The 144,179-nt window shown below is 34.0% G+C and overlaps 6 protein-coding genes and 1 non-coding gene across 10 annotated transcripts; 2 read left to right on the top strand and 5 right to left on the bottom strand.

The window, feature by feature from the left end:
- Nucleotides 1-11,581: 11,581 nt before the first annotated feature.
- On the top strand, nt 11,582-11,654 carry TRNAK-UUU (transfer RNA lysine (anticodon UUU)). The gene has a single exon. It is a non-coding gene; the product is annotated as a tRNA-Lys (tRNA).
- A 31,723-nt stretch (nt 11,655-43,377) lies between these two features.
- On the top strand, nt 43,378-116,449 carry LOC139876501 (thylakoid membrane protein TERC, chloroplastic-like). 4 transcript variants are annotated; one of them, XR_011768139.1, is made up of 14 exons: nt 43,378-43,559; nt 43,683-43,769; nt 44,381-44,445; nt 44,536-44,612; nt 45,325-45,412; nt 45,534-45,614; nt 46,022-46,078; nt 46,245-46,329; nt 46,438-46,487; nt 47,133-47,189; nt 47,372-47,450; nt 47,556-47,639; nt 47,731-47,788; nt 48,399-48,430. XR_011768139.1 is itself a non-coding variant. In XM_071863826.1 (14 exons), exons 1-14 carry the CDS (start codon nt 43,424-43,426, stop codon nt 48,488-48,490), a joined length of 1,071 nt encoding a protein of 356 aa, XP_071719927.1. In that variant the 5' UTR covers nt 43,378-43,423; the 3' UTR covers nt 48,491-48,740. The 4 variants fall into 4 exon arrangements, 2 of the variants coding, with proteins under 2 accessions (XP_071719927.1, XP_071719928.1); XM_071863826.1 differs by having other exon boundaries at nt 47,581-47,639; nt 48,399-48,740; XR_011768140.1 differs by lacking the exons at nt 47,731-47,788; nt 48,399-48,430 and adding an exon at nt 116,426-116,449.
- On the bottom strand, nt 52,060-53,396 carry LOC139875953 (putative F-box/LRR-repeat protein 9). Its single transcript, XM_071863251.1, has 3 exons — nt 53,073-53,396; nt 52,373-52,936; nt 52,060-52,287 (listed from the first exon to the last, which is right to left on the bottom strand). Exons 1-2 carry the CDS (start codon nt 53,393-53,395, stop codon nt 52,396-52,398), a joined length of 864 nt encoding a protein of 287 aa, XP_071719352.1. The 5' UTR covers nt 53,396; the 3' UTR covers nt 52,060-52,287; nt 52,373-52,395.
- Nucleotides 89,589-91,927, bottom strand: LOC139875952 (putative F-box/LRR-repeat protein 9). Its single transcript, XM_071863249.1, has 3 exons — nt 91,768-91,927; nt 90,797-91,103; nt 89,589-90,057 (listed from the first exon to the last, which is right to left on the bottom strand). Exons 1-3 carry the CDS (start codon nt 91,925-91,927, stop codon nt 89,589-89,591), a joined length of 936 nt encoding a protein of 311 aa, XP_071719350.1.
- LOC139875951 (putative F-box/LRR-repeat protein 9) lies at nt 92,933-94,856 on the bottom strand. Its single transcript, XM_071863248.1, has 3 exons — nt 94,534-94,856; nt 93,495-93,710; nt 92,933-93,380 (listed from the first exon to the last, which is right to left on the bottom strand). Exons 1-3 carry the CDS (start codon nt 94,854-94,856, stop codon nt 92,933-92,935), a joined length of 987 nt encoding a protein of 328 aa, XP_071719349.1.
- A 13,834-nt stretch (nt 116,450-130,283) lies between the features above and the next one.
- Nucleotides 130,284-132,523, bottom strand: LOC139875950 (putative F-box/LRR-repeat protein 9). Its single transcript, XM_071863247.1, has 3 exons — nt 132,364-132,523; nt 131,401-131,707; nt 130,284-130,725 (listed from the first exon to the last, which is right to left on the bottom strand). Exons 1-3 carry the CDS (start codon nt 132,521-132,523, stop codon nt 130,284-130,286), a joined length of 909 nt encoding a protein of 302 aa, XP_071719348.1.
- Nucleotides 132,524-133,525: 1,002 nt separating this feature from the next.
- LOC139875948 (putative F-box/LRR-repeat protein 9) lies at nt 133,526-135,455 on the bottom strand. Its single transcript, XM_071863246.1, has 3 exons — nt 135,133-135,455; nt 134,092-134,307; nt 133,526-133,973 (listed from the first exon to the last, which is right to left on the bottom strand). The coding sequence occupies exons 1-3, from the start codon at nt 135,453-135,455 to the stop codon at nt 133,526-133,528; spliced, it is 987 nt and encodes a 328-aa protein (XP_071719347.1).
- Nucleotides 135,456-144,179: the final 8,724 nt, after the last annotated feature.

The raw sequence follows: 144,179 nt of genomic DNA, 5'->3' as shown, positions 1-144,179 counted from the left end.
AGATCTCTACATCTTTCAAAGCTATACTTTCACTTCAAAAATGTGAAAGATCCTTTAGCATTGTTATTACTGAAAATAACCTTGCAATTTCTTTTCAAAGTATCCAGTATTATCAACCGTTCAACCAGTCAACGATGACCTTTCAGACTTGTAACTTTGGCATATACGTTTTTGTTATCGGGGAATCTTTCATGTCTCACCACATTAGCAGTAAATTTACCAACAACTTCATTGATCCTTGACCTTCCGAAAAATCCTTATACTCATTGAAACCCTATCATGTACTCATCTACATCTTCTAACGATAATTGCCATACCAACTATCGGGAATTAGTAATCAATATTTTGAATCTCGCAGCATTTTCTACGACAATAGTTATATATAGATAACATCGATCTTCTAGACTTACAGATTTTGAATGTGAAGTTTCTGAAAAACACCTTAAACTACGAACTAGTTCTCGAAATCTTGAAAAATACTGATGAAGCAGCAAAAACTGTAAACGACCTTAACAGTAAAAAGTTTGATGATAAAAGATAGTGTGCTGGCAAAGCTCAGAAAAAAAAAAGAAAGTTTGGAACTGGAAAACGGATTGAGCAAAGTATGAAAGAGGCTGTGGATAAATCACAAGGACGAAATCTGCCTTCAAAGAATCCAAATGATTCAGTATCTGCTGAAGCCATTAACGAATACCTTGCTTCCGAATCTAAACCCTTGCGGAGAATATTCTTCATCATCCTCTGATATTAGAAATTCTAAGATATCATCGTATCTTTCATTATAAATATCCTCCATATTTCTAGAGATAATTCCATAATCATTCTTATCGGAAATCAATTTTCTCCTTACGATATCTGTGTTACACCATAAAAGAAACTATTTTAGTTTCTAAATTCTGAAACTTTCAAGTTTAAAATATAAATGTTTTGAAGTAATGTTAGGAATTGAAGCATAAGTTAGTATAATATAATGACACTTGATCAACGTGATTATATTACAGTAAGTCATGCTGAGTTTCTAATGGAACATGATAAAGGTTCACAGATCATACCCTCATCATGAACCATGTTACATAACTCTTTCATTCTATTTAACCTCTAAACATATCAAGAAAATATTTTTCTTGATGATTCGGTCTTTTCCAGATATTCTGGTAATTTGACAAATCAATATCGTGCCATTACAATTTCTTTCTTAGAACATTAACTACGTTCATTCCGAAATGAATAGCTACGAATTATGGACCATTATTCGCTTGACTTAAAGTCGGGAAGAGAAAATGAAAGCATGAAGCTCCAAAATATAATGGAAAATATGAAGCCCGAAAACAACCCCGAAATTACAAACCGTGTATATCAATGCGTATAGCAATATAAAGACACGGGAGAATGAAAAACACTATAACCCCAAGGTAATGGTAGAAGAAAGTAATTTCCTCTGGTGGTAGATGAAAAAGAAGAATGACAGATATGAAAGTTAGGAGTATATCAAGAATCAGAACTGGATTAAGCATTTTCACAATCTATTGGGATGTATGAAATAAGAAAGAAGATTATAGGAGTGTTGAAAATAAATGAAACGGAAGAGGTCAATTTATAGCGAAATATCAGACATAGCAATCGAGGCAGATATGCATTTAATCAAAGAAAATCCTAATTTCCGCAAATTCCGAAGAATCAAATCTTATTTAGATTATGAAGATTTTCTATTCCTTAAATTCCGGAAATCAATCGTAACTACGTCAAAAGTTAAGACGAATCTCTATTCTTTCATTTCACTCTATTACGATAACTTCTCTCATATGCTTCGAGTAATTGGATTGTTGTATCTATATTATTCAACCGTGATAAAACTCTAGTTATCGACTCATATTCGTCATGAAACTATTTTTATTGTTCGCCATGACGACCTCACTCAAATTTCGGGACGAAATTTCTTTAACGGGTAGGTACTGTGATGACCCGGAAATTTCTGACCAAATTTAAACTTAATCTTTGTATGATTAACATTTCCGACACGATAAGCAAAGTCTATGAAGTTGAATCTCAAAATTTTGAACTATTCAATTACCCTTCGATTGTTTTCAATGATTCGCAAACCATTATATGTAAATAGATACATATATATACTATAACTTGAAAAAGTAACAACATTTTAATTGTTTAATACCGTACATTAAACTTATTGGTTTAAATATTTATTTGAATACATATGATAAGTTGGAATATTAATTGAATGAATAAATTGCGACGTATATTTAAAACGTGTTTATGAATGTTGAAAATATATATTAACTTGGTCATAAAACGATTTGTTATTATATATCAACAAATAGCGAGACAATGATTTATAGAAGTAAATGACCAAAACACTCGAAAGTTTAAGATACACTTTAAATGATATAGTTTATTGATAATTTAAGACTATATTTTGACAAATGTACGAGTCACAAAATGTAAATTGCGAGTTTTCTAAGCGTACGAAAATGCGTTCGAGAAACCGGAATCGGGACATAAGTCGAGTGACAACGTACGAGTCATCGGAACGAAAATTTCAAGTCAACTATGCATGTGAATTTAATATAATATATAATTAATTATATAAATTAAATATATTATATATATTATATAAAATTATGTCGACAAACAAAAAGTTAAAAGTTTGTGAGCTGGATCAGAGGGCCATGCGATCGCATGGCCTTGAAGCACAAATCCCATGCTATCGCATGGGGTACTTTTTCAGAAAAGGTTCTATAAATTGCTCAGTTTTCACACTTCTTTCTCTAAATTATATATTACTCCGTATTTATTTTATTTATTATTATTATTATTATTATTATTATTATTATTATTATTATTATTATTATTATTATTATTATTATTATTAAGATTAATATTATTATTAATCTTATTATTATTAATATTATTAATTAGTATTATACATAAAATACTACGACGAGGTTATGAGTGTGTCACTTTCAAAAATGGGTTTTTGAGCGGGATAAAGTTAAGGAAATTATGGGTTATAGCTATGGAGATTATGGGTAATGTTAATGGGTATTATTTACAAGTCAAACCTACTGTTATCATCTATGTTGCGTCTACGTACTTTTCTGCAATATTGAATCACAATATTGATACGTAAGCATTTATATTTTATCTTTTATACATTAATTGTGTATCCATGTCTAGTGCTCGAGTATATATATTTATACATGTTTGTATGCTAAATTTCATCGTTAAACAGTTTATAATGAATCACGAATTAAATACATATATTACTGGTAAAAGGTATATGATATACATGTTTTCGGAAAGCTGGCGAAAAATCAATAACTTTTCATTTAGACACCGAATAGTTTCGATGAACGATTAAAAGATATGATCAACTGAATTATGATTGACGTTAATTGAAATTGCTTTTGAATCTGCAATTAAGATTTAAATAACTTGTTTACGAGATTGATAAAGTGAACTTTTAAATATTACCAACCGAGTAAATGACTCCTTATATAAGGTATGTCTCGTTTTGTTGAACTATTGTCAAAATTGACATTTTGAAACGACTTTGGATAACTTTTGTATGTCAATCTCGAGCATTAGGATTATGATACACTATGACCTGACCTAGCTTGATAGACATTTATTGACCAACATATGTTCTCTAGGTTGAGATCTACGGTTATTTGGTAATCCGAGTTTCAATCACATTTTGGTGAACGACTTTATATGCTGCTAAGGTGAGTTTTATTTGCTCCCTTTTTAATTGTTTTTGCAATATATATTTTTGGGCTGAGAATACATGCACTTTATTTTAAACACAATGGATACAAGTACATACTAAATTCTACACTGAGTTTGAACCGAAAATCCCTTAGCTTTGGTAACTAGTAACTGCCAGTTATAAGAACTGGTGGGCGCGAGTAGTAGTATATGGATCCATAGGGCTTGATATGCCCGTCCGAGCTAGAGCACTAGCTCTTTTAACGGACGTATGCTATTTGAGAAGCGTACACGTTGGTTTACGTGTATTATTAAGATGATTATACAAAGGGTACAAATTATATATACGTTAAGTTTAGTTACCAGGGTGCTCAATTTCGTAGAATATTTTGATAAACGTTTCTGGATGAAACAACTGAAATCTTGTGATCCACTTTTATATACAAATTATGCGAAACACTAAAACTATGAACTCACCAACCTTTGTGTTGACACTTGTTAGCATGTTTATTCTCAGGTTCCTAGAAGTCTTCCGCTGTTTGCTTATATGTTAGACAAGCTATGTGCCTGGAGTCTTACATGACATATTTTTCAAGGAAACGTTGTATTCACCAAATCATCACCAAGTATCTTATTTTGACTGCATTGTCAACGGAAGTATCATTGTAAACTATTATATTACGATGATTGTCTATATGTAGAAATCATCAGATGTCGAAAATCTTTGATTTAAATATTCATTTATGGTGTGCCTTTTCAAAAGAATGCAATGTTTACAAAATGTATCATATAGAGGTCAAATACCTCGCAATGAAATCGATGAATGACGTGTTTGTCCATATGGATTTGGAGCGATCGTCACAGCAGGCCATTTGGCAAGCCGTTTGGCCTGCTGATTCCCTGGATCGTAACTTGATTTCTTGTCTTTCACCGTTTTCGCTCTAGAATCTTATTTTTAGCTCCGATTCTCTTGATTCTTTTTGCATCGTCTTCGTAATTACTTGTTCTTCAATTCTAACCGACGAAGTGGGTATTTTTCCGATAAAGTTCTAATCTTTCTTGTTTTTGGGCCTTAATACCGGGGTAAAAATGTGACTTTTTAGCCGATATCAGATATCATGGATACTGAGGGAAAACCATTTCCCTATTCCGTTCTGTTGAATCATTTGTTTGATGAGCTAGATCTACTTGAGAACAAGAATTACAATATGAAGCCAGTCCCAGAGGATGTTATTGTGGGATAATTCTAATGTTTTTGATTCTGTGTGTGTATGCTTTGTCATGTTTAATGTGTAATTCGATAAGGCTAGTCTGTTAGCCTTGAAACTATGGTTTGTAATAAACGGTAACCTCTGAACGATGTAATTGTGTGCTTATTAGTTAATGTGCTTATCGTGTTTGTTTATCCACTGATTGATATAATTAACTTGATACCCCATGATTCATGGTGGTAAATGCTTAACAGTTGTGTTGTTTTGAGTTTCATACAGATTATACGAGATGTCTCAAGAACAACCACATACATCAGAGGAGACAGTACATGAAGAGAAACAGATCCCGTTATCTTCTGCTTTACCCGGTCTCATTGGACGTGAAGATACTAACGTGTTGGCTTGTGTTGATGATACTAGAACTGAAGCTCCAAGGGAAGGTTTTGGTCCTATTATTAAGTTTATGAAATGATCTAGAATATTCAAGGCGATTACTATTGAAGGCACACCGTATTATCCACATCAGCGAAAGTTCTGGGAGGTTGCTAGTGTTGTTATTGAGGATAACAAGAAAGTGATACTAAGTTCAGTCAACAACACTATTGTTAGAATCTTAGCTCAGACTATCAGGGAAGATATTGGTTTTCCAAATGATGATACAATGCCAACTTCTTTACCCGCTTTGAAAGTAAGAAGGTGTTTGAAGCATTGTGGGTATGCTGGTGACATTACTAAGGTTGTGAAGCGTACTAAGTTCAGTAGACAGTACAGATACTTCACGTACGTGCTTTTGAGATGTTTGAGCCCGATGCAGGGTGGTTCTGATGAAATCCCTAAGAAGAGATTGATTGGTCATCTGGCCAATGAAAAATACGTGTGTCCAGAGGGTCTGAGCTGTCGACATGAAAACAGCACTTCTGGTGATGAGACTGACATTTCTATTGTTGGAGAAGAAGAGGTGAATCAACCACCACCGAAGCAAACAGGTCCTCGGTTAGTTGATGAGGATGATGTGACTGCTCTTGAGGACAGTCAAGTTAATTTGGTAAAGAGAAAGTTAGCTGAAGCACCAAAGGTGTCTACTAAACAGCGACAGGAGCGTTTAAGGATTTTGGTCAAAGATGGAAGTTCGTCTTCAACTACCAAGTCTCAACCGAAGGTCACCCCAACTACTCAACCTACTGCTGATGTTGGTGGTTCTACTCAACTTCCACCCACTCAACAACACCAAACACCATCTACTCAACAAGTTCAATCTTCTCAGCGATCTGAGGGTGTTACTGGTGATTTGACTGGAATAGTTAATCGACGACTTATTCAGTTGACCTCGGATTTTGTAAAATTCTAAAAGGCTGCTGAGGAGGATAGGCAAAGAAGAGAAACAGAGATGTCTGCTATGAGAGAGTTAGATGAGAGACAGCAGACAAGAATAGATGAACTTGAGAAGAATGTAGGAAGTCAGGCTGGTGAGATCTTAGCTTTACAAAATCAGAATCATGATTTGACAGAGAGGTTAAATGAGTGGGAAAAGAAAATCATGATTGAAGAAGAGGAGGAAGGTCCAGATCCTTTTGGTACTCTAGATAATGAGGAGGACAGAGCACTTGATGTTGCTAAAGGTTACATGGAGGATAACCCACTGTACGTAACTCCACTTCAAGTTATAACTGTATCTGACTTTTTAGCTATGCAGGATGGACTTAATCACTCTACTGTTTACAATGATTTAGAAGAAGGGGAGATCCCTCCGGATCTAACCGAGATTGAACGGGAATTGATGGCGCGTCTAGAGCAAGAAGCTAAAGAATCTGCTGACGCGACATCAAAAGCCTCGACTTCAGGGGCTCATATGTTTGATGAGGATTTAAGTGATTCTGATACTATTGATGAGAGTGATAATAGTTTTGATGAGGTAATAATTGAGGATGAGCCGACAGAGCCATATCCACGTTATGAAGGTTTCGCTGATGATAATCTTCCAACTTTTGCTGATTATTTTAAAATGAATGACGAGCTTTTGAATAGAAAATGCAAGGAGAAGGAACAGAAAGAGCAAGAGAGTGTGTTGCCAGAAGGGTTTTTGCCAGTAAAGATTAATAAAGAAAAAGTAGAAGTTTTGGAAGAGGATTGGAAGATTTCAATGAGAATCCGTAAGTATGTGATGAAACCTGAGGTGGAGCCTCAATTTTTGAAGTTTATTGAGCACTGCCAGAGTTTGCGGGCTAAAGGGAAGATTATTGCTTGGGCCTACATCAAAGAATTTGATACTTACGCGATCAAGAAAGAATACGGAGTGGATTATATCAGATATGCACACGAGTTCACTTCGTTACCATATTTTGAATTTATGCAGATTGCAAGGCTCAAGATGTTATATCAGGATTATGTTGGTATTCCTGATCTTTTGGTTCGTAAGATAAGAGGATCATTTAAGTCACCTAATTTCATAGGTTTCCGACCTCAATTTCCAAAGATCTCTTACAGGACGAACAAGAAAACGGGCATCAGAAGGAAGATAGTTAAATATCAACCTGTGAAGTATATGCGAAAGGTTCCATTGAGGCAAATGCCACAGCACTTCAGCCCTCGTTTTCATTGGTGGTATTATGATGAACGCTCGGATGAAGCGGTTATTGTGTTAGATAAGGATGGAGGATATGTCAATGAGAGTATCAGGGTTCTCGATCCGATCTGGTTGAGAAATTGCTGTGAAGAGGATATGTTTACCCTATACTACAACAAGATGCTCTAGCGCCCAGAAAATCTTGTGCAGGCTGAACAGTATTGCAGGGTTGTGAAACTTTGTTACTTGAAGAACTGGGTGACTGATCCTTTTACTGATTAATAGTTGAATTTTTGTAATACGGCTAGGTCTTAGGGGGAGTTTGTTGGTGCATGAATCCCCAGCCGTGGTTTGCATTATCGGTTTAATACATTCAACTATGTAATGACATTATTGTATGACTATTGATTACATTCTTGTGTTTGTGTGTGCTTAATTAAATAATATTCAATATGTTAAACTGCATACACAGTCGACCGAGTGTGTTCTCACACTCGACCAACTGTGTGACTCAGTCGACCGACTGAGTGACTCAGTCGACCGACTGTGTCTGATATGCAGTATATATACGGGTTAAAGCCTTCTTTGTGAGGTTACTCATTCCATTAACCCTAATCGTCTAGTTTTCGTCTCCATTGATCCCTAACACCGATTACCACCGAAATTAATCGTTTAGGCTTCGTTCTAATCTAGATTCATTTCTAGGTTTGACCAATTCGAACCCAACACGATCCAAATCTCGGTTTAAGTTGTCTCTATAGTTTTCCGCCTCTAGATACGATCCAAGCGACCTAAGATCCGTCCAATATTCGTCTACACAATTGAAACGGGATTCAATGTGATGAAGACCTCTATCTATTCATACGTGCTTACTATAATTATGTTTGTTGTGTTGGTCGAATTTAATATATTTGAGTGGATAAACTTTTTTGTAATTTTTGTTATTTTGTGGGTACTTTTTAGTTTTTTTGTTGCAACTCATAAAACGACACCGTGGGTAGAATCTAATGGATCACGTAACACTTAATTAAGAAAACAATGGGCATTGTCTTGTTTAGATTAGACAATAATATAATAATAATAATAAGTAGGGCTTTTTGGGAGAAACACTGTCTACTCTACTTTTCAATTACATTGATACTTTCCACTTTTCGCAAACTTAACCCCTTAACTTTCATTAAAATATAAATCGAACCCCTCACTTTATACGTATATTAAGTGCAAATGAATAGTACTATTCGTTTTTCCCCTTTTCGCAAACTTAACCCCTTAACTTTCATTAAAATACAAATCGAACCCCCCACTTTATACGTATATTTTTTTCCAAATTTCACAAGCTTAACCCCCTAACTTTTATTAAAATACAAATCGAACCCCCACTTTACTAACTTTTTTTTTTGTACTAATATTCAATTTTTACAAACTTAACCCCCTAACTTTTATTAAAATACAAATCGAACCCTCACTTTATACGTAAAGTTTTTTCAAATTTCACAAACTTAACCCACTAACTTTTATTAAAATAAAAATCGAACCCCCACTTTACTAACTTTTTTTTTTAAATAAAACCCGAACGCTAAAAGAAGCAACTTTCACAAAAGGAACAACCCTTCAATGTTATGTCGGAAAAAATTATTTTTTACAAAATAGATCAAGATTTTTTTTTTTAACTCGCATTCAAAACGGAGCCCCCGGCACGAAGCGAGGGCTCCACAACTAGTATTATCTAAAAGACAAAACAGTATTTCACTATTCATCAATAGTAATAGGGGTATTTCCGTCATTTCACCCTTTTTTTTGTCTCCAACGATAAAAGAAGCAACTTTCGTAAAAGAATCAACCCTTCAATGTTACCAAAGGATGTCGAAAAAACTTCTTTTTTATAAAAAAATCAACTACCTTTTTTCATTCCCCTCAACGATAAAAGAGGCAACTTTCATAAAAGGAACAACCATTCAATACTACCAAAAGATGTCGAAAAATATTATTTTTTATAAAATAGATCAACTAACTTTAAAAAAAAAAACTAAAAGAAACAACTTTCGCAAAAGGAACAACCCTTCAATGTTAGATGTCGAAAAAAAATTCTTTTTCACAAAAAAGATCAAGACTTTTTTTTTTCTAACTCGCATTCAAGACGGAGCCTCCGGCGCGAAGCGAGGGCACCACAGCTAGTTATAATAATTATACAAAATAATCAAATAATTAAATAATTTATTATTCCGTATTAGTTATTGTCGCTGATATGGGTAGCACACTAGCCCCTTGTGACTTACAATTACTTGTCCATTCTTAAATTAAAACCCTTTTTTCTATTTTTTTTTTCCTTTCTAAATACAACAAATTTGGACACTCCGATAATTGTTGAAGTGTAAAGCGAGTTAAACAAGAAATTGAAAAACGAAAAAGCTGCAGAAGTGATTCTCGCGACCGCGAGAAATATTATTGCAACCGCGAGATTGAACAAATTCGATCAGATGCTGAGAAGAGCATTTCGCGACCGCGAGGTTCATGATCGCGATCGTGAGAGTGGGGCAGACGGGAGGAATTCAGAATCGTGTTTTCTTGTTGTTGATCTAATAATTGATATACTTAATCTACTAACAAACAATAACGGTGGTGTTTAAGTTGTTACGTTCGATCTTACTAAACGTAATTGTGGATGCACCACCGGCAGGAAATTTTAGCAGAGCTAGATTTGTTATGTGTTTTTAGATGGCTTAGGTGATATATAGGTCTAACGGCCTAAATGGGTCAGTTAAAAGATGTTAAAGCAAAATGAACCATATCAAATGGGTCTAATGGGCTGATACAACAACAACAACAATATTCAATACCACATGAGTGGTGTATGGGGGAGGTAATATGTAGACAATCCTTCCCCTATCCGAGAATAAAGATAAGTCATTTTTCTACCCAGAGTGAAACACTCTCAAGAGTAGAGAAACTCATTCCTCTCTTTATTCGACGGATAAAGAGATTGCTTCCGAGAGGACCTCCGGCCTTTAAGTAGGAAAAAGGTTTGTTTTAAAATAATAATAATAATAATAATAATAATAATAATAATAATAATAATAATAATAATAATAATAGACGCCATGGAAATGTTAGAATCAAATTTCCATGGGTTTTAAATCCTGCCTGGAATTTAATTTAGGCTCTAAGAGTAAGTCAAGTCGCCATCAAATCAACGATTGCAGTCGACTCAATAGAGCCATTCTAATGGGCTGATAGTCATCCACAATTCATTCAAACTTTCAAATCCATAAATAAAACCATATGAATTGTTGTGTAAAAAAAATTAGAATATAAACTTACTTATTATAGTTATGATCAATGATCATATATATCTTTGCAGATCTTATATAACATTTTAGTTTCTTATAAAATTAATTAACTCAGATTGGCCTAACCAAAAACATACGTATTTTGACCCCTTACCCAATTCGTCTGACCCATCACAGAAAATTCTTGCACTGATGTAAAAATGTCAATTATACAACAATTCAATACATAGTAAATTTGAGAAGCATAGCTTAACAATCAATGACTATTTTTTTTACTGATAAAAGGAAAGGAGAAAAGGCAATAGTCACCACGCTGGCGTTTTATCAGTTATCACTCTGTATATCAATCTGGTCTTCATTTAGAGGAAGATTAAAATCTTGATAGAACTTGCATTTAATAAAGGATGTAAATGTAATTTGTGCAGTAAAAACAACTGTTTATATAAATTAACAACACTAGATGACTAGATCTAAACTGCAGTAATGAGCTTCTCTTAATAAATTTATTAGCTGAAAGTATTTATTCTTACTATCTACTCAAACTAAAATATAAATATATTCCAACATAAAGAATTGACTCAAACTTTCCAATCATACGATAATAAGCATTTAATAAACGCTCTATATTTCTATTCGTGTATTCATGTTAATTACGGATAGTTTTAATCATGAAAGGTTTTGGTTCTTTAGTTGTTTCTTATCACGTGTGTAGGGCATAGGTTAGAAAATCTTAAACATAATTCAACAATTTAATGTAAGTAACCTTGATAATATGAAATGAAAAACATTCAATAAAAGCCATTCTAGCTCAGTTGGTAGAGCGCGTGGCTTTTAACCACGTTGTCGTGGGTTTGAGTCCCACGGATGGCGTTTTTTAAAAATATTTATTTATATTTGATAATAGTGTTTAAATGCTATTTGAACTTATTGTGCTTCTCTCGAATTCTTTTACATTTATTTTCTTATTATTATTTTATAACAAAATTCTAGTAATAAATACATTATTGTTATAATTCAGTAGGCTTATAACTACCTTTAGTGGTCTAGTTCTTGACTGTAGACTAATAAGTATATAGAGAGAATATGAGAGAATATATATTTTAGTGTGTCTTTTATAAACTCATAACACATAGATTTATACTCAAAAAATCTACTATACAATATCTATAACTATACAATATCTATAATAATAATAAAATTAACATCCAATTTAACTTTTATAACACTCCCCCTTGGATGACAATTTTATTAGAGAATAACTAGTACTGCCTCGTTAAAAACCTTGCTAAAGAAAACCCATTGGGATAAAACTTTAGCTAAGGGAAAAAGAGTGCAGCATAGAGTTGACTCCCCCTCAAGTAGGCAACGCCTGATTTGTTACATCTTCTGAACATGCCTCATGCCAATATTATGAATGTGTGTTCTGAAAATAGCAGTTGGAAGTGCTTTGGTGAAAAAGGTCAGCAGAGTTTTTGCTGGACTGAACATATCTCATTTCAATCTGGTTGTCCTTAATGAGATTTTGAGTGTATGAGAAGAATCTAGGAGGTATGTGTTTTGTTCGGTCACTTTTGATATACCCTTCTTTCATCTGTGTTATGCAAGCTACATTATCTTGATAGATAGTTGTTGGACTTTTATCGCGTTATAGTCCACAAGAATCAGTAATGAGTTGTGTCATTGATCTCAACCAAAAATATTCCCGAGTAGCTTCATGTAATGCAATCACTTCGGCATGATTTGATGATGTTGTAACAAGTGTTTGTTTTTGAGAACGCCATGATATTGCGGTACCTCCATTTAGGAATACATATTCATTTTGAAATTTAGCTTTATGTGGATCAGATAAATAACCTGCATCTGCATAACCAACCAAATCTTGTTTCGATTCGTTAGAATAAAATAATCCTAAATCAGTAGTTCCTCGAAGGTATCGAAATATGTGTTTGATCCCATTCCAGTGTCTTTTGGTAGGAGCTGAGCTGAACCTTGCCAACAAATTAACTGCAAAAGAAATGTCAGGTCTTGTACAATTTGTAAGATACATAAGAGCTCCAATTGCACTAAGATATGGTACTTCTGGTCCTAGGATATCTTCATGATCTTCACAGGGACGAAATGGATCAGTGTCAACATTAAGTGATCTAATAACCATAGGAGTACTTAATGGTTTTGCATTGTCCATATTAAAACGTTTTAAAATCTTTTCAGTATATGTTGTTTGATGTACAAGTAAACCATTAGGCATATGTTCAATTTGTAAACCAAGGCAATACTTGGTTTTTCCGAGATCTTTCATTTCAAATTCTTTCTTTAGAAATTGAATGGCTTCATGGATCTCTTTATTTGTACCTATGATATTAAGATCATCAACATAAACAGCTATGATCACATATCCGAATGTTGTTTTCTTAATGAAAACACATGGGTAAATAAGATTATTGGTATACCCTTTGCTTATCAAGTAATCACTTAATCGTTTATACCACATGCGACCCGATTGTTTCAACCCATATAAAGACCTTTGTAACTTGATTGAGTACATTTCTTTGGGTTTTGCATTGGTTGCTTCTGATACCTTAAATCCTTCAGGTATCTTCATATATATATATCACTATCAAGTGATCCATAAAGATAAGCAGTCACAACATCCATGAGATGCATTTCTAAATTTTTAGAAACTGCCAGGCTGATTAAGTATCTAAAAGTAATTGCATCCATAACAGGAGAATAAGTTTCCTCATAATCAATTCCTGGTCTTTGAGAAAAACCTTGAGCTACAAGTCTAGCTTTATACCTTGTAACTTCATTTTTCTCATTTCTTTTTCGCACAAAAACCCATCTATATCCCACAGGTTTCACATCTTTAGGTGTGAGAATGATAGATCCGAAAACTTTTCTTTTATTGAGCGATTCAAATTCAGCTCGTATTGCTCCTTTCCAATGATCCCAATCATGTCTATTTTGACATTCTATGACAGATTTTGGTTCTGGATCATCATCATCATCATTCATGATGTCATATGCAACATTATATGAAAATATCTCATCAAGATTTTTCATTTCATTTCGGTTCCATAATATTTTTGAATGTGCATAATTGGTTGAAAATTCCGTATTGACATCATCAATCTCCTCTGCAGAAGGAGTATTGATTTGTAGTTCTTCTTGAACACTTTCTTTTACCTCATTATCAGCTGGTTTTCTTTTTCGAGAATTTTTATCTTTTGAACTAATTGGTCTCCCACGTTTCTGGAGTGGCAAAGACTCAAGAATGACATTATTGCCAGTTTTTGGAATTTCAATTCGAGCTGGAGCATTTGCTGCTGGTATATATGATTTAGTCACTCTTTTTGTATCTGTAAATGCATCAGGCAATTTATTCGCAAGTTCTTGCATATGCATTATTTTTTGAACTTCGGTCTCGCATTCTTTTGTGCGAGGATCAAGATACATTAATTGAGGTTCACACCATGAAACATCATTTTCTTTATTTTTTATTTCTCCCCCTAATCTAGGGAATAATGTTTCATTAAAGTGACAATCAGCAAAACGTGCTGTAAAAACATCACCCGTCATGGGTTCAATATATCTTATTATTGAAGATGTTTCATATCCAACATATATTCCCATCCTTCTTTGAGGACCCATTTTAGTGCGTTGTGGTGGTGCGATAGGGACATAAACCGCACAACCAAATGTTCTAAGATAGAAAATATTTGGCTATCGACCAAAATTAAGTTGGTAATGGAGAATATTTATGACTTGCACTTGGTTTAATGCGAATTAATGTCGCATCATGTAAATTTACATGTCCCCATATAAATATTGAGAGTTTTGTACTCATTTCCAATTGTCTAGTTATTAGCTGCAAGCGTTTATCTATTGATTCAGCTAAACCAATTTTTGTATATGCACATGAGCAACTGGATGTTCAACAACAATTCCTGTAGACATATAATAATCATTAAATGCTTGAGATGTTAACTCACCAGCATTATAAAGTCTCATCCTTTTTAATGGTGTAATCAGAATAATGTGTTCTCAATTTAATAATTTGTGCAAGAAACTTTGCAAATGCCATATTACGGCTTGATAACACACAAACATGAGACCATGCGTTAGATGCGTCTATTAGAAAAATGGTCCACATGATGGATGAATTGGTCCATATATATCCCCTTGAATTCTTTCAAGAAACATTGGTGATTATTTCTCAATGTGCTTTTCATTAATCGCCATATGTGCTTTTCATTAATCACCATATGTGTTTTTCGTTAATCACTATATGTGCTTTTCATTAATCACTATATGTGCTTTTCATTAATCACCATATGTGATTTTCATTAATCACCATATGTGCTTTTCATCATATATCATTTTCACCATATGCGCTTTTAATCATATGTGATGCGCTTTTCGTCATATGCACTTTTCATTATATGCGCTTTTAATTATATGCGCTGTGCTTTTCATCATATGCGCTTTTTATCATATGCGCTTTTCGGTGCTACATAGATATTTCTCATTTTCGATTATCATTGACTGATAATCATATCCATTATGATATATATCAGAGAAACTTAACAAATTTCTCTTTGATTTGGGAGAAAACAAGACATTGTTTACCAAAAAATTCGTACCATTTGGTAATATGAAATTTTTCCTTTTTCATTCCTTATATCAAGTTTGCAAGAGCTGATATAGTATTTATAATTCCTTCATTTGATTTAAATCAATGAAATATTTCTTAGATTTGATCATAGTGTGTACGTTACTACTATCTGCAATACACAGGTCTTTACCATTTAATTGATGTTGTATTTCAGCAGGATTCATACTAAAACTTCAAATAAGATAAGCAAATAATGAGTTATATTTCAGCAAGATAATCAAATTATATTACCTGCAAACAAGTTATAATCTGAAGTACATAAAAGATAACACTTAATAAAACATATGCGTTATGGTCTAAAACCATTTATTTATGAGTGATACATAAAAAACTAGGCATCTTAGAAAATTCAAACCATTCAAGTCTCAAGGTAGCTCAGGATTAATTTAATCAAGATTTGTCAACAGATTCACTCTCGTTTCTTTTCTTTTGGGACTTATTTGTAGAGCTAAACAAGATGTTCATGTATTCAAGAAATACTAGACTGATGATCCACGTTACCAGATCATTAATAAGAATCTCCGGAATTCTTATAAGAGCGTCTACTAATATCTTTAATTTTATTCTTTCATGGATCACCGTTATTTTTTTTTTTTTGATAATTAATATCGTATCTATCTTTGAGTATTTTCCATAATACACTTGGATTTTCGATCATATAATATGTAGATTCTAAGGACTCGTCAATATGTTTACTAAGAAAAATACTTACTATTGCTTTCTCTTGTTCGGAATAATTGTTATTTTCATTCAGGGTTTCTAAAATACCGTTTGATTCGAGATGTTTTTCTACATTCATAACCCATGTTAAGTAGTTGTTCCCACTTGTTCTAAATGAGCAAATTTAAGCCTTTTCAAATTCGACATTTTCTATTATCAAAAAGATGAATAACATAAATCATAATCATAATCAACTTCTATTCATAGACAAATAATAAAATGAAATTAGAATCATTTTAAATTCATAAGTAGCAAACAACAGAATAATGGTATGATTTCAAATAATAAAACCACAAGGGCATGATAGAATATAGGTTCACCCGGTGGTATATTAGCAACAATGATGATAGTTAATATGACCAATACAATAGGAAAAATAATCCTTGTGTGAATCATTTTTACAAAAACTTTTTGAGAGTAGTAATCTGAAAAATGAAGATTGATTTGTGAAAATGTGAAACGAAGATGTTTATTTTATATTTGAAAAATATAGTTGTTGTAACGTCGTCAGTTGACGTTAACAACCGTTATGTATATATGACCATTGTAACGTCGTTAGTTGACGTTAACGAATAAAGTCACTATATCAAAACGCGTATGAGTAATATAAAGGACAAGATTTTTTTTTTCTTATTTTAACTTTTAAGATTTACTTTTAATAAAAATACAAACTACTTTTTCTTATTTTAACTTTTAAGATTTACTTTTAATAAAAATACAAACTACTTTTTCTTATTTTAACTTTTAAGATTTACTTTTAATAAAAATACAAACTACTTTTCTTATTTTAACTTTTAAAATTTACTTTTAATAAAAATACAACCTACTTTTCTTATTTTAACTTTTAAGATTTACTTTTAATAAAAATACAAACTACTTTTTCTTATTTTAACTTTTAAGATTATAAATTTAAGAATAAACATTAGTATGCATGAAATAAATAATGATTAATTGCATAAGTAATCATAAATGTTAGATAACATATAAAGACCCCATCGTATTCGTATTGATCGAAATTAATCTCGACTCATGGTACCATGTTGTCAAATGACGTGTTGCGTACATAAAGTACCATGTTGTCAAATGACGTGTTGCGTACAATCATGAGGTCTTATTAACATAAATATAAATGTTAGTGAAGTTAATAAGAGTTAGATTACAGAAAATATAATTCAGGCGGTATAACCGACCATATATAACTTAAATAACATAAATATAAATGTTAGTGAAGTTAATAAAAGTTAGATTACAGAAATATAATTCAGGCGGTATAACCGACCATATATAACTTAAATAACATAAATATAAATGTTAGTGAAGTTAATAAAAGTTAGATTACAGAAATATAATTCAGGCGGTATAACCGACCATATATAACATAAATATAAATGTTAGTGAAGTTAATAAAAGTTAGATAATTTCTTACCTTGATTAGTGACGTGTGCTTGCTTAGATAAACCTTGATTATACGGAGCACTTCGTGCTGATAACGTGTTATAATTCAGTAGGCTTATAACTACCTTTAGTGGCCTAGTTCTTGACTGTAGACTAATAAGTATATAAAGAGAATATGAGAGAATATATATTTTAGTGTGTCTTTTATAAACTCATAACACACATATTTATACTCAAAAAATCTACTATACAATATCTATAATAATAATAAAATTAACATCCAATTTAACTTTTATAACAATTATTTATAATATTGCTTTTTATTAGTAAGACATTAGAACAGGAACCAATAAAAGTTATACTAACCTTAATAAGTCAAGAATTCCACGATACAAATTTTCTACCTCTATGTTAATGGTGTGTTTGAGAGTTTGAGCTTACGATTTTAATAAGCTACAAGTCATAACCTTTGTTTGGTTGACATTAAAAGTTGAGCTTATTAATTTCATAAGTTCTTAAAAAATAAGCTACTTATAGTAGCTTATGAAAAAAAGTAGAGCTTGTGAACTGAAAAATAAGCTCCAGCTAATTTACCAAACACTTATAAAAAATAATAAGCTTTAGCTCTCAGCTTTAAAAATAAGGCCCAGCTCCAGCTCTATCACAAAAGCTCCAGCTCCAGCTCCAGCTAGTTTCATTCAAACACATCCTATCCAATCCAAAGATGTCTAATCCAATCTAAAGATATGAAAAAATTTACAAATAGAATCTGATAAATCATTTTTCTTCATCGGATTGCATAATCTCCATGTGAGCCACTGCACCTGCTACATTAGTAAACAATCTCTTCTTCATGTCATTTGTCTAATTACAACTCAAACCATGAGACCCATTCGGACCAAGATTGAAACAAAGTGAAATTAACATCCGTCCATACTCCATATGCTGATTCGGTTCCATAATTCCTTTGTGGCATTCTTCTAAAATTAATAATCCATGAATATGCCTACGTGGCATTCTTTAATGTTTTCCCCTTGTAATACTCTAAATATGTATAGTTTTTTTTATATTCTGACTACTCGTTAAAACAAAGATGAGTATTTTTTTTACTTAAATACACATGTTCTATTTTTCACTCATGTTGTTTCAAGAAAAAAGCGATTTTGGTCGTACGTATTTTAAGATTTTCGATTCGTGGTTTGCCCCGCCTGATTTTGATTCTACTGTTTCGAATGCGTGGGCCAATATTAGTGTTAATCAACATCTCGATATTGTTGCAAAATTCAGGCTTTTGAAAGGTTATTTAAAAAGCTGGATTCATTCGTCGAGGTCCGTTGAAGCTGATCGTCTTAATGATTTAACGTGTAAGATCAATGCTCTTGATACTGTTATTGACTCGGGAACAGGCGAACAGCCTCTTCCGATCAGATTGCTACGCGTAATACTTGGGCCGCTGAAAAAAACGAGTTGTCTAAATTGATTGATATCGATTATCGTCAAAAAGCGAATGTTAAATGGGATGTAAAACACCAAGTTTTTCCATTCCTCTCTTAAACGAAATCGCCAACAACAACATATTCAAGGTTTACTTATTGACGGGGTATGGCTTGATAATCCCAATGATATTAAACTTAAGTTTTTTGAACACTTCAAAACCAAGTTTGATAAGGTTGACAATGAGGCTGTTTTTGGTGACATACGGCCTTACTCACGTTTATCTGACATCAATACCCAGTTTCTAGAAGCGGATGTGAGTGATGCTGAAATTAAGAATGCGGTCTGGAGTTGTGGTAGTTCAAAAGCTCCGGGCCCTGACGGTATTTCATTTCGTTTTTTAAAACATTTTTGGGATTTATTTAAGTGTGATTTTTGCAGGGATATTAGAGAATTTTTCTCTACTTGCAATATGCCGAGAGGCGCTAATTTGGCGTTCTTTTCATTAATTCCAAAAGTAAATAACCCGGTTCTTATCAATGATTTCCGGCCCATTTCATTGGTTAGTTGTTTTTATAAAACAGTTACCAAAATTTTGACTAACTTATTACAAGGTGTTATTGATAAGATTATCAGCCCCGTTCAGTCAGCATTTATTGCAGGTCGTCAAATTTTGGATGGACCGCTTATGCTTAGCGATATAATTTCTTGGTATAAGTCCAAAAATAAAAAGATGCTTTTATTTAAGGTTGACTTCGAGAAAGCATATGATTCGGTCAACTGAGACTTTCTTTTATTTATGTTGTCGTCTTTGGGGTTTGGACAAAAGTGGTGTTCTTGGATCAAAGGTTGTTTATACTCCTCGAAAACTTCTGTTTTAGTTAATGGTAGCCCCACCAAAGAGTTTTGTTTGAATCGTGGTTTGAGACAAGGCGATCCCTTCAGTCCTTTTCTTTTTATCATCGTTATGGAAGGTCTTCATATTGCTTTCCGCCGCGCCATGGAATTAAATTTGATTCGGGGTATTATAGTTGGCTCAGACAATATTTATTTATTCCACTTTATTTATGCAGATGATGTGATTATTTTCTCGGACTGGAGCGTTCTCGAGATGAAGTGTATTGTGACCATTCTAGAGATTTTTTATCGTGTTTCCGGACTACGTCTTAACGTTAATAAGTCTCATGTTTTTGGTATAGGAGTCGACGATACTGAGATTGTTTTGATGGCTAATAGCGTGGGTGCCCGCGTTAGCTCATTTCCTACTACTTATTTGGGTATACCCATAGCTTCACGTATGAAGGCAATTGCTAGTTGGGACTCATTAGTAGAGAAATTTCAAGCTAAGCTTTCTTCATGGAAAGCTAGTCTCATTTTGGTTGGAGGAAGGCTCACCCTCGTGAAATCGGTCAGGGGAGTATTGGCATTTATCTCATGTCTTTGTTTAAATGCCCCGAGACAGTTCTTAAAAAATTAGAATCCATTCGAGCTAGATTTTTTTGGGGCGGTAACGATTCGGTAAAGAAAATGGCGTGGCAAAAATGGGACAAAGTCATAGCTCCTTTTAATAAAGGTGGTCTTAATGTTGGAAGTTTAAAAGCTTTCAACTTAGCGCTCATTTACAAATGGAGGTGGAGATATTTGACTAATCTGAATGATATGTGGGTGTCTATTGTTAAATCAATTCATGGCAACAGGTTCGAAATTATTTCATCGTCTACCTTTTTCAGTTGGTCGAACATTGTGCAGTCATGTTCCAAAACAAATTCAAAGGGTTTGCTGCCTTCTGACAACTTTCGCTTATCTATTGGAAATGGTCAGCTTATTCGCTTTTGGCTAGACTTGTGGACATGTAATGATATTCTTGCTAATCGTTATCACGGGTTGTTTCATTTGGACCGAAATCCACATAAGTGTATCGCTGATAAATTGATAGATGGCGCTTGGCATTTTACGTGGACTAGAGACAACTTGAGAGGTAAATGTGACGACCCGGAAATTTCCGACCAAATTTAAACTTAATCTTTATATGTTTTCGACAAGATAAGCAAAGTCTGTAATGTTAGGTCTCAAAATTTTTGAAAAGATGTTCATTTATTCAATTGACCTTCGACTGCTCTCGATGATTCACGAACAATCAATTGTAAATAGATATGTGTGTATGTATATATAAATAATAATTCAAAATAATATTTGAAGTATTATATATTGTTGTTATTAGAAATTAATAAAATAAAAATAGAATATTATAATAATTATTATTTAAAATATATTTCTATATATAAATAAAGTATATTAAAAATAAATATTAAATGATTGTAATACTCGGTTGATGTTCCGATTGATATTAAACAAGTTAAATTCAAACTTATGTAATTTTAAAATAAACGGTGATACGAGAATGAGTTCTATAAATTTTAGGTTTACTAAAAATGTATTTAGGATCCAGATATTAAATTTTAACACTTTTTATATTTTACCCAGAATTGAGAGGGACAGTTAATGTAATTTTTATTTAATAAATTAATGATCGAATTTTATACCATAATGACTGAAATAAATAAAGATAATTACTGTAAAAATTCGGGATTTTTCTGAATACTTTTATCTATCATTGATTAACAACGGAGTACGAATTAATATTCGTAAAGTTGGTTGTCGACTAGAAGATGACAAGATTCATGATGGCTATACTATGTGTGTAGTTTTAAACTCTAATTATTATAAGTGAATGTGAGTGGGTGTTCCTTTCAATCTCTATCTACATCACAATTATATAGGTGCATATGCAAATACGTTTAATTTACACACGAACACAAATCCCACGTTTTTCTTATATTAATTGTATTTAATTATTACTGGTTTCTTTTTCTTTAATAATACACCCACTTGTTTCAATCAATTGGTTCGTAAGTTGAATTAGTATTATGATAATAATGTTTTGATTATCAACATAACCCATCATCACCTTACTCTATAATATATATCACATACAAGTACATGCCATATATCTATATCTCTATTCTTGTGAAATCAACCAACACCACCCCACCTGCAGCCATCGTCATCCACGAAGCCACCCTAAACCACCAAAAGTCACCTCACCTCGCCGGTCACTCTAACGCCACTACCTATATACGCCACTAACAATCACCTCCATCACCCCTTACACCCACCTTGTCTCTTCGGTTACAAATCCAACACCACAAGAACCCATCGACACATACCCAAACACTGCTACAAATGTTTCGGTTTGCAACCAACGTTCAAGAATCACCATGTACAAACATGCCTTATGTTCAAGTGTAAGGGACTGCTACTACTCGCTAACTTTCAGTTTCATCACATAATCTATCACCATCATGAACCCAGATCGAACAAGACCCATCACCACACCTTCGGCTTTTGTGTTTTTGCAGCCACATCCACCCTTGGTTACCCCCTATTCATCACCATCCACCACCCATGAGACTACCATCCAAACCGCTGTCGAGTTGTCATCATCATCCACCATAACCCATCGCCAACAACACTAAGAACCACCTTATGTTTCGTTTATGATTATCCGGTCACCATCTCCACCTATACGTGAACAACCATCACCATTTAAACAACCACCTAGATAACTAATAAACAACTCAACTACTTGTTGGAACACCAAACCACATGCATCATCAGACCTCTCTCTATCTCTCTCTCTCACTGCACCCGTCGAATTACCACTTGCCTGTAGTGACCCGAACTTTTCCATGATTATATATTAAATAAAAACTATATTTGCATGATTAAATGTTTCCAACATGTTAAGCAATCAAACTTGTTAAGACTTGATTATTTGAAATGAGTTTCATGTCGACAATTGACCACCCAAGTTGACCGGCGATTCACGAACGTTAAAACTTGTAAAAATTATATGATGATATACATATATGTGGATATATATATAGTTAACATGATATTATGATAAGAAAGTATCTCACTAGGTATATTAACAATGAGTTATATACATAAAATGAGACTATTGAATTAAGAAAACTCGAAACGATATATATAACGATTATCGTTATAACAACGTCTTACTAAGTACATATGTATCATATTAATATATTGTTACACTATATTTAACATGATAAAATGATAATTATATATATCATTAAGTATGTTAACAATGAACTACATATGTAAAACAAGACTACTAACTTAAGAATTTCGAAACGAGACATATATGTTACGATTATCGTTGTAACGACATTTTAATGTATATATATCACATTAAGATATATTCATACATCATAATATCATGATAATGTAATAATTTAACATCTCATTAGATATAATAAACATTGGGTTAACAACATTAAATGAGATCGTTAACTTAAAGGTTTCAAAACAACACTTATATATAACGACTAACGATGACTTAACGACTCAGTTAAAAAGTATATACATGTAGTATATTAAGATGTATTAGTACACTTTTGAAAGACTTCATGAAACATACCAAAGTACTTCTACTTAACAAAAATGCTTTCAATTACATTCTCATTCATTTTCATCAACAATTCTATTCGTATGCAACCGTATTCGTACTCGTACAATATCCAGCTCCTAGATGTACACACTATTGGTATATACACATAAAAATCTGCTCCTTAGCATCCTTAAATGATTAAGGAACATGTGGAACCAACCATTTGTCAACTAGCATGAATTATTTAGCAAGAAAACAAACTTAAGAATCTTTTCTTTCTTTATAATGAGTAAAAACGTTTTTATGATTTCACCTCATTTTTTCATTCCATTTTCTCATACTTTGTAAAGACCCATCCAAATCCATCTGGACGAATACATTACATTTGGTTACATCGCGAGGTACTTGACCTCTATATGATACATTTTACAAACATTGCATTCGTTTTTAAAAGACAAACTTTCATTACATCGACAGTTGACGGCATGCATACCATTTCATAATATATCCAACTATAATTGACTTAGTAATAATCTTGATGAACTCGACGACTCGAATGCAATGTCTTTTGAAATATGTCATGAACGACTCCAAGTAATATCTCTAATATGAGCAAATTTACAGCGGAAGATTTCTTTAATACCTGAGAATAAACATGCTTTCAAGTGTCAACCAAAAGGTTGGTGAGTTCATTAGTTTATCGTAAACATTCATTTCCATCATTTTAATAGACCACAAGATTTTCATTTTCATTTCTCATAAATATACATCCCATACATAGAGACAAAAATCATTCATATGGATTGAACATCTGGTAATCGACATTCACAAGATGCATATAGAATATCCCCATCATTCTAGGACTCCCTTCGGACATGATAAATTTCGAAGTACTAAAGCATCCGGTACTTTGGATGGGGCTTGTTGGGCTCGATAGATCTATCTTTAGGATTCGCGTCAATTAGGGTGTATGTTCCCTAATTCTTAGATTACTAGACTAAAAAGGGGCATATTCGATTTCGATCATTCAACCATATAATGTAGTTTCAATTACTTGTGTCTATTTCGTAAAACAGTTATAAAAGCAGCGCATGTATTCTCAGTCCCAAAAATATATATTGCAAAAGCATTTAAAAAGGGAGCAAATGAAACTCACAGTACTGTATTTTGTAGTAAAAATACATATGACGACATTGAACAAGTGTATGGTTGGCCTCGGACTCGCAAACCTATATCATTTGGTTATTTATTAATACACATAATTGTAATTGATCAAAATTATATTGATATAACTTTATTAATTATGATTTTTATATTAATAATATATATGTTCTCATATATTCATTTTATATATTTTAAATACTTAGGAATATTAATTTTTGTTAGGTTATATGTATAAAATATATTGATATGTATATATATATATATATATATATATATATATATATATATATATATATATATATATATATATATATATATATATATCTTTTGTTTATCATGACAGTAGTTATAACAATACTAGTATAATTTTAGCAGAAGTAGTTATAATAGTGATAGTACTAATATTAATGATAGTAATATTAATAATTCTATTAATATAAATGATAGTTTTAATAATAAACAGTAGTTTTTAATAAAAATGATAAACTTAATAATAATTGTAATGAGAATAATAATTTTTGATGATAATACCTAATATTTAATATTAATAATAATTATAACAATTTTATTACAAATGATAATTTTAATAATACTTAAGTTAATAATAAATACTAATTCTAATAATATAAAATGATTCTAATACTAGTATTAATGAAATAACAATGAATTTTATTATGTTCTGAGTAATAATAATCATAATAATAATAATAATAATACAAATATTTATATTAACAATAATAATAATACTAATAATACTCATAATAATACTAATGATAATTATAATACTTTTAGATATAATAATAATGATTCTAATTATAACTTTGATGATAATAACAATAATAATAAATGATCATAAATTTGTATTAGTAATAATAACAATAGTAATAATTATATTATTAATCACAATAGCAATAATAATCATAATAATAATTAATAATAATAATAATAATAATAATAATAATAATAATAATAATAATAATAATAATAATAATAATAATAATAATAATAATAATAATAATAATAATATAAATTTTAAAAATAGCAACTACCTTTGAAAAGCCATTTAAAAAGAAACTGCCCAAAGCCGGGCTCGAACCCGAAACCTCCCGCTAACTCACTAACAGTCTTAACAATTGATCTGTTTCGTTATAACTGATATTAATCCCAGTTCAATTTTATTTATCGCGAAATTTTCAGTTTTCTCATCTTCTTCACAAAAACAAAACCCGTTTACACATCTCATCATCATCATCTTATAATTCATTTTTAGCAGAAACATAAACTGGGTTTCTGTTTTAGATCATCATTGTTTCATCATCCTCCTCTATAATCGTTTATTTAGTCATCATACATACACATAATCATCATCGTAACCATCGATTCCATCATTATCTTATCATCTTTATCATCCTCACTAACTCTTATCATCATCCTTTAATTACCTTTTGCATTATATCGATACCTGCTATCATTATTATCGATAGCGGTTCACAAGCAAAGCCTAACTAAAAACTAATTAATACCTATCGGTCCAAAAAGAAACCTAAGTTGGATTTCGGCCCATCAACATGTTTCATTGGGTTCAAGGTTTTCGGCCCAACAGCATAATCATATTGGCCCAAAAGCAGCTCAAACGAAAGGGATCCAGCAAGTAAAATTTTTGGGACGTTTGCAAAAAGAGAAAAATATATTTTATCTATTCGTGGGATTAGGATTCCATTAATACGTCCACCTGCTGACCCCTCCACTTGTTATTTTATTCGTGTGCATCAATCAATCAATTTAATTTACCTTTTTTTTTCTTTCTTGTTTCCTTATGTTGACAACCAAAAAGCAGCAATAATTACAGCGTAAACATAATAATTAGAGCAATTGTAGCAGTTAAAATAGGTGGGTTCTTGGTGGCCAAATGGAGGTGGTTTACAGTGGTTTTCAAACGGAACATAAGTAGACGGGAGCAGCTGATTTCGATGGTGTAGGTTGTTGTGGTTTGATAACGAACCAGTAACAACAATTAGAGAGTAGCAGTGACGGTTTGGTGGTGGATTGTTGTGATGGTTTTCGATTGAGCTAAGAAGAGAGAGAAGTGGTTCAAGGTGAGGGTTTGAGGAGGATGGTGGTGATTATGATCACAAAGGAGAAGGTGATCAAACAAGAGTGGTGATTGAGTTCTCGGTTGAAGACGATGGTGTGGTTACTTTGATGGTGGTGATGATTGTGATCCTAATGATGGCAGTCAAGGTGATAGAAGATGGTTTTCATGTTGAATATGGTTATCGGTTAGAGGTGATGGTTTCGGGTTTGATGACGATGATGGGGTAGATGGTTATCGACACATAAAAGGTCACAGCAAGTAGTAGTCGATGATGGTTGTGATAAGTTCAAATGGTGGTTACTTGGTAGTTTCGTTCTTGAACCAAAACATAAACATAAAACCTTGCAGTGAGGTTTGATTATGGTTGTTTCGAAGGTGATTAAAAAAATTGGGTTTGTTCATGTGATTCAAGTAGTAGTAATGAAGAATGGAAATGGGTTAGGCTAGAAGTAGAAGTAGTATATATTGATGATTGATGATGAGTTTCTAACGATGGGTGTATGTAAAAATATATATGCAAAAGTCTTTAGGTGGGATCCAATAACATAAAAGAATCTCTCCTAGTTGTAGTAGAAGGTCACAAAGAAAGAAACAATTAACAGTTGTAAAGTTTGTGATGGGTGTATAAAAGAAAACAAAAACATTACCAACCCGTGAATTCTTGTCCGATATTTTATAAACCTGACATATGTGCATCTAGTTTTTAAATTTATCAATTAGAGAGAACCTTGCAAGTTGTAGAAATAGGAACAAATGAGAAAAAGGAAATTAGATGATACGAGATGTTTGGGACATTTATTTAATTCATTATTTGCATCAATGGTTTCATGGCTGTTTTTAGAATATAAATTTGAAGTGAGTCATAACAATAAATTGGTATGTAGTATATGTCATTTTTCCAATTCAATAAACGTTGATACAAGTAAATGTGAGAAGAGCTATTAAAACTTAACAATAGCTAGTAAATATATTTTTAACAAACCTATAATATACATAACCTAACTTATTATATTAACAAGTTTCAAGTTATTATATATACATATATTTATATATATACATATATATATGTTTACAAATAGTGGTTCGTGAATCGTCAGAAATAATCGAAGGTCAATTGAATATATGACACAGTTCAAAATTTTTGAGACTCAATCTAACAGACTTTGCTTATTGTGTCAAAAATATTAAATCGTATCGAGAGTTTGGTTTAAAATTAGTCGAAATTTTCTGGGTCGTCACATACTTACACTCCAAATTCTTTCTCAAAATACTCCTAACATCATACTTGATCATCTCCAAGCATTTTCACCATCTTTTAGCTTCAATTACAAGCTTTAATCATCATAAAAACAACCATTCAAGAACACTTCAATAAATCTTTCAAACTTGCTAGATTACTTCCAAGCTTTCAAATCCATTCCAAGTAATCATACAAGATCAAGAAACTTTTGTTAATCTCAGTAGGTTTTCATTCTAAATCAAATGTAAGAATCATATTCAAGCTTTGGTTCAATTTCTATAAACATAACTATCTTAATTCAAGTAGTAATCTTACTTGAACTTGTTTTCGTGTCATGATTCTACTTCAAGAACTTCCAAGCCATCGAAGATCCTTTAAAGCTCAAGTTTATTTTTAATCATTTTCAGTAGGTTTACCTACTACACTTGAGGTAGTAATGATGTTCATAACATCATTCGATTCATATATATATAACTATCTTATTCGAAGATTTAAACTTGTAATCACTAGAACATAGTTTAGTTAATTCTAAACTTGTTCGCAAATAAAGTTAATCCTTCTAACTTGACCTTTAAAATCAACTAAACACATGTTCTATATCTATATAATATGCTAACTTAATGATTTAAAACCTGGAAACACGAAAAACACCGTAAAACCGGACATACGCCGTTGTAGTAACATCGCGGGCTATTTTGGGTTTGATAATTAAAAACTATGATAAACTTTGATTTATAAGTTGTTCTTCTGAAAAAATGATTTTTCTTATGAACATGAAACTATATCCAAAAATCATGGTTAAACCAAAGTGAAAGTATGTTTTTCAAAATGGTCATCAAGATGTCGTTCTTTCGACGGAAATGACTACCTCTTTAAAAAATGACTTGTAACCTATATTTCCGACTATAAACTTATACTTTTTCTGTTTAGTTTCATAAACTTCAGTTCATTATGAAACCATAGCAACTTGAATCACTCAAAACTGATTTGAAACGAAGAAATGACGGGTAAAACAAAATTGGATAAATTTGCTAGTTTTAGCTACGAAAATTTTGTAACAAATCTAGACTAAACATATCGTAACTAATTTATATTGTATTATACATATTATGTAATCTTGGGATACCATAGACACGTTACAATGTTTTGACATATCATATCGACCCATCTATATATATATTTCGGAACAACCATAGACACTCTATATGCAGTAATGTTTGAGTTAGCTATACAGGGTTGAGGTTGATTCCAAAATAATATATATACTTTGAGTTGTGATCTAGCCTGAGACTTGTATACACTGGGTCGTGGATTGATTCGAGATAATATATATTAATTTATTTCTATACATCTAACTGTGAACAACTAGTTGTAGGTTACTAACGAGGACTGCTAACTTAACAAACTTAAATCATAAAAACGTAATAAAAATGTTGTGAATATATTTCAATCATACTTTGATATATATGTACATATTTGTTATAGGTTCATGAATCGACCAGTGGCCAAGTCTTATTTTCAAGGAAGGAAAAATCTGTGAAAGTGAGTTATAGTCCCATTTTTACTATCGAATATTTTTGGGATGAGTATACATGCAGTTTTATAAATGATTTACAAAATAGACACAAGTACTTGAAAATTACATTCTATGATTGAATTATCTTATTGAATATCACCCTTTTGCTTGGTAACCTAAGAATTAGTGAACGCCACTAATTGACGTGAATCCTGAAGATAGATCTATGGGCCTAACGAACCCCATCCAGGTTATGGATGCTTTAGTACTTCGATTTTTATATACAGATGAGTGTACCTGTATATTTGGGGATATTCTATATGCATTTGTTAATGTCGGTTACCAGGTGTTCTTCATATGAATGATTTTTATACAGATGAGTGTTCCTGTATTATATTTTTTTGCAGATTAGTGTTCATGCAGTTAATTATGAAAAATGAAAACTTGTGGTCTATTAATATAATTTGATACATAGGTTAAACCTATAACTCACCAACATTTTTGTTGACGTTTAAAGCATTTTTATTCTCAGGTGATTATTAAGAGCTTCCGCTGTTGCATGCTAAATAAAGACATGATTGGAGTATGTATGCTTGTACAATATTGTTTAAAAACTGCATTCGAAAACTTAAGTTGTTGTGTAATATTATTGTAAACTATTATGTAATGGTCGTGTGAAAATGCTACATTTTAGATTATCATTATTTGATAATCTTCGTAATATTTTAAACCTTTATCGCAAATATAAAGGTTATGGTTTGTTTCAAAAATCGAATGCAGTCTTTGAAAAACGTCTCATATAGAGGTCAAAACCTCGCAATGAAATCAATTAATATGAAACGTTTATAATTATTATGAACGGGACATTTCATTGCCACCATTCTATTGTTGTTTCTATTCGACCAAAAACCAATCCAAAACGAAACCCACTTGCTACTGTACCTGCTTTCTTCTTTCCTGTCGAGCTCTACATTTAAATCACCACCACACTAAAATTATTTATTACAGCTACCATCAATGAAAACCTCACCCTGAAACTACAGTAAATCACCACCAAAACCACCCATATTTAACGACTACTTCTGTTGTATTTTCCTGTTTCTTTCACTGTAATCATTAACCTCAAACACCCATCAACAACTAATTCAAAACCTTCATTATCCTTGTTGATCACCATCATCAAACCCACGCAAAAACACCATCAAGTACTTCTATTGCTTCAAATTGTTTTCCGTTTAAACAAGCTAACACTACCTTCTAATCATCAACCATCGCTATTATGAAACAGTTCAACTGCATCTATTTGATGTCCTTCGTGAACCTACTAAACCATCACCGCCTAGACACCTCATCAATATTAAAGCTCATGTTTTTTTGTTTTCTGCTACTGCAAAGAAGTTCCTGTTTATAAATATATCGATGATGATGTTATTATAGTGATGGTGATTTAACAATAATGATGATGATTGATTCAATGATGGAACGTAATAAAGCTAAGTGGTCCTATTGTTGCTCGATCCTAATCAATTAAAGCAGAAAGCGAATTTTTTTTAATTAATACAACCGGGTCATGTACCCTGGAATCAGGTTGGGCTGTATCTTTTATTTATTTATTTTTTGGGCCGTGACCCGATAATACTATATGTTGAGCTGAGTAATCGTTTTTCTAGTGGGCCGTTCACCTGTGTTTTTTTAAATGGGCCGGAACAATAAACGAATTTTAGCTACTGGGGAAGTTCGATGATTTGAAGAAGAATAAAAAGAAATAGTAGTTAAGTAGGATTGAATCGTGAATTAAAACTGAAATGGAGTTGTAGAAGAATGGTTAGGGACTTGTGTGTGTAGCCGAGAGGTCGCGGGTTCGAGCCGTGTCTAAGGTAGTTTTTTTTTAGGAAAAAGCTTTTAAAGGTAGCCCTCTATTATTATTATTATTATTATTATTATTATTATTATTATTATTATTATTATTATTATTATTATTATTATTATTATTATTATTATTATTATTATTATTGTTGTTGTTGTTGTTGTTGTTGGTATTTTAATTAAAATTACTTAATATTAATACTAAGACTAATAACATGATTTTTATTATTATCATTAATATAAATTATAGTATTATTATTATTATTATTACTAGTAAAATCATTAAGTATTATTAGTATTATTAGTGTAGTTATTATTATTATTATTATCAGTATCACTAATAGTATCATTATTTTTAAATTTATCATTTTTTTTTAAAATTAGTATTATTATTAAAATTAATATTTTTATTAAAAATTAATATTTTATTATTAAAATTATCATTATTATTATTATTAGAATTATCATGATTTTTATCATAATTAATATTATTTTTATCATTATTATTATTAGTATTATTAATATATCAAATAAAGATTTTCTATATAAAAATATATTTATGACATAAGACATAACTACGTTAATATAAATATTACATATTAAATAATAATTTAATGAGTAATTACTATATTAAAAATTTAATGTTATAAGTATTACTTATATAAAATATATAGATTAAATATAAATTTATCTATATAACATATAATATAACAAGTACATTATTAATAATAATATATATTAACTTATTCGATTACTATTTTGTGTTAATATATATACTTGATATAGGTTCGTGAATCCGAGACCAACCCTGCATTGTTCAGTATCGTCGTCTGAATATTTTTACTACAAAATATTGGATTGTGAGTTTCATTACTCCCTTTTTAAATGCTTTTGCAATATATATTTTTGGGACTGAGAATACATGCGCTTTTATAAATGTTTGATGAAATAGACACAAGTAATTGAAACTATATTCTATGGTTGAATGGTCGAAGCTGAATATGCCCCTTTTTGCTTGGTAGCCTAAGAATTAGGGAACATCACTAATTTTGAGAATTAATGCACGCCTAATTGACGCGAATCCTAAATATAGATCTATTGGGCCTAACAAACCCCATCCAAAGTACTGGATGCTTTAGTACTTCGAATTCATTTTTATCATGTCCGATGGATGTCCCGGAATGATAGGGGATATTCTTATATGCATCTTGTTAATGTCGGTTACCAGGTGTTCAATCCATATGAATGATTTTTTTTGTCTCTATGCATAGGACGTATATATATGAGAAATGAAAATGAAAATCTTGTGGTCTATTAAAATGATGGAAATGATTATTTATGTTAAACTAATGAACTCACCAACCTTTTGGTTGACACTTGAAAGCATGTTTATTCTCAAGTATGAAAGAAATCTTTCGATGTGCATTTGATCATATTAGAGATATTACTTGGAGTCATTCATGACATATTTCAAAAGACGTTGCATTCGAGTCAGCGAGTTCATCAAGATTATTACTAAGTCAATTATATTTTGACATATTATGAAATGGTATGCATGCCGTCAACTTTCGATGTAATGAAAGTTTGTCTTGTAAAAATGAATGCAATGTTTGTAAAATGTATCATATAGAGGTCAAGTACCTCACGATGTAATCAACTATTGTGAATCGTTTATAACGTTAATGAATGGGTCCTTTCAGTTGGTATTAGAGCGGTGGTCTTAGCGAACTAGGTATACATTGGTGTGTCTAACTGATAAGTCGTTAGGATGCATTAGTGAGTCTGAACTTCGACCGTGTCTGCATGTCAAAAGTTTTGCTTATCATTTTTGTCAGAAATTGTCTGCTTATCATTCTTAGTCTAGACACATCTTATTACATTGATTACATAAATAGTGTATAGACAAAATTCATATCTTAGCGTATCTGTTACTGTTACCTTTGCCTGACAGCAAAATCATTTCATATCACCCGATAGCCTGACAGCAAAATCTTAGCGTATGTAATTAGAATACCACCCGATAGCCGAAAAATCATTTCATATAAAAAAAAAAAATCCTTTATTCAATCGTACGAAATGGAATTCGTCATCAGTTCAAGTCCCTCGGATTCGAAAATGGAATCCCACTCGAGCTCCGAGAGCAGTGTGACCGGAATGGATCAACCAATTAGCCATCTTCTATTCTGGATGAATTAGGGATGGGTTCGTAGTCTACTTAATCATTGGAGACAAGAAGAAGGCGATCCCTTCCATCCACCACATTGCTTGGCAATGAACCTGAAGCACTTACCGGCGAACCTGTCCGAGACACCATTTTCTCTCTCATTTCCAGAGTGCCTCGTCACGACTACATATTATTTCAAATTCTAGATCTTATTCATCTGCTCGTCCGAACCGCCAATCATCCCGGTGTAATAAAAGAAGTCAACGAGCTTCGCGCTCGGGTAGTGACTTTGGAGGATATGGTGCAAAGGTTACAAGCACCAGCAACAGCACCGGCAACAACAGTACCACCATCAGCAACACCAACAGTACCATCACCACCACCAACAGCAACATCCGCATCCCATGCCTCAACATCTCATTCTGTACCTCGAGTATAATCATCGTTCTACGTGACGTTCTACATTATTTATCTTCGTTCGACATGATGATTATGTAATCTCTAATGTTTTAGAGATTATGTACTCTAATTCTAACCGAAAAACAAATGAGTTTAATGTTATATTAACTCATTAAATCCATAATTACATCTGAAGAAAATATATATGTATATATGTTTTCATAAAGATGGTAATTAAAAATTCTTTTGTACAAACTGTTAATGGTGAAAATATTTTAACGGGTAGGTAATACCCGAGGAATATTTAGATTTCACATTAATAAGTTATATTGTACATTCTTCGAAGCTGATTCAACAGTCATTTACTATCCTACTTACAACCACCGATATACGTATCCCTTCACCGCAGAATAACCATTTTCATTCAATTTCATATTTGGATTTTGTTCTATCAGAGTCTAACAAGTGGCATAATGAAGAAAACATTGGACAAAAATAAAATTTCTTAGAAACAAATAAATTAACTATGAGGAATTTTGTTAAGAATCTACGCTAACAAAATCCTAGCTAACTGTTCCTAGCTAACTGTTAATCCCTTATTACATTTATTTATCGCAATTTAATTATCGCAATTTAACTCTCGCAATTTTAATTCTCGTAATTTTATTTATCGTCATTTAATTTCTGTTATTTATTTTATGCACTTTATTTATCGTCATTTAAATACTGTTATTTACGCATTTTAAATATCGGGACACGTATACAAGGTTTTGACATATCATATCGACGCATCTATATATATTATTTGGAATAACCATAGACACTCTATATGCAGTAATGATCGAGTTAGCTATACAGGGTTGAGGTTGATTCTACAATAATATATATACTTTGAGTTGTGATCGAGTCTGAGACATGTATACAATGGGTCACGATACGTATTAATTAATTCGAATATTATATATATGAATTGTTGAATTACTAATTGTGGACTGCTAACTGTGGACTGCCAACATTGGATAATTAAAATGAATTAAAATATTGATTATAACATATAAAACTAAACAATTCTTCAAGTTTGCCATTTAATTTCATCTTAAACCTCGTTTGTATCTTGACGATTACAATCTGCGTTCAAACCTTTCATGATTCTTGAAAACACCTCAATCGAGAGGATGAACCAACCACACTACATCTACGGAAGAAAAGATTGATGTATATAGTTATGCACCTGAAAACACTCGGAACCTGAGAAAACGTTTAACACATATCTGTGCTAGCTCCTTTGGCGTTGTTATTACCGAAAATAACTTTGCAATCCCTTTTCAAATTAGCCAATTTTGTCACAGCTTCAGCAAGTCAATTTCGACTTTTCAGTCGGACTAGTTTCATTATAATCTTGATATATACGAATACCCTTTTCGTCATTGTTACCGGGAAACCTTTTATATTCCATTATATTACCAGCAGACGTACCAGCAACCTCGTTGCTCCTTGGCTTAAATCTCTCCGACAGATCACTATATTTATCTAGTGAAGTCTTATCATGAACTCATCCGCACCTTGTAACGAAAATTGCCATACCAATTACCGAGAATCAACAATCAGTATTTTGAATCTCGCAGTGTTTCTACATCAACAGTTATACGTATACATATAACAATTATCTCCTAGAATTACGATCTTCAATTCTGAAATTTTGAAAAGCACCCAGCCTACGAATCAATACATTGAATTTTGAAAAAGCTGAATGAAGCAGCAAAAACTGTAGGCAACCGTAAACGACCTTAATCGTCGGAAGTTTGATGATAAAGAATAGTATGTTGGAAAAGCTCAGAAAAGTTGGAACTGAAAAACGGATTGAGCTAACCACGAAGGAGACCGAGGACAAATACAAGGATCATACCCTATATTCAAAGAATCCAGGTAATCCTGAATCCGTTGAAATCTTTAGAGAATATCTTGCTCCGAAGTCATGTTAAAATCTTGTGTAAAATTTTTCTTAATCAACCTTCGAACTTGAAAATTCCAAAATATCATCATAAATATCTTCGATATTTCCGAGGATATTTTCATAAATATTCTCGTCCGAAATTATATACCTCTTCATGCTTCCTGTGTTTCATTATATTGGAAACTTCTGTAAAATTTAAGTTTAATTTATGAATGAATTCTAGAGAAATGTAAAGAAATTGATTCATGAATGAGTATAATATAATGACACTTGATCAACGTGATTATATTACAGTAAGTCATGCTGAGTTTCTAATGGAACGTGATGATTCACAGACCATAACGTCATCATGTGCCATGTTACACGACTCTTACATTCTACCGAATCTTCAAATATATCAAGAACATAATTTCTTGATAGTTCTATCTTTTCTCTTGAATTCTGGTAATCTAACCAATCAAGATCGTACTATTACAATCTCTCTCTTAGAATATTAGTCATGTTCATTCGAAAATCCATACCTACGAATTCTGGACCATTACTTGCGAAGAGAAAATAAAAGCATGAAGCTTCGAAATAGAAATAGGGGTATAAATCGCAGCAAATAAGAGAGAGCATTAACTGTAGATGTCAATGATTATAGAAAGACAGAAGCAGAGACATCGAAAAATAAGGAAAGATATAAAGCCCAATAACAACACGGAGGTTACAAACCGTGAATATTAATACGAATAGCAATATAAAGACATGGTAGAATTAAGAATAGTATCACCCCAAAGTAATAGTAGAAGTAAACAGATTTTTTCTGGTGGAAGATTGAAAAGAAGAATGACAAAAATGATAATTAGAAAAATATCAAGGACTAGGACTAGATTAAGCGTTTTCACAATCTTTTGGATGTACGAACTAAGAAAGTATAGGTGAGAATAATAGAACAGAAGAGTTTAATTTATAATAAAAATATCAGACAGAGTAATCGAGGCAGATCACCGTATTTAATTATATAGATCTTAATTTCCTTATTCGTTGAAGAATCAAATCTTTAAGATTTCAAAGATTTTCTTTAAATCCCCTTGAATTCTGGAAATCAATCGTGACTAAGTCAAAAGTTAAGACGAATCTTTATTTTTCTCATTTCAATCTTTAATGATAGCATCACTCGTACTCTTCACATAATCAATTTGTTTTATCTATATTACTCACTGATGATAAAACTCAAATTTCTAACTCGCATATGTCATGAAAACATATTTATTATCAGTCATGATAATCCCACTCAAATTTCGGGACGAAATTTCTTTAACGGGTAGGTACTGTGATGACCCGAAAATTTCCGACCAAATTTAAACTTAATCTTTATATGTTTTCGATACGATAAGCAAAGTCTGTAATGTTAGGTCTCAAAATTTTTGAAACGATGTTCATATATTCAATTGACCTTCGACTGCTCTCGATGATTCACGAACAATTAATTGTAAATAGATATGTGTGTATGTATATATAAATAATAATTCGAAATAATATTTGAAGTATTATATATTATTGTTATTAAAAATTAATAAAATAAAAATAGAATATTATAATAATTATTATTTAAAATATATTTCTATATATAAATAAAGTATATTAAAAATAAATATTAAATGATTGTAATACTCGGTTGATGTTCCGATTGATATTAAACAAGTTAAATTCAAACTTATGTAATTTTAAAATAAACGGTGATACGAGAATGAGTTCTATAAATTTTAGGTTTACTAAAAATGTATTTAGGATCTAGATATTAAATTTTAACACTTTTTATATTTTACCCAGAATTGAGAGGGACAGTTAATGTAATTTTTATTTAATAAATTAATGATCGAATTTTATGCCATAATGACTGAAATAAACAAAGATAATTACTGTAAACATTCGGGATTTTTCTGAATACTTTTATCTATCATTGATTAACAACGGAGTACGAATTATTATTCGTAAAGTTGGTTGTCGACTAGAAGATGACAAGATTCATGATGGCTATACTATTTGTGTAGTTTTAAACTCTAATTATTATAAGTGAATGTGAGTGGGTGTTCCTTTCAATCTCTATCTATATCACAATTATATAGGTGCATATGCAAATACGTTTAATTTACACACAAACACAAATCCCACGTTTTTCTTATATTAATTGTATTTACTTATTACTGGTTGCTTTTTCTTTAATAATACACCCACTTGTTTCAATCAATTGGTTCATAAGTTGAATTAGTATTATGATAATAATGTTTTGATTATCAACATAACCCATCATCACCTCACTCTATAATATATATCACATACAAGTACATGCCATATATTTATATCTCTATTCTTGTGAAATCAACCAACACCACCCCACCTGCAGCCATCGTCCTCCACGAAGCCACCCTAAACCACCAAAAGTCACCTCACCTCGCCGATCACTCTAACGCCACTACCTATATACGCCACTAACAATCACCTCCATCACCCCTTACACCCACCATGTCTCTTCAGTTACAAATCCAACACCACAAGAACCCATCGACACATACCCAAACACCGCTACAAATGTTTCGGTTTGCAACCAACGTTCAAGAATCACCATGTACAAACACGCCTTATGTTCAAGTGTAAGGGACTGCTACTACTCGCTAACTTTCTGTTTCATCACATAATCTATCACCATCATGAACCCAGATCGAACAAGACCCATCACCACACCTTCAGCTTTTGTGTTTTTGCAGCCACATCCACCCTCGGTTACCCCCTATTCGTCACCATCCACCACCCATGAGACTACCATCCAAACTGCTGTCGAGTTGTCATCATCATCTACCATAACCCATCGCCAACAACACCAAGAACCACCTTATGTTTCGTTTATGTTTATCTCGTCAACATCTCCACCTATACGTGAACAACCATCACCATTTAAACAACCACCTAGATAACTAATAAACTACTCGACTACTTGTTGGAACACCAAACCACATGCATCATCAGACCTCTCTCTATCTCCCTCTCTCACTGCACCCGTTGAATTACCACTTGCCACCATTCTATTGTTGTTTCTATTCGACCAAAAACCAATCCAAAACGAAACCCACTTGCTACTGTACCTGCTTTCTTCTTTCCTGTCGAGCTCCACATTTAAATCACCACCACACTGAAATTATTTATTACAGCTACCATCAATGAAAACCTCACCCTGAAACTACAGTAAATCACCACCAAAACCACCCTTATTTAACGACTACCTCTGTTGTATTTTCCTGTTTCTTTCGCTGTAATCATTAACCTCAAACACCCATCAACAACCAATTCAAAACCTTCATTATCCTTGTTGATCACCATCATCAAACCCACGCAAAAACACCATCAAGTACTTCTATTACTTCAAATTGTTTTCCGTTTAAACAAGCTAACACTACCTTCTAATCATCAACCATCGCTATTATGAAACAGTTCAACTGCGTCAATTTGATGTCCTTCGTGAACCTGCTAAACCATCACCGCCGAGACACCTCATCAATATTAAAGCTCATGTTTTTTGTTTTCTGCTACTGCAAAGAAGTTCCTGCTTATAAATATATCGATGATGATGTTATTATAGTGATGGTGATTTAACAATAATGATGATGATTGATTCAATGATGGAACGTAATAAAGCTAAGTGGTCCTATTGTTGCTCGATCCTAATCAATTAAAGCAGAAAGCGAATTTTTTTTTAATTAATACAACCGGGTCATGTACCCTGGAATCAGGTTAGGCTGTATCTTTTATTTATTTATTTTTTGGGCCGTGACCCGGTAATACTATATGTTGAGCTGAGTAATCATTTTTCTAGTGGGCCGTTCACTTGTGTTTTTTTAAATGGGCCGGAACATTAAACGAATTTTAGCTACTGGGGACGTTCGATGATTTGAAGAAGAATAAAAAGAAATAGTAGTTAAGTAGGATTGAATCGTGAATTAAAACTGAAATGGAGTTGTAGAAGAATGGTTAGGGGCTTGTGTGTGTAGCCGAGAGGTCGCGGGTTCGAGCCTTGTCTGAGGCAGTTTTTTTAGGAAAAAGCTTTTAAAGGTAGCCCTATATTATTATTATTATTATTATTATTATTATTATTATTATTATTATTATTATTATTATTATTATTATTATTATTATTATTATTGTTGTTGTTGTTGTTGTTGTTGTTGTTGGTATTATAATTAAAATTACTTAATATTATTACTAAGACTAATAACATGATTTTTATTATTATCATTAATATAAATTATAGTATTATTATTATTATTACTAGTAAAATCATTAATTATTATTAGTATTATTAGTGTAGTTATTATTATTATTATTATTATTATTATTATTATCAGTATCACTAATAGTATCATTATTTTTAAATTTATCATTTTTTTAAAAATTAGTATTATTATTGAAATTAATATTTTTATTAAAAATTAATATTTTTATTATTAAAATTATCATTATTATTATTATTATTGAAATTAATATTTTTATTAAAAATTAATATTTTTATTATTAAAATTATCATTATTATTATTATTAGAATTATCATGATTTTTATCATAATTAATATTATTTTTATGATTATTATTATTAGTATTATTAATATATCAAATAAAGATTTTCTATATAAAAATATATTTATGACATAAGACATAACTACGTTAATATCAATATTACATATTAAATAATAATTTAATGAGTAATTACTATATTAAAAATTTAATGTTATAAGTATTACTTATATAAAATATATAGATTAAATATAAATTTATCTATATAACATATAATATAACAAGTATATTATTAATAATAATATATATTAACTTATTCGATTACTATTTTGTGTTAATATATATACTTGATATAGGTTCGTGAATCCGAGACCAACCCTGCATTGTTCAGTATCGTCGTATGAATATTTTTACTATAAAATATTGGATTGTGAGTTTCATTACTCCCCTTTTAAATGCTTTTGCAATATATATTTTTGGGACTGAGAATACATGCGCTTTTATAAATGTTTGACGAAATAGACACAAGTAATTGAAACTACATTCTATGGTTGAATGATCGAAGCCGAATATGCCCCTTTTTGCTTGGTAGCCTAAGAATTAGGGAACATCACTAATTTTGAGAATTAGTGCACGCCTAATTGACGCGAATCCTAAAGATAGATCTATTGGGCCTAACAAACCCCATCCAAAGTACCGGATGCTTTAGTACTTCGAATTCGTTTTTATCATGTCCGATGGATGTCCCGGAATAATAGGGGATATTCTTATATGCATCTTGTTAATGTCGGTTACCAGGTGTTCAATCCATATGAATGATTTTTTTTTGTCTCTATGCATGGGACATATATTTATGAGAAATGAAAATGAAAATCTTGTGGTCTATTAAAATGATGGAAATGATTATTTATGTTAAACTAATGAACTCACCAACCTTTTGGTTGACACTTGAAAGCATGTTTATTCTCAGGTATGAAAGAAATCTTTCGCCGTGCATTTGATCATATTAGAGATATTACTTGGAGTCATTCATGACATATTTCAAAAGACGTTGCATTCGAGTCGCCGAGTTCATCAAGATTATTACTAAGTCAATTATAGTTGGACATATTATGAAATGGTATGCATGCCGTTAACTTTCGATGTAATGAAAGTTTGTCTTTTAAAAATGAATGCAATGTTTGTAAAATGTATCATATAGAGGTCAAGTACCTCACGATGTAATCAACTATTGTGAATCGTTTATAACGTATATGAACGGGTCCTTTCAGTAGAAACGAGCATTTGTTAACTGAGCTCTTCAATGAAATTGGTAATCCGGTTCTTAATGATCGTAGCGATGTTTGGTCATGTTCCATTACTATTGAAGGTTCGTTTACGGTTAAAGATGCTAGAGAATTAATTGATCGTAAATCAAATGTTTCGTCCTCAATTGAAACGGTTTGGTTCAAATTCATCCCCCGTAAAGTTAACATTTTCCTTTGGCGTTTTCGGTTAGATTGTTTACCCGTTCGTTGGAACTTTTCCGCTAAAGGGTTGGACATTAATTCTATTTGTGTATCTATCTAATAATGTTCTGCCATAAATCTAGCAGACAAGAAGACTAATTTCTCAATGCAACATAAAATTTGGCCTCATTTTGGGTTTACAGTCCATCAATCTAAGCCCACAACCTATAATACCATCACCAAGTTTCTACAAATTGTATATTTAACAACTACGAAGTAGCTTTTATAAATATTCTTGGAATATCGCACCAGATGATCTTTTTCGGTTAAACTTAGGCGAGAATATTTGGATAATAACTTAGTCCCTTCAGTAAACATGGACATCAAATGAATTCGACAATGCTTAGATGATTATATAGACTATGGAAGATATGATTAGATAGACCACCTCGTCGTTTAAAATTATTTAAGAAAAGTTTTGAGATAAATAGTATGGCAGAAAAATATTTTCTGTTTATGTGACACGACTAAGAATGTGTGGAATCGTATTTGGGTGTGGACACAAGTCCAATATTCTTCGTTCTTTTCTGGGTTGTAGATTATGGGACGATTCTTTGCAACACTTTTGGATGTTTTAGCGGTGACTCGGTGAGTCTGTAAGGAAAATCGACATTTTTGATTCACTGTGTACATTTTTTTTATTGGCTTAGATATTAGATATATAAGTAGAAATATTTTTTGTTGGCATTATGAATAATTAATTTTTTATAAATTTTTTTATTCTATCTCCTTGTTTAAGAGTTTTTTTAATATAAAAATACTATACCAGAGTAGTTAAATTAAAATTCTCATAAAGTATTTAAAGGGTGACGTGTGTAATTGTATTGTTTGTGTTTGTTTTTTCGTTTTGAAGGTGATTATTTGATTATTACGTTTTCAAATCGTAAATAATTTAAAAATAGTGTTTGGTAAACTAAAGATTAAAATCAATCAATTGCAATTTGAAGGTTTCAAAACGTGAAAATGAAAAAGCAGGTCACTCATTACTCCAGCAAAAAGTGATTTTTAAATTTTCCGTTTCTTTCCTATTCTACTTATTTCCCCACTAATTACTTATTAATCTATCAAAGAATCTTATTTGCCAAACACCTAAAAGGCTGATTATTAGATTATTGCGTTATGAAACAACATAATCAAATCTAAACACCACTGATATTTAACACATTTTGCTACAACTTTTAGAATTGATTCTAATTATCTAACTCGCATAATCAATTTTGTAAACGCAAATAAAATCCCCCTAAAATGATAAACCGCAAATTAAGTGTTTTCTAATAAAAATGAAAAGTAAGTTATTAACAAGGGCCAAAATTAACAAATTTCGATCCCTTGAAGCATCGTACACCACTTACACTCCACTACTGCCGGTGGTAATCTGAACCCAAAAACCTGTGCATCACATTCATCTTCACCTGTAATCCATTCAACACAAACTATAAATACACACACATACACATATCATGTAACAATAACAAAGCGAGGCTTGAAGCCATGAAATTAGCATCAATAATACAAAACGGAATGCAACCCCAATTTGATGTAGGGTTGTTTAGGTTTAATTCAATTTCAACTTGTTCAAATCAGTTTCCCAAATGGGTTCATCTTCAAAATCCCCATAATTTATTAGGTATTTATGTTACCTTTTCATATACTGTAGATGTTAATGATAATAATGATAGTGATAATGTTTTTTTTTATAGTTTTTATATATAATATTTTTGATTAAATCAATAAATATGGTATATTGTAGGTGTATGTAAAAACAGGAAGTTACAGACTGTATATGCAAAAGGAGTTGAAAAACAACAAAAAGCAAAAGAATCAGTTGTTTCTTCAGGTTAAAGTTATAATCTTTATGTTTATGAATATTGAAAAATTGTTTCTGATGTATTGATGTTTTGATTTGTCGTTTTGATGTTGATTATTGTGAGTATTATATTATATATATAATATAATAAATAAATAAATAATAATAGTTTAGTTTATTATGGCTACTAGTAATAGATAGGTAAGTCTACAGTTACCTTATAAATTAGTGATCAGTTTTTAGAACTACTTTTTTCATTTGATAATCAAAAAAATTACAGTAGAATCTAAATAGACTCGCCCTTCTCGGGTAACCTGAACAGCCCGAAAAACTTCCTACGATTACCCGTTTTGATGTTTTAAACATAAAAGAATCAGCAATTTGTAAGATTATAGAAAATTGGATGATTATCTCTTTTCATTTGTGCAATAAGTGTTTTTCTGTCTATGTTGAAAGTTATAGACTTTAAACCTAGGTCAATCAACAACTAATAGAATATAGTTACTAGTTCAACGCATCTAACAATCTCATTGGTTATCAGTTATATGTAATGTACTATGTACTCACCGTTGTTGTACATTGTGATCTTCCTGGCAATTCGTATGTTTATAATGCTGAATCGAAAAGCCATCTCATTACAGATTCAAAAGAGAAGACCAAAGATCTTGAAAAGTACAAGTCATCTGTTAGAAACGTAGCCGTATGCGTAAGTATAACCTGATTAGGAACTCACAATCTCAAATTTTCACTTACCATTTTTTTTTAAAGGTTAAATATAGGGGTTTTATTGTATTAGGTGTTTTCAGCTGTGGCATTTGGTGTTGGTCTCGGATTAAAAGATGGAATCGGCAAGTCATCAGAGTTCTTTGCTGGGTACGAGCTTAATAGTTTTTTATATGCACATGAAAGTATATTAACTATAAGTTTATAATAATCAAATGCTTTAAAACCCATTAATTAATAAGTAATAACTACGTAATGGGGGATATTGTGCGCCAAAAAGAGTAGATTTAGCGAATTGTAACGTTGAGTCGTTAACATTAGGCTTACTACATAGTTTTAGCTTACAAGTTTGTGTAAAAAAAAAAAAAAAAAAAAAAAAAAAAAAAAAAAAAAAGACCTCAATTTGTAAGGGACCATATTTGCAAGGCAAAATTAGCAGTGGGTAATGGGTCAAAAAGAGTAGATTGGGTCAATGGGGTTGGTTTGAGTTGGGTTTGTTGACTCGCAAGGTTGTAAAAATTGATACTTGGGGACTACTCGGTCCGGACTTTTTAGGGAGTACTTGGCAACTCGGGAGTACTCGGACTTGACCAACTTTGACTTTGACCAAGTATGACTTTGACCATTTTTTGTCCATTTTTGACTAATTTTTTGATTTTTTGCTAAGTTTTAGCCGATTTTCCGAGTAATCCCGATTTTAGCCGAGTTTGACCAAGTTTGACCGAGAACTCCCCGAGTTGCAAAAACTTAGTATGCACCTAGTACTTCTGAGTTCTGCAACACTATTGACTCGCCAAAAAAGTTATGATCGCGTTCTAGTAGTAAAGCTAATTCTTATATGTATTAAAATGTGTATGTATAGGTACTTGCTTGAACAAAGCTTGTCAGTGGATAATCTTTTCGTCTTTGTTCAGATATTCAAATACTTTAAGGTGCCACTTGCTTATCAGGTGCAGTATAAACATATGTTATCTTGTTAAACCGAACTTCTTTATGTATTCTACATATCACTTAATATTTAGATTCATATTTCAGATTTTATATGTCGCATTTGTTATGTCGTGATCACAGAATAAAGTGCTTTCGTATGGCGTTGTTGGTGCAATCGTCTTACGCTTATCATTGATACTTCTTGGAACCGCTACTCTTCAGGTCCGTTTTTACATAAAACAATATTCCGTCTCCCGTATGCAAATTGCATACTTGGTTTCACATATAGGTGATGATCTGTGCACAAACACACATGTTTCGAACTATTGTACTGATAATAATTGTTTGTGTTCGGATCACTATGTTTCACATATGGTCATAGAATAATTTCTTTGTAAAGTATCTTGAATACCTTAGATAATGAGAAATGTTGGTAATTCTTATTGACAGAAATCAATCATGGTTTAATAATTGTACAGGAATGTTACTTCTAATTTCATATATATTATTTATATTTATTATATTAATATGTTATCATTCATCTATAGTGTTACTATATCTTAGTCCTTCATGGATATTGTGTAACATAATGTATTAATATGTAAAAAAATTTCATGTAAACGTTTTAGAGGTTCGAGGCTGTGAACTTGCTACTTGCATCGATACTTCTGTACTCATCCTTTAAGGTATCATTTCTATTTTTAGATATTTCTATGAATTTTACAGGCAGTATCTTCAATTGAAATCTTAGATTTCAGATCATATTGGTGAAGAACTTGCTATTTTTTAGGCCTTATACTTTGTTCGGTTGAGAATTTATTTTATCTTTCAACATTTCCATTTTTCTTCTAGTTGTTTACAGCTTCTGAAGATGATGACGAGGACCTATCGGAAAATTTTATCGTGAAGACATGCCAAAAAGTCATTCCAGTAACATGTAATAGTTTCCATTATTTTTTTATTTTTTTTAACAGTGAAAACTTTAAACCGTACCCATTTTTATCATTAATAAATCTGACATTATATTTTTGCTCACATTTGGCAGCTGCATATGATGGAAATAAGTTTTTTACAGTCGTGAATGGAGCTTGGAAAGTAAGTAGAAGATAAAGCTACTTTTTTGTTTGTTAATATTACAGTTAAAATTATGAGTGGCCACCGAGTTGACCAATGAAGCACACCACCCGGGTTCAATTCCTGGCTATGCCAAATCGTTCAAAAAAGGGAGTGTGACCAGAGGGTGCGCGTAATGCGCAATTCACATGGTACCAGGTCTCGCGCTCGGGGGACTTGATTACCCGAGGTTTACCCACTATGGGGAGCCAGTGTGCTCGTTCAGAGGGGGGTTTCCTCGCTAATCCAAAAAAAAATAATACAGTTAAAATTACATGTACACACATGCACACAACATTCTTAACAACAAATCAACTAAACAATAAAAAACAGAAATGAAAAAAAAAAAACAGAAAAGTAAACGAGCTTATGAAAAAGTTGGGGAACTAGAATTTTAGGTTTATGACTATACTAGTTATTTGTTATCAGATGTAAATTATCTATTCTTCTTTAATGGCTTTAGAGGTGGCAAGATGGGCGGGTCGAGTGGGTTCGGTAACTAATGAATTGAAACGTTTCATTTTAAAGTACCCGTAATGAACAATTATGAATCTTCTATTGATTCAAGGTGCCACGTTGAATTGTTCTTTTACTTGGTTTCTAACAGGCATCAAACGTTTTGGGCAGGCTACACCTTTGCTTCTCACTGTAGCTGTCGTTGAACTCAGTGATATTGCATTCGCTGTACGGTTACTTTTCCTGTTTCAAGGTTCCACATATTTTATAATATTATATATATATATATATATATATATATATATATATATATATATATATATATATATATATATATATATATATATTTTTTTTTTTTTTTTTTTTTTTACAATTCATGTTAATTTACACTTTCTACACTTCTTTTTTAGGTTGACTCGATACCAGCAGTTTTCGGCGTTACAAGAGACCCCTTCGTTGTATTCTCGTCTAATCTCTTTGCCATTATAGGTATAATTTGTTGTTCAGTCAAACCAGGGTTGACTTTTATCTAACTGGTCTATGATTGTTTCATGATGTAGTTTGTGGTTTTTTTTCTTTCTTTTCTTTGAAAAGCTTATATAGTTTGCGTCTGATGCAGGTTTAAGGTCATTATATTCATTGATTTCAGAAAGTATGGCAGAGTTGGAGTACTTACAGGTAACTCTATATAAACTTAAATATTGCGTATTATTAAACGGAAATTGTGTTGAAATCGATAAAATGTTACTTTTTTTTTTTTTCCTTCCAGCCTTCGATTAGTATTGTTCTCGGCTTTATTGGAAGCAAGATGATCCTAGACTTCTTCGGTTAGTATCTTTGTTATCAGATTCTTTGGTTATTTATACGTAGAAGGTTTTCCCTGTTCGGTAAAAAAACTAAACTTCCATTAAACATTAGAGAAAACTACCTGGCTGTTTCCGACCCATCCCTGGCCACCACTAAATATTCGTCCTAGCCAGGATTCGAACCTGAGACCTCTTGCAAGGAACTCAGGGCCCCAACCACAGGTTACTATACTCAAAGATAACACATAGATGTTGTAACTTCGACTGATGATGAATGGGTCGATTTGGTTTGTATTTCACTCTTTTTTTGCTAAGAGGGAAACATGTCAAATGGGTTAAAAGTCGCCCAAAGTCATGTCATCATACCTATAATCTCTTAAATCATTATTTAGTTTATGATTGTAATGATGATAGTTATTGTAATTACTATTGAAGTGGGCACATGTGTGTAAAAAATTAATCCAGTTACTTGTAAGAGGGTTAATGAGAGTACATTTAGTTAATGAGAGTAATTTAGTTAATGAGAGTACATTTAAACCCAGCCCTGTTTGTACGTGTTAGCTAACCCACCCATTTTGCCACCTTTACTAGGTAACTAACGGGAGTTACCGGATCTCATTTCTTTTTTCAGGGTACCATGTATCAACTGAAGTTTCGCTCGGCTGTGTGGCAACAACTTTAAGTGTTGGTGTTCTGCTGAGTTTGTTGAAGAAAGCAGATTAGCGTTCGGTCAATGTATGTAACTAAGCAAACCAAAAGCCACATTTTTCTCAATGACTAGTTCTCAAATTGTACATTCATCCAAAGTTATATTGGTTGAAGTAAATTTTCTTTTTAATTATTCAAGACCCGTTCTCAAATTGTACATGATTCATCCAAAGCGTACATCTTTCACGCTGTAGATGGTTATAACTGATATCTATGCAGAGGATGGATGTTATATATGCTATATGAAGTCTCAGTGTAATCTCATTCGGTTTTTTGTAGTGTTCCTATTTTTTTATAAGAAATAAAGTAAAATATGTGATTATACATTAGTAAGTACAGTATCCAAGCGTAAAATAGCTCATGTAGAAGTCTATTACACTGAGAAACAATGACCTAGGCGTTGTGCTTTTTGGTGAGGTCTTATAGCACACATAAATCCGCTACAAAACTCACTAAACAAACTGATAAATTGGATCGTTTTCAAAAAATGATCAAGGGGTAAAAAAAAAAAAAAAAAAACTAAACTTCCATTAAACATTAGAGAAAGGCAAATCCAAAAAATAAATTATCCAAACAAACTTTTCTAGTGCCTACTTAAATTTGAAGACATTGATAGTACCGAATAACGACCCACCACTATTTAATAGTATAAAATGCGCGGAATCAAAAACACCAACAATGTACAGACTACAACAGTAACACTACCCTTGTTTGAGTTAATGTAGAAAGGCTGAAAAAAGGTTCTACATATCAACTGCAGAGTAAGAAAAACGAAATCATATTCAGAATCTTCATTTTCATCATCTTCAGAGAATCTTCATTTTCATCATCTTCAGAATCATCAGAATCTTCATTTTCATCTTCATCTTCAGAAACAAAATCAGAATCATGCAGAGTTAGATGTTTAATCTGCTCTGAACATCTTTTAACTACGTCTCCATTGAGATCAATATGCGCACACACACTCAAGTCAAGAAGTTCAAGTTGATGACATCCGTCCAAAATCGCCTTCAGCCCAATATTTGAAATGGTGTTATTAATGAGTTTAAGGTGCCTTAACTCATGTAAGTTCTCCCCAATAGCCACACCTATCTCATCATTAACTTTTAAAGATGGACTAAATTCTCCTTCTTTAATAAAAATGAGGGTTTTTGACGGGAAAATGCTCGAAGAAATAAATGATAACATGCATCAAGATTAATGTTTTAAATAAAATTTTTTTTCATCTTATGTGAAGTTTTTTTTTTCAAAATTTATCCTGATTTAGAGTTTAGGGTTTAGTCTCTAAAACCAAAACCCAAAACCCAAAACTCTAAACCATTCGTGTTATAAATTCAATCTAAACCCCAATTTCTAAACCCTAAAACCTAATTTCTAAATCCTAAACCCTAATTTCTAAACCCTAGTTTCTAAACTATAATTTCTAAACCCTAATTTCTAACCCATTGAAGAAACATTACATATGATGCATGCTATCATTTATTTCTTCGAGCATTTTTTCCCGCTAAAATAATAACATTTATCACAAAGTGTCTTTTTTAAATGTTCATATTTTCATGTGATCTTAATGCTTGAAAAAAAATATTCAAAATTCAAAAAGAAAAAAAATAACTTCCATCCACTTCCCCCAAAAAAATTGTTTCCCTCTTGATTAAAACAGGTAGTAATTATATTATTCCATCCATTGGTTATTTATTGACAAAATTGCCAAATTGGTCCATGTGTTATTCGATTTTCTTTCTTTTCATCCCTCTCAAAATATTCATGCAATTTTAGTCTCTAATGGCATTTTCTAATTTCAATTTCATCCCTGTGTTAAGTGTGGGATCCCCATAGTATGCCAAATTTCATAGAGAGTCCTAATTATTAACGGACACTAAAAAATCCGTTAAAATTCGTCACTTCATGTCCCTAAATTGAGAAGGTTCTTCTTCATTTTAATCTTTCATGAATTCATTAAAAACACAATTTCATCCCTGCCATGAAGTATCCACCCATGGCACCTTTTCCATATCGTTTGGGGGGTAAAGGGGAGGGGGTTTTACTTAGCTGTGCCCTTGGATCGGTTTCAAGATTTCCTCCCGGGCAGCGATGGGGGCGGGGTTATTATCGCTGCATCGGCATAGTCGAAACGAGAGATGTTCGCAACGGGTGGTTTAGTCCCCCTCAGGTGATCCCAATCGCTGTTAAAAAATATATATATACAACAAGAATTCATCATACAATAAGTTTATAAGAACCAAAAACAAACTAAACTCTTATACTTTTTTTTTTTCTCCGTAACCACATTTCAACAAATTCAACATGAATTCATCATATATGTTAATAACCACATTTCAACACCTTTCTTAAAGTTCATCATCATTTGATTCTCGATCATCACAAATCTCAGATCTATTAATTAGATTATTTCCACTACTAGACGAACTTAAGGATGTATATGATGCATTTAAATCACATTTACCATTAACATAAGTATATGTATTACTATTACTATGCTCTAAAAGTGAACAACTATCATTCAGGCTATTTAAAAACTGATCAACAGAAAAAAGACTTTCATCATATGATGGAGAAGATAATGGTAAAGGAGGATACTTTTTTCCATTGACATCATAAAATGATTTCTCTGCAGCTTCAAGATCTAAAGACTCGTAAAGCATACAAGTTTTATCTTCCATATCTTCTTCCAAAAGCACCTGATGTTCACTTTAAAATCTGGATAAACAGTTTAATAGATGATTTTGAAACCACGTATTTTAGTGATTCGAAAGAGATGAAAGTGGATTGAAGTTTGACCAAAAGCATACATTTATGTGCTTTTCATGTAGCTGCTGAAATTAGTCCCTGCTGACGTCAATAAATGCAGTTAACTATCGGATTTTGGAGATTTTATAGATTTTGAAATTGTGTAGTAGAAATAAGATTTTAATGTTTGGTGGTTAGATTTGTTCCTCTGGTGAAATTTGGATTTTGGGGACATGGGGAGACGAATTTTAACGAAATTTTTAGTAACCGTTAATAATTAGGACTCTCTGTGAAACTTCGGCATACTATGGGGATCCCTCACTTAACATAGGGATGAAATTGAGACTGGAAAATGCCATTAGGGACTAAAATTGCAGGAACATCTTGAGAAGGATGAAAAGAAAGAAAATCGAATAATACAGGGACCAATTTGGCAATTTTGTCGTTATTTATTCTTAGAAAGACCCAAATGCCCTACTCTTCCCTAAAGGCTTTAGAGGTGGCAGATGGGCGAGTCAAGTGAGCTGGGTAACTAGTTAAACGTTTTATTTTATAGTATCCGTAATGAACAATTATGAATCTTTTGTTGATTCATATAGTTCCTTTACTTGGTTTCTAACAGGCATCAAACGTTTTGGGCAGGCTACACCTTTGCTTTTCACTGTAGCCGTCGTTGAACTCAGTGATATTGCACACATAAATCCGCTACAAAACTGTCACTAAACAAACTGATGGATTGGATTGTTTTCAAAAAAGGCAAAAAGGGTAACAAAAAAGAAACGGTCACTGTATCAGATATAATATGAAGAAACTAAATACCACAAAATAGTCTTGGTAATCTATTAAGGATAAACTTCCATCAAACATGCAAATGTTAAACATTAGAGAGAAATACAATTCCAAAAACAATTTTCCAAACAAACATTCCTAGTGCGTACTTAAGTTTGGAGACGATAATAGTACCGACCCACCACAATTTGGAGGTGTAAAATGCGCAGAATCAAAAACACCAACAATGTACAGACTACAACAGTAACACTACCCTTGTTTGTTCCATATATCAACTGCAAATTAAGAAAAACGGAATCAGTTTTCTACTTTTCCATTCAAATACAACTATAAGTATAGACCATTTAAAGGGTAACTAACCTTTTGATCATCACATGTAACTATCAATCATCATTATCTTCATCTTCGGAATCTTCATTATCATCTTCATCTTCATCATCTTCAGAATCAGAATCTTCATTTTCATCTTCATCTTCATAATGAAAATCAGGCAGAGTTAGATGTTTAATCCGCTCTAAACATCTTTTCACCACGTCTCCATTGAGATCAATATGTGCACACAAACTCAAGTCAAGTGATTCAAGTTGATGACATCCATCCAAAATCGCCTTCAACCCAATATTTGAAATGGTGTTATTAATGAGTTTAAGGTGCCTTAACTCATGTAAGTTCTCCCCAATAGCCACACCTATCTCATCATTAACTTTTAAAGATGAACTAAATTCTCCTCCTTGAATAAAAATCAATGTTTTTAGCAAAGGGCAATAACGTCCAGCACTTTCAATAGCTTCCTTCGTAAGATACTCAGAGTCCACATTGAGTTCCTCCAACAATGGAAATTTTTTTAAAGCCTCGTGCAAAGTTTTTATAGACGAATCGTCACTCCTACCAACCCGCATGTAGAGACGTTTTAGCTGGCTTGCTCTGTAAAAAAAAAAAAAAAAAAAAAAAAAAAAAAAAAAAAAAACCATCATAACAATCACTTACGTCCAATAAGTTGCCACCACCTTATTATTATAAGTATGTAAAATGTAGACAATAAGCGTGTATGGTAACATACCTATCTGCAACATACATAAGAATCTCATCAGTACGAAGGTCCGGGATGACAATGTCAACTAATTGACCCCCGCTTCTATCAACAACATTTTTACAAATTTTCCATATTCCAGGCAAACCACCATACGAAACTTCACTCAAGTAGAACGTTTCCCTCAACCAGTACAAATTGATAACTTTCCACATAGAAGGGTCCTTGCAGACTTTATACCAATCACTACACACATACTGCGCAGTCTCAAGTATTTCAAAATGACCAATTCTTGAGAGTATATTAACCTTCAATTCGGGTGGAAGGTCGAACCAATTTGTTGTGGATGACATCATCACTTTATTATGAAAAAAGGGAACCGTTTCAGATATAAATTGCAAATTATACATCAATCCATTTCTTATGATTAAAAGGTAGCAACATTGATGTGTAATTTGCACAAAGATATGCATAAAAAAATATCTTAGCAAAGAGAACATCAATCAATTACAACATTAAAAGAGATATTTCTAGCCCTAATTGTGTTTTGTTTCCAAACCCTAACTGTATAGTAATTTTATGAACCAATTATACGAATTAAATAAAATCAAACAAATTGTGCAATTAAGTTAATAGAGTAGAATTCAACAAATATATATCGTGACTATCGATAACAAAAAGATGCATAAAAAAGATGAAATGTAAACCAAACCTGAACAAAAAAAATCAACTCACATCGCAGTGAAGAAAACTGATGGAATTGAACGGGTTGAGTTTTGATAAGGAACCGCCACAAATTTAGGTGTGTTGGCCTGTTAGGTATAAAATCAAATCAGTTTGGTTTCTCCAGCGGATGTGATGCTTGCAATGATGAAGATGATACCGACTTGAACCCTTCTGGCTTAGCGTATCTTGTTTTGGGCTTCGAGTCCAGCCCATCCGGTGCTGTTACATCCCGTTCTGGTTCTGCTATGTGTCTTTTACAGGGTGGGCCTGTTTTTTTGTTTTGTGTGAAGCTGGCTTGAAGGCCCATGTGTCAACATTTTTTTGTTTTATGAATATGGGAAATTGCTCAAAATCCTCAATATCTAGAAGTGTTTGACAATATGACCTTAAAAAATTACAATTACAAAAAATGATCCCTAAACACGCCGATGCGTGCAATTCCATGTGTGATGCGTTGTCACCGAGCACCCAAGCAAGACAAGCAAATGGTAACGCATCACGCACTAACAAGCAACACGCGTGAAAACTGTGAAACACACATGAAACGGCGATTTGGGCAGGCTACACCTTTGCTTCTCACTGTAGCTGTCATTGAACTTAGTGATATTGCGTTCGCTGTATGGTTTGTTGGAAATAGGAGGTTATGTATATTATTTGTGGAAGAGAGGATTGATGATTTAGAAGTTTGATTGATATTGAAAGCTTTGTTTTATTGCTTATTGTTTTGCTTTGCTTGATTACAAATGAGGGGTGAAGCCCTCTATTTATACTACTCAATGGAGTAGTCTAGAACTCTTCATCATCTACTAATATCTAGATATTTCTCAAGTATTATCTAGGTATTTCCTAAGTATTATCTTTAGATATTTTACAAGATTTTTCTACACACTTTCACTACTAGATATTACAAGAAGTTTCTACATAATGGACTACAATCTTGATCCATATACTTGTATACTTGCAAGCCCATATCCAAAACACATAGCCCAAAATCAAGTTTAACTTCCAACAGCCCCCCTTAAACTTGATTTCGTTACTCCGAGCATATTCCGTAATCTCTGAAACGTCTCATGTTTTAGAGGCTTTGTGAAAATATCAGCAACTTGGTCAAATGACTTCGCGTACTTTATCTGCACCTCTTTATTTGTTACACACTCCCTGATGTAATGGTATTTCGTATCGATGTGCTTGCTTCGATCATGGAAGACTGGATTCTTTGCTAGAGCAATCGCAGACTTGTTATCCACATATATCTCCGTGGGTTCCTTTTGAAAAAACTTAAGCTCATTTAGTAACTTCCTGAGCCATATTGCATGACAGGTGCACGATGTTGCTGCTACAAACTCGGCTTCACACGTTGACAGAGTCACAATGGGTTGCTTCTTCGAGCTCCATGTGAACGCCGTATCTCCCATATAGAACACGAAACCACTCGTACTCTTACGATCATCTATGTCTCCAGCCCAATCACTATCACTGTATCCAACTAGCTTGAAGTGATCAGAAGGCGAATAAAACAGGCCATAGTCAATCGTACCTTTGATGTAGCGAAGTATCCTCTTAGCCGCCTTCAAATGATTTATTGTAGGTGCTTCCATGTATCGACTTACTAGTCCAACTCCGTAGAGAATATCTGGCCTCGTGCAGGTTAGGTACCTCAGACTTCCAACTAAACTCTTGTATTGTGTTGGGTCCACTAAGTATCCTTCATCATCTTTTGACAATTTGAGATTGCAATCCACCGGTGTGTTCATTGACTTGCAGTCATTCATCTTAAACTTCTTGAGCACCTCATTCGCATAACCTTCTTGGGATATGAATATTCCTTCTTTCTTTTGTTTTACCTCGATCCCAAGATAGTAAGCCATAAGTCCAATGTCGGTCATCTCGAACTCCCGAACCATTGCTTTCTTGAACTCCTCAAACATTTTGGGATTACTACCGGTGAATATCAAGTCATCCACGTATAGGCACACAATCATAACATCTCCATCATTGCTAACTTTGGTGTAGAGGGCATGCTCATGGGGGCATTTCGTAAAGTCATTCTGCTGGAAATACTTGTCTATCCTGCTATTCCATGCCCGAGGCGCTTGCTTCAACCCGTATAAGGCCTTTTTCAATTTTAGCACCTTATTCTCTTGACCTTTCACGATGTATCCCAAAGGTTGTTCTATATAGACTTCTTCTTCTAAGTGACCATTAAGGAACGCGGATTTGACATCCATTTGATAAATCTTCCAATTAGGTTGAGCCGCAAGTGAGATTATCAATCTTATAGTTTCTAGACGAGTGACGGGAGCAAATACCTCATCATAGTCTATGCCGGCTCGTTGACTATATCCCTTCGCCACCAACCTTGCCTTATATCTTTCAACTTCACCTTTAAAATTCTTCTTGGCCTTGTACACCCATTTTACACCAATAGCCTTATGTCCCTTTGTGTCATAACCCGTCCTTAACCATAAGAACGTGTTAGATAACGTATGATTTCATTGCGAGGTATTGACCTCTATATGCGACATTTTTAAAAGAGAAACTGCATATATTATACATTACAAACCATAACCATTATTTTTGTTACAAGCTTTAGACAATAAAAAGATGATTATCGTTTAGCGATAATCTTCGACTTACAAACTTTACATATAATGATAACAACACGATTTCGAGCATATTTTACAACACAAATCCTTGGGTATGCAGTTTTATTTTTGACACAAATATGCGTACGCAAGATCCTGCTCAAATTCAACATAATGCAGCGGAAGCTTTAGTAATCACCTGAGAATAGACATGTTTTAAAAGGTCAACATAAAGTTGGTGAGATATAGGTTTAATGCCGGCAGCAATATATATATAGACCACAAGATTTCGTATATAAACAGTTTAATAAAAATATTCTAAGTGGTTGAGCACTTGGTAACCATACTTAACATTTAATCACGTCGCATATTCCCTTTATTATGAAATCTTACTACACCGTACCAAGTGTAGTCACGAAATGAAGTACTGTGCAACCGTTGAATACTGGTCGTCCAGTCCGGTTGGGGTTGTCAGGCCCGATAGATCTATCAACAGGATTCGCGTTTACAATACCGCTGTAAATATTAGTTACCAAGCTACAGGGAAGTATGCCAGTGGTACAACTCAACGTAGAATATATTTTTCAGTTACTTGTGTCCATAACGTAAAACATAAAATACATGTATTCTCATCCCGAAATATTTAGAGTTTAAAAGTGGGACTATATACTCACTTTCGTCTTGAAGATATATATATAATTTGACTTGGTCTCCGGTTGATATCACGAACCTATCCATATATAATATATCAATACCTTTTCTTTTTAAACAAACGTCACATATATATACTTGTTATACTTTTAATACTTTGAATAATTCCTTAGTCCGTAGTTAGCAGTTCGTTGTTAGTAATTCAGTTTTAATGGTTCATTTTTAGATGTTTAATATACCCGCAATGAAATAAATAAAACCCCCAACGAAATAAATAAAACCCCATCGTATATGTATTGGTCGAGATTAATCTTGACCCACGGTACCGGTGTTGTCAAATGACGTGTTGCGTACATAAAGTACCGGTGTTGTCAAATGACGTGTTGCGTACAATCATGGGATCTTATGATTAATCTTCTCGTGTTGTTTACGGGTGATCCTGAACCATATAAAATTGAATTATAAGTACATATATATAAAATATCATGTTAACTTAAAAAGATGTGATTTATTTAATTTTTCCCAATTATTTTCGTGGCTAAACTAGTCTTGGATATCCGATTTTGTTTCGGTCATAGTTTCTTCGTTACAACTCCGTTTTCGTTGATTCAACTTGCCATCTCCTTGGATCGAGTCCCTCTTTAAGACTATGAACTGTAAATACCTTAGTTTGTATTCAAAATCACACGGCATAGGTCAAACTTTAGTGAAACTTATGAAGTTAATCATTTTTCATCATGTAAACAACCTTAAATGATTATTTTTCTAAAAATACTTATACTTTGAGTTAAATCATGAAATTTTTATGTGTTATCATATTCATAGTAAAAATCATTTTTCCAGAAAATAAACCTCCAATTCAAAGTTTAAGATGGTTTTTAATTATCCAACCCAAAACAGCCCCCGGTGGCACTCCGACGTCGTAAAAACAGTTTTTAAGATAATCTTTGAAAAACCAAGTTATACCTTGTTAAATTAGCATATATTTAAGTTATATTACAGGTCTTGGAGTATTTTAAAAGTTAAGTTAGAAGGATCTATTTAGTTTGCAAACAAGTTTGAAAACATTCAAACTATGTTCTTGTTGTTAAAATTTTATACCACAAAATAAGATAGCTATATATATATGAATCGAATAAGGTTATGAACATAGATTCTACCTCAAGTTCCTTGGACAAGGTTGTTGTAAAAGAGGAGTAAGAACCTAGAACCAAAAGGGTGATGGAAGTGGATGAAAGATTGGAAGTAAGTTGGTGTTCTTGGAAGGATTTCTTGAAGTGTTTTTGTAAGGTTTTCTTATGAGGTTTAAGTGTTGTTTTTGAAGCTAAATGATGGGGAAAATGCTTGGAGATGATCAAGTATGAAGTTAAGAGTATTTTGAGAGAGAAATGGAAGTGTAAGTATGAGAAAATGGGGTGAAGAAATGGTGTGCATGCATAAAAACGTTTTTAGGTTATAAAGGAAAAAAAAGATACCTAACTTTGTTTTCTTGCTAAATAATTCATGCTACTTGACAAATGGTTGGTTCCACATGTTTCTTAATCATTTAAGGCTGCTAAGGAGCAGATTTTTATTGGTATATACCAATAGTAAATACATCTAGAAGCTGCGTATGATACGGGTACATATACCCTAGGTATACGTATAGAAATCTTTGAGAAAACGGAACGAGGATTCAAATATAGTTATCTTTTGTAAATATACTTATATTGTTTTATGTATTTAAGTCTTTAAAAGTGATTAAATACATTACTTATACGATATATGTATAAACATTATAGGTCATAAGTATTTAAGTCAAATAACGTTACGTATGGTTATCGTTTTAAAAACTTAAGTTAGTAGTTTCAAAATATACTTATAACTTATTGTTATTAATACAAAATGAGATATTAAAACATTCTTAGGTCATGTTAAATATGTATATATACATATATATACACAAACGTATAATTATCATATATTGTATAGTTCGTGATATCATCGGTCAAACTAGACGGTCAAACGTTGTGTAAAACTCTTTTCGAAAAACATAAGTCTCGACAATTTGGATTGCTTATCATTTTGGTAAGGTTTAATTTATGTAAATATTAATCTTATAAGTATAGAACGATCGAAAAAGTGCGGGTCGTTACATTACCTCCCCGTTAAATAAATTTCGTCCCGAAATTTTAAAATTGTACCTATTTTGCGTCATCGAGAAACAAGTGTGGATACTTTTGTTTCATCTGATCCTCCCGTTCCCACGTAAACTCGGGACCTCTTCGAGCATTCCAACGAACCTTAACGATCGGTATGTTGCTCTGCTTGAGCTGTTTAACTTCACGGTCCATGATTTCGATTGGTTCTTCGACGAATTGTAGTTTCTCGTCGACATGGATTTCTTCAAGAGGAATGGTGAGGTCTTCCTTTGCAAGACACTTCTTAAGGTTCGAGACGTGAAAGGTATTATGTACCCCGGCGAGTTGTTACGGTAACTCGAGTCGATAAGCTACCGGTCCAATGCGTTCGATGATCTTGAACGGGCCTACATATCTTGGGTTCAGTTTACCCCTTTTTCCAAAACGTATCACACCTTTCCAAGGTGACACCTTTAGCATAACCATGTCACTGATCTGAAACTCTAATGGTTTCCTTCGGACATCGGCGTAGCTCTTTTGGCGACTACGGGCTGTTTTCAATCTCTCCTTGATTTGTACTATCTTCTCAGTCGTTTCGTGTATGATCTCGGGACCAGTTAAATGTCGATCTCCTACTTCATTCCAACAGATAGGAGATCTACACTTCCTTCCATACAATGCTTCGAATGGTGCAGCTTTAATGCTCGCATGATAACTATTATTATACGAGAATTCTGCTAACGGTAAATACTTATCCCATCCGTTTCCAAAATCGATCACACATGCCCTGAGCATGTCTTCAAGAGTCTGAATTGTTCTTTCACTCTGCCCGTCAGTTTGCGGATGATATGCGGTACTCATATCCAGACGAGTTCCTAGTGCCTCCTGTAGTGATTGCCAGAACTTTGAGGTAAATCTACTATCACGATCAGATATAATGGAAATAGGTATTCCATGCCTTGAAACAACTTCCTTTATATACAATCGTAATAGTTTCTCCATTCTATCCGTTTCCTTTATAGGCAAGAAATGTGCAGACTTGGTGAGACGATCAACAATCACCCAAATGGTGTCGTAACCCCAGGCAGTCTTTGGTAACTTCGTGATGAAATCCATGGTAATACCATCCCATTTCCATTCTGGGATTTCTGGTTGTTGAAGTAACCCTGACGGCTTCTGGTGTTCTGCTTTGACTTTGGAACAAGTTAAACATTCCCCAACATATGTTGCAACGTCTGTCTTCAAATTAGGCCACCAATAATGCGTCTTAAGATCTTGGTACATCTTTCCAACTCCAGGATGTATCGAATATCTTGTCTTATGTGCCTCGTTCAATATCAACTTCCTTAATCCACCCAACTTCGGTACCCAAATACGATTTGCAAAATATCGAATTCCATCTTCCCGCATAACGAGTTGCTTCTCATACTTCTTCATTATCTCATTTCCTATATTTTCTTTAGTAAGTGCTTCTCGTTGAACTTCTTTGATTTGTGAGTTGAGATTCATGCGAATTTTTATGTTCATCGCTCGTACTCGAATTGGTTCTCGTTCCTTTCTGCTTAGAGCGTCGGCCACCACGTTCGCTTTCCCGGGATGATAACGAATTTCACAATCATAGTCATTTATTAACTCAACCCACCTACGTTGCCTCATGTTCAGCTGTTTTTGATCGAAAATATGTTGAAGGCTTTTATGATCAGTAAACACAGTGCATTTAACCCCATACAAGTAGTGTCTCCATATCTTCAATGCAAACACGACTGCTCCCAGTTCTAGATCATGCGTCGTATAATTTCGCTCGTAAATCTTTAATTGTCGGGATGCGTATGCAATAACTTTCTTTCGTTGCATAAGAACACAACCAAAACCTTGTCGCGAAGCGTCACAATATATTTCAAAATCATCGTTCCCTTCAGGTAACGATAAAATAGGCGCCGTAGTTAACTTCTTCTTCAGTAATTGAAATGCGTTCTCCTGCTCCGAGGTCCATTCGTATTTCTTCCCTTTTTGCGTTAATGCTGTCAACGGCTTAGCTATTCGGGAAAAATCTTGAATAAACCTTCTATAATAACCGGCTAAACCCAAAAATTGGCGTATCTGCATTGGTGTTTTAGGAGTCTCCCATTTTTCAATGGCTTCAATTTTTGCTGGATCAACCTGAATTCCTTTGCTACTAACAACGTGGCCAAGAAATTGCACTTCTTTCAACCAGAAAGCACACTTAGAAAATTTAGCGTATAGCTGTTCTTTTCTCAACAACTCTAATATCAACCTTAAATGCTGCTCATGCTCTTGCTCACTCTTGGAATAGATAAGAATGTCATCAATGAAAACGATAACAAACTTATCTAAATACGGACTACAAACTCGATTCATGAGGTCCATGAATACAGCTGGCGCATTCGTCAATCCAAACGGCATGACCAAAAATTCGTAATGACCATAACGTGTCCGAAAAGCAGTTTTCGGAATGTCCTCTTCTTTGACACGTAGTTGATGATAGCCCGATCTTAGGTCGATTTTCGAATAAACACATGATCCCTGGAGTTGATCAAATAAGTCGTCAATTCTCGGTAGTGGATACCGATTTTTGATAGTTAACTTATTTAATTCACGATAATCTATACACATCCTAAAAGATCCATCTTTCTTTTTAACAAATAGAATCGGAGCTCCCCACGGTGAAGTACTTGGTCGTATGAATCCATGATCCAGTAATTCTTTTAACTGACTCTGAAGTTCTTTTAACTCGGACGGTGCAAGTCTATATGGAGCACGAGCCACTGGTGCGGCTCCTGGTACTAAATCTATTTGAAATTCTACAGATCTAAATGGAGGTAATCCCGGCAACTCTTCCGAAAAAACTTCAGGAAAATCTCTTGCCACAGGCACGTCGTTGATGCACTTCTCTTTTTCTTTCTTTTCGACTTTATTAACATGTGCTAAGATAGCATAGCACCCTTTCTTCAAGCACTTTTGAGCTTTCAAATAACTAATGAGTTTTAGCTTTGAGTTACCCTTCTCTTCATAAATCATCACCGGCATTCTATCCTTACAAGGAATGCGAATTGCCTTCTTGGCACACACAACTTCAGCTCCTACTTTGGACATCCAGTCCATGCCGACTATTACATCAAAACTTCCTAATTCTACGGGTATTAAGTCAATTTTAAATGTTTCTCCGGCTAAATTTATTTTACAATCACGGCAAATTTTATCGGCTTTAATTAGTTTACCATTAGCTAACTCAATCATGTACTTAGCATCTAGAGGTAATGATGAACAATTCAATTTAGCGTAAAAGCCTCTACTCACGTAACTTCTATCGGCACCAGTATCAAATATAATAGATGCGGATAAGTTATTAATGGTAAACGTACCCGTAACAAGCTCCGGGTCTTCACACGCCTCTCTAGCATTAATAACAAATGCTCTTCCACGTGCAGATCCATTATTCTTCTCTGGATTCGGACACTGGCTCTTATAGTGACCTTGTTTTCCACACCCATAACAAGTAATGGTAGCCAAAGCAGTTCTATTTGCATTGGTGGCAGGAGTCTTGGTACCATTTGTATTTGTAACGAGAGCCCTACAATCTTCAGCAAGATGACCCTTTCGATTACATTTGTTGCATACCACATTACAGTAGCCAGAGTGATGTTTGTGGCATCGGTTGCATAAAGGATTTTGTCCTTTGTAACCAAAGCTTGAACCACTACCTGCACCTTGTATGGTTTCTTGTTTCTTAAAAGATTGTTGTTGGTTACCTCGATCATAATTTCCATTCCACTTTCTTTTGTTACCTGATACCTTCACATCAGTATTGGATGCTTTCTTATCCATGATGACCTGATCCATTAGCTCGTTTGCCATGGTTATAGCTTCATGAATTGTCTTAGGTTTCGATGCTGTAACGTTTGCCTTGACCTTTTTGGGCAAACCATCTTTGTACATTTCAATCTTCCGTTCTTCGGTTGGAACCAATTCAGGACATAGCAAAACTAATTCCATGAATCGCTGATTGTAGTTGGTGATTTCAGTACCAACAACCTTCAGGCTTCGTAATTCATCTTCCAACTTCCTAACCTCGTTCCTTGGACAATACTCGTTGATTAACATTGTTTTGAATTCTTCCCAAGGAGTATCATAAGCTACATCTCCTCCTACAGCCTTCACATAATTTTTCCACCACGTGAGTGCACTATCTTGTAAAGTGAACGATGCATACTTGGTCATGTCCTTTTCAACACAACCACTTATTTTAAACACAGTCTCCATCTTTTCTATCCACCGGGTTAAACCGATCGGTCCTTCTGTTCCACTGAATGATGAGGGCTTGCAAGCTTGAAAAGTTTTGTAAGTGCACCCCACACGAGGATTTGGGTTAACTGCAGCACCTCTTGCAGCCTCGACCCATAACATTCTGTCGTTCACTCGCTGATTGATGAGTTCCTGGATTTCTTGTTCCGTCATTCGGTTCAATCGCGCCATATTCTTCTATAAGAATGAAAAGAAAATAATTATTCACATGGAATATTATAGATGTAGTGTATATTTACAGTACATTATAGCTTATTAATAATATGAACCAGGTATTATTATAAAAGCCTTTTCTTCTTATTAGCGTTTTATAATTATATCTAGGGTAGTACCTACCCGTTAATGTCCATACTTAATAGCTTAGTACAGAATCAATTACTACCATCTAAGTAATACTTAACCATGGAAAATTATTGCATTTCACACTTCACTATTTTACATATGCTTATCTTACATCGAACATTAAGCAAACCACACTAATAATATTATACAAAACATTATATGATCCCATGGTTTAATACGGCAGCGCATCGTTTGGTCTATTTTCTAGGACGTTTAGGTTCAAAGAATCGCTCAACGCTTATCCTGGCTGTCTGCCTATATTTTGGCTGTGGGGCTGAAGAACTGGATGCCAGGATAGAACGAATAGGAATAGCGGGAATAGGGGTGGTAGTGTCTAGTGGAGTTGGTGCCACATCATCCTTACTAAACTCGGGATTTGAATTTTCTAATTCATTAGCCTTTCGTTTCTTTCCTAGTTCGAACTCGTCTTTTGTAATTTCCTGTATTTCTTCCTCGGGTTCACTTTCCTCCTCGGGTTCACTTTCCTCCTCGGGTTCACTTTCCTCCTCGGGTTCACTTTCCGGGTTCTCTATAGTCGGTTCATCCGGAATTTGTGAGTCTTCCCCAAAGATATTATTTTCGTCATCGGATAGGTTAATAACTGGAACACCATCTGAAGATTCTGGTTCGGAGTCGCTGAATGTGATGACAAGTTTTGAGCCCGACATCTATCACACAACAACTAACCCATTAGTACTACATAATATTTACATATAAATTTTAACCAACAATGATAAGCAATGGTTTTTAAATCAGACCCGGTCAAAGTCCAGACTTACTAATGTATCCTAACGACTTATCGGTTTAGACACACTAATGCAAACCTGGTTCGCTAAGACCACCGCTCTGATACCACATGTCATAACCCGTCCTTAACCATAAGAACGTGTTAGATAACGTATGATTTCATTGCGAGGTATTGACCTCTATATGCGACATTTTTAAAAGAGAAACTGCATATATTATACATTACAAACCATAACCATTATTTTTGTTACAAGCTTTAGACAATAAAAAGATGATTATCGTTTAGCGATAATCTTCGACTTACAAACTTTACATATAATGATAACAACACGATTTCGAGCATATTTTACAACACAAATCCTTGGGTATGCAGTTTTATTTTTGACACAAATATGCGTACGCAAGATCCTGCTCAAATTCAACATAATGCAGCGGAAGCTTTAGTAATCACCTGAGAATAGACATGTTTTAAAAGGTCAACATAAAGTTGGTGAGATATAGGTTTAATGCCGGCAGCAATATATATATATAGACCACAAGATTTCGTATATAAACAGTTTAATAATAATATTCTAAGTGGTTGAGCACTTGGTAACCATACTTAACATTTAATCACGTCGCATATTCCCTTTATTATGAAATCTTACTACACCGTACCAAGTGTAGTCACGAAACGAAGTACTGTGCAACCGTTGAATACTGGTCGTCCAGTCCGGTTGGGGTTGTCAGGCCCGATAGATCTATCAACAGGATTCGCGTTTACAATACCGCTGTAAATATTAGTTACCAAGCTACAGGGAAGTATGCCAGTGGTACAACTCAACGTAGAATATATTTTTCAGTTACTTGTGTCCATAACGTAAAACATAAAATACATGTATTCTCATCCCGAAATATTTAGAGTTTAAAAGTGGGACTATATACTCACTTTTGTATTGAAGATATATATATAATTTGACTTGGTCTCCGGTTGATATCACGAACCTATCCATATATAATATATCAATACCTTTTCTTTTTAAACAAACGTCACATATATATACTTGTTATACTTTTAATACTTTGAATAATTCCTTAGTCCGTAGTTAGCAGTTCGTTGTTAGTAATTCAATTTTAATGGTTCATTTTTAGATGTTTAATATACCCGCAATGAAATAAATAAAACCCCCAACGAAATAAATAAAACCCCATCGTATATGTATTGGTCGAGATTAATCTTGACCCACGGTACCGGTGTTGTCAAATGACGTGTTGCGTACATAAAGTACCGGTGTTGTCAAATGACGTGTTGCGTACAATCATGGGATCTTATGATTAATCTTCTCGTGTTGTTTACGGGTGATCCTGAACCATATAAAATTGAATTATAAGTACATATATATAAAATATCATGTTAACTTAAAAAGATGTGATTTATTTAATTTTTCCCAATTATTTTCGTGGCTAAACTAGTCTTGGATATCCGATTTTGTTTCGGTCATAGTTTCTTCGTTACAACTCCGTTTTCGTTGATTCAACTTGCCATCTCCTTGGATCGAGTCCCTCTTTAAGACTATGAACTGTAAATACCTTAGTTTGTATTCAAAATCACACGGCATAGGTCAAACTTTAGTGAAACTTATGAAGTTAATCATTTTCCATCATGTAAACAACCTTAAATGATTATTTTTCTAAAAATACTTATACTTTGAGTTAAATCATGAAATTTTTATGTGTTATCATATTCATAGTAAAAATCATTTTTCCAGAAAATAAACCTCCAATTCAAAGTTTAAGATGGTTTTTAATTATCCAACCCAAAACAGCCCCCGGTGGCACTCCGACGTCGTAAAAACAGTTTTTAAGATAATCTTTGAAAAACCAAGTTATACCTTGTTAAATTAGCATATATTTAAGTTATATTACAGGTCTTGGAGTATTTTAAAAGTTAAGTTAGAAGGATCTATTTAGTTTGCAAACAAGTTTGAAAACATTCAAACTATGTTCTTGTTGTTAAAATTTTATACCACAAAATAAGATAGCTATATATATGAATCGAATAAGGTTATGAACATAGATTCTACCTCAAGTTCCTTGGACAAGGTTGTTGTAAAAGAGGAGTAAGAACCTAGAACCAAAAGGGTGATGGAAGTGGATGAAAGATTGGAAGTAAGTTGGTGTTCTTGGAAGGATTTCTTGAAGTGTTTTTGTAAGGTTTTCTTATGAGGTTTAAGTGTTGTTTTTGAAGCTAAATGATGGGGAAAATGCTTGGAGATGATCAAGTATGAAGTTAAGAGTATTTTGAGAGAGAAATGGAAGTGTAAGTATGAGAAAATGGGGTGAAGAAATGGTGTGCATGCATAAAAACGTTTTTAGGTTATAAAGGAAAAAAAAGATACCTAACTTTGTTTTCTTGCTAAATAATTCATGCTACTTGACAAATGGTTGGTTCCACATGTTTCTTAATCATTTAAGGCTGCTAAGGAGCAGATTTTTATTGGTATATACCAATAGTAAATACATCTAGAAGCTGCGTATGATACGGGTACATATACCCTAGGTATACGTATAGAAATCTTTGAGAAAACGGAACGAGGATTCAAATATAGTTATCTTTTGTAAATATACTTATATTGTTTTATGTATTTAAGTCTTTAAAAGTGATTAAATACATTACTTATACGATATATGTATAAACATTATAGGTCATAAGTATTTAAGTCAAATAACGTTACGTATGGTTATCGTTTTGAAAACTTAAGTTAGTAGTTTCAAAATATACTTATAACTTATTGTTATTAATACAAAATGAGATATTAAAACATTCTTAGGTCATGTTAAATATGTATATATACACAAACGTATAATTATCATATATTGTATAGTTCGTGATATCATCGGTCAAACTAGACGGTCAAACGTTGTGTAAAACTCTTTTCGAAAAACATAAGTCTCGACAATTTGGATTGCTTATCATTTTGGTAAGGTTTAATTTATGTAAATATTAATCTTATAAGTATAGAACGATCGAAAAAGTGCGGGTCGTTACACTTTGGTAGTGTGGCAAGATCCCACGTATTATTCTTCTCGATTGCTTGAATCTCTTCGTCCATAGCACGTTTCCACTTTTGGCTTTTTGTTGCGTCTTCATAACTTATTGGCTCACAATCGGCAAGAAGGCAGAACAATGATCGATCCTCCATAGGCTGGGTTACCTCATACAACTCCCTAATGCTCCTTGTGTGATGTTGTAGCCTACTTGATTCTCCTCCTGATGTTGGTGTCACTTCATTAGGTGTAGTGGTTGGAGTACGTGGTGTAGTGACCCGAACTTTTCCATGTTTATATATATTAATTGAGATTGATATTTACATGATTAAATGTTTCCAACATGTTAAGCAATCAAACTTGTTAAGACTTGATTAATTGAAATATGTTTCATATAGACAATTGACCACCCAAGTTGACCGGCGATTCACGAACGTTAAAACTTGTAAAAACGACATGACGATATATATATGGATATACATATGGTTAACATGAGATTATGATAAGTAAGTATCTCCATAAGTATATTAACAATGAGTTATATACATATAAACAAGACTACTAACTTAAGGATTTCGAAACGAGACATATATGTAACGATTATCATTGTAACGACATTTAAATGTATATATATCATATTAAGATATATTAATATATCATAATATCATGATAATATAATAATTTAACATCTCATTAGATATAATAAACAATGGGTTAACAACATTAATTGAGATCGTTAACTTAAAGGTTTCAAAACAACACTTACATGTAACGACTAACGATGACTTAACGACTCAGTTAAAATGTATATACATGTAGTGTATTTAGATGTATTAAAATACTTTTGGAAGACTTCAAGACATATATCAAAATGTAGCGACCCCGACAAATCGTCAAGTGACGGCGTCGACTACGTGGGTCCCATTACCTGGTCATAAGTCTTTATGACAATGTTTGACCAAAATATGTCACCCTCATTTCAAAATAAAGATTGTTTTCAAAGTTTACAAGAATTGTTCAACCAAAAGTTAAGTTACAAGGTTATAAGTACATTTGAAATCTAGGCGACACGGTTTAAAGTAAAGTCAAAAGACGCTCCAAGTAATGCATGTATACTCGACATCCAATGCAAGTATCAAATAGTGAGCGGAAGCATGTATCACATATCGTGCAAGACCTGAGAAAAACATAGAAATCTGTCAACGAAAACGTTGGTGAAATCATAGGTTTAAGTAAGTAAGTGAGTAAAAGTAAGTAAGTCGAACCACAAGGTTTGCAAAGTTGAAATAATAGTAATACATTCTAAAAGTTAATATTCACGAGCACCCAATTATCAAAGCTCAACATTCCATCCATTGTATACCCCATCCATAGTGCTAGAACAAACACTGATTCTCGAAAATATATTTCATCCGTAGACGGTAGCGAACCGTTAAAGATGAGGCTTGTCAAACCCATATGGCCATATAACATAAGTTCTCGCTTACACCATCTGATGTAACTAATGATAATCGGATTGAGGATTTTCATTCTAAACTCGTATGTAGAATGTTTGTTTTCCCGTTCTTGTGTTCACTTAGTTCAAAAGAATCGTTTATGTTTTCTCATCCCAAAAGTAAGTTCAAAAGAGTAAAAAGTGGGACTATGATCTCACCTTTGATTGCAAGAGTGAAATAGTACTTCAACAAGTAAACGTGCAAAGAACAATGCTAGTCTCGACCTAAACAATTAGGTTGTATCAATAACGATAGTCACGAAGGGTCAAAGATGTTCAATTAGTCCTATGGCTCAATACGACTCGATTAATATAGCATGTGAAGCAAATTGTCAAGTTTCATGCAAGATACAAGTATAAAAGCATGTTAGGAAGATTGCATAATTAATTGGTTAAGTTTGACAAAAAGTCAAACTTGGTCGGGTCAAAGTCAACGAAAAAGTCAACATGTTCGGGTCGGGTCCCGAACAAATTTTCCATGCTAATTATTCATATACAAGTATATTAAAACAAGTTTCATGTGAATCGGAGGTTGGTAGCTAGTCAAACATTTCACGTTAAAAGGGACATGGAGGTCAGAATATGTCCAGGCCATTTGGCGCGCCGCGCGGGGTAGGGTGCGCGCCGCGCGACCTGTAGTTCAGCTATTTTTCTGTCTTTCAAACTATGCACGAGCCAAAACCAATTCTAACACAACTCTTGACCCGCAAACACTTATAACGCCTATCATACATCGTTGGAAAGGTATTTTGACGAGGAATGCAACTAAACACATATCATCAATCAAACTTCCACTTATAACAACCAAAAACCACAATTAAACATTCATAATCAAAGTTCAAGTTCCAAAAACGCATTTTATGATTCGGGCAACCAATTTACATGTATGTTATGCCGTTTCGAAGGTAATCAAACACACATTGCAACAAAACACTTAACAACAATATCTCATAGCATTTGACGCATCAAAAGTTCATGTAAAGCTCATCAAACCCTAATCCAAGTTCACAAAATCATTAATCATGTTCTTGGAGTCTCCTTAATCAACCTATACATCAAAACGAAGCTAATGATACTAGTAACACTTTTTAAAACATGCAATTTAACAATCTAACAACATTTGATCATCCAAAATCAAGGATTTAGCAAGTAATTTTCATATTGAACTAGTTACACCAAAAACAACGAATCGAGCATACAAATTACATACACGACATCACAATGAGCCATAGACACTAATTAACAACTTTATAACTCAAAAATCTCAAGAACACATAAAATTAGTGATTTTAGAAAGTTACCCAAATGAGATGAAGTTGGTATCAAATTGAAGAGGATGAAGAGAGGGTTCCAAATATGTATTTTGTTTTGGTTGAAGCTTCCAAATCCGAATTTAGATGATGATTCTTTGTAGTGGTGTTTGAGAGAAAATTGGAAAGTATAGAAAGAAAATGGAAATGAAAATGAAAAGGAAAATGGGGAGGTGGGTGTTGACTAGTCAAGCTAGTCACATCTTTGCTCCAATGGTGAAACTAGTCCCTCGCGTTCGGTTGTGGGTGCGTGAATTGACCAAACGAATTATTTTAAATTACACGGAAGTACGGGAGATATTAAAAATCCGATAACGAGAATATTTAAAATGTTACTTAACAAAGGATACGAATCTAGATATGAAGGGTATTATTTAAAAAGAAAAAGACGGGCGTTAAAATAATTTAACGGAAAAATGCGGGATGTTACATTATCCACACCTCAAAAGAAATTTCGTCCCGAAATTTAGTTGGAAAATAATAATCGATGCCTCTCACTCGAGACCGGAGATGTCAATGCTATGAATAAGTGAAGGTACGTCCTTGAGTGTTCTCATGAATTTGGATTTTTACAATCCCCGGTTTCAACTGGTTCAATATTGCGGCTATAGCCTTTCTCGATTTCCCAAAATGGATTACACCTTTCCAAGGTGCGGTTTCTCAATATTACGCGGTTACACACTGGGATTTGTGAGGTTTTCATCTAAGTTTGGTATAACTCTTTTGGCGACTACGGATCGTCTCGAGCCCTCCTCGGATTTGAATGATTTCAATTGTTGTTTCTTGATGGAGTTCAGATTTCGGTGGTTGATGCTTTGGTTAAATGAACAGGGGTATGACATTAGCGGTCATATAGGGTTTCGGAAAGTGCGCGTGAACACACGAGTGGTAACTACTGTTGTAAGAGTGATCTACTAAAGGTGACAATACGAGTTTGTGACATGTCTTTCCAAGACGTAAATCGTTCGTTTGCTCGGTTCGTCAGTTTGTGGGTGGTACGCGGTACTCATGTCTAAGCGGGTTCCCAAGGTTCCTTGTAAAACTAGAAGTGAAACGAGTATTTCAATACGGAATAATTGACAAAGATACACCGTGTTGGAATAGAATCTCTTAAGATACGTTTGAACAAGTTAGTTAGGGTTCGAAAAATGTTCGTTAGGACTATTCACCCTCGTGGCGAATACTTATGTAATATGAGGAGTTTCTCTATCCATGGAGAAATGTTACAAGGAGTTTCTTTAAACGGAAATGCGAACGGTAAAGATAGTAGTGAAATGAGGACTTAGAATAGGATGAGTTTATATCTCGAGGTTGCCATAACGTGCCTCTAGTTGTCAAAAGTTGAAGTCTGAAAGAGAAACGAGGTAGTACACGTAGTTGTATAGTTCGGGGTTGAATAATAGTTGACCGATTATCAGAAACACAAGGGCGTTAAGTCAAAGAAGAGTGAAGTATCGTTGGATTGTGTGCTATCTTAAATTCCAGTAATATCAGACGGTGACGGTGAAATAACAGAGGTATGTAGTGTGGTACGTGATGACGAGAAGATTGATCGGATCCACAATTTAGTATTCGAATTCTTCGTGTAAAATAACGAATTTTAGTTATGTTGATTTTTGAGTCGAGAGAGTATACCTTTCGGCGTTCAAATAGAAATATTTCCATGTTCGAGTTCCATCTGTTGCTATACGATTTTAACTAGAAATGTTGGTGTGAAGAATCACGCTCAAGGTTCGAACACGGAGAGGTTTAGAGTTTTCCTTAGTGAGTTAACGAGTTTAAAAGTCGTGTGACACCGTGTGATACCATTCTGTAACACTCCAGCTTAACATGACCACCATATTGTCCGCTTTGCCCGCAGGCGCACGGCTTTTTCTTGGCGATAACACACGAGAAAAGTCAGAAATGAATCTTCGGTAACAACCGGTGAGATCTAATATTTTTACGAATATAAGTCTGAGTTGGGAGAGTTTCTTGATTACATGTGGCTTGATTTTGAGATTGATTGTAATGCCTTGACCATTAACATCATGGTCTAGAAAATTGGACTTCGTTCAACAGAAATTCTCACTCGGAGAATTTGGTATAGAGTTGCTCTTTTCTCAAAAGTTCGAGCTTAAGATGGTGATGTTGTTCGTTTTCCTTCTTTACTTGAATAAGTTAAGATGTCATCTATAAATACGATAACAGAATATTTAAAATGTTACTTAACAAAGGATACGAATCTAGATATGAAGGGTATTATTTAAAAAGAAAAAGACGGGCGTTAAAATAATTTAACGGAAAAATGCGGGATGTTACACAAAACACTCATACTTAACGAAAATGGTGACAGTTACTTTCCCATTCTTTTCTTGCATCAAGAATTCTAGTCGTATTCTTACCCGTATTATACACAGCTTCAAAACGTACTTACTATGGGTATATACCAATAGGAACTAGCATGAGATTCCACTCTTGATTATGTCATGTATGACTAATCAATTTTAACTTCTACCATGAGCTAGTCAACTAACTAGAACTCCTTTTAACCCCACTCACCACTCACCAATTACCACTCATCATTCACTCCATTTCACTTCCAATTCTCTTTCTAATTCTCTCTCAACACACACACACACTATTATGAACGTATTTTTCCAGTAGTTAATCATCATCTTCATCAAAAATCACTTCAAGCATCAAGCTATAATCATCATAGGAAGAACACTTCAAGAACACTTCAAAAATCCCTTCAAGTTTACTAATTTACTTCCAAGCTTTCTAATCCATTCCAAGTAATCATCTAAGATCAAGAAACCTTTGTTATATACAGTAGGTTATCTTTATTATTCAAGGTAATATTCATATTCAAACTTTGATTCAATTTCTATAACTATAAACTATCTTAATTCGAGTAAAAATCTTACTTGAACTTGTTTTTGTGTCATGATCCTACTTCAAGAACTTTCAAGCCATCCAAGATCCTTTGAAGCTAGATCATTTCTTGTCACTTCCAATAGGTTTACCTACTAAACTTGAGGTAGTAATGATGTTCATAACATCATTCGATTCATATATATAAAACTATCTTATTCGAAGGTTTAAACTCGTAATCACTAGAACATAGTTTAGTTAATTCTAAACTTGTTCGCAAACAAAAGTTAATCCTTCTAACTTGACTTTTAAAATTAACTAAACACATGTTCTATATCTATATGATATGCTAACTTAATAATTTAAAACCTGGAAACACGAAAAACACCGTAAAACCGGATTTACGCCGTCGTAGTAACACCGCGGGCTGTTTTGGGTTAGTTAATTAAAAACTATGATAAACTTTGATTTAAAAGTTGTTATTCTGAGAAAATGATTTTTATTATGAACATGAAACTATATCCAAAAATTATGGTTAAACTCAAAGTGGAAGTATGTTTTCTAAAATGGTCATCTAGACGTCGTTCTTTCGACTGAAATGACTACCTTTACAAAAATGACTTGTAACTTATTTTTCCGACTATAAACCTATAATTTTTCTGTTTAGATTCATAAAATAGAGTTCAATATGAAATCATAGCAATTTGATTCACTCAAAACGGATTTAAAATGAAGAAGTTATGGGTAAAACAAGATTGGATAATTTTTCTCATTTTAGCTAAGTGAAAATTGGTAACAAATCTATTCCAACCATAACTTAATCAACTTATATTGTATATTATGTAATCTTGAGATACCATAGACACGTATACAATGTTTCGACCTATCATGTCGACACATCTATATATATTTCGGAACAACCATAGACACTCTATATGTGAATGTTGGAGTTAGCTATACAGGGTTGAGGTTGATTCCAAAATATATATAGTTTGAGTTGTGATCAATACTGAGATATGTATACACTGGGTCGTGGATTGATTCAAGATAATAATTATCGATTTATTTCTGTACATCTAACTGTGGACAACTAGTTGTAGGTTACTAACGAGGACAGCTGACTTAATAAACTTAAAACATCAAAATATATTAAAAGTGTTGTAAATATATTTTGAACATACTTTGATATATATGTATATATTGTTATAGGTTCGTGAATCAACCAGTGGCCAAGTCTTACTTCCCGACGAAGTAAAAATCTGTGAAAGTGAGTTATAGTCCCACTTTTAAAATCTAATATTTTTGGGATGAGAATACATGCAGGTTTTATAAATGATTTACAAAATAGACACAAGTACGTGAAACTACATTCTATGGTTGAATTATCGAAATCGAATATGCCCCTTTTTATTAAGTCTGGTAATCTAAGAATTAGGGAACAGACACCCTAATTGACGCGAATCCTAAAGATAGATCTATTGGGCCTAACAAACCCCATCCAAAGTACCGGATGCTTTAGTACTTCGAAATTTATATCATATTCGAAGGGTGTCCTGGAATGATGGGGATATTCTTATATATGCATCTTGTTAATGTCGGTTACCAGGTGTTCACCATATGAATGATTTTTATCTCTATGTATGGGATGTGTATTGAAATATGAAATCTTGTGGTCTATTATTATGATTTGATATATATAGGTTAAACCTATAACTCACCAACATTTTTGTTGACGTTTTAAGCATGTTTATTCTCAGGTGATTATTAAGAGCTTCCGCTATCGCATACTTAAATAAGGACGAGATTTGGAGTCCATGCTTGTATGATATTGTGTAAAAACTGCATTCAAGAAACTTATTTTGTTGTAACATATTTGTATTGTAAACCATTATGTAATGGTCGTGTGTAAACAGGATATTTTAGATTATCATTATTTGATAATCTACGTAAAGCTTTTTAAACCTTTATTGATGAAATAAAGGTTATGGTTTGTTTTAAAAATGAATGCAGTCTTTGAAAAACATCTCATATAGAGGTCAAAACCTCGCAACGAAATTAATTAATATGGAACGTTTTTAATCAATAAGAACGGGACATTTCTGTTGGTATCAGAGCGTTGGTCTTAGAGAACCAGAATTTTGCATTAGTGTGTCTTATCGAGTTTGTTAGGATGCATTAGTGAGTCTGGACTTCGACCGTGTTTACTTGAAAAATGATTGCTTAACAAATTTTGTTGGAAACTATATATTTTTAACATGTGAATATTATGTGATATATTAATCTCTTAACGCGTTTGATATTATGTGATAGATGTCTACCTCTAGAATAAGTCCCATTGACTCACCTAATAATAATGAAGAGTCAAATGTAAATTGGAATGATTCATGGACTGATTCACAAGTTCCCGAAGAGGAACCGGAAGAAGAGTCAGAACCGGAAGAAGAATTGGAACCGGAAGAAGAATCGGAACCGGATGAAGAAATAGAACCGGTGGGGGAAATAATAAAACGGTTAAGTAAAAGAAAATCCTCAACCAACCGACCAAGGTTAATTATGGTCAATGGTGTTTCCGCCAAGGAATCAAAATATTGGGAGGATTACCAATTCTCCGATGAATCGGATTTCGACGAGAATTCCGACGATGTTATAGAAATTACCCCAACTGAATTTAAAAAGGCAAAAGAAAATAATAAGGAAAAGGGCATAAAAATAGAGAAATCTAATTCCAATCCCGATGAACTTTATATGTATCGTCAACCCCCGAAGTCCTTAAGTTGTAATAATGACCCGGGAACCTCTAAACCACCAGGTTTTTCTAAACCAATGTGGATAACGACGGCTAGTATTAGGGGAACATCATATATCCCTAGAAACTTGGTAAAATGAACCAAAACCGAAGAAGAAGAAACAAGCGAGTCGGAATAAGATAGTTGTATTCGTGTGGTGTAATATATGTAATATAATGTGCTTATGCTTTATGATATATGTAAAAATTGCTTGTATTAATAAGTATTTTTTTTATGAATCTAACTCTTGTCTATTTTACAGTATAAAAACACAAAATGGATAGACAACCCAATATTTTAAGAGACCTACCCGGAGACATGATTGATGAAATCTTGTCTAGAGTCGGTCAGAATTCTTCGGCACAACTATTTAAGCCGAGATCAGTTTGTAAGACATTCGAAGAACGTTCCAAGAATGCCTTGGTTTATAAAAGGCTTTCGTTCGAAAGATGGGGGATATCACATTGGGAAATCCATAAGTTACGATGTGTTTACTTTGACGCATATATTGCGGGGAACCCAAATGCTATTTTACGTAATGGGTTAAGAAATTATTTTGACTCAATATATCCGAATATTGGACTTCATGATTTAGAAAAAGCGGCTAACATGCAACATAAAGAAGCATGTTATGCTTACGGATTAGTAATGTTCGCTTCTCACCAAAGTGAGAACAAGAACATCGGGCTACAACTATTAAACAAAACGTTTCCACAAGTGACGGAGTCGGTAATTGGGGTAAGAAATGAGGTTTTTAGATTGTTACGGGACTGTTGGACATTACGTAACCCTCGTCCCTTTGACGACGTTACAACACGCTGTCTTATCAACGGCCATAACGGTTATGTTCCACAAGACCAAGGATGGGAAGTAGTCCTAGTAAAACCAGAATGCATGACTTGTTTCTGGGCGTATGAATTACGTGTCTTTATTGCCTTTGCTGAACGACTTGTGTACTAGCTAGAATTATCTTCACAACTATCTTGTATCAAAGTTATTGTGTGCTATATTTCATGCTTTATGTAAAATAAGCGGTATTGTAAGTTTGTAAAATATTGTATAAAAGTTTGAATGCGAAATATTATTATAATCAGTTTTTCATATAGAATTGTAGTAGTTGAATTGTATATTAGCTACTAAGTATGGACTTAACGGGTAGGTACTACCCGAATTTAAACTTATAAAATGCTAATATGAAGAAAAAGCTTTTATAAATGAGTTCATATTATGCTACGAAATACTATTAACTACTCTTAATATTCTGTATAATTAACTTGTTCCATTTGACTATTTTGAAGGAAATGGCACCGACTACTCGACACACCGTGAATATGAATGAAGAGGAATTCCGTACTTTTCTAGCTTCAAATATAGCCGCAGTACAGGCTGCGCTACATACCAACAATAACCTTGGATCTAGCAGTACAGGAAATCGTGTAGGATGCACCTACAAAGAATTCACTGCCTGCAAACCTTTGGAATTTGATGGAACCGAAGGACCGATCGGATTGAAACGGTGGACCGAGAAGGTCGAATCGGTGTTTGCCATAAGTAAGTGTACTGAAGAGGACAAAGTGAAATACGCTACGCAGACCTTCACAGGTTCTGCGTTATCATGGTGGAATACCTATCTAGAGCAAGTGGGACAAGACGATGCGTACGCACTACCGTGGTCAGCATTCAAGCACTTGATGAACGAGAAGTACCGTCCCAGAACTGAGGTCAATAAGCTCAAGACAGAACTTAGAGGGTTACGAACCCAAGGATTTGATATTACCACGTACGAAAGACGATTCACAGAATTGTGCCTATTGTGTCCGGGAGCATTCGAAGATGAGGAAGAGAAGATCGACGCGTTTGTGAAAGGATTACCGGAAAGAATCCAAGAAGATATAAGTTCACACGAGCCCGCCTCCATACAACAGGCATGTAGAATGGCTCACAAACTAGTGAACCAGATTGAAGAAAGAATTAAAGAACAGACTGCTGAAGAGGCCAATGTGAAGCAAGTCAAAAGAAAGTGGGAGGAAAACGGTGATAAGAATCACCAATACAACAACAACAGCAATTACAACAATAATCGCAAGAATTATCCCAACAATCGCAACATCAATCGCAACTACAACAAACGGCCCAACAACAACAACAACTACAATAACAACAACAACAACAACAACAGCAACTACAACAATCATCCCAACAACAATAATAACCGCAACAACAACAACAATCAGAAGCAGCTATGCCAAAGGTGTGAAAAGTATCACTCGGGGTTCTGCACCAAATTTTGCAACAAGTGTAAAAGAAATGGTCATAGCGCGGCGAAGTGTGAGGTCTACGGACCAGGGGTTAATAGAACGAAAGGAACAAATGGTGTCGGAACGAGTAATGGCGGAGCAAGTAGTGTCGGAGCAAGTTATGCCAATGTAGTTTGTTATAAATGTGGAAAACCAGGCCACATTATTAGAAATTGCCCGAACCAGGAGAACACGAATGGACAAGGTCATGGAAGAGTTTTCAATATTAATGCGGCAGAGGCACAGGAAGACCCGGAGCTTGTTACGGGTACGTTTCTTATTGACAATAAATCTGCTTACGTTTTATTTGATTCGGGTGCGGATAGAAGCTATATGAGTAGAGATTTTTGTGCTAAATTAAGTTGTCCATTGACGCCTTTGGATAGTAAATTTTTACTCGAATTAGCAAATGGTAAATTAATTTCAGCAGATAATATATGTCGGAATCGAGAAATTAAACTGGTTAGCGAAACATTTAAGATTGATTTGATACCAGTAGAGTTAGGGAGTTTTGATGTGATAATCGGTATGGACTGGTTGAAAGAAGTGAAAGCAGAGATCGTTTGTTACAAAAATGCAATTCGCATTATACGAGAAAAAGGAAAACCCTTAATGGTGTACGGAGAAAAGGGCAACACGAAGCTACATCTTATTAGTAATTTGAAGGCACAAAAACTAATAAGAAAAGGTTGCTATGCTGTTCTAGCACACGTCGAGAAAGTACAAACTGAAGAAAAGAGCATCAATGATGTTCCCATTGCAAAAGAATTTCCCGCTGTATTTCCGAAAGAATTACCGGGATTACCCCCACATCGATCCGTTGAATTTCAAATAGATCTTGTGCCAGGAGCTGCACCAATAGCTCGTGCTCCTTACAGACTCGCACCCAGCGAGATGAAAGAACTGCAAAGCCAATTACAAGAACTTTTAGAGCGTGGTTTCATTCGACCAAGCACATCACCGTGGGGAGCTCCTGTTTTGTTTGTCAAGAAGAAAGATGGTACATTCAGGTTGTGTATCGACTACCGAGAGTTGAACAAACTTACCATTAAGAACCGCTACCCACTACCGAGAATCGACGACTTATTTGATCAACTACAAGGCTCGTTTGTTTATTCAAAGATTGACTTAAGTTCCGGGTATCATCAAATGCGGGTGAAAGAAGATGATATTCCAAAGACTGCTTTCAGAACACGTTACGGTCATTACGAGTTTATGGTCATGCCGTTTGGTTTAACTAATGCACCAGCTGTGTTCATGGACCTTATAAACCGAGTGTGTGGACCATACCTTGACAAGTTTGTCATTGTTTTCATTGATGACATACTTATTTACTCAAAGAATGACCAAGAACATGGTGAACATTTGAGAAAGGCGTTAGAAGTATTGAGGAAGGAAGAATTGTACGCTAAGTTTTCAAAGTGTGCATTTTGGTTGGAAGAAGTTCAATTCCTCGGTCACATAGTGAACAAAGAAGGTATTAAGGTGGATCCGGCAAAGATAGAAACTGTTGAAAAGTGGGAAACCCCGAAAACTCCGAAACACATACGCCAGTTTTTAGGACTAGCTAGTTACTACAGAAGGTTCATCCAAGACTTTTCCAGAATAGCAAAACCCTTGACTGCATTAACGCATAAAGGGAAGAAATTTGAATGGAAGGATGAACAAGAGAAAGCGTTTCAGTTATTGAAGAAAAAGCTAACTACGACACCTATATTGTCATTGCCTGAAGGGAATGATGATTTTGTGATTTATTGTGATGCATCAAAGCAAGGTCTCGGTTGTGTATTAATGCAACGAACGAAGGTGATTGCTTATGCGTCTAGACAATTGAAGATTCACGAGCAAAATTATACGACGCATGATTTGGAATTAGGCGCGGTTGTTTTTGCATTAAAGACTTGGAGGCACTACTTATATGGGGTCAAAAGTATTATATATACCGACCACAAAAGTCTTCAACACATATTTAATCAGAAACAACTGAATATGAGGCAGCGTAGGTGGATTGAATTGATGAATGATTACGACTTTGAGATTCGTTACCACCCGGGGAAGGCAAATGTGGTAGCCGATGCCTTGAGCAGGAAGGACAGAGAACCCATTCGAGTAAAATCTATGAATATAATGATTCATAATAACCTTACTACTCAAATAAAGGAGGCGCAACAAGGAGTTTTAAAAGAAGGAAATTTAAAGGATGAAATACCCAAAGGATCGGAGTAGCATCTTAATATTCGGGAAGACGGAACCCGGTATAGGGCTGAAAGGATTTGGGTACCAAAATTTGGAGATATGAGAGAAATGGTACTTAGAGAAGCTCATAAAACCAGATACTCAATACATCCTGGAACGGGGAAGATGTACAAGGATCTCAAGAAACATTTTTGGTGGCCGGGTATGAAAGCCGATGTTGCTAAATACGTAGGAGAATGTTTGACGTGTTCTAAGGTCAAAGCTGAGCATCAGAAACCATCAGGTCTACTTCAACAACCCGAAATCCCAGAATGGAAATGGGAAAACATTACCATGGATTTTATCACTAAATTGCCAAGGACTGCAAGTGGTTTTGATACTATTTGGGTAATAGTTGATCGTCTCACCAAATCAGCACACTTCCTGCCAATAAGAGAAGATGACAAGATGGAGAAGTTAGCACGACTGTATTTGAAGGAAGTCGTCTCCAGACATGGAATACCAATCTCTATTATCTCTGATAGGGATGGCAGATTTATTTCAAGATTCTGGCAGACATTACAGCAAGCATTAGGAACTCGTCTAGACATGAGTACTGCCTATCATCCACAAACTGATGGGCAGAGTAAAAGGACGATATAAACGCTTGAAGACATGCTACGAGCATGTGTTATTGATTTCGGAAACAGTTGGGATCGACATCTACCGTTAGCAGAATTTTCCTACAACAACAGCTACCATTCAAGCATTGAGATGGCGCCGTTTGAAGCACTTTATGGTAGAAAGTGCAGGTCTCCGATTTGTTGGAGTGAAGTGGGGGATAGACAGATTACGGGTCCGGAGATTATATAAGAAACTACCGAGAAGATCATCCAAATTCAACAACGGTTGAAAATCGCCCAAAGTCGACAAAAGAGCTACGCTGACATTAAAAGAAAAGATATAGAATTTGAAATTGGAGAGATGGTCATGCTTAAAGTTGCACCTTGGAAAGGCGTTGTTCGATTTGGTAAACGAGGGAAATTAAATCCAAGGTATATTGGACCATTCAAGATTATTGATCGTGTCGGACCAGTAGCTTACCGACTTGAGTTTCCTCAACAACTCGCAGCTGTACATAACACTTTCCACGTCTCGAATTTGAAGAAATGTTTTGCTAAAGAAGATCTCACTATTCCGTTAGATGAAATCCAAATCAACGAAAAACTTCAATTCATCGAAGAACCCGTCGAAATAATGGATCGTGAGGTTAAAAGACTTAAGCAAAACAAGATACCAATTGTTAAGGTTCGATGGAATGCTCGTAGAGGACCCGAGTTCACCTGGGAGTGTGAAGATCAGATGAAGAAGAAATACCCGCATCTATTTCCAGAAGATTCGTCAACACCTTCAACAGCTTAAAATTTCGGGACGAAATTTATTTAACGGGTAGGTACTGTAGTGACCCGAACTTTTCCATGTTTATATATATTAATTGAGATTGATATTTACATTATTAAATGTTTCCAACATGTTAAGCAATCAAACTTGTTAAGACTTGATTAATTGAAATATGTTTCATATAGATAATTGACCACCAAAGTTGACCGGCGATTCACGAACGTTAAAACTTGTAAAAATGACATGACGATATATATATGGATATACATATGGTTAACATGAGATTATGATAAGTAAGTATCTCCATAATTATATTAACAATGAGTTATATACATATAAACAAGACTACTAACTTAAGGATTTCGAAACGAGACATATATGTAACGATTATCGTTGTAACGACATTTAAATGTATATATATATCATATTAAGATATATTAATATATCATAATATCATGATAATATAATAATTTAACATCTCATTAGATATAATAAACAATGGGTTAACAACATTAATTGAGATCGTTAACTTAAAGGTTTCAAAACAACACTTACATGTAACGACTAACGATGACTTAACGACTCAGTTAAAATGTATATACATGTAGTGTATTTAGATGTATTAAAATACTTTTGGAAGACTTCAAGACATATATCAAAACACTCATACTTAACGAAAATGGTTACAGTTACTTTCCCATTCTTTTCTTGCATCAAGAATTCTAGTCGTATTCTTACCCATATTATACACAGCTTCAAAACGTATTTACTATGGGTATATACCAATAGGAACTTAGCATGGGATTCCACTCTTGATTATGTCATGTATGACTAATCAATTTTAACTTCTACCATGAGCTAGTCAACTAACTAGAACTCCTTTTAACCCCACTCACCACTCACCAATTACCACTCATCATTCACTCCATTTCACTTCCAATTCTCTTTCTAATTCTCTCTCAACACACACACACACACTATTATGAACGTATTTTTCCAGTAGTTAATCATCATCTTCATCAAAAATCACTTCAAGCATCAAGCTATAATCATCATAGGAAGAACACTTCAAGAACACTTCAAAAATCCCTTCAAGTTTACTAATTTACTTCCAAGCTTTCTAATCCATTCCAAGTAATCATCTAAGATCAAGAAACCTTTGTTATATATAGTAGGTTATCTTTCTTATTCAAGGTAATATTCATATTCAAACTTTGATTCAATTTCTATAACTATAAACTATCTTAATTCGAGTAAAAATCTTACTTGAACTTGTTTTTGTGTCATGATCCTACTTCAAGAACTTTCAAGCCATCCAAGATCCTTTGAAGCTAGATCATTTCTTGTCACTTCCAGTAGGTTTACCTACTAAACTTGAGGTAGTAATGATGTTCATAACATCATTCGATTCATATATATAAAACTATCTTATTCGAAGGTTTAAACTCGTAATCACTAGAACATAGTTTAGTTAATTCTAAACTTGTTCGCAAACAAAAGTTAATCCTTCTAACTTGACTTTTAAAATTAACTAAACACATGTTATATATCTATATGATATGCTAACTTAATGATTTAAAACCTGGAAACACGAAAAACACCGTAAAACCGGATTTACGCCGTCGTAGTAACACCGCGGGCTGTTTTGGGTTAGTTAATTAAAAACTATGATAAACTTTGATTTAAAAGTTGTTATTCCGAGAAAATGATTTTTATTATGAACATGAAACTATATCCAAAAATTATGGTTAAACTCAAAGTGGAAGTATGTTTTCTAAAATGGTCATCTAGCCGTCGTTCTTTCGACTGAAATGACTACCTTTACAAAAACGACTTGTAACTTATTTTTCCGACTATAAACCTATACTTTTTCTGTTTAGATTCATAAAATAGAGTTCAATATGAAACCATAGTAATTTGATTCACTCAAAACGGATTTAAAATGAAGAAGTTATGGGTAAAACAAGATTGGATAATTTTTCTCATTTTAGCTACGTGAAAATTGGTAACAAATCTATTCCAACCATAACTTAATCAACTTATATTGTATATTATGTAATCTTGAGATACCATAGACACGTATACAATGTTTCGACCTATCATGTCGACACATCTATATATATTTCGGAACAACCATAGACACTCTATATGTGAATGTTGGAGTTAGCTATACAGGGTTGAGGTTGATTCCAAAATATATATAGTTTGAGTTGTGATCAATACTGAGATACGTATACACTGGGTTGTGGATTGATTCAAGATAATAATTATCGATTTATTTCTGTACATCTAACTGTGGACAACTAGTTGTAGGTTACTAACGAGGACAGCTGATTTAATAAACTTAAAACATCAAAATATATTAAAAGTGTTGTAAATATATTTTGAACATACTTTGATATATATGTATATATTGTTATAGGTTCGTGAATCAACCAGTGGCCAAGTCTTACTTCCCGACGAAGTAAAAATCTGTGAAAGTGAGTTATAGTCCCACTTTTAAAATCTAATATTTTTGGGATGAGAATACATGCAGGTTTTATAAATTATTTACAAAATAGACACAAGTACGTGAAACTACATTCTATGGTTGAATTATCGAAATAGAATATGCCCCTTTTTATTAAGTCTGGTAATCTAAGAATTAGGGAACAGACACCCTAATTGACGCGAATCCTAAAGATAGATCTATTGGGCCTAACAAACCCCATCCAAAGTACCGGATGCTTTAGTACTTCGAAATTTATATCATATCCGAAGGGTGTCCCGGAATGATGGGGATATTTTTATATATGCATCTTGTTAATGTCGGTTACCAGGTGTTCACCATATGAGTGATTTTTATCTCTATGTATGGGATGTGTATTGAAATATGAAATCTTGTGGTCTATTATTATGATTTGATATATATAGGTTAAACCTATAACTCACCAACATTTTTGTTGACGTTTTAAGCATGTTTATTCTCAGGTGATTATTAAGAGCTTCCGCTGTCGCATACTTAAATAAGGACGAGATTTGGAGTCCATGCTTGTATGATATTGTGTAAAAACTGCATTCAAGAAACTTATTTTGTTGTAACATGTTTGTATTGTAAACCATTATGTAATGGTCGTGTGTAAACATGATATTTTAGATTATCATTATTTGATAATCTACGTAAAGCTTTTTAAACCTTTATTGATGAAATAAAGGTTATGGTTTGTTTTAAAAATGAATGCAGTCTTTGAAAAACGTCTCATATAGAGGTCAAAACCTCGCAACGAAATCAATTAATATGGAACATTTTTAATCAATAAGAACGGGACATTTCACGTGGAGAGTGCGAAAATGTTGTACTAGAAGGTTCTTGAATTTCTAGATATTCTTTGTTCCTTGCTGTACTTTCGAATGGATAAGGGAGAAAGTCGTAGTTCTCCTCTTCGGGAACATTCCAATCCCATTTTGTTTCTTCATCGAACACTATATCTCGACTTGAGATTACTTTACTGGTCTTGGGATTGTATAACTTGTAACCCTTCGAACTTGAGTCATAGCCCACGAATATGAGTTTCTGACTTTTATCATCGAGCTTCGTCCTCTTCTGATCTGGCACATGAGCATATGCCACACTTCCGAACACTCGAAGGTGTGAGATGCCGGGCTTCCTTCCACTCCAAGCTTCAATGGGCGTTTTGTTCTTGACGCTTCTAGTGGGCGAGCGATTTTCAAGATAGATCGTACAGTCTACTGCCTCAGCCCAAAATTCCTTAGGCATACTTTTGCTCTTTAACATACTCCGGGCCATATCAAGAATGGTCCTATTTTTTCTTTCCACAACACCATTTTGTTGAGGTGAATACGGAAGAGTTAGAGGACGTCGTAACCCATGTTGTCACAAAATTTCTTGAATTCCTTGGATGTGAACTCTCCTCCACGATCGGATCTCATCGTCTTTATGGTGAGACCACTTTGATTCTCCACAAATGCTTTAAACTTCTTGAACATTCCAAAAGCTTCCGACTTCTCTTTTAGAAAATAGACCCATGTCTTTCGACTAAAATCATCAATGAATGGAAGAAAATATCTATTTTTACCAAAAGACGGTGGGCTTATGGGTCCACACACATCCGTGTGAATAAGTTCTAGAGGTTTCTTCGCTCTACTAGAAGCTTCTGTTGGAAAACTATTTCGGAAGTTCTTTCCAAGAAGGCATCCCTCACATATTTGATCCGGATGATTAATTGGAGGCAAACCCTTCACCATTCCTTTACTTGATAATAATTTTAAGCCTCCAAAATTTAAGTGCCCGTATCTCATGTGCCAAAGCCAAGAATTATCTTTGAAACATGCTTTTAAACATCTTGGAATGTCATGTTGAATATTTAGCATGAACATCCTATTCATTGACATTGGCACCTTAGCAATCAAACCTCCTTTTTGATCTCTTAAAGAAAGGGTATGATTTATCATGTGAATATCATAGCCTTTCTCCAAGAGTTGTCCAATACTCAGTATATTCGTCTTCATATTGGGCACATAATACACGTTAGAGATAAATTGATGCCTTCCATTTTTTAAGCGGATGAGAATCTTACCTTTGCCTTTAACCGGGACTTTAGAGGAATCTCCGAAGGTGATATTTCCACTAATTACCTCTTCTAACTCCACAAACATGTTTTTGTCACCGCACATATGGTTGCTTGCACCCGTGTCGAGATACCACAAATTTGATTCTCCATTATCTTCACATTTGCATGCTAGTAACAAAGTGTTTTTCACGGCTTCGGTATCTTCTTGCACTAAATTTGCTCTTTCTTGCACGTAATTGTTTGACTTCTCGCATTCCGAAGCATAGTGGCCAAATTTATGACAATTATAGCATTTGGTTTGAGAATTGTCATACCTTGGCCTTCTACTTGTGTAGCCTCTCTCGCGACCTCTTGTCGGGTGAAAATTTTGACTTCTTTCTTCATTTCTGTAAGAACTATAACCTCCACGTTTGATATATCCTTGTCCTCGTCCTCGGCCACGTACTTGACCACGACCTCGTTGACTCGTTTGATGAGTCTTTTCACTACTCTCTTCCTTGAAAGAGAGTTTTGCTTGTAAAGCTTGCTCCAAAAGGCTCTTTACTTTTCTTATTAAACCTCTCTTCATGGGCTTGTAGTGAACCCATGAGTTCATCGATAGTCATTGATTCTATATCTTTAGATTCTTCAATGGCTACGACTATATAGTCGAATTTTGAATCTAATGATCTAAGAATCTTCTCAATGACTCTTACATCACTTAGAGTTTCACCATTTCTCTTTAATTGATTGACAACCGCCAAGACTCTTGTAAAATAATCAGAAATTGATTCTGAGTCTTTCTTGTTTAAAGATTCGAACTCACCTCGTAGTGTTTGTAGTCGAACCTTTTTCACCTTATCAACTCCCTTATAAGAATTCTCCAAGATCTCCCATGCTTTCTTGGCGGTGGTTGCACTTGCAATTTTCTCAAAAGCTCCATCATCTACACTTTGTTGGATGATGGAAAGAGCCTTTTGATCATTCGTCTTCATTAATTTTTTCTCCTTGCTGAGAGGACCTTTTTCTGCAGGTTCCTCATAGTCTTCCTCCACAATCTCCCATAAGTCTTGTCCACCTAGGAAGGTCTTCATTTGGATGCTCCATCGATCATAATTATCCTTTGTGAGGTGTGGAAACGTGATGACATTGTTGGCCATCATCTTGTTAAACCAAGCTCTTGATACCAATTTGTTGGAAATAGGAGGTTATGTATATTATTTGTGGAAGAGAGGATTGATGATTTAGAAGTTTGATTGATATTGAAAGCTTTGTTTTATTGCTTATTGTTTTGCTTTGCTTGATTACAAATGAGGGGTGAAGCCCTCTATTTATACTACTCAATGGAGTAGTCTAGAACTCTTCATCATCTACTAATATCTAGATATTTCCCAAGTATTATCTAGATATTTCCTAAGTATTATCTTTAGATATTTTACAAGATTTTTCTACACACTTTCACTACTAGATATTACAAGAAGTTTCTACATAATGGACTACAATCTTGATCCATATACTTGTATACTTGCAAGCCCATATCCAAAACATATAGCCCAAAATCAAGTTTAACTTCCAACATGGTTAATTTTTCCGATCTCAAAATTCAACATATTTCTAAATATTTTTTTAATACACTTTCTACCAATATTTTTCTAGGTTGACTCGAAACCAACAGTTTTTGGTGTGTGACAAGAGACCCCTTCGTTGTATTCTCGTCTAATCTCTTTGCTATTATAGTTATATTTTGTTGTTTAGTTAAACCAGGGTTGACTTTCAACTAACTTGTCTATGATTGTTAATATAGTTTGCATTTCTTATTTTCTTATTTATTTACTTTTTTTGTAAAGCTTATATACTTTGTGTTTGATGCATGTTTAAGGTCTTTATATTCATTAATTTTAAGCCGGAAACAAGAAAAGATGAAAGAAAATAAGAAAAGATGAAAGAAAACAGGAAAAGGAAAAATAAGAAAAGAGAAGAAGGAAACAAACTAACTTTTGGTAGCTGGAGAAGATGAAGAAGAAGGATTTTTGGGTTTTAAGTTGATAAAAGGTCGCAAGTCTTTTTAGATCTGTTGATTTATACATTTACATTTTAAATATTTAAATTTCCTTATAGTTTATCAAGTTTATCAAATGACATTAACAGCCCCTAGACTTTCACTAAGCGTAAATAACAAAAACAAACTTGTTGATCACTCTTAAACCTTTAATAAAATGACAATAACAGTCCCTATTATGTATATAATGTCAGAATATGTCTATTTATATTAAAAAATCAATGAAAGTCAACATCTAAGTTCTCCCCCGAGTGCTTCCCGAGTCGCCGAGAACTCCTCAAAAACTTCATGCCGAGTTCTCCCCAAGTCTCGAGTTTTACAACCTTGGTCGAAACCAATAACATGTTATTATATTTTTTCTTCCGGCCTTCGATTGGTATTGTTCTCAGCTTTATTGGAAACAAAATGATCCTAGACTTCTTCAGTTAGTACCTAAGCAAACCAAAACCCACATTTACCTTCTCATAGGTTATTTGTAAATTGTAACTTTTACACTTAATCTTAATCAATTCTAATCATTTGGTCGCACCCAAAGATGTATTGGTTGAAGTAGTTTTTTCTTTTTATTTATTCAAGACCCGTTCTCAAATTGTACACGCTTCTTCCAAAGCGTACATCTTTCTCGATGTAGATGGTGATATCTATGGATGTTATAAGATGTTTTTGTCTAAACAAAAACTAATAAATATAGAATTGTTTACAAAAAAGGGAAAAGGGGGAGAAAAAAAATTGTCACTATCAGGTATGAACGAACTAAATATCACAAAATAGTATCGGTATTCTATTTAGCAAAAACTTCCATCAAACATGCAAATGTTAAACATTCATTCACATTCAGAAAAATGCAATTCCAAAAACAAATACCCAAATAAACATTCCTAGTGCTTACTTTAGTTTGGAGACGATATTAGAAATTTAGAACTAACCCACCACTATTTAGAGGTGTTAAAAGCGTGGAATCAAAAATACTAACAACGTAGAAACTACCACATTAACACTGCCCTTGTTTGAGTTTATATAACATGACCAAATGAAGGTTCTACACATCAACTCCATATTAAAGGGTAACTCACCTTTCGATAATCACATGTAAATATCATCTTTTAAGGCTTTCGAGGTGGCTACGTTCTGGCAGAGTTAGATGTTTAATCTGTTTTGAACATCTTTTCACTACGTCTCTATTGAGATCAATATGAGCACACATACTCAACTTTAGTGATTCAAGTTGATGACAACCATCCAAAATTGCCTTCAACCCAATATTCGAAATGGTGTTATTAATGAGTTTAAGGTGTCTTAACTCATGTAAGTTCGCCCCAATAGCCACACCTATCTCATCATTAACTTTTAGAGATGAACTCAAAGATCCTTCTTGATAAAAACTCAGTGTTTTTAGCAGCGGGCAATAACGTCCCGCACTTTCAATAGCTTCCTTCGTAAGATACTCAAAGTCCACGCTGAGTTCCTCCAACAATGGAAATTTCTTTAAAGCCTTGTGCAAACTTTTTATAGACGAATCGTCCCTTATACAACAATACATGTCGAGACGTTTTAGCTGCCTTGCTCTATCAAACAAAAACATCAAAAAAAAAATCACTTAAATCCAGTAAGTTGCTTTCGCTTTATTATTATTATTATTATTATTATTATTATTATTATTATTATTATTATTATTATTATTATTATTATTATTATTATTATTATTATTATTATTATTATTATTATTATTATTATTATTATTATTATTAGTATTATTATTAGTATTATTATTAGTATTATTATTATTAATATTATTATTATTATTATTATTATTATTATTATTATTATTATTATTAGTATTATTATTATTATTATTATTATTAGTATTATTATTAGTATTATTATTATTATTATTATTATTATTATTATTATTATTATTATTATTATTATTATTATTAGTATTATTATTATTATTATTATTATATTATTATTATTATTATTATTATTATTATTATTATTATTATTATTATTATTAGTATTAGTATTATTATTATTAGTATTATTATTATTATTATTATTATTATTATTATTATTATTATTATTATTAGTATTATTATTATTAGTATTATTATTATTATTATTATTATTATTATTATTATTATTATTATTATTATTATTATTATTATTATTATTATTAGTATTATTAGTATTATTATTATTATTATTATTATTATTATTATTATTATTATTATTATTATTATTATTATTATTATTATTATTATTATTATATGTAAACAATAAGCGTGTGTAGTATAACTAACATACCTATCAGCAACATACATAAGAATCTCATCAGTACGAAGGTCCGGGATGACAATGTCAACCAATTGACCGTCGCTTCTATCAACAACATTTTTACAAATTTTCCAGATTCCGGGCAAACCGCCATTAAAAGATTCACTCATGTAGAACGATTCCCTCAATCCGAACAAATTGATGACTTTCCAAATTGAAGGGTCCTTGCAGACTTTATACCAATCACTACACACATACTGTGCATTCTCAAGTATTTCAAAATGATGAATTCTGGAGACTATATTAACCTTCAATTCGGGTGGAAGGTCGAACCAATCTGTTGTGGATAACATCATCACTTTATTATTAAAAAAGATATCCGTTTCAGATATAAATTGCAAATTATATATCAATCCTTTTCTTATGAAAAAAGGTAGCTACATTGATGTGTAATTTGCTCAAAAACATGCATAAAGAAATATATTAGAAAAGAGCACATCAATTACAATAACAACATCAAAAAGATATTTGTAGCCCTAATTGTGTTTTTTTTTACAAACCCTAACTGTGTAGTAATTATATGAACCAATCATACGAATTAAATAAAATCAAACAAATTGTGCAATTAAATTTATAGAGTATAAATCCAACTGATATATCGATAGCAGAAGATGCAAAAAAAAAAAAAAAAAAAAAAATAGAAGAAGCAATGTAAACCCTAACATAAAAATCAACTCACATCACAGTGAAGAAAACTGTTGGAATTGAACGGGTTGAATTTTGATAAGGAACCCCCCCAAATTTAGGTGAGGCCGGGTAATTTATATACTTGTATTACTCGAACCATATACAGTACGGGGTACACAGGATTACAGGGCATCCAAATAGGTGGGTCAACCTGCTTACATGTCCTGGGTTGGGCCTTTTATATGCATTTAACTTGGGTTGTAAATATAAGCTTTGGCTGGGCTTACAATCAGCAAAGGAAAGTCAAACCATACTATCAAAAATTTTAGGTGGCGTTGGTTTTAGGTTGGGGATATCGATGTCAATTTGGTTTCTCCAGCGGCTAATGTGTAGGAGAGTCTGTTTCTTTGTTTGGTGTGAAGCCTGTGTTTGGTGTGAGGCTGGGCTTGAAGGCCCATTCGGCAATGGGCTCATCTTCACTTCAATAGGTCAATGATGTTATGGATATTGTTGGTTCGCGGCATTTGGAGGTTAAAAAGAATGGTCCTTCTTCTTCGGCTATTCATTCGGAAGTTAATTTTTTTTTTTTTTTTTTTTTTTTTTTTTTATAAAATAAACCTTGTATGCCACTACCATAATTATATTCTCATAGGTTATTTGTAACTTCTACTGTTCATCTTAACCTATTTCAATCATATGATTTTAGTCTTAATCACTTCCTATCATATGTTTTTAGTGTGATATGTATCTTCTCACTACATTACAATTTATCAAAAAATAAAAGATGTTCCATTGCATGTAACTTTGTCAAGTGATTCTATGTATGTATCAATTGATTTCAACCATGATGTATTTGTTTCACCACACATTATAAGGGGGAGAACAAGTTCAAAAGATTGTTACTTATTTAACAAGTTTTTTTTTAACAGCAGAAAAAAGAATTTATATTTAAAAAACCAACCTTTCTAGCAAGGAACTAGAAACAGCAAGGCGAACAATTACATATAGGATCACATAACCATGAACTCCAAACTACAGTTTTTCTACCTCTATGGGTTACTCAATTAAACTAAACAGTACAAATACAATCAAATATCTCCTCTCTTATAAGGGAAGACGGGAGAAACATCAATCAAACATGCAAATGTTGAACATTAGAGAAATGCAATTCCAAAAACAAATATCCAAACAAGCATTCATAGTGCCTACTTAAGTTTGGAGACGATAATTAAAAGCACGGAATCAAAAACACTAACAATGTACAGACTACCAGTAACACTATTCTTGTTTGAGTTTATGTAGCAAGGCTTAAAAAAGGTTCCACACATCAATTGCAATTTAAGAAAAAAGGAATCAGTTTTCCATTCAAATACAACTATAAGTATTGGCAGACCATTTTAAAGGTAACTCACATTCATCACATGTAACTATCAGACATCATCATAATCATCATTATCATCTTCAGAATCAAAATCTTCATTACTCTTCATAATGAAAATCGGGCAGAGTTAGATGTTTAATCCGCTCTGAACATTTTTTCACCACATCTCCATTGAGATCAATATGCACACACACACTCAAGTCAAGAAGTTCAAGTTGATGACATCCGTCCAAAATCGCCTTCAGCCCAATATTTGAAATGGTGTTATTAATGAGTTTAAGGTGCCTTAACTCATGTAAGTTCTCCCCAATAGCCGCACCTATCTCATCATTAACTTTTCGAGATGAACTAAATTTCTTTAAAGTCAATGTTTTTAGTAGTGGGCAATAACGTCCAGCACTTTCAATAGCCTCCTTCGTAAGATACTCAAAGTCCACACTGAGTTCCTCCAATAATGGGAATTTCTTTAAAGCCTCATGCAAAGATTTTATAGACAAATCGTCACTCCAACCACAACGCATGTAGAGACGTTTTAGCTTCCTTGATCTGTCAAAAAAAAAAAAAAACCCATCATAACAATCACTTAAATCCAATAAGTTGCCACCACCTTCTTATTATAAGTATGTAAAATGTAAACAATAAGCGTGCATAGTTACAAACCTATCTGCAACATACATAAGAACCTCATCAGTTTGAAGGTCCGGGATGACAATGTCAACCAATTGACCGCCGCTTCTATCAACAACATTTTTACAAATTTTCCAGATTCCAGGCAAACCACCATACCAAAAGTCACTTGAGTAGATTGATTCCCTCAACCTGAACAAATTGATGACTTTCCAAATTGAAGGGTCCTTGCAGACTTTATACCAATCACTACACACATATTGTGCATTCTCAAGTATTTGAAAATGACCAATTCTGGATAGTATATTAATCTTCAATTCGGGTGGAAGATCGAACCAATTTGTTGTGGATGATATCATCACTTTATTAACATATAAAAAGAAAACTGAGTCATCTCACAGTATGTCACTTGCATGAAATGTAAACAAAAATATTATGTGCGATCTAGTTTATGTACCATTGTAGCAAAGTTTTGCAAAAATCAAAAGATTTGAGAACCGTTTAAGAGAACCCTAATATAAATTGCAAATCATACATCAATCCTTTTTTATGAAAAAAATGCAGCTACATTGATGTGTAATTTGCACAAAAATATGCATAAACACTGATTGTGTTTTGTTTCCAAACCTAACTGTGTAATTTTATGAACCAAACATCCGAATTAAATAAAATCAAACAAAAATTGCAATTAAGCTAATAGAGTATAAATTCAACAAATACATATCGCGACTATAGATAACAAGATGATAACCCTAAAAAATCAACTCACATCGCAGTGAAGAAAACTGTTGGAATTGAACGGGTAATTTCAATTACTTGTATTACAGTCTCAAACTATATATAAACAGTACGGAGTATTCAAGGCATCCAAATAGTTGGGCCAACCTGCTTACGTGCACCTGGGCCTTTTATAAAACTCAAAGTTACATAAAATATAACCGGAAAAAAATATATTCCACCGGGAGCAAAATCGAAAAACCGGAAAAATTTGCACTAAAAATTGCAAATCCACTGGGGCGGGTGCCCCTCTGCCCCTTCTTTGGTCCGCCCCTGAGCGTGAATAGTAACATACCTATCTGCAACATACATAAGAACCTCATCAGTTTGAAGGTCCGGGATGACAATGTCAACCAATTGACCCCCGCTTCTATCAACAACATTTTTACAAATTTTACAGATTCCAGGCAAACCAGCATACCAAAAGTCACTTGAGTAGATTGATTCCCTCAACCTGAACAAATTGATGACTTTCCAAATTGAAGGGTCCTTGCAGACTTTATACCAATCACTACACACATATTGTGCATTCTCAAGTATTTGAAAATGACCAATTCTGGATAGTATATTAACCTTCAATTCGGGTGGAAGGTCGAACCAATTTCTTGTGGATGACATCATCACTTTATTAGCATATAAAAAGAAAACTGAGTCATCTCACAGTATGTCACTTACATGAAATGAAAACAAAAATATTATGTACGATCTAGTTTATGTACCATTGTAGCAAAGTTTTGCAAAAATCAAAAGATTTGAGAACTGTTTAAAAGAACCCTAATATAAATTGCAAATCATACATCAATCCTTTTTTTATGTAAAATATGCAGCTACATTGATGTGTAATTTGCACAAAAATATGCATAAACACTAATTGTGTTTTGTTTCCAAACCTAACTGTGTAATTTTATGAACCAAACATACGAATTAAATAAAATCAAACAAAAATTGCAATTAAGCTAACAGAGTATAATGTTAGGAAGAGGGGATCGCCTGGACGTTGGGAGATACAAATTTGAGAGAAAAACAACTCTATTACTCACAAGAATAGATTTACAGAGTATTACAAAACTCTTAAAAAAAAACTCTCAAAACTCACACACACTATCTAGGTTGTGATTACACTTCTCTGAGTGATTTGGGATGATTTACAACTGAGGTTTGCACCTCTATTTATAGTAAAAATTCTATGGTGGTGGAATGGTGTGAACGGAGAAGGTTGGCGGCCGTCATCATTATTAACTTTGCTACTTCCATATGAGTTGTCAAGGTTGCCTACTTTGAATATCTAGAAGGTGGGCTTCTAGATTGTAGGCTGGAAATCTTCAATTCTCCCCCTCCAGTCGAATCCACAAACATTCCAGTTATGTCTCTGCATAACTCCAACTTCTCTCGAGTCACCACCTTTGTTAACATATCCGCAGGATTCTCCTTTGTATGGATCTTCACTAGTCTCAACAGTTGTCGATCAATTACCTCGCGTATCCAATGATAGCGAATATCAATATGTTTTGTACGGGAATGGTACATGGAGTTCTTGCTCAAATATAGAGCACTCTGACTGTCACAATGTACCTTGTACTCCTTTTGCTTGATTCCAAATTCTTGGAGATAACGCTTTAACCACAACATTTCTTTTCCAGCTTCTGCGGCAGCAATATACTCTGCTTCAGATGTGGATAATGCAACACACTTTTGTAGTCTTGACTGCCATGAAACAGCTCCTCCTGCAAAAGTGTAAATGAATCCTGAAGTAGATTTCCTACTATCAGGATCTCTGGCCATATCCGCATCTGTATAGCCTTCCAAGATTGGATCAGCTCCCCCGTAACAAATACATAGATTCGTTGTACCCTTAAGATATCTGAGAATCCATTTTACCACATTCCAATGATCTTTCCCGGGGTTCGAGAGAAAACGACTCACCGTTCCCACTGCATGAGCAATATCGGGCCTTGTATACACCATTGCATACATCAAACTTCCAACTGCTGAAGAATATGGTACTGAAGACATCTCCCCGATCTCTTCCTTGGATGAGGGACAAGAACTCTTGCTTAAGTTGAAATGGTTGGCTAATGGAATGCTAACAGGTTTGGCATTGTTCATATTGAAACATGAAAGCACTCGTTCAATATACTTCTCCTGAGATAGCCATAACCTTTTATTCTTCCTGTCTCGGGTTATCTGCATTCCCAAAATCTGTTGAGCCTGTCTTAAGTCTTTCATGTCAAAAGACTTCGAGAGTTCCTTCTTCAGCTGGTTGATCTTCGTTGCGTCTTTTCCTACGATCAAAATATCGTCTACATATAGTAGAAGAGCAACGAAATCTCCTCCAGAAAACTTCTGAATGTAGACACACTCATCTGCTGCAGTTTTCTTGTACCCTTGACTCACCATGCACGAGTCAAACTTCTTGTACCACTGCTTAGGTGCCTGCTTTAAACCATATAAACTTTTCTTCAGCTTGCATACGAGGTTATTTCCTGAAACCTCAAAACCTTCCAGCTGCTCCATGTAAATTTCTTCATGTAAATCTCCATGTAGAAAAGCTGTCTTTACATCCATCTGTTCAAGCTCCAAGTTCATACTTGCGACCAATCCAAGTATGACTCTAATTGAAGTCATCTTGACTACTGGTGAAAATATCTCGTCAAAATCAATCCCTTTCTTCTGTTGGAATCCTTTGACTACAAGCCGTGCTTTGTATTTCACCACTTTTCCACTACCATCCTTTTTCAGCTTGAACACCCATTTATTTTTCAGTGCCTTCTTCCCGCGTGGAAGTTCTACAATCTCATAAGTTTGATTTTTCTGCAGAGAATCCATCTCATCCTGCATTACGAGCAACCATTTTTCTTTGTCCTTATGAGATACTGCTTCATGAAAACTCTCTGGTTCTCCATCTTAAGTAAGTAGAAGGTACTCGGATTCTGGATATCTACTCGATGGAATCCGACCTCGTTCAGATCTACGAACTTCTGGAACATTCTGAGGAGATCCACCATCATCTTGACCTTGTGATGGTGCTGGAACGTCTGGCAGATGGGGTTGTGGCTCCCCCTGCTCAGCACCGTCATTTTCCTCATTATCTTCTACTTCTGGCATTTCTTCCTGCACTGAAAATTCATTTCTCATGAATGATTCCGTTATTGCCTCTGGCACCTGAGCAGCAACATTTGACTTCTGAGATATTGTGGGCTTTTCAATATCTTCTATTGTCTGGCTTTCATGGAACACCACGTCCCTACTTCTGATCACCTTTTTCTCCTTTGGATCCCATAATCTGTATCCAAATTCTTCATCTCCATAGCCTATGAATATGCATGGAGTGGTCCTTGCATCTAGCTTCTGCCTGAGCTCCTTGGATACATGTGCGTACGCCAAACATCCAAATACTCTTAAGTGAGAGTATGATGGATCCTTTCCAGACCAAAGTTTCTCCGGAACTTCAAAATTCAGTGGTACTGATGGAGATCGGTTGATCAAGTAACATGCGGCTCTGACTGCTTCTCCCCAGAATGGCTTTGGCAGCTTAGCCATACTGAGCATGCTCCGAACACGTTCTGTGACGCCCCGTACAAAACCATCGTGTATGGATCATCAACAACAGGATCATTACAAGGTCAAACACTATATGCTGTTTGAAAACCAATTTGTATTCATTAAAAAGATAACGTTTTACAAAGATAACATGTCAAAAGACTTATCACAAACCATTGTTCCAAAATAACATAAGTTTACGAATGCAAAACATAAGTTCCATAATTTGAGACATCTCTAGTAATGCAGCGGATAACTAGTACAGTAGGTCCATAACAGCAATTCAATAACAGCATGACAGCAAGTGTAACAGCATGACATCAAGTCTAACAACGGAAGCAATAAACCTCTAGGCACATGAGAAATACACGCTTAAAAAGTCAACACGAATGTTGGTGAGCTATAGTTTAAGTTGTAATAGTAACGTAAGATAGGCCACGAGATTTCAGTGCTACAACAGCGTATCAAAACAGTATGAAAAGTATATGCATAACCGTGGGCACCCGGTAACTAGACTTAACGTTTATAACCCCCTGAAAGTACACTTGGCGAGTGCGTATGTTCACGAAGTATTAAACACTCATTAAATGCTAGCACGACTAGCCCGAGTGGGGATGTCAAACCCTATGGATCCATATCTAAGATTCGCATTCACCGGTTCAAAGACCAATGACTAAACGTTACCGTGCTAAAGGGAATGTTTATGCCGTTATATAACCCACACACAAATAAAGTTTACGTACTCGTGCCTAGTATGTAAAATGTAAAAAGCGCATGTATTCTCAGTCCCAAAATTAGTAAAAGTAAAAAGGGATACTATAACTCACAGTGATAAAAGCGGTAAAGTCGGTAATGAAAGTACGCAAGTAGTAAGTCGGTCCGAAAGGTCGTCAACCTAAATCAAGGGTTACTAGGTCAGTAGGTTGTTTTAATAGATTCTAATAGTGCATAAAATAAGTTTAAGTGTCATCATCATCATCATTCATCATCATAAAAGCTAAGTAAGTTTGACAAGAATAGAGATCGAAACAATGGGCAGACTTCGGTCAGCTGCTACGACCTCTACGTAAATCGAAAAGACACATAGTCAGTGACTATGGCTTTGTATATGAGTCCCCTAACAGCTGACAAATTTTCAGAACCTAACTCATCTTCGTTTGACCGTGGCAACGGTTTAAGTGCGAGTAGGTCAGAAATTTCAGCACAACGTTAATAGGGTGTAGTGACTATCGGAGGGCCATAAATCCTAAACCGTAACTCGGATTAAGACGAGGCCTAAACGGAAAATCATCTAATCGAACCGAAGTAACTGAAAATCAACTTTCCAGTAGCCCAGGTGGTCTGATCAGATACGAAAATCAGTGGACAAGTGCTCCAGTGGGGTTCTTGGTGCTTGATGCTCATCACGGTTCTCATCCTTGATGCTTGTAGCTTCAAGTGTACAACTCGTTGATGGTTTAGCATCACTTTTGACCAAGGTTCACCATCAATACACAATATGTTAAGACCAAGTAAGAATACAACTCATTCATGAGTCTTAGATGGATGATGAACCAAGGTTACATCATATCCTTAGTCTTAACACAAATACAAGTCACAATAACAACTAAAGCTACAAACTTTACATCAATTCAACAAGTATAAGTATAATCCAAGTCAAAAGAGGTGATGGAACCCTAAGCTAGAGAGCTTGGATCCATTTCACACAAGTTACAAGGTTGCAAAGCTAGAAAGCTTGAACCTTTAAGTGTTCTTGAAGATCTTGAAGCATAAAGCTTGGATATTTAAGATATATGAAGATAACAAACACAAGTTTGAATCTTTTTAACAAAATAACAAGATCAAAGCAAAAAGAACTTAGATCTAACAAAAAGATATGAAGATTCAAGCTAGAAAGCGTGCATCTTGTTTGTTGTTGAAGATCTTGAAGCATAAAGCTTGGATCTTGAAGATGCATGAAGATTATAAACAAAAGTTTGAATCTTTATCATAAAATAGAAAGATTAAAGTATAAAAGAAGTAGATCTACAAAAGATATGAAGATTCAAGCTAGAAAGCTTGAATCTTCCATGTTCTTGAAAGATTCATGCTTGAATCAACAAGATATAAGTAAGATCAAAGCTAAAAGGAACTTTGATCACCATAAAATGATGATGATGATCATGAATTTGAAAAGAAAAAGAAGAAGGAAAAGAAGACTTACAAGTAATGCTAGAAAGGAAAGAAAGAAAGAAAGAAAGAACAAATGTGTGAAAAACCAAAATGGTCAAGTGTGGAAATGAGAGACTAAAGGCTAGTATTTATAAGCATAATTTCACTTGGATTGATGACATGGCAAGGCCATTTGGCCGAAATTTTGAGGAGGGGAAGGGGAGACACCATGTTGCTTTATGGATCATGGTTGTCTAAAGTGTGTCCTTTTGCTAGAATCCCATGTGACAATTAGGTAAACCTTATCCATTATGCTAGTATGACACACTAATTAATTTATTTATTATTTATTTATTATTATGGGCCACTAGTAATAATACTTGGGCTAATTAATTGGGTCACTAGCTAGAGTAGGGTGGGCTTGAGTCCAACAAGGTAGAAAGTCCAACAAGACTAACTATTGGGCTTTAGCAATTAAATAAATAAAATTAAGCATCCAAAAGCCCAGGTAATTATTATTCAAAAATAATAATTAATATTTCGCAGTCCAAAAGTTCTGGTTCTGACAAAAGTCAAACGTGCGCGTAGTCCGCGGTTTATTCGTAACGGCAAGTAACACCAACGGTTATAAAGCATCCAATGGACAAGTTAAGCATTCCACATATACCAAGGAACGTTTTAAAGTATATATGAATATAAAACATGTGTGCCAAGGTTCCGAAGTAATAAAGTAACACAGTATGCACAAATACGCAGTTTCACAAAAATACAAGGCACAAAAGCAAGTCGAAAAATTCGGGTCGTTACATTACCCACCTGTTATTGGAAATTTCGTCCCGAAATTTAAGCTGAAGGTGATGGAGGAGCTGGGAAAAGGTGAGGATACTTCTGTCTCATTTGATCCTCTCGCTCCCAGGTGAACTCAGGTCCTCGTTTGGCATTCCATCGAACTCGGACAATTGGAATCTTATTGCGTTTCAAGGTTTTGACCTCACAGTCCATAATTTCGACAGGTTCTTCTACGAAGTGGAGTTTGTCATCAATCGTAAGCTCTTCCAATGGTATGATAAGTTTTGGTGGAGCAAGACATTTCTTCAAATTTGATACATGAAAGGTAGGATGAACAGCACTCAACTGAGTCGGAAGATCCAAACGGTAAGCAACCGGTCTGACACGTTCCAAAATCTCAAAAGGACCAATATATCGCGGGTTTAACTTTCTGCGCTTTCCAAAACGAATTACACCTTTCCAAGGTGCGACCTTCAACATTACTCGGTCACCCACGTTGAATTCGAAGTCTTTACGCTTAAGATCAGCATAACTCTTTTGGCGATCGCGGGCTGTCTTAAGTCTCGCCTGAATCTGAGAAATCTTCTCCGTCGTTTCATGGACTATCTCGGGTCTGGTGGTTTGCACTTCACCTAACTCGGCCCAACAAATAGGAGAACGGCACTTGTGGCCATACAACGCTTCAAAAGGCGCGGCTTTAATACTCGAATGATAACTGTTGTTGTAAGAGAATTTGGCTAGCGGCAGATGCCTTTCCCAAGACTTTCCAAAGTCAATAACACAGGCACATAACATGACCTCCAATGTCTGAATCGTTCGTTCACTCTGGCCGTCGGTCTGGGGGTGATACGCGGTGCTCATGTCAAGACGAGTTCCCAAGGCTTCTTGCAAGGAACGCCAGAATCTGGAAGCAAAACGGGGATCGCGATTTGAGATAATTGATAAGGGCACACCATGACGAGATACAACCTCTTTGATGTACAGTTGAGCAAGTCTCTCCATTGTATCTGTTTCTTTCATTGCTAGAAAATGAGCAGATTTGGTAAGACGGTCAATGATAACCCAGATTGTATCGTATCCGCCTACCGTTTTTGGTAGCTTCATGATGAAATCCATCGTAATTGCTTCCCATTTCTATTGTGGGATTTCTGGTTGCTAAAGTAATCCAGATGGCTTCTGATGTTCAGCCTTAACCTTTGAACAAGTCAAACACCTTCCAACATAAGTTGTAACATCCTTCTTAAGATTTGGCCACCAATACTGTTCCTTAAGATCGTGGTACATTTTTCCGGCTCCTGGATGAATCGAATATCTTGACTTGTGGGCTTCATCAAGTATAAGGTTCCGTAGATCTCCATAACGGGGTACCCAAATTCTTCCGGCATAACATCGGAGTCCAGACTCCTTAACCTCGAATTTAGAGACGAGAATGTTCAGGTATTCACGCGATAAGTTCTCCTCCTTAAGAGCCTCTTCTTGGGCTGCTCGGATCTGACTGTGAAGATTCGAATGGATGGTGATGTTCAGAGCCCGAACGCGAAGAGGTACCGTCCTCTCCTTTCGACTTAATGCATCAGCTACAACATTGGCCTTGCCCGGATGGTAGCGAAGTTCACAATCGTAGTCGTTTAGCGTCTCAATCCATCGACGCTGTCTCATGTTCAATTGCTTCTGATCGAAGATGTGCTGGAGACTCTTGTGATCGGTAAAGATTGTACTCTTTGTTCCATAAAGATAGTGTCTCCACAGCTTCAATGCGAAGACAACGGCTCCAAGTTCGAGATCATGAGTAGTGTAGTTTCACTCGTGGACCTTCAGTTGACGAGATGCATAGGCAATAACCTTCGTTCTTTGCATCAACACACATCCAAAACCATTCCTTGAAGCATCGCAGTACACAACGAAGTCGTTGTAGTGACCCGGAAATTTCGGATCAAATTTAAACTTTAATCTTTATATGTTTCCGACACGATAAGCAAAGTCCGTAAGTTTGAGTCTCAAAAAGTTTGACTGTTTCAAATATTCAATTGACCTGTGACATTCCCAACGATTCACGAACAGTTAATTGTATATATATATATATATATATATATATATATATATATTGTAACATAAGTAAATTGTAAATATTATATATATAGAAATTTATAATAACTTAGTTCATATAAATAGTTATGTAGTAATATTATTTGTTATATTAAAAGGTATTAGCATTCTTATTATTAAAATTTATTATTAATTATTGTTATTAATATTAAAATACAACTTATTATCATTAATATTATTATTAATATTATGATTATATTTATTATTATAATTATTATTAGTATTTATTATTATTAATATTATCAATATAATTAATTAAAAATGATTTATGGATACTAATAGATACAAAATCGGTTTTCAATCCCATCTGCTTTCATTACTTTATATGATTTCCTTCTTTGATTGAACCTTTCTTGCTCCAATCACATGCATCTACGAATGGGTATTATTAACAAAGGTTACTGTATAAGATTTGATTGACACTGTGTTTAATTATCACTGCTTTTTAATTGATTGTCATTTGTCCTTAAATGATTGTCATTCGAATCAATACATACACAATTGCACGATTATTAAAGTTAAGACTCTGTTGTGATTTCATCTATCTATTTCCTCCTATACATACAAACACATACTGAAAATATAGATATCTTTCTTATGGAACTTCTTTCCCCGAGACAACCAATCATCATCTTCTTTCTATTATATCTGTTTCATTTTTATCAAATACATTCACCACCTACGGGTTTATACTACTACTAATCTTGTTTTTATGTTCGAACCATGGTGAACCATCACCACCGACGGCCAACACCATAACCTCCACATCAAACCTTGCAACCTTGCTCTTTCACCTTTTATTTCATGTGAGACTCACCACTAACGAGCCACAAATTGAAACCGTTAACCATCTTTAATCAACTCCAACCCAAACCCACTTGATTATCACCCTAAACCGCCAACGACAATCACCCATGAAACCATCGCCAACCTCATTCTCTCTCTCCTGGTTCTAATCCGAATAACCACCAAACAAACCATCTCAAAACAACAAAATAATTAATTGATTCCTGTTTCTATCACCAAGCCAGGAATCTCTATTACCACCTCTCCATAAAACCGTTAACCTACGCTAACCCCATGTCGACAACACCACTCAACAAATATTACTAAGGCTCGTTTTACATTTCTACTTCAAACTAAATCAAACCACCTGCTACTATTGTCTACTCTTTTCAATTCAAACACACCCAAACTCATTTGAATTGTTGTTGCTCATGTTAACCGAAGACCACCACATAACTGGTACCTGCATCCACCACTGTACTATTTCTGTTCAGCTGTGAAATCACCACAAACGTCACCTGCAACTTCTGTTTCCATTCAATATTACCTACTGCAGCTGCTATTCTCATTCTAATTTTTTTCCTGAAGATGAAAGAGTGTAACGAATGTAAATATCGAATATGATGATGATGAATGGAGGTTACGACAATGATGAACAGATAATGATAATGATATGTTTATTTTTTTTTTCTCCTAATGGCCGACAAACCCTAAGCCCCACTTCCAATTCTAATTAGTTCCTGATATTTTATTTTATTTTTTTTATAAATCGAAAACCTTTATTCAGTTGTCGACTTCTGCTTGGAATTACCTGGACACCGAAATCTTCTTTCAAACTTGGGCCGTAAACTCTATTTGGTTGTTGGGCCATTGTGATTCGTTTACAGTTGGGTCGATATCATTTTCTGTTGGGCCGTTTTCTTTCTTGGGGCATAGCAAAAACCACTTGTTACTCATTTGAAGATGATATGGCTATGCTTAGGATGAATTACGTGATGTATATGATGATAGTTTAGGTTAACCGGGTTTAAAAAGGATGAGGAAGATGGTATTGATACATATGATCACACTTAATTATTTAATTATACGAAGTAATATTATGCATTAGCCGGAATACATCTGTTATGATTATGATTAGATGATCAAGAAGATGATAAGCATGATTGTTATGTTAAGGATGATGATGACGATGAAGAAAAGAAACTGATACAGTATAGGATAAATAAGTTTAAAGTATGCACTATAACAGAAACGAAATGCAGAGTAGATGGTTGGGTGTTTGGTCGGATTACCATGAGGTCGTGGGTTCAATCCCTACCTATAGCATTTTTTCTGTTTAATTGAACTTGGGCTTGTGAAATCTTAATTGCTGCTGGGCCGAAATCCAATTTAAATTGTTGGGCCGAGTTTACTAGTTGGGCCGGATGTGATTTGCTGTTGGGCTAAGATAATACGGGTTATATTGAATGAATACCGAATATAATCAGAAAATTAGAAATAGACGAATGGTGTAGAAGGTGTTTTGCTGAGCGAGAGGTCACGGGTTCGAGTCCCATTCGTGGCCATTTTCTTTTTAAAGGCTTCTTTTAAGGTAGTTTCTATTATTATTAATAATATTACTATTATTAGTTCATTATTACCATTATTATTATTTATAATGTCATTATTATTATTAGATATTGTTATCATGATGATTGTTAGTGCCCCTAATATATTAAAAGCTGTTATAATTCAGTAGGCTTATAACTACCTTTAGTGGTTTGATTCTTGATGTTATAATTCAGTAGGCTTATAACTACCTTTAGTGATTTGATTCTTGATTAAGAATACTAATAATGAAGTGTAAGAACAAAGATGATAATGGAGAGAAAGAAAGAAACACTTTGTAAGTGTGAGAAATTGTGCAAGTTTAATGCTTGCATTCATGAGTATTTATAGCCTAAAATCTCAATATAAAAATACATACTTTGTGTACCAAAATTGACTATATGTATACACCAAAATTGACTATCCATATCTATATTATTATTATTATTATAACACTCCCCCTTGGATAGCAATTTTATTTTGTTGAAGATCAACTATAAATTACTGCCTCGTTAAAAACCTTGCTAAAGAAAACCCAGTGGGAAAAAACTTTAGCTAAGGGAAAAAGAGTGCAGCATGGAGTTGACTCCCCCTCAAGTAGACATCGCTTCAGCTGTTACATCTTTTGAACATGTCTCATGCCAATGTTATGAACGTGTGTTCTGAAAATAGCAGTTGGAAGTGCTTTCGTGAAAAGATCAGCAGAGTTTTTGCTAGATTGCACATATCTCATTTCAATCTGGTTGTCCTTAATGAGATTTTGAGTGTATGAGAAGAATCTAGGTGGTATGTGTTTTGTTCGGTCACTTTTGATATACCCTTCTTTCATCTGTGCTATGCAAGCTGCATTATCTTCATAGATAGTTGTTGGACTTTTATCGCGTTCTAGTCCACAAGAATCAGTAATGAGTTGTGTCATTGATCTCAACCAAAAACATTCTCGAGTAGCTTCATGTAATGCAATCACTTCGGCATGATTTGACGATGTAGCAACAAGTGTTTGTTTTTGAGAACGCCATGATATTGCAGTACCTCCATTTAGGAATACATATCCAGTTTGAGATTTAGCTTTATGTGGATCAGATAAATAACCTGCATCTGCATAACCAACCAAATCTTGTTTTGATTCGTTAGAATAAAATAATCCTAAATCAGTAGTTCCTCGAAGGTATCGAAATATGTGTTTGATCCCATTCCAGTGTCTTTTGGTAGGAGCAGAGCTGAACCTTGCCAACAAATTAACTGCAAAAGAAATGTCAGGTCTTGTACAATTTGTAAGATACATAAGAGCTCCAATTGCACTAAGATATGGCACTTCTGGTCCAAGAATGTCTTCTTGATCTTCACATGGACGAAATGGATCAGCTTCAACATTGAGTGATCTAACAACCATAGGAGTACTTAATGGTTTTGCCTTGTCCATATTGAAACGTTTCAAAATCTTTTCAGTATATGTTGTTTGATGTACAAGTAAACCATTAGGCATATGCTCAATTTGTAAACCAAGGCAATACTTGGTTTTTCCGAGATCTTTCATTTCAAATTCTTTCTTTAGAAGTTGAATGGCTTCATGGATCTCTTTATTTGTACCTATGATGTTAAGATCATCAACATAAACAGCTATGATCACATATCCGGATGTTGTTTTCTTAATGAAAACACAAGGGCAAGTAAGATTATTTGTATACCCTTTGCTTATCAAGTAATCACTTAATCGGTTATACCACATACGTCCCGATTGTTTTAACCCATATAAAGATCTTTGTAATTTAATCGAATACATTTCTTTGGGTTTTGCATTTGATGCTTCTGGTACCTTAAATCCTTCAGGTATCTTCATATATATATCACTATCAAGTGATCCATATAGATAAGCAGTCACAACATCCATGAGATGCATTTCTAAATTTTTAGAAACTGCCAGACTGATTAAGTACCTAAAAGTAATTGCATCCATAACAGGAGAATAAGTTTCTTCATAATCAATTCCCGGTCTTTGAGAAAAACCTTGAGCTACAAGTCTAGCTTTATACCTTGTAACTTCATTTTTCTCATTTCTTTTTCGGACAAAAATCCATCTGTATCCTACAGGTTTCACATCTTTAGGAGTGAGAATGATGGATCCGAAAACTTTTCTTTTATTGAGTGATTCTAATTCAGCTCGTATTGCTTCTTTCCATTGAGCCCAATCATGTCTATTTTGACATTCAACCATAGATGTTGGTTCTGGATCATCATCATTATTCATGATGTCATATGCAACATTAAATGAAAATTTCTCATCAAGATTTTTCATTTCATTTCGGTTCCATAATATTTTTGAATATGCATAATTGATTGCAATTTCTGTATTGACATCATCAATCTCCTCTGCAGTAGGAGTACTGATTTGTGGTTCTTCTTGAACACTTTCTTTTACTTCATTATCAGCTGATTTTCTTTTTCGAGGATTTTTATCCTTTGAACCGATTGGTCTTCCACGTTTCTGACGTGGCAAAGATTCATGAGTGACGTTATTGCCAGCTTTTGGAATTTCAATTCGAGCTGGAGTATTTACTGCTGGTATATATGATTTTGTCACCGTTTTTGTATCTGTAAATGCATCAGGCAATTGATTTGCAAGTTCTTGTATATGCATTATCTTTTGAACTTCTGTCTCGCATTCTTTTGTGCGAGGATCAAGATACTTTAATTGAGGTTCACACCATGAAACATCATTTTCTTTATTTTTCATTTCTCCCCCTAATCTAGGGAACAATGTTTCATTAAAATGACAATCAGCAAAACGTGCTGTAAAAACGTCACCTGTCATAGGTTCAATATACCTTAATATTGAAGATGTTTCATATCCAACATATATTCCCAACCTCCTTTGAGGACCCATTTTTGTACGTTGTGGTGTCGCAATTGGAACATACACTGCACAACCAAATGTTCTAAGATGGGAAATATTTGGCTCTTGACCAAAAGCAAGTTGTAGGGGGGAATATTTATGACTTGCACTTGGTCTGATGCGAATCAATGCAGCAGCATGTAAAATTGCATGACCCCATATAGATACAGGGAGTTTTGTTCTCATTATCAATGGTCTAGCGATTAACTGTAAACGTTTAATCAATGACTCGGCTAAACCATTTTGTGTATGCACATGAGCAACAGAATGTTCAACAACAATTCCTATAGACATGCAATAGTCATTAAATGCTTGAGATGTAAATTCACCAGCATTATCAAGTCTCACCCTTTTAATGGTGTAATCAGGAAAATGAGCTCTCAATTTAATAATTTGGGCAAGAAATTTTGTAAATGCCACATTACGGCTTGATAACAGACAAACATGAGACCATCTGCTAGATGCGTCTATTAGAACCATGAAATATCTAAATGGTCCACATGGTGGATGAATTGGTCCACATATATCACCTTGAATTCTTTCAAGAAACATTGGTGATTCTTTCTCAACCTTAAGTGGTGAGGGTCTAGTTATCAATTTTCCAAGAGAGCAAGATGTACATGGAACCATTGTATCATGATGGATTTTTCTATCCTTTAGTGGATGTCCATGAGTACATTCAATAATCCTTTTCATCATTGTTGATCCTGGATGGCCTAATCTGTTATGCCATAAACTGAATACACCAGGATCAATATATTTTTCGTTAACTACCATATGTATTTCTGGTACATTTATATGTGTATAATGTAATCCAGAACTAAGTCTTGGCAGTTTTTCAACCACATGACTCTTGTCAGTGATACTTAAATATTTCTCATTTTCTGTTGTCACTGACTGATAATCATACCCGTTAAGGTATATGTCGGAGAAACTCAATAAATTTCTGCTTGACTTGGGAGAAAATAAGGCATCATTTATTAAAATTTTTGTACCATTTGGTAGTATGAAATTTGCCTTTCCTATCCCTTTTATCAAGTTAGCAGGTCCTGATATTGTATGTATAGTTCCTTCCGTTGGTTTTAGATCAATAAAATATTTCTCGGATTTAAGTATAGTGTGTGTAGTTCCACTGTCTGCTATACAGAGATCTCCACCACTTGATTGATGTTGTATTCCAGCAAAATTCATATTGAACTTCATATATAAGAAATAAATAGTGAGTACATTAATATTACACAATATTTTAAACGCAAATAGATAGTACTGAAACATTTAGCAAACATAATGACAAAGACAGACGATATTAAATCGTTTATTTTTCAAAAGACACACAACTTAAACATTCAAGAAATCTTCATATAAATCAGATGGTTTCTCAGTGACTGTTGGATCAATATTATCCACAAAATTTACTTCCTTTTCTTTACCTTTCAGCGAATCCTGATACATCTTAACAAGATGTTTAGATGTTCGGCAAGTATTAGCCCAGTGGCCCATTCTACCACATCTGTAGCAAGATTCTTCAGAATTTTTAGAAGAATTTTCTTCAACATCTTGTTTAATGGGCTTGTTTTGTGGTTGATATTTATATTTTCGTGGATTACTATTTCTTTGACCACCACGGCCACGACCACGACCACGTCCACGCCCATTACCATTACCATAAGGATGGTTTCTACCATAGTTATGGCTTTTGGCATGATGATGGTGATGGTTATTATAACCACGACCTTGCCCGCGTCCTTGTCCCTGTTTATAATTATTTGCAGTATTTGCTTCAGGGATTGCAAGTGTACCAGTAGGACGGGATTGCTGATTTTTCATTAATAGCTCATCATTTTGCTCTGCAACTAAGAGATATGAATTAAGTTCAGGATATGTTTTGAACTTTAGCATTCTCAAATTTCTTTGCACTGTGATGTTTGCAGCATTCATTGTGGAGAAAGTTTTCTCCATCATGTCTGCATCACTAATTTCATGTCCACAGAATTTAAGTTGTGAACATGTATTATACAGAGCTGAGCTGTATTCATTTACTTTCTTAAAGTCTTGGAACCTTAATGTTCTCCATTGTTCCATTGCAGCTGGAAGTAAAATTTCTCTTTGATTATTGAATCTGCTTTTGAGACCTTCCCATAAAACATGGGGATCTTCTACAGTCACATAATTATTTTGTAAGCATTCATCAATATGTTGATGAATAAAGCAACATGCCGTAGCTTGTTCTTTTTCAGAACAAGTGTTGTTTTCATTTATGGTTTCAAGAATGCCCATTGATTTAAGATGCATTTTTACTTTTATAACCCATGGCATGTAGTTGTTTCCAGTTGATTCTAAAGGAGTAAATTTAAGCTTTTCCAGATTCGACATTTTCTATTATCAAAAATTAAAACAAACATCATGATAAATTAGAGTCAATTTATATTCATAAGTATATAAACATTAAACATAAATTTAATATAACATAAATGATAAGTAGGTGACAGTGTCGACCATGTGTAAGCAATCATAAATAAATGTTATATAACAAAAATATAAATATTAGTAAACATAAATGAAAATTTGGCGACAGTGTCGACCATATATTTTTTCAGGTGGTATAACCGACCTATATCATTCTGGTGGTATAACCGACCATATATCATTTTGGTGGTATAACCGACCATATATCATTTTGGTGGTATAACCGACCATATATCATTTTGGTGGCAGAGCCAACCATATTTAGTATTAAGATTATCGTGCTGATAACGTGTTATAATTCAGTAGGCTTATAACTACCTTTAGTGGTTTGATTCTTGATGTTATAATTCAGTAGGCTTATAACTACCTTTAGTGATTTGATTCTTGATTAAGAATACTAATAATGAAGTGTAAGAACAAAGATGATAATGGAGAGAAAGAAAGAAACACTTTGTAAGTGTGAGAAATTGTGCAAGTTTAATGCTTGCATTCATGAGTATTTATAGCCTAAAATCTCAATATAAAAATACATACTTTGTGTACCAAAATTGACTATATGTATACACCAAAATTGACTATCCATATCTATATTATTATTATTATTATAACAAAAGCATTATTTTCATTAATCACCTTAAGAGTATTATTATTATTATTATTATAAGTATTATTATAATTAGTATTATTAATATTGTTATTATTAATATTATTATCAAAATAGGTATTATTATTAAATAATATTGTTTTTAATATTACCTTTGTTAAACTCAAAAACTACCTTTTTAAGCAGTTAAATATTTCGTACATAAAAATATACTTATTACGTGTACTATAAATATATTAAGAATTTCACATAACTATATATATATATATATATATATATATATATATATATATATATATATATATATATATATATATATATATATATATATATATATATATATATATATATATATATCAAACTTACTAATATTATTTATATAAATACTTACAAATAGCAAACTATCGATTTTTAAATATAACATTAAACAAGTATGGATAAATTAATGTAACTATATAAATAATAACCATTTTGAATATAAACACAAATTAAATATATAATATATAAATTAAGATATAATAAATTGTTCGATTATGAGTATACGTTTAAATATATATACATACAAATGGTATAGGTTCGCGAATCTGGGGCCAACCCTGCATTGTTCAATTTAATCATATGTATTTTTACTACAAAATACATTAGGTGAGTTTCATTTGATCCCTTTTACTCTTTACATTTTTGGGACTGAGAATACATGCGCTTTTATAAATGTTTGACGCAATAGACACAAGTACCTTAACTGCATTCTATGATAGAATTATCTGGGATTGGGTTTATTATTATGACACACATTAGCCCCCGGTTTCCATTAGAGCGTATAAGCTCCTGAGCCGGGTGGATGGTTTATTATTTATGACATGTTGGCACCGGTTGTCCTATATTTTATAAACATGTGTTCAGCCGTGGGGTGTAAAGACCGGCACAGAGGTCCTATATTTTGAAGGCAAATGTATTCAGCCGTGGGGTGAAAGACCGGCACAGATGGTTACTATTATATTTTGAATCCTCACCAGGTGTTCTTCATATGAAAGATATTTTTTTTGTGCAGTTGGAATGGGACTTCTGCACGTTTTATAATATTTAAAATCTTGTGGTCTATTAAAATAATGAAAATGAAATGATTATTATACACTGATGAACTCACTAACCTATGAAATCTTGTGGTCTATTATTATGATTTGATATATATAGGTTAAACCTATAACTCACCAACATTTTTTTTGACGTTTTAAGCATGTTTATTCTCAGGTGATTATTAAGAGCTTCCGCTGTCGCATACTTAAATAAGGACGAGATTTGGAGTCCATGCTTGTATGATATTGTGTAAAAACTGCATTCAAGAAACTTATTTTGTTGTAACATATTTGTATTGTAAACCATTATGTAATGGTCGTGTGTAAACAGGATATTTTAGATTATCATTATTTGATAATCTACGTAAAGCTTTTTAAACCTTTATTGATGAAATAAAGGTTATGGTTTGTTTTAAAAATGAATGCAGTCTTTGAAAAACGTCTCATATAGAGGTCAAAACCTCGCAATGAAATCAATTAATATGGAACATTTTTAATCAATAAGAACGGGACATTTCACGTGGAGAGTGCGAAAATGTTGTACTAGAAGGTTCTTGAACTTCTAGATATTCTTTGTTCCTTGCAGTACTTTCGAATGGATAAGGGAGAAAGTCGTAGTTCTCCTCTTCGGGAACATTCCAATCCCATTTTGTTTCTTCATCGAACACTATATCTCGACTTGAGATTACTTTACTGGTCTTGGGATTGTATAACTTGTAACCCTTCGAACTTGAGTCATAGCCCACGAATATGAGTTTCTCACTTTTATCATCGAGCTTCGTCCTCTTCTGATCTGGCACATGAGCATATGCCACACTTCCGAACACTCGAAGGTGTGAGATGCCGGGCTTCCTTCCACTCCAAGCTTCAATGGGCGTTTTGTTCTTGACGCTTCTAGTGGGCGAGCGATTTGCAAGATAGATCGCACAGTCTACTACCTCAGCCCAAAATTCCTTAGGCATACTTTTGCTCTTTAACATACTCCGGGCCATATCAAGAATGGTCCTATTTTTTCTTTCCACAACACCATTTTGTTGAGGTGAATACGGAAGAGTTAGAGGATGTCGTAACCCATGTTGTCACAAAATTCCTTGAATTCCTTGGATGTGAACTCTCCTCCACGATCGGATCTCATCGTCTTTATGGTGAGACCACTTTGATTCTCCACAAATGCTTTAAACTTCTTGAACATTCCAAAAGCTTCCGACTTCTCTTTTAGAAAATAGACCCATGTCTTTCGACTAAAATCATCAATGAATAGAAGAAAATATCTATTTTTACCAAAAGACGGTGGGCTTATGGGTCCACACACATCCGTGTGAATAAGTTCTAGAGGTTTCTTCGCTCTACTAGAAGCTTCTGTTGGAAAACTGTTTCGGAAGTGCTTTCCTAGAAGGCATCCCTCACATATTTGATCCGGATGATTAATTGGAGGTAAACCCTTCACCATTCCTTTACTTGATAATAATTTTAAGCCTCCAAAATTTAAGTGCCCGTATCTCATGTGCCAAAGCCAAGAATTATCTTTGAAACATGCTTTTAAACATCTTGGAATGTCATGTTGAATATTTAGCATGAACATCCTATTCATTGACATTGGCACCTTAGCAATCAAACCTCCTTTTTGGTCTCTTAAAGAAAGGGTATGATTTATCATGTGAATATCATAGCCTTTCTCCAAGAGTTGTCCAATACTCAGTATATTCGTCTTCATATTGGGCACATAATACACGTTAGAGATAAATTGATGCCTTCCATTTTTTAAGCGGATGAGAATCTTACCTTTGCCTTTAACCGGGACTTTAGAGGAATCTCCGAAGGTGATATTTCCACTAATTACCTCGTCTAACTCCACAAACATGTTTTTGTCACCGCACATATGGTTGCTTGCACCCGTGTCGAGATACCACAAATTTGATTCTCCATTATCTTCACATTTGCATGCTAGTAACAAAGTGTTTTTCACGGCTTCGGTATCTTCTTGCACTAAATTTGCTCTTTCTTGCACGTAATTGTTTGACTTCTCGCATTCCGAAGCATAGTGGCCAAATTTATGACAATTATAGCATTTGGTTTGAGAATTGTCATACCTTGGCCTTCTACTTGTGTAGCCTCTCTCGCGACCTCTTGTCGGGTGAAAATTTTGACTTCTTTCTTCATTTCTGTAAGAACTATAACCTCCACGTTTGATATATCCTTGTCCTCGTCCTCGGCCACGTACTTGACCACGACCTCGTTGACTCGTTTGATGAGTCTTTTCACTACTCTCTTCCTTGAAAGAGAGTTTTGCTTGTAAAGCTTGCTCCAAAAGGCTCTTTACTTTTCTTATTAAACCTCTCTTCATGGGCTTGTAGTGAACCCATGAGTTCATCGATAGTCATTGATTCTATATCTTTAGATTCTTCAATGGCTACGACTATATAGTCGAATTTTGAATCTAATGATCTAAGAATCTTCTCAATGACTCTTACATCACTTAGAGTTTCACCATTTCTCTTTAATTGATTGACAACCGCCAAGACTCTTGTAAAATAATCAGAAATTGATTCTGAGTCTTTCTTGTTTAAAGATTCGAACTCACCTCGTAGTGTTTGTAGTCGAACCTTTTTCACCTTATCAACTCCCTTATAAGAATTCTCCAAGATCTCCCATGCTTTCTTGGCGGTGGTTGCACTTGCAATTTTCTCAAAAGCTCCATCATCTACACTTTGTTGGATGATGGAAAGAGCCTTTTGATCATTCGTCTTCATTAATTTTTTCTCCTTGCTGAGAGGACCTTTTTCTGCAGGTTCCTCATAGTCTTCCTCCACAATCTCCCATAAGTCTTGTCCACCTAGGAAGGTCTTCATTTGGATGCTCCATCGATCATAATTATCCTTTGTGAGGTGTGGAAACGTGATGACATTGTTGGCCATCATCTTGTTAAACCAAGCTCTTGATACCAATTTGTTGGAAATAGGAGGTTATGTATATTATTTGTGGAAGAGAGGATTGATGATTTAGAAGTTTGATTGATATTGAAAGCTTTGTTTTATTGCTTATTGTTTTGCTTTGCTTGATTACAAATGAGGGGTGAAGCCCTCTATTTATACTACTCAATGGAGTAGTCTAGAACTCTTCATCATCTACTAATATCTAGATATTTCCCAAGTATTATCTAGATATTTCCTAAGTATTATCTTTAGATATTTTACAAGATTTTTCTACACACTTTCACTACTAGATATTACAAGAAGTTTCTACATAATGGACTACAATCTTGATCCATATACTTGTATACTTGCAAGCCCATATCCAAAACACATAGCCCAAAATCAAGTTTAACTTCCAACATGGTTAATTTTTCCGATCTCAAAATTCAACATATTTCTAAATATTTTTTTAATACACTTTCTACCAATATTTTTCTAGGTTGACTCGAAACCAACAGTTTTTGGTGTGTGACAAGAGACCCCTTCGTTGTATTCTCATCTAATCTCTTTGCTATTATAGTTATATTTTGTTGTTTAGTTAAACCAGGGTTGACTTTCAACTAACTTGTCTATGATTGTTAATATAGTTTGCATTTCTTATTTTCTTATTTATTTACTTTTTTTGTAAAGCTTATATACTTTGTGTTTGATGCATGTTTAAGGTCTTTATATTCATTAATTTTAAGCCGGAAACAAGAAAAGATGAAAGAAAATAAGAAAAGATGAAAGAAAACAGGAAAAGGAAAAATAAGAAAAGAGAAGAAGGAAACAAACTAACTTTTGGTAGCTGGAGAAGCTGGAGAAGATGAAGAAGAAGGATTTTTGGGTTTTAAGTTGATAAAAGGTCGCAAGTCTTTTTAGATCTGTTGATTTATACATTTACATTTTAAATATTTAAATTTCCTTATAGTTTATCAAGTTTATCAAATGACATTAACAGCCCCTAGACTTTCACTAAGCGTAAATAACAAAAACAAACTTGTTGATCACTCTTAAACTTTTAATAAAATGACAATAACAGTCCCTATTATGTATATAATGTCAGAATATGTCTATTTATATTAAAAAATCAATGAAAGTCAACATCTAAGTTCTCCCCCGAGTGCTTCCCGAGTCGCCGAGAACTCCTCAAAAACTTCATGCCGAGTTCTCCCCAAGTCTCGAGTTTTACAACCTTGGTCGAAACCAATAACATGTTATTATATTTTTTCTTCCAGCCTTCGATTGGTATTGTTCTCAGCTTTAATGGAAACAAAATGATCCTAGACTTCTTCGGTTAGTACCTAAGCAAACCAAAACCCACATTTACCTTCTCATAGGTTATTTGTAAATTGTAACTTTTACACTTAATCTTAATCAATTCTAATCATTTGGTCGCACCCAAAGATGTATTGGTTGAAGTAGTTTTTTCTTTTTATTTATTCAAGACCCGTTCTCAAATTGTACACGCTTCTTCCAAAGCGTACATCTTTCTCGATGTAGATGGTGATATCTATGGATGTTATAAGATGTTTTTGTCTAAACAAAAACTAATAAATATAGAATTGTTTACAAAAAAGGGTAAAGGGGGAGAGAAAAAAATTGTCACTATCAGGTATGAACGAACTAAATATCACAAAATAGTATCGGTATTCTATTTAGCAAAAACTTCCATCAAACATGCAAATGTTAAACATTCATTCACATTCAGAAAAATGCAATTCCAAAAACAAATACCCAAATAAACATTCCTAGTGCTTACTTTAGTTTGGAGACGATATTAGAAATTTAGAACTAACCCACCACTATTTAGAGGTGTTAAAAGTGTGGAATCAAAAACACTAACAACGTAGAAACTACCACATTAACACTGCCCTTGTTTGAGTTTATATAACATGACCAAATGAAGGTTCTACACATCAACTTCATATTAAAGGGTAACTCACCTTTCGATAATCACATGTAAATATCATCTTTTAAGGCTTTCGAGGTGGCTACGTTCTGACTGAAATGTCCCGTTCTTATTGATTAAAAACGTTCCATATTAATTGATTTCGTTGCGAGGTTTTGACCTCTATATGAGACGTTTTTCAAAGACTGCATTCATTTTAAAACAAACCATAACCTTTATTTCATCAATAAAGGTTTAAAAGTTTTACGTAGATTATCAAATAATGATAATCTAAAATATCCTGTTTACACACGACCATTACATAATGGTTTACAATACAAATATGTTACAACAAAATAAGTTTCTTGAATGCAGTTTTTACACAATATCATACAAGCATGGACTTCAAATCTCGTCCTTATTTAAGTATGCGACAGCGGAAGCTCTTAATAATCACCTGAGAATAAACATGCTTTAAAACGTCAACAAAAATGTTGGTGAGTTATAGGTTTAACCTATATATATCAAATCATAATAATAGACCACAAGATTTCATATTTCAATACACATCCCATACATAGAGATAAAAATCATTCATATGGTGAACACCTGGTAATCGACATTAACAAGATGCATATATAAGAATATCCCCATCATTCCGGGACACCCTTCGGATATGATATAAATTTCGAAGTACTAAAGCATCCGGTACTTTGGATGGGGCTTGTTGGGCCCGATAGATCTATCTTTAGGATTCGCGTCAATTAGGGTGTCTGTTCCCTAATTCTTAGATTACCAGACTTAATAAAAAGGGGCATATTCGATTTCGATAATTCAACCATAGAATGTAGTTTCACGTACTTGTGTCTATTTTGTAAATCATTTATAAAACCTGCATGTATTCTCATCCCAAAAATATTAGATTTTAAAAGTGGGACTATAACTCACTTTCACAGATTTTTACTTCGTCGAGAAGTAAGACTTGGCCACTGTTGATTCACGAACCTATAACAATATATACATATATATTAAAGTATGTTCAAAATATATTTACAACACTTTTAATATATTTTGATGTTTTAAGTTTATTAAGTCAGCTGTCCTCGTTAGTAACCTACAACTAGTTGTCCACAGTTAGATGTACAGAAATAAATCAATAAATATTATCTTGAATCAATCCACGACCCAGTGTATACGTATCTCAGTATTGATCACAACTCAAACTATATATATTTTGGAATCAACCTCAACCCTGTATAGCTAACTCCAACATTCACATATAGAGTGTCTATGGTTGTTCCGAAATATATATAGATGTGTCGACATGATAGGTCGAAACATTGTATACGTGTCTATGGTATCTCAAGATTACATAATATACAATACAAGTTGATTAAGTTATGGTTGGAATAGATTTGTTACCAATTTTCACGTAGCTAAAATGAGAAAAATTATCCAATCTTGTTTTACCCATAACTTCTTCATTTTAAATCCGTTTTGAATGAATCAAATTGCTATGGTTTCATATTGAACTGTATTTTATGAATCTAAACAGAAAAAGTATAGGTTTATAGTCGGAAAAATAAGTTACAAGTCGTTTTTGTAAAGGTAGTCATTTCAGTCGAAAGAACGACGTCTAGATGACCATTTTAGAAAACATACTTCCACTTTGAGTTTAACCATAATTTTTGGATATAGTTTCATGTTCATAATAAAAATCATTTTCTCAGAATAACAACTTTTAAATCAAAGTTTATCATAGTTTTTAATTAACTAACCCAAAACAGCCCGCGGTGTTACTACGACGGCGTAAATCCGGTTTTACGGTGTTTTTTGTGTTTCCAGGTTTTAAATCATTAAGTTAGCATATCATATAGATATAGAACATGTGTTTAGTTGATTTTAAAAGTCAAGTTAGAAGGATTAACTTTTGTTTGCGAACAAGTTTAGAATTAACTAAACTATGTTCTAGTGATTACAAGTTTAAACCTTCGAATAAGATAGCTTTATATGTATGAATCGAATGATGTTATGAACATCATTACTACCTTAAGTTCCTTGGATGAACCTACTGGAAAAGAGAAAAATGGATCTAGCTTCAATGGATCCTTGGATGGCTCAAAGTTCTTGAAGCAAAATCATGACACGAAAACAAGTTCAAGTAAGATCATCACTTGAAATAAGATTGTTATAGTTATAGAAATTGAACCAAAGTTTGAATATGATTATTACCTTGTATTAGAATGATAACCTACTGTAAGAAACAAAGATTTCTTGAGGTTGGATGATCACCTTACAAGATTGGAAGTGAGCTAGCAAACTTGAAAGTATTCTTGATTTTATGAAACTAGAACTTTTGGAATTTATGAAGAACACTTAGAACTTGAAGATAGAACTTGAGAGAGTTCAATTAGATGAAGAAAATTGAAGAATGAAAGTGTTTGTAGGTGTTTTTGTTCGTTGGTGTATGGATTAGATATAAAGGATATGTAATTTTGTTTTCATGTAAATAAGTCATGAATGATTACTCATATTTTTGTAATCTTATGAGATATTTCATGCTAGTTGCCAAATGATGGTTCCCACATGTGTTAGGTGACTCACATGGGCTGCTAAGAGCTGATCATTGGAGTGTATATACCAATAGTACATACATCTAAAAGCTGTGTATTGTACGAGTACGAATACGGGTGCATACGAGTAGAATTGTTGATGAAACTGAACGAGAATGTAATTGTAAGCATTTTTGTTAGGTAGAAGTATTTTGATAAGTGTATTTAAGTCTTTCAAAAGTGTATAAATACATATTAAAACACTACATGTATATACATTTTAACTGAGTCGTTAAGTCATCGTTAGTCGTTACATGTAAGTGTTGTTTTGAAACCTTTAGGTTAACGATCTTGTTAAATGTTGTTAACCCAATGTTTATAATATCAAAAGAGATTTTAAATTATTATATTATCATGATATTATGATGTACGAATATCTCTTAATATGATATATATACATTAAATGTCGTTACAACGATAAACGTTACATATATGTCTCGTTTCAAAATCATTAAGTTAGTAGTCTTGTTTTTACATATGTAGTTCATTGTTAATATAATTAATGATATGTTTACTTATCATAATATCATGTTAACTATACATATAACCATATATATGTCATCATATACTTTTTTACAAGTTTTAACGTTCGTGAATCACCGGTCAACTTGGGTGGTCAATTGTCTATATGAAACCTATTTCAATTAATCAAGTCTTAACAAGTTTGATTGCTTAACATGTTGGAAACATTTAATCATGTAAATATCAATCTCAATTAATATATATAAACATGGAAAAGTTCGGGTCACTACAGTACCTACCCGTTAAATAAATTTCGTCCCGAAATTTTAAGCTGTTGAAGGTGTTGACGAATCTTCTGGAAATAGATGCGGGTATTTCTTCTTCATCTGATCTTCACGCTCCCAGGTGAACTCGGGTCCTCTACGAGCATTCCATCGAACCTTAACAATTGGTATCTTGTTTTGCTTAAGTCTTTTAACCTCACGATCCATTATTTCGACGGGTTCTTCGATGAATTGGAGTTTTTCGTTGATTTGGATTTCATCTAACGGAATAGTGAGATCTTCTTTAGCAAAACATTTCTTCAAATTCGAGACGTGGAAAGTGTTATGTACAGCCGCGAGTTGTTGAGGTAACTCAAGTCGGTAAGCTACTGGTCCGACACGATCAATAATCTTGAATGGTCCAATATACCTTGGATTTAATTTCCCTCGTTTACCAAATCGAACAACGCCTTTCCAAGGTGAAACTTTAAGCATGACCATCTCTCCAATTTCAAATTCTATATCTTTTCTTTTAATGTCAGCGTAGCTCTTTTGTCGACTTTGGGCGGTTTTCAACCGTTGTTGAATTTGGATGATCTTCTCGGTAGTTTCTTGTATAATCTCCGGACCCGTAATCTGTCTATCCCCCACCTCACTCCAACAAATCGGAGACCTGCACTTTCTACCATAAAGTGCTTCAAACGGCGCCATCTCAATGCTTGAATGGTAGCTGTTGTTGTAGGAAAATTCTGCTAACGGTAGATGTCGATCCCAACTGTTTCCGAAATCAATAACACATGCTCGTAGCATGTCTTCAAGCGTTTGTATCGTCCTTTCGCTCTGCCCATCAGTTTGTGGATGATAGGCAGTACTCATGTCTAGACGAGTTCCTAATGCTTGCTGTAATGTCTGCCAGAATCTTGAAATAAATCTGCCATCCCTATCAGAGATAATAGAGATTGGTATTCCATGTCTGGAGATGACTTCCTTCAAATACAGTCGTGCTAACTTCTCCATCTTGTCATCTTCTCTTATTGGCAGAAAGTGTGCTGATTTGGTGAGACGATCAACTATTACCCAAATAGTATCAAAACCACTTGCAGTCCTTGGCAATTTAGTGATGAAATCCATGGTAATGTTTTCCCATTTCCATTCTGGGATTTCGGGTTGTTGAAGTAGACCTGATGGTTTCTGATGCTCAGCTTTGACCTTAGAACACGTCAAACATTCTCCTACATATTTAGCAACATCGGCTTTCATACCCGGCCACCAAAAATGTTTCTTGAGATCCTTGTACATCTTCCCTGTTCCAGGATGTATTGAGTATCTGGTTTTATGAGCTTCTCTAAGTACCATTTCTCTCATATCTCCAAATCTTGGTACCCAAATCCTTTCAGCCCTATACCGGGTTCCGTCTTCCCGAATATTAAGATGCTTCTCCGATCCTTTGGGTATTTCATCCTTTAAATTTCCTTCTTTTAAAACTCCTTGTTGCGCCTCCTTTATTTGAGTAGTAAGGTTATTATGAATCATTATATTCATAGATTTTACTCGAATGGGTTCTCTGTCCTTCCTGCTCAAGGCATCGGCTACCACATTTGCCTTTCCCGGGTGGTAACGAATCTCAAAGTCGTAATCATTCAATAATTCAATCCACCTACGCTGCCTCATATTTAGTTGTTTCTGATTAAATATGTGTTGAAGACTTTTGTGGTCGGTATATATAATACTTTTGACCCCATATAAGTAGTGCCTCCAAGTCTTTAATGCAAAAACAACCGCGCCTAATTCCAAATCATGCGTCGTATAATTTTGTTCGTGAATCTTCAATTGTCTAGACGCATAAGCAATCACCTTCGTTCGTTGCATTAATACACAACCGAGACCTTGCTTTGATGCGTCACAATAAATCACAAAATCATCATTCCCTTCAGGCAATGACAATATAGGTGCCGTAGTTAGCTTTTTCTTCAATAACTGAAACGCTTTCTCTTGTTCATCATTCCATTCAAATTTCTTCCCTTTATGCGTTAATGCAGTCAAGGGTTTTGCTATTCTGGAAAAGTCTTGGATGAACCTTCTGTAGTAACCAGCTAGTCCTAAAAACTGGCGTATGTGTTTCAGAGTTTTCGGGGTTTCCCACTTTTCAACAGTTTCTATCTTTGCCGGATCCACCTTAATACCTTCTTTGTTCACTATGTGACCGAGGAATTGAACTTCTTCCAACCAAAATGCACACTTTGAAAACTTAGCGTACAATTCTTCCTTCCTCAATACTTCTAACACCTTTCTCAAATGTTCACCGTGTTCTTGGTCATTCTTTGAGTAAATAAGTATGTCATCAATGAAAACAATGACAAACTTGTCAAGGTATGGTCCACACACTCGGTTCATAAGGTCCATGAACACAGCTGGTGCATTAGTTAAACCAAACGGCATGACCATAAACTCGTAATGACCGTAACGTGTTCTGAAAGCAGTCTTTGGAATATCATCTTCTTTCACCCGCATTTGATGATACCCGGAACGTAAGTCAATCTTTGAATAAACAGACGAGCCTTGTAGTTGATCAAATAAGTCGTCGATTCTCGGTAGTGGGTAGCGGTTCTTGATGGTAAGTTTGTTCAACTCTCGGTAGTCGATACACAACCTGAATGTACCATCTTTCTTCTTGACAAACAAAACAGGAGCTCCCCACGGTGATGTGCTTGGTCGAATGAAACCACGCTCTAAAAGTTCTTGTAATTGGCTTTGCAGTTCTTTCATCTCGCTGGGTGCGAGTCTGTAAGGAGCACGAGCTATTGGTGCAGCTCCTGGTACAAGATCTATTTGAAATTCAACGGATCGCTGTGGGGGTAATCCCGGTAATTCTTTCGGAAATACATCGGGAAATTCTTTTGCAATGGGAACATCTTTGATGCTCTTTTCTTCAGTTTGTACTTTCTCGACGTGTGCTAGAACAGCATAGCAACCTTTTCTTATTAGTTTTTGTGCCTTTAAATTACTAATAAGATGTAGCTTCGTGTTGCCCTTTTCTCCGTACACCATTAAGGGTTTTCCTTTTTCTCGTATAATGCGAATTGCATTTTTGTAACAAACGATCTCTGCTTTCACTTCTTTCAACCAGTCCATACCGATTATCACATCAAAACTCCCTAACTCTACTGGTATCAAATCAATCTTAAATGTTTCGCTAACCAGTTTAATTTCTCGATTCCGACATATATTATCTGCTGAAATTAATTTACCATTTGCTAATTTGAGTAAAAATTTACTATCCAAAGGCGTCAATGGACAACTTAATTTAGCACAAAAATCTCTACTCATATAGCTTCTATCCGCACCCGAATCAAATAAAATGTAAGCAGATTTATTGTCAATAAGAAACGTACCCGTAACAAGCTCCGGGTCTTCCTGTGCCTCTGCCGCATTAATATTGAAAACTCTTCCACGGCCTTGTCCATTCGTGTTCTCCTGGTTCGGGCAATTTCTAATAATGTGGCCCGGTTTTCCACATTTATAACAAACTACATTGGCATAACTTGCTCCGACACTACTTGCTCCGCCATTACTCGTTCCGACACCATTTGTTCCTTTCGTTATATTAACCCCTGGTCCGTAGACCTCACACTTCGCCGCGCTATGACCATTTCTTTTACACTTGTTGCAAAATTTGGTGCAGAACCCCGAGTGATTCTTTTCACACCTTTGGCATAGTTGCTTCTGATTGTTGTTGTTGTTGTTGCGGTTATTATTGTTGTTGGGATGATTGTTGTAGTTGCTGTTGTTGTTGTTGTTGTTGTTGGGCCGTTTGTTGTAGTTGCGATTGATGTTGCGATTGTTGGGATAATTGTTGCGATTATTGTTGTAATTGCTGTTGTTATTGTATTGGTGATTCTTATCACCGTTTTCCTCCCACTTTCTTTTGACTTGCTTCACATTGGCCTCTTCAGCAGTCTGTTCTTTAATTCTTTCTTCAATCTGGTTCACTAGTTTGTGAGCCATTCTACATGCCTGTTGTATGGAGGCGGGCTCGTGTGAACTTATATCTTCTTGGATTCTTTCCGGTAATCCTTTCACAAACGCGTCGATCTTCTCTTCCTCATCTTCGAATGCTCCCGGACACAATAGGCACAATTCTGTGAATCGTCTTTCGTACGTGGTAATATCAAATCCTTGGGTTCGTAACCCTCTAAGTTCTGTCTTGAGCTTATTGACCTCGGTTCTGGGACGGTACTTCTCGTTCATCAAGTGCTTGAATGCTGACCACGGTAGTGCGTACGCATCGTCTTGTCCCACTTGCTCTAGATAGGTATTCCACCATGTTAACGCAGAACCTGTGAAGGTATGCGTAGCGTACTTTACTTTGTCCTCTTCAGTACACTTACTTATGGCAAACACCGATTCGACCTTCTCGGTCCACCGTTTCAATCCGATCGGTCCTTCGGTTCCATCAAATTCCAAAGGTTTGCAGGCAGTGAATTCTTTGTAGGTGCATCCTACACGATTTCCTGTACTACTAGATCCAAGGTTATTGTTGGTATGTAGCGCAGCCTGTACTGCGGCTATGTTTGAAGCTAGAAAAGTACGGAATTCCTCTTCATTCATATTCACGGTGTGTCTAGTAGTCGGTGCCATTTCCTTCAAAATAGTTAAATGGAACAAGTTAATCATACAGAATATTAAGAGTAGTTAATAGTATTTCGTAGCATAATATGAACTCATTTATAAAAGCTTTTTCTTCATATTAGCGTTTTATAAGTTTAAATTCGGGTAGTACCTACCCGTTAAGTTCATACTTAGTAGCTAATATACAATTCAACTACTACAATTCTATATGAAAAACTGATTATAATAATATTTCGCGTTCAAACTTTTACACAACATTTTACAAACTTACAATACCGCTTATTTTACATATAGCATGAAATATAGCACACAATAAATTTGATACAAGATGGTTGTGAAGATAATTCTAGCTAGTACACAAGTCGTTCAGCAAAGGCAATAAAGACACGTAATTCATACGTCCAGAAACAAGTCATGCATTCTGGTTTTACTAGGATTACTTCCCATCCTTGGTCTTGTGGAACATAACCGTTATGGCCATTGATAAGACAGCGTGTTGTAACGTCGTCAAAGGGACGAGGGTTACGTAATGTCCAACAGTCCCGTAACAATCTAAAAACCTCATTTCTTACCCCAATTACCGACTCCGTCACTTGTGGGAACGTTTTGTTTAATAGTTGTAGCCCGATGTTCTTGTTCTCACTTTGGTGAGAAGCGAACATTACTAATCCGTAAGCATAACATGCTTCTTTATGTTGCATGTTAGCCGCTTTTTCTAAATCACGAAGTCCAATATTCGGATATATTGAGTCAAAATAATTTCTTAACCCGTTGCGTAAAATAGCATTTGGGTTCCCCGCAATATATGCGTCAAAGTAAACACATCGTAACTTATGGGTTTCCCAATGTGATATCCCCCATCTTTCAAACGAAAGTCTCTTATAAACCAAGACATTCTTGGAACGTTCTTCGAATGTCTTACAAACTGATCTCGCCTTAAATAGTTGTGCCGAGGAATTCTGACCGACTCTAGACAAGATTTCATCAATCATGTCTCCGGGTAGGTCTCTTAAAATATTGGGTTGTCTATCCATTTTGTGTTTTTATACTGTAAAATAGACAAGAGTTAGATTCATAAAAAAATACTTATTAATACAAGCAATTTTTACATATATCATAAAGCATAAGCACACTATATTACATATATTACACCACACGAATACAACTATCTTATTCCAACTCGCTTGTTTCTTCTTCTTTGGTTTTGGTTCGTTTTGCCAAGTTTCTAGGGATATATGATGTTCCCCTAATACGAGCCGTCGTTATCCACATTGGTTTAGAAAAACCTGGTGGTTTAGAGGTTCCCGGGTCATTGTTACAACTTAAGGACTTCGGGGGTTGACGATACATATAAAGTTCATCGGGGTTGGAATTAGATTTCTCTATTTTTATGCCCTTTCCCTTATTATTTTCTTTTGCCTTTTTAAATTCAGTTGGGGTAATTTCTATAACATCATCGGAATTCTCGTCGGAATCCGATTCATCGGAGAATTGGTAATCCTCCCAATATTTTGCTTCCTTGGCGGAAACACCATTGACCATAATTAACCTTGGTCAGTTGGTTGAGGATTCTCTTTTACTTAACCGTTTTATTATTTCCCCCACCGGTTCTATTTCTTCTTCCGGTTCCGATTCTTCTTCCGGTTCCGATTCTTCTTCCGGTTCCGACTCTTCTTCCGGTTCCTCTTCGGGAACTTGTGAATCAGTCCACGAATCATTCCAATTTACATTTGACTCTTCATTATTATTAGGTGAGTCAATGGGACTTGTTCTAGAGGTAGACATCTATCACATAATATCAAACACGTTAAGATATTAATATATCACATAATATTCATATGTTAAAAATATATAGTTTCCAACAAAAATGTTAAGCAATCATTTTTAAAGAAAACCCGGTCGAAGTCCAGACTCACTAATGCATCCTAACAAACTCGATAAGACACACTAATGCAAATTTTCTGGTTCTCTAAGACCAACGCTCGGATACCAACTGAAATGTCCCGTTCTTATTGATTAAAAACGTTCCATATTAATTGATTTCGTTGCGAGGTTTTGACCTCTATATGAGACGTTTTTCAAAGACTGCATTCATTTTAAAACAAACCATAACCTTTATTTCATCAATAAAGGTTTAAAAGTTTTACGTAGATTATCAAATAATGATAATCTAAAATATCCTGTTTACACACGACCATTACATAATGGTTTACAATACAAATATGTTACAACAAAATAAGTTTCTTGAATGCAGTTTTTACACAATATCATACAAGCATGGACTTCAAATCTCGTCCTTATTTAAGTATGCGACAGCGGAAGCTCTTAATAATCACCTGAGAATAAACATGCTTTAAAACGTCAACAAAAATGTTGGTGAGTTATAGGTTTAACCTATATATATCAAATCATAGTAATAGACCACAAGATTTCATATTTCAATACACATCCCATACATAGAGATAAAAATCATTCATATGGTGAACACCTGGTAATCGACATTAACAAGATGCATATATAAGAATATCCCCATCATTCCGGGACACCCTTCGGATATGATATAAATTTCGAAGTACTAAAGCATCCGGTACTTTGGATGGGGCTTGTTGGGCCCGATAGATCTATCTTTAGGATTCGCGTCAATTAGGGTGTCTGTTCCCTAATTCTTAGATTACCAGACTTAATAAAAAGGGGCATATTCGATTTCGATAATTCAACCATAGAATGTAGTTTCACGTACTTGTGTCTATTTTGTAAATCATTTATAAAACCTGCATGTATTCTCATCCCAAAAATATTAGATTTTAAAAGTGGGACTATAACTCACTTTCACAGATTTTTACTTCGTCGAGAAGTAAGACTTGGCCACTGTTGATTCACGAACCTATAACAATATATACATATATATTAAAGTATGTTCAAAATATATTTACAACACTTTTAATATATTTTGATGTTTTAAGTTTATTAAGTCAGCTGTCCTCGTTAGTAACCTACAACTAGTTGTCCACAGTTAGATGTACAGAAATAAATCAATAAATATTATCTTGAATCAATCCACGACCCAGTGTATACGTATCTCAGTATTGATCACAACTCAAACTATATATATTTTGGAATCAACCTCAACCCTGTATAGCTAACTCCAACATTCACATATAGAGTGTCTATGGTTGTTCCGAAATATATATAGATGTGTCGACATGATAGGTCGAAACATTGTATACGTGTCTATGGTATCTCAAGATTACATAATATACAATACAAGTTGATTAAGTTATGGTTGGAATAGATTTGTTACCAATTTTCACGTAGCTAAAATGAGAAAAATTATCCAATCTTGTTTTACCCATAACTTCTTCATTTTAAATCCGTTTTGAATGAATCAAATTGCTATGGTTTCATATTGAACTGTATTTTATGAATCTAAACAGAAAAAGTATAGGTTTATAGTCGGAAAAATAAGTTACAAGTCGTTTTTGTAAAGGTAGTCATTTCAGTCGAAAGAACGACGTCTAGATGACCATTTTAGAAAACATACTTCCACTTTGAGTTTAACCATAATTTTTGGATATAGTTTCATGTTCATAATAAAAATCATTTTCTCAGAATAACAACTTTTAAATCAAAGTTTATCATAGTTTTTAATTAACAAACCCAAAACAGCCCGCGGTGTTACTACGACGGCGTAAATCCGGTTTTACGGTGTTTTTTGTGTTTCCAGGTTTTAAATCATTAAGTTAGCATATCATATAGATATAGAACATGTGTTTAGTTGATTTTAAAAGTCAAGTTAGAAGGATTAACTTTTGTTTGCGAACAAGTTTAGAATTAACTAAACTATGTTCTAGTGATTACAAGTTTAAACCTTCGAATAAGATAGCTTTATATGTATGAATCGAATGATGTTATGAACATCATTACTACCTTAAGTTCCTTGGATGAACCTACTGGAAAAGAGAAAAATGGATCTAGCTTCAATGGATCCTTGGATGGCTCAAAGTTCTTGAAGCAAAATCATGACACGAAAACAAGTTCAAGTAAGATCATCACTTGAAATAAGATTGTTATAGTTATAGAAATTGAACCAAAGTTTGAATATGATTATTACATTGTATTAGAATGATAACCTACTGTAAGAAACAAAGATTTCTTGAGGTTGGATGATCACCTTACAAGATTGGAAGTGAGCTAGCAAACTTGAAAGTATTCTTGATTTTATGAAACTAGAACTTTTGGAATTTATGAAGAACACTTAGAACTTGAAGATAGAACTTGAGAGAGTTCAATTAGATGAAGAAAATTGAAGAATGAAAGTGTTTGTGGGTGTTTTTGGTCGTTGGTGTATGGATTAGATATAAAGGATATGTAATTTTGTTTTCATGTAAATAAGTCATGAATGATTACTCATATTTTTGTAATCTTATGAGATATTTCATGCTAGTTGCCAAATGATGGTTCCCACATGTGTTAGGTGACTCACATGGGCTGCTAAGAGCTGATCATTGGAGTGTATATACCAATAGTACATACATCTAAAAGCTGTGTATTGTACGAGTACGAATACGGGTGCATACGAGTAGAATTGTTGATGAAACTGAACGAGAATGTAATTGTAAGCATTTTTGTTAGGTAGAAGTATTTTGATAAGTGTATTGAAGTCTTTCAAAAGTGTATAAATACATATTAAAACACTACATGTATATACATTTTAACTGAGTCGTTAAGTCATCGTTAGTCGTTACATGTAAGTGTTGTTTTGAAACCTTTAGGTTAACGATCTTGTTAAATGTTGTTAACCCAATGTTTATAATATCAAAAGAGATTTTAAATTATTATATTATCATGATATTATGATGTACGAATATCTCTTAATATGATATATATACATTAAATGTCGTTACAACGATAAACGTTACATATATGTCTCGTTTCAAAATCATTAAGTTAGTAGTCTTGTTTTTACATATGTAGTTCATTGTTAATATAATTAATGATATGTTTACTTATCATAATATCATGTTAACTATACATATAACCATATATATGTCATCATATAGTTTTTTACAAGTTTTAACGTTCGTGAATCACCGGTCAACTTGGGTGGTCAATTGTCTATATGAAACCTATTTCAATTAATCAAGTCTTAACAAGTTTGATTGCTTAACATGTTGGAAACATTTAATCATGTAAATATCAATCTCAATTAATATATATAAACATGGAAAAGTTCGGGTCACTACACTGGAAGAGTTAGATGTTTAATCTGTTTTGAACATCTTTTCACTACGTCTCTATTGAGATCAATATGAGCACACATACTCAACTTTAGTGATTCAAGTTGATGACAACCATCCAAAATTGCCTTCAACCCAATATTCGAAATGGTGTTATTAATGAGTTTAAGGTGTCTTAACTCATGTAAGTTCGCCCCAATAGCCACACCTATCTCATCATTAACTTTTAGAGATGAACTCAAAGATCCTTCTTGATAAAAACTCAGTGTTTTTAGCAGCGGGCAATAACGTCCCGCACTTTCAATAGCTTCCTTCGTAAGATACTCAAAGTCCACACTGAGTTCCTCCAACAATGGAAATTTCTTTAAAGCCTTGTGAAAACTTTTTATAGACGAATCGTCCCTTATACAACAATACATGTCGAGACGTTTTAGCTGCCTTGCTCTATCAAACAAAACCATCAAAAAAAAAATCACTTAAATCCAGTAAGTTGCTTTCACTTTATTGTTATTATTATTATTATTATTATTATTATTATTATTATTATTATTATTATTATTATTATTATTATTATTATTATTATTATTATTATTATTATTATTATTATTATTATTATTATTATTATTATTATTATTATTATTATTATTATTATTATTATTATTATTAGTATTATTATTATTAGTATTATTATTATTATTATTATTATTATTATTATTATTAGTATTATTATTATTAGTATTATTATTATTAGTATTATATTATTATTATTATTATTAGTATTATTAGTATTATTAGTATTATTATTATTATTATTATTATTATTATTATTATTATTATTATTATTATTATTATTATTATTATTATTATTATTATTATTAGTATTATTATTATTAGTATTATTATTATTATTATTATTATTATTATTAGTATTATTATTATTAGTATTATTATTATTAGTATTATATTATTATTATTATTATTAGTATTATTAGTATTATTAGTATTATTATTATTATTATTATTATTATTATTATTATTATTATTATTATTATTATTATTATTATTATTATTATTATTATTATATGTAAACAATAAGCGTGTATAGTATAACTAACATACCTATCAGCAACATACATAAGAATCTCATCAGTACGAAGGTCCGGGATGACAATGTCAACCAATTGACCGTCGCTTCTATCAACAACATTTTTACAAATTTTCCAGATTCCGGGCAAACCGCCATTAAAAGATTCACTCATGTAGAATGATTCCCTCAATCTGAACAGATTGATGACTTTCCAAATTGAAGGGTCCTTGCAGACTTTATACCAATCACTACACACATACTGTGCATTCTCAAGTATTTCAAAATGATGAATTCTGGAGACTATATTAACATTCAATTCGGGTGGAAGGTCGAACCAATCTGTTGTGGATAACATCATCACTTTATTATTAAAAAAGATATCCGTTTCAGATATAAATTGCAAATTATATATCAATCCTTTTCTTATGAAAAAAGGTAGCTACATTGATGTGTAATTTGCTCAAAAACATGCATAAAGAAATATATTAGAAAAGAGCACATCAATTACAATAACAACATCAAAAAGATATTTGTAGCCCTAATTGTGTTTTTTTTACAAACCCTAACTGTGTAGTAATTATATGAACCAATCATACGAATTAAATAAAATCAAACAAATTGTGCAATTAAATTTATAGAGTATAAATCCAACTGATATATCGATAGCAGAAGATGCAAAAAAAAAAAAAAAATAGAAGAAGAAATGTAAACCCTAACATAAAAATCAACTCACATCACAGTGAAGAAAACTGTTGGAATTGAACGGGTTGAATTTTGATAAGGAACCCCCCCAAATTTAGGTGAGGCCGGGTAATTTATATACTTGTATTACTCGAACCATATACAGTACGGGGTACACAGGATTACAGGGCATCCAAATAGGTGGGTCAACCTGCTTACATGTCCTGGGTTGGGCCTTTTATATGCATTTAACTTGGGTTGTAAATATAAGCTTTGGCTGGGCTTACAATCAGCAAAGGAAAGTCAAACCATACTATCAAAAAGTTTAGGTGGCGTTGGTTTTAGGTTGGGGATATCGATGTCAATTTGGTTTCTCCAGCGGCTAATGTGCAGGAGAGTCTGTTTCTTTGTTTGGTGTGAAGCCTGTGTTTGGTGTGAGGCTGGGCTTGAAGGCCCATTCGGCAATGGGCTCATCTTCACTTCAATAGGTCAATGATGTTATGGATATTGTTGGTTCGCGGCATTTGGAGGTTAAAAAGAATGGTCCTTCTTCTTCGGCTATTCATTCGGAAGTTAATTTTTTTTTATTTTTTTTTTATTTTTTATAAAATAAACCTTGTATGCCACTACCATAATTATATTCTCATAGGTTATTTGTAACTTCTAATGTTCATCTTAACCTATTTCAATCATATGATTTTAGTCTTAATCACTTCCTATCATATGTTTTTAGTGTGATATGTATCTTCTCACTACATTACAATTTGTCAAAAAATAAAAGATGTTCCATTGCATGTAACTTTGTCAAGTGATTCTATGTATGTATCAATTGATTTCAACCATGATGTATTTGTTTCACCACACATTATAAGGGGGAGAACAAGTTCAAAAGATTGTTACTTATTTAACAAGTTTTTTTTTAACAGCAGAAAAAAGAATTTATATTTAAAAAACCAACCTTTCTAGCAAGGAACTAGAAACAGCAAGGCGAACAATTACATATAGGATCACATAACCATGAACTCCAAACTACAGTTTTTCTACCTCTATGGGTTACTCAATTAAACTAAACAGTACAAATACAATCAAATATCTCCTCTCTTATAAGGGAAGACGGGAGAAACATCAATCAAACATGCAAATGTTGAACATTAGAGAAATGCAATTCCAAAAACAAATATCCAAACAAGCATTCATAGTGCCTACTTAAGTTTGGAGACGATAATTAAAAGCACGGAATCAAAAACACTAACAATGTACAGACTACCAGTAACACTATTCTTGTTTGAGTTTATGTAGCAAGGCTTAAAAAAGGTTCCACACATCAATTGCAATTTAAGAAAAAAGGAATCAGTTTTCCATTCAAATACAACTATAAGTATTGGCAGACCATTTTAAAGGTAACTCACATTCATCACATGTAACTATCAGACATCATCATAATCATCATTATCATCTTCAGAATCAAAATCTTCATTACTCTTCATAATGAAAATCGGGCAGAGTTAGATGTTTAATCCGCTCTGAACATTTTTTCACCACATCTCCATTGAGATCAATATGCACACACACACTCAAGTCAAGAAGTTCAAGTTGATGACATCCGTCCAAAATCGCCTTCAGCCCAATATTTGAAATGGTGTTATTAATGAGTTTAAGGTGCCTTAACTCATGTAAGTTCTCCCCAATAGCCGCACCTATCTCATCATTAACTTTTCGAGATGAACTAAATTTCTTTAAAGTCAATGTTTTTAGTAGTGGGCAATAACGTCCAGCACTTTCAATAGCCTCCTTCGTAAGATACTCAAAGTCCACACTGAGTTCCTCCAATAATGGGAATTTCTTTAAAGCCTCATGCAAAGATTTTATAGACAAATCGTCACTCCAACCACAACGCATGTAGAGACGTTTTAGCTTCCTTGATCTGTCAAAAAAAAAAAAAAAAAAACCCATCATAACAATCACTTAAATCCAATAAGTTGCCACCACCTTCTTATTATAAGTATGTAAAATGTAAACAATAAGCGTGCATAGTAACATACCTATCTGCAACATACATAAGAACCTCATCAGTTTGAAGGTCCGGGATGACAATGTCAACCAATTGACCGCCGCTTCTATCAACAACATTTTTACAAATTTTCCAGATTCCAGGCAAACCACCATACCAAAAGTCACTTGAGTAGATTGATTCCCTCAACCTGAACAAATTGATGACTTTCCAAATTGAAGGGTCCTTGCAGACTTTATACCAATCACTACACACATATTGTGCATTCTCAAGTATTTGAAAATGACCAATTCTGGATAGTATATTAATCTTCAATTCGGGTGGAAGATCGAACCAATTTGTTGTGGATGATATCATCACTTTATTAACATATAAAAAGAAAACTGAGTCATCTCACAGTATGTCACTTGCATGAAATGTAAACAAAAATATTATGTACGATCTAGTTTATGTACCATTGTAGCAAAGTTTTGCAAAAATCAAAAGATTTGAGAACCGTTTAAGAGAACCCTAATATAAATTGCAAATCATACATCAATCCTTTTTTTATGAAAAAAATGCAGCTACATTGATGTGTAATTTGCACAAAAATATGCATAAACACTGATTGTGTTTTGTTTCCAAACCTAACTGTGTAATTTTATGAACCAAACATCCGAATTAAATAAAATCAAACAAAAATTGCAATTAAGCTAATAGAGTATAAATTCAACAAATACATATCGCGACTATAGATAACAAGAAGATAACCCTAAAAAATCAACTCACATCGCAGTGAAGAAAACTGTTGGAATTGAACGGGTAATTTCAATTACTTGTATTACAGTCTCAAACTATATATAAACAGTACGGAGTATTCAAGGCATCCAAATAGTTGGGCCAACCTGCTTACGTGCACCTGGGCCTTTTATAAAACTCAAAGTTACATAAAATATAACCGGAAAAAAAATATATTCCACCGGGAGCAAAATCGAAAAACCGGAAAAATTTGCACTAAAAATTGCAAATCCACTGGGGTGGGCGCCCCTCTGCCCCTTCTTTGGTCCGCCCCTGAGCGTGAATAGTAACATACCTATCTGCAACATACATAAGAACCTCATCAGTTTGAAGGTCCGGGATGACAATGTCAACCAATTGACCCCCGCTTCTATCAACAACATTTTTACAAATTTTCCAGATTCCAGGCAAACCAGCATACCAAAAGTCACTTGAGTAGATTGATTCCCTCAACCTGAACAAATTGATGACTTTCCAAATTGAAGGGTCCTTGCAGACTTTATACCAATCACTACACACATATTGTGCATTCTCAAGTATTTGAAAATGACCAATTCTGGATAGTATATTAACCTTCAATTCGGGTGGAAGGTCGAACCAATTTGTTGTGGATGACATCATCACTTTATTAGCATATAAAAAGAAAACTGAGTCATCTCACAGTATGTCACTTACATGAAATGAAAACAAAAATATTATGTACGATCTAGTTTATGTACCATTGTAGCAAAGTTTTGCAAAAATCAAAAGATTTGAGAACCGTTTAAAAGAACCCTAATATAAATTGCAAATCATACATCAATCCTTTTTTTATGTAAAATATGCAGCTACATTGATGTGTAATTTGCACAAAAATATGCATAAACACTAATTGTGTTTTGTTTCCAAACCTAACTGTGTAATTTTATGAACCAAACATACGAATTAAATAAAATCAAACAAAAATTGCAATTAAGCTAACAGAGTATAATGTTAGGAAGAGGGGATCGCCTGGACGTTGGGAGATACAAATTTGAGAGAAAAACAACTCTATTACTCACAAGAATAGATTTACAGAGTATTACAAAACTCTTAAAAAAAAAAACTCTCAAAACTCACACACACTATCTAGGTTGTGATTACACTTCTCTGAGTGATTTGGGATGATTTACAACTGAGGTTTACACCTCTATTTATAGTAAAAATTCTATGGTGGTGGAATGGTGTGAACGGAGAAGGTTGGCGGTCGTCATCGTTATTAACTTTGCTACTTCCATATGAGTTGTCAAGGTTGCCTACTTTAAATATCTAGAAGGTGGGCTTCTAGATTGTAGGCTGGAAATCTTCAATTCTCCCCCTCCAGTCGAATCCACAAACATTCCAGTTATGTCTCTGCATAACTCCAACTTCTCTCGAGTCACCACCTTTGTTAACATATCCGCTGGATTCTCCTTTGTATGGATCTTCACTAGTCTCAACAGTTGTCGATCAATTACCTCGCGTATCCAATGATAGCGAATATCAATATGTTTTGTACGGGAATGGTACATGGAGTTCTTGCTCAAATCTAGAGCACTCTGACTGTCACAATGTACCTTGTACTCCTTTTGCTTGATTCCAAATTCTTGGAGATAACGCTTTAACCACAACATTTCTTTTCCAGCTTCTGCGGTAGCAATATACTCTGCTTCAGATGTGGATAATGCAACACACTTTTGTAGTCTTGACTGCCATGAAACAGCTCCTCCTGCAAAAGTGTAAATGAATCCTGATGTAGATTTCTTACTATCAGGATCTCCGGCCATATCCGCATCTGTATAGCCTTCCAAGATTGGATCAGCTCCCCCGTAACAAATACATAGATTCGTTGTACCCTTAAGATATCTGAGAATCCATTTTACCGCATTCCAATGCTCTTTCCCGGGGTTCGAGAGAAAACGACTCACCGTTCCCACTGCATGAGCAATATCGGGCCTTGTACACACCATTGCATACATCAAACTTCCAACTGCTGAAGAATATGGTACTGAAGACATCTCCCCGATCTCTTCCTTGGATGAGGGACAAGAACTCTTGCTTAACTTGAAATGGTTGGCTAATGGAATGCTAACAGGTTTGGCATTGTTCATATTTAAACGTGAAAGCACTCGTTCAATATACTTCTCCTGAGATAGCCATAACCTTTTATTCTTCCTGTCTCGGGTTATCTGCATTCCCAAAATCTGTTGAGCCTGTCTTAAGTCTTTCATGTAAAAAGACTTCGAGAGTTCCTTCTTCAGCTGGTTGATCTTCGTTGCGTCTTTTCCTACGATCAAAATATCGTCTACATATAGTAGAAGAGCAACGAAATCTCCTCCAGAAAACTTCTGAATGTAGACACACTCATCTGCTGCAGTTTTCTTGTACCCTTGACTCACCATGCACGAGTCAAACTTCTTGTACCACTGCTTAGGTGCCTGCTTTAAACCATATAAACTTTTCTTCAGCTTGCATACGAGGTTATTTCCTGAAACCTCAAAACCTTCCGGCTGCTCCATGTAAATTTCTTCATGTAAATCTCCATGTAGAAAAGCTGTCTTTACATCCATCTGTTCAAGCTCCAAGTTCATACTTGCGACCAATCCAAGTATGACTCTAATTGAAGTCATCTTGACTACTGGTGAAAATATCTCGTCAAAATCAATCCCTTTCTTCTGTTGGAATCCTTTGACTACAAGCCGTGCTTTGTATTTCACCACTTTTCCACTACCATCCTTTTTCAGCTTGAACACCCATTTATTTTTCAGTGCCTTCTTCCCGCGTGGAAGTTCTACAATCTCATAAGTTTGATTTTTCTGCAGAGAATCCATCTCATCCTGCATTACGAGCAACCATTTTTCTTTGTCCTTATGAGATACTGCTTCATGAAAATTCTCTGGTTCTCCATCTTAAGTAAGTAGAAGGTACTTGGATTCTGGATATCTACTCGATGGAATCCGACCTCGTTCAGATCTACGAACTTCTGGAACATTCTGAGGAGATCCACCATCATCTTGACCTTGTGATGGTGCTGGAACGTCTGGCAGATGGGGTTGTGGCTCCCCCTGCTCAGCACCGTCATTTTCCTCATTATCTTCTACTTCTGGCATTTCTTCCTGCACTGAAAATTCATTTCTCATGAATGATTCCGTTATTGCCTCTGGCACCTGAGCAACAACATTTGACTTCTGAGATATTGTGGGCTTTTCAATATCTTCTATTGTCTGGCTTTCATGGAACACCACGTCCCTACTTCTGATCACCTTTTTCTCCTTTGGATCCCATAATCTGTATCCAAATTCTTCATCTCCATAGCCTATGAATATGCATGGAGTGGTCCTTGCATCTAGCTTCTGCCTGAGCTCCTTGGATACATGTGCGTAAGCCAAACATCCAAATACTCTTAAGTGAGAGTATGATGGATCCTTTCCAGACCAAAGTTTCTCCGGAACTTCAAAATTCAGTGGTACTGATGGAGATCGGTTGATCAAGTAACATGCGGCTCTGACTGCTTCTCCCCAGAATGGCTTTGGCAGCTTAGCCATACTGAGCATGCTCCGAACACGTTCTGTGACGCGCCGTACAAAACCATCGTGTACGGATCATCAACAACAGGATCATTACAAGGTCAAACAATATATGCTATTTGAAAACCGATTTGCATTCATTAAAAAGATAACGTTTTACAAAGATAACATGTCAAAAGACTTATTACAAACCATTGTTCCAAAATAACATAAGTTTACGAATGCAAAACATAAGTTCCATAATTTGAGACATCTCTAGTAATGCAGCGGATAACTAGTACAGTAGGTCCATAACAGCAATTCAATAACAGCATGACAGCAAGTGTAACAGCATGACATCAAGTCTAACAACGGAAGCAATAAACCTCTAGGCACATGAGAAATACACGCTTAAAAAGTCAACACGAATGTTGGTGAGCTATAGTTTAAGTTGTAATAGTAACGTAAGATAGGCCACGAGATTTCAGTGCTACAACAGCATATCAAAACAGTATGAAAAGTATATGCATAACCGTGGGCACCCGGTAACTAGACTTAATGTTTATAACCCCCTGAAAGTACACTTGGCGAGTGCGTATGTTCACGAAGTATTAAACACTCATTAAATGCTAGCGCGACTAGCCCGAGTGGGGATGTCAAACCCTATGGATCCATATCTAAGATTCGCATTCACCGGTTCAAAGACTAATGACTAAACGTTAACGTGCTAAAGGGAATGTTTATGCCGTTATATAACCCACACACATATAAAGTTTAAGTACTCATGCCTAGTATGTAAAATGTAAAAAGCGCATGTATTCTCAGTCCCAAAATTAGTAAAAGTAAAAAGGGATACTATAACTCACAGTGATAAAAGCGGTAAAGTCGGTAATGAAAGTACGCAAGTAGTAAGTCGGTCCGAAAGGTCGTCAACCTAAATCAAGGGTTACTAGGTCAGTAGGTTGTTTTAATAGATTCTAATAGTGCATAAAATAAGTTTAAGTGTCATCATCATCATCATTCATCATCATAAAAGCTAAGTAAGTTTGACAAGAATAGAGATCGAAACAATGGGCAGACTTCAGTCAGCTGCTACGACCTCTACGTAAATCAAAAAGACACATAGTCAGTGACTATGGCTTCGTATATGAGTCCCCTAACAGCTGACAAATTTTCAGAACCTAACTCATCTTCGTTTGACCGTGGCAACGGTTTAAGTGCGAGTAGGTCAGAAATTTCAGCACAACGTTAATAGGGTGTAGTGACTATCGGAGGGCCATAAATCCTAAACCGTAACTCGGATTAAGACGAGGCCTAAACGGAAAATCATCTAATCGAACCGAAGTAACTGAAAATCAACTTTACATAGCCTAGGTGGTCTGATCAGATACCAAAATCAGTGGACAAGTGCTCCGGTGGGGTTCTTGGTGCTTGATGCTCATCACGGTTCTCATCCTTGATGCTTGTAGCTTCAAGTGTACAACTCGTTGATGGTTTAGCATCACTTTTGACCAAGGTTCACCATCAATACACAATATTTTAAGACCAAGTAAGAATACAACTCATTCATGAGTCTTAGATGGATGATGAACCAAGGTTACATCATATCCTTAGTCTTAACACAAATACAAGTCACAATAACAACTAAAGCTACAAACTTTACATCAATTCAACAAGTATAAGTATAATCCAAGTCAAAAGAGGTGATGGAACCCTAAGCTAGAGAGCTTGGATCCATTTCACACAAGTTACAAGGTTGCAAAGCTAGAAAGCTTGAACCTTTAAGTGTTCTTGAAGATCTTGAAGCATAAAGCTTGGATCTTTAAGATATATGAAGATAACAAACACAAGTTTGAATCTTTTTAACAAAATAACAAGATCAAAGCAAAAAGAACTTAGATCTAACAAAAAGATATGAAGATTTAAGCTAGAAAGCTTGCATCTTGTTTGTTGTTAAAGATCTTGAAGCATAAAGATTGGATCTTGAAGATGCATGAAGATTACAAACAAAATTTTGAATCTTTATCATAAAATAGAAAGATTAAAGTATAAAAGAAGTAGATCTACAAAAGATATGAAGATTCAAGCTAGAAAGCTTGAATCTTCCATGTTCTTGAAAGATTCATGCTTGAATCAACAAGATATAAGTAAGATCAAAGCTAAAAGGAACTTTGATCACCATAAAATGATGATGATGATCATGAATTTGAAAAGAAAAAGAAGAAGGAAAAGAAGACTTACAAGTAATGCTAGAAAGGAAAGAAAGAAAGAAAGAACAAATGTGTGAAAAACCAAAATGGTCAAGTGTGGAAATGAGAGACTAAAGGCTAGTATTTATAGGCATAATTTCACTTGGATTGATGACATGGCAAGGCCATTTGGCCGAAATTTTGAGGAGGGGAGGGGGAGACACCATGTTGCTTTATGGATCATGGTTGTCTAAAGTGTGTCCTTTTGCTAGAATCCCATGTGACAATTAGGTAAACCTTATCCATTATGCTAGTATGACACACTAATTAATTAATTTATTATTTATTTATTATTATGGGCCACTAGTAATAATACTTGGGCTAATTAATTGGGTCACTAGCTAGAGTAGGGTGGGCTTGAGTCCAACAAGGTAGAAATTCCAACAAGACTAACTATTGGGCTTTAGCAATTAAATAAATAAAATTAAGCATCCAAAAGCCCAGGTAATTATTATTAGAAAATAATAATTAATATTTCGCAGTCCAAAAGTTCTGGTTCCGACAAAAGTCAAACGTGCGCGTAGTCCGCGGTTTATTCGTAACGGCAAGTAACACCAACGGTTATAAAGCATCCAATGGACAAGTTAAGCATTCCACATATACCAAGGCACGTTTTAAAGTATATATGAATATAAAACATGTGTGCCAAGGTTCCGAAGTAATAAAGTAACACAGTACGCACAAATACGCAGTTTCGCAAAAATACAAGGCACAAAAGCAAGTCGAAAAATTCGGGTCGTTACATTACCCACCTGTTATTGGAAATTTTGTCCCGAAATTTAAGCTGAAGGTGATGGAGGAGCTGGGAAAAGGTGAGGATACTTCTGTCTCATTTGATCCTCTCACTCCCAGGTGAACTCAGGTCCTCGTTTGGCATTCCATCGAACTCGGACAATTGGAATCTTATTGCATTTCAAGGTTTTGACCTCACAGTCCATAATTTCGACAGGTTCTTCCACGAAGTGGAGTTTGTCATCAATCGTAAGCTCTTCCAATGGTATGATAAGTTTCGGTGGAGCAAGACATTTCTTCAAATTTGATACATGAAAGGTAGGATGAACAGCACTCAACTGAGTCGGAAGATCCAAACGGTAAGCAACCGGTCTGACACGTTCCAAAATCTCAAAAGGACCAATATATCGCGAGTTTAACTTTCCGCGCTTTCCAAAACGAATTACACCTTTCCAAGGTGCGACCTTCAACATTACTCGGTCACCCACGTTGAATTCGAAGTCTTTACGCTTAAGATCAGCATAACTCTTTTGGCGATCGCGGGCTGTCTTAAGTATCGCCTGAATCTGAGAAATCTTCTCCGTCGTTTCATGGACTATCTCGGGTCCGGTGATTTGCACTTCACCTAACTCGGCCCAACAAATAGGAGAACGGCACTTGTGGCCATACAACGCTTCAAAAGGCGCGGCTTTAATACTCGAATGATAACTGTTGTTGTAAGAGAATTTGGCTAGTGGCAGATGCCTTTCCCAAGACTTTCCAAGGTCAATAACACAGGCACGTAACATGACCTCCAATGTCTGAATCGTTCATTCACTCTGGCCGTCGGTCTGGGGGTGATACGCGGTGCTCATGTCAAGACAAGTTCCCAAGGCTTCTTGCAAGGAACGCCAGAATCTGGAAGCAAAACGGGGATCGCGATCTGAGATAATTGATAAGGGCACACCATGACGAGATACAACCTCTTTGATGTACAGTTGAGCAAGTCTCTCCATTGTATCTGTTTCTGTCATTGCTAGAAAATGAGCAGATTTGGTAAGACGGTCAATGATAACCCAGATTGTATCGTATCCGTCTACCGTTTTTGGTAGCTTCATGATGAAATCCATCGTAATTGCTTCCCATTTCTATTGTGGGATTTCTGGTTGCTAAAGTAATCCAGATGGCCTCTGATGTTCAGCCTTAACCTCTGAACAAGTCAAACACCTTCCAACATAAGTTGTAACATCCTTCTTAAGATTTGGCCACCAATACTGTTCCTTAAGATCGTGGTACATTTTTCCGGCTCCTGGATGAATCGAATATCTCGACTTGTGGGCTTCATCAAGTATAAGGTTCCGTAGATCTCCATAACGGGGTACCCAAATTCTTCCGGCATAACATCGGAGTCCAGACTCCTTAACCTCGAATTTAGAGACGAGAATGTTCAGGTATTCATGCGATAAGTTCTCCTCCTTGAGAGCCTCTTCTTGGGCTGCTCGGATCTGACTGTGAAGATTCGAATGGATGGTGATGTTCAGAGCCCGAACGCGAAGAGGTACCGTCCTCTCCTTTCGACTTAATGCATCAGCTACAACATTGGCCTTGCCCGGATGGTAGCGAAGTTCACAATCGTAGTCGTTTAGCGTCTCAATCCATCGACGCTGTCTCATGTTCAGTTGCTTCTGATCGAAGATGTGCTGGAGACTCTTGTGATCGGTAAAGATTGTACTCTTTGTTCCATAAAGATAGTGTCTCCACAGCTTCAATGCGAAGACAACGGCTCCAAGTTCGAGATCATGAGTAGTGTAGTTTCACTCGTGGACCTTCAGTTGACGAGATGCATAGGCAATAACCTTCGTTCTTTGCATCAACACACATCCAAAACCATTCCTTGAAGCATCGCAGTACACAACGAAGTCGTTGTAGTGACCCGGAAATTTCCGATCAAATTTAAACTTTAATCTTTATATGTTTCCGACACGATAAGCAAAGTCCGTAAGTTTGAGTCTCAAAAAGTTTGACTGATTCAAATATTCAATTGACCTGTGACATTCCCAACGATTCACGAACAGTTAATTGTATATATATATATATATATATATATATATATATATATATATATATATATATATTGTAACATAAGTAAATTGTAAATATTATATATATAGAAATTTATAATAACTTAGTTCATATAAATAGTTATGTAGTAATATTATTTGTTATATTAAAAGGTATTAGCATTCTTATTATTAAAATTTATTATTAATTATTGTTATTAATATTAAAATACAACTTATTATCATTAATATTATTATTAATATTATGATTATATTTATTATTATAATTATTATTAGTATTTATTATTATTAATATTATCAATATAATTAATTAAAAATGATTTATGGATACTAATAGATACAAAATCGGTTTTCAATCCCATCTGCTTTCATTACTTTATATGATTTCCTTCTTTGATTGAACCTTTCTTGCTCCAATCACATGCATCTATGAATGGGTATTATTAACAAAGGTTACTGTATAAGATTTGATTGACACTGTGTTTAATTATCACTGCTTTTTAATTGATTGTCATTTGTCCTTAAATGATTGTCATTCGAATCAATACATACACAATTGCACGATTATTAAAGTTAAGACTCTGTTGTGATTTCATCTATCTATTTCCTCCTATACATACAAACACATACTGAAAATATAGATATCTTTCTTATGGAATTCTTCTTCTTCTTTCCCCGAGACAACCAATCATCATCTTCTTTCTATTATATCTGTTTCATTTTTATCAAATACATTCACCACCTACGGGTTTATACTACTACTAATCTTGTTTTTATGTTCGAACCATGGTGAACCAT

Source organism: Rutidosis leptorrhynchoides, chromosome 11 (genome assembly GCF_046630445.1).
Source record: "Rutidosis leptorrhynchoides isolate AG116_Rl617_1_P2 chromosome 11, CSIRO_AGI_Rlap_v1, whole genome shotgun sequence".
Lineage (NCBI taxonomy): Eukaryota > Viridiplantae > Streptophyta > Magnoliopsida > Asterales > Asteraceae > Rutidosis > Rutidosis leptorrhynchoides.
The sequence above is the reverse complement of the archived record's forward strand: the minus strand, read 5'-3'. Positions and strand labels throughout refer to the sequence as shown.

Coding starts and splice junctions, on each gene's coding strand:
- LOC139876501 (XM_071863826.1), top strand. CDS start 43,424: ATGAAATTAGCATCAATAATACAAAACGGAATGCAACCCCAATTTGAT. Junction 43,560..43,682: donor AAATCCCCATAATTTATTAG/GTATTTATGTTA, acceptor GGTATATTGTAG/GTGTATGTAAAAACAGGAAG. Junction 46,079..46,244: donor TTCTGTACTCATCCTTTAAG/GTATCATTTCTA, acceptor TTTTTCTTCTAG/TTGTTTACAGCTTCTGAAGA.
- LOC139875953 (XM_071863251.1), bottom strand. CDS start 53,395: ATGTCATCCACAACAAATTGGTTCGACCTTCCACCCGAATTGAAGGTT. Junction 52,937..53,072: donor CTTATGTATGTTGCAGATAG/GTATGTTACCAT, acceptor TTTTTTTTACAG/AGCAAGCCAGCTAAAACGTC.
- LOC139875952 (XM_071863249.1), bottom strand. CDS start 91,927: ATGAGCCCATTGCCGAATGGGCCTTCAAGCCCAGCCTCACACCAAACA. Junction 91,104..91,767: donor GCCACCTAAAATTTTTGATA/GTATGGTTTGAC, acceptor TATCCACAACAG/ATTGGTTCGACCTTCCACCC. Junction 90,058..90,796: donor CTTATGTATGTTGCTGATAG/GTATGTTAGTTA, acceptor TTTGTTTGATAG/AGCAAGGCAGCTAAAACGTC.
- LOC139875951 (XM_071863248.1), bottom strand. CDS start 94,856: ATGTCATCCACAAGAAATTGGTTCGACCTTCCACCCGAATTGAAGGTT. Junction 93,711..94,533: donor CTTATGTATGTTGCAGATAG/GTATGTTACTAT, acceptor ATATGTGTGTAG/TGATTGGTATAAAGTCTGCA. Junction 93,381..93,494: donor CTTATGTATGTTGCAGATAG/GTTTGTAACTAT, acceptor TTTTTTTGACAG/ATCAAGGAAGCTAAAACGTC.
- LOC139875950 (XM_071863247.1), bottom strand. CDS start 132,523: ATGAGCCCATTGCCGAATGGGCCTTCAAGCCCAGCCTCACACCAAACA. Junction 131,708..132,363: donor GCCACCTAAACTTTTTGATA/GTATGGTTTGAC, acceptor TATCCACAACAG/ATTGGTTCGACCTTCCACCC. Junction 130,726..131,400: donor CTTATGTATGTTGCTGATAG/GTATGTTAGTTA, acceptor TTTGTTTGATAG/AGCAAGGCAGCTAAAACGTC.
- LOC139875948 (XM_071863246.1), bottom strand. CDS start 135,455: ATGTCATCCACAACAAATTGGTTCGACCTTCCACCCGAATTGAAGGTT. Junction 134,308..135,132: donor CTTATGTATGTTGCAGATAG/GTATGTTACTAT, acceptor ATATGTGTGTAG/TGATTGGTATAAAGTCTGCA. Junction 133,974..134,091: donor CTTATGTATGTTGCAGATAG/GTATGTTACTAT, acceptor TTTTTTTGACAG/ATCAAGGAAGCTAAAACGTC.